The sequence below is a fragment of the Rhinoraja longicauda genome, chromosome 27 (genome assembly GCF_053455715.1).
Source record: "Rhinoraja longicauda isolate Sanriku21f chromosome 27, sRhiLon1.1, whole genome shotgun sequence".
Lineage (NCBI taxonomy): Eukaryota > Metazoa > Chordata > Chondrichthyes > Rajiformes > Arhynchobatidae > Rhinoraja > Rhinoraja longicauda.
The window spans coordinates 26,253,064-26,397,242 of record NC_135979.1 but is presented as its reverse complement, the minus strand read 5'-3'; the positions used below and the strand labels follow the sequence as shown (position 1 = coordinate 26,397,242).

Genomic DNA, 144,179 nt, shown 5'->3' with positions numbered 1-144,179 from the left:
ATCAAACTGAATGGCAGAGTGGGTTTAACAAGTGGAATGGTTAACTCCTATCATTGTAAGTCTGAATTTACACTGGATTCAAAGAACAAGTGCCTCACTGCTCAGTATGATTATCATTCAATTTGCCAAATAAAAATTGGCGGCAGTATGGCAAAATTATCGTGAACATCTTAACAGCATTGATAGATATTGGCAAATCGCTAATTTGAAGTGTGAAATGTAATTTGCAATTATCTTCCGTAAGCTATACCAACATCAACAGTACACAGAAGACCAAAACAGTAAGCATTTTTATCATTAAATGCAATAGATGAATTAAGTTGAATGATTTATTTTGCTGCAGCTCACACTGGGTGCGTGCCTAATTGCAGGCTGCCAGGTGCTTGGGTGATGGCAGCTTCAAGGTAATGAGCAATCAGTGGGAGACAGGGCGCAGATGACAGAATGCTGCACTGTGGGGAACAGGTACCGTAATGACCACAGGGAATGTGGCGGCACACAAGCAGGTTGTGGAGACAACAGAACCACAACAGTAGTGCAGAGAGTGAAGGCGGCAGATCTGTCATGTGCAGAGGGCTAAGCAATGTGGTACACATGAGCTGACATGAGCTACTCCATGTCGGGAGAAGATACAAAAGCTAGAAGGCACCGACCACCAGATTCGGCAGCTCCCTCGGATGATCTTTAATCTGACTTCACTGGACATTATCTTGCACTAAACATTATTCACGTCATTCCCTTTATCATGTATCTGTACAGTGTGATTGGCTCAGTCATGTATTGTCTTTCCGCTGAATGGTTAGCATGCAACAAAAGCTTTTCACTGTACATGTGACATTAAACTAAACTTAGCTGCTGAAGTGTCCTCTCATTAGCTAAGTGTGTAATCCTGATCCACCAACCAACCACATTGCAGCGCTTACACTTTTTATCACCTGCACTTTCCCTGTACAGTAAACCCTCGGCATAATGGATCACGGGGGAGGAGATGGTGTCCATTATTGTTGATTGTTCGCATATGTAGAGTGTTCCATATATAGAGATCTAACAATAACATTTAAGCTGAGCAAGAACTGCACTGATAGAGGTGCCTTTCTTCAGCTGAAACATTGAAGCACTGCCTTACCTGACCAAAGCTACAGTTCAATGGTTTCTATACAGAAATACAGCAATACTGGCGGTGTTGATGGTAGGCACGGCTGAGGAGGCGGCCGAGGGTGAAGTTTGGCAGGTACGTCCACTATCACCGAAAACCATATTAAATGAGCCTGTAAAAACAAGGGTTTATTGTAGTTTAGTTTTAGAGATACAGAGTGGAAACTGGCCCTTCAGACCCCCAAGTCCACGCCATTGATCAGTCGATCACACTGGTTCCATATTATCCCAGTTTCCCATCCATTCTCAACACATGAAGGACAATTTTACAGCGGCCAATTAAACCCACATGTCTTCTTGGGTTGTGGGAGGTAACCGGAGCACCTAGAGGAAATCCACATGGTCGCAGGGAGAACATGCAAACTCCAGCAGACAGCACCCAAAGTCAGTATCGAACCCGGGTCTCTGGCGCTGTGAGGCAGCAGCTCCACTCACAACATTAGATTCTGCATTCTGGTTATTTTTCTCTTTGCATTGCCTGTCGTGCATGGCTTGATTGTACTTGTGTATGGCTTGATTTCACCGGACAGCATGAGAACAAAGTTTTTCACGGTATCTCGGTCCACATGACATTAATAAACCAATACCAATACTGGAATCTGGAGCAGAAAACAAACTGCTGGAGGAACTCAGAAGGTCAAACAGCATCTCTGAAGGCAAAGGGATAGTCAACATTTCAGGCCGTGACCTTGCAGCAGGATAGAGTGTGAAGGGATGCTGGCCACGATAGAGAGAGGCGAGAGGGAGGGGTGAGAGGGCAGTTACAGTAGGTGAAAGGTGGAACCAGGTAAAGTGGGAGCTAGGTAGGAAGGGGGGAAAGAGGGGGAGGCTGGTAAATTATAGATGGAAACGTTTAAAAAAACCACAATGGGCAGACGGAGCCAGGTAGAGAGGGGAGGGGTACGGTAGAGACAGAAACTTGAAGGCTATGTAGAAGCAGATAAGGTCCAGCCTGGGTTGATGGGCAGAAGGAACCAGATAGGGGAAAGGTTGGGGAGGGTAGTCCAAGGGGATAGAAACTCCAGTGGATAGGTGCGAGGCAAGAAAGGTCAACTAGGGAAGAGAGGATTTGGGTGGACCGATGGGTTGGGAAAGGATCACAGGGAGAGTGGGTTACCACTGAATGGAAAATTCAATCTGCATACCATTAGGGTAAAGGCTATCTAAGTGGAATATGAGATGCTGACACAAGAGACCGCAGATGCTGGAAGGATCTCTGAGGAGCTGGAGGATGTCTCCACTAGTGGGAGAGTCTAGGTCATAGCCTCAGAATTAAAGGACGCTCTTTTAGGAAAGAGATGAGGAGAAATTAATTTAGCCAGAGGGAAGTGAATCTGTGGAATTCATTGCCACAGAAGGCTGTGGAGACCATCAGTGGATATTTTTAAGGCAGAGATAGATTCTTGATTAGTAGAGGGGTCAGAGGTTATGGGGAGAAGACAGGAGAATGGGGTGAGGAGGGATGGATCAGCCATGATTGAACGGTGGAGTAGACTTGATTGGCCGAATGGCCTAATTTCACTCCTATCACATGATTTATAACTTATAACTCAACGGGTCAGGCAGATCCATAGAGTGAATGGAGAGGGTAGGAATATCCTGAAATAAGGAATATTTCAGATCCAAAGGGACCCAGCCTGAAACATTGTCTATCCATCCCCTCCACAGATGCTGTTTGACCCACTGAATTCCTCCAGTACTTGAAGAATACTGGGAACATGAGGTGCTGTTCTCGAAGAAATAAGTTTGAAGGCCTGGTTTTTTGTTTTGGGAAGAGACCAGGAAGATTAGTCATAGACAACTCACTCTCCTTTCAGTCAGAAATTGTGTGTTGCACTCCAGAAAATTGACCACAAGATCATGATGTTAATTCAAAGCCATTCTGAAGATAAGCTGTACAGTCAGAGGTTCGGATGTTCGAACATACTAAACCAAAGTTCCATCTACCCTTTCAGGAACTGTATATAACACCACTGCACAAATCAAAGAGTTGCCTCACCAACACTTTTATTCTAACCAATATCTAAAGGACTTCTAAGGTAGACACAAAATGGTTGAGTAACTCAGTGGGTCAGGCAGCATCTCTGGAGAAAAAGAATGGGTGACATATCGGGTCGAGACCCTTCTTCAGACTGGGAGTCAGGGGAAAGGGAAACAGGAGCTATAAGGAGGTACGAAGAACAACAGGAATGAAAGGTATGAAAATAACAAATCAGGGTTCATTATTGGCTGTGGAAGAGGAGATAATGAAGGGTTACCAACAGTGGAACTAAGCAGGATGTCAGAGACACTACTGGGATGACTAGGGTGGGGAAGGGACGGACAGAGAAGGAATGCAAGAGTTATTTGAAGTTAGAGAAATCAATTATCATGCCGCTGGGTTGTAAGCTGCCCAAGCAAAATATTTGGTGCTGTTCCTCCAATTTGCATTTGGCCTCACTTTGACAGTGGAGGTCGCCCAGGACAGAAAGGTCAGTATGGGAATGAGAAGGGGAGTTAAAGTGTTTGGCAACCGGGAGATCGCTTAGGCCAAGGAGTACTGAGCGAAGGTGTTCAGCGAAATGATCGCCCAGTCTGCGCTTGGTCTCGCCGATATATAGTCCACACCTAGAATAACGGGTATGATAGAGGAGGTTGGAGGGGGTGCACCTCTGCCTCACCTGAATGGACCTGGATAGAGTCAAGGGAGGAGGTATAGGGACAGTTGTTGCATCTCCTGTGGATGCAAGAGAAACTACCTGGGGAGAAGGTAGATTGGGTGGAAAGGGATGAGTGAACCACGAAGTTGCGGAGCGAACGGTCTCTGCAGAAAGCGGAAAGGGGTAGAGATAGGAAGATGTGACTAGTGGTGGGATCCCGTTGGAGGTGACGAAAATGTTGGAGGTGACGAAAATGTTGGAGGATTTTGTGCTGTATGCGATGGCTGATGGGATGAAAGGTGACCTGCACATTTTGCCATCTCCAACGGGTAATCCTCCAACATTTTCACCACCTCCAACCAGTTAATCCTCCAACCATTTTGCGCCTTAATTAATGTGCCTGTAACGCTGCAGCAAGTAAGAATTTAATTTTTCCATTGCTGGTGCATATGACAATTAAATACTTAACTGTTGAGTTGAAGAAAACCCTGTAAATACTGTGTGGCAACGACACTGAGTTATGTCACTAACACTGCCTCATCTGTAAATATTTCACGGAGAAGATTTACGAGGATGTTGCCAGGACTCGGGGACCTGAGCTATATGGGGAGGTTAGGCTGGATAGGACTTTATTCCTTGGAGCGCAGGAGCCTGAGGGTTGCTCAGGTTTAAGGTGAGAGGGAAAAGATTCAGGCGGCAGAATGTCACAGCGGCAGAGTTGCTGCCTTACAGCACCACAGACCGGGTTCGATCCTGACCTGTGCTGACTGTACGGAGTTTGTACGTTCTTCCAGTGACCGCGTGGTTTTTCTCCAGGTGCTTCGGTTTCCTCCCACATTCCAAAGACGTGCACGTTTGTAGGTTAATTGGCTTATGTAAGTTGACCCGAGTGTGTAGGATAGAACAGGTGTACGGGCGATCGTTGGTTGGTGTGGACTTGGTGGGCTGAAGGGCCTGATTCCATGCTGTATCTCTAAACTAAACTAAACTAATTTAATAGGAACCTGAGGGGCAACCTTTTCACTCAGGGTGGTATGTATAAGAACGAGCTGCCACAGGAGGTAGTTGACGCAGGTATAATAACAACTTTTAAGACAGTTGGACTGGTACATGTATAGGAGAGGATTAGAGGGATATGGACCAAATGTGGGTAAATGAAACTAGATGGAGATCTTGGTCAGTATGAATGAGTTAGGCCAAAGGGTTCGTTTCCGTGCTGTATGACTCAATGACTATTATCAAGATTTTTCATATCCCCAGTAAAATTTTAACATCACTGCAGACTAACACTGCCGGATCTCCGACAACGATGAGAAGGCCTACCGGGAGGATGTGGCTGATTTGGCACTCTGGTGTCAGGACAACAGCCTCCTCTTGAATGTCACTAAAACTAAGGAGCTGATTGTGGACTTTAGAAGGGCTAAATATCCAGGGACGTACACGCCACTGGAGATAAATGGGTCTACTGTGGATAGGGTGAGCAGCTTTAAATACTTGGGAGTCCACATCACAGAGGATCTGACATGGGCAACGCACATTGCCGCACTGGTGGGTAAGGCAAAGCAGCGCCTTTACCACCTTAGACAGCTGAGGAAATTCAGAGTGTCTCTGAGGATCCTTCATTGCTTCTACTCTGGGGCTGTAGAGAGCATCCTGTCCGGCAACATTACAGTCTGGTTTGGGAACAGCTCTGCCCAGGACAGGATGGCCCTGCAGAGAGTAGTGTGTTCGGCAGAACGCACCATCGGAACTACACTCATCCCCCTGCAGGACCTATACATCAGGAGGTGCAGATCCAGAGCAAGCAAGATTATGAGGGACCCCTACCACCCCAGTAACGGACTGTTCCAGATGCTACAGTCAAGCAAACGCCTCCGCTGTCACGCTGTGAAAACGGAGAGGATGAGACGGAGTTTCTTCCCACAGGCCATCAGGACTGTCAACTTTTATAACTCCAGGGACTAAATTTTGTCTACACTATATTAACTTTATTAACTTTATTTATATGCTGTAACTGTAATTCTTTTTTGTGCACAATCCGCAGGCATTGCCACTTTCATTTCACTGCACATCGTGTATGTGTATGTGACAAATAAACTTGACTTGACTTGACTTAAATGCAGCCCTTCATTGACAAAAGTGCTCGGATCCTGAGAACAGCCCAGTCGTTGAAGTCTTTTAACATTTCCCCTCACATCAATCATGGACCATCACGTGCTAAGTCACAGGAAAAGCAGTGCTTTTGTGCTGCCAAACATACCATGGGTTATCTGTTCACAATATTATTTCACGGACAGGAACCCTGAAGGAAAACTGCCTCCTCTGAATCCCTTAAAGGGAATAGATGATCGATGGTTGCATTGTGCAGAACAAACCTGGAGTGAATTGAAAATGCAGACTGTTTTTTCAACGTGGTTCTATCTAAACATTGGCAGGCAACCAAGTATTTGAGATTTAACCTCGGATTGCTGGGCTGACCTTTAAACCCAAGCTGCTCTTGCAAGCGATTTTACCGAGAAACCTTTTAACGAGATAATGAAAAACAAATACACATTGAAAATTGGTTCTGCTCCATAAGCTTTACATAAATTAGCATGATATTTGCATACTACCCACACAAATAGAAACTGCCAGTTATCTCTGTTAATTTTACTGGAATATCTTCCATCGGCACACCATCGTGTTATGTTCTTGAGGTAGAGAGTCATCGGCCCTTGCAAATGCATGTTTCTATGTTGAATGTTCCATCTTTGTAAGGCTGGAGACTGCATCTCGATTTAACTTTATGGATAAATCAGGAAGCAGTCCTTTGGAACCTTTAGAACGGAGATGCGGCTGAATTTCTTTCGTCAGAGGGTGGTGAATTTATTGCCACAGACGGCTGTGGACGCCAAGACATTGGGTATTTTTAAGGCAGAGATTGGCAGATTCTTGATTAGTACGGGTGTCAAGGGTTAGGGGGAGAAGACAGCAGAATGGGGTTGAGAGGTAAAGATACATCAGCCATGATTCATGTAGGAAAATAACTGCAGATGCTGGTACAAATCGAAGGTATCACAAAATGCTGGAGTAACTCAGCAGGTCAGGCAGCATCTCTGGAGAGAAGGAATGGGTGACGTTTCGGGTCGAGACCCTTCTTCAGACTGATGTGAATTCTTCAGCCATGATTCAATAGCGAAGTAGATTTGATGGGCCGAATGGACTCATTCTGCCCCTATGACTTATGAACTTATGCTGGACGTTACCGTATTTTGAAGTTACATTGTCCACACATATAGATTGACTTGTTAATCATATATGTGATGATGATATGGGAGTAGATGTATTGATCCAGCACACAGGGATAAATAACTTCCCTGGTCTTCTTCAAGACAATGCAGGCAGACGTAGCCTCAGTTAACCTTAGATATCTCTGAGATATCTCGGAGGAGAGTGGATGAGGCCAAGACGGAAAAAGAACAAGAAAGATGTGAGGACGAAATAAAAGACAAGGGAGAGGGGAAAGGGGAAGGAAGACAATGAGAAAGAAAGGAAGGCAGGAAAGCCTTAGGGTGGTTATCTTGCAATAATTACAAATCACCGAGATGAATAATTATGGTGAGATGGGTTCACTGACACACACCAGAACCTTATAAGCCTAATTCTGCTCCTATGACTTATGATTATGATCAGGGGTGCAGTGCTGCCAGAGCTCACCAGGGCACCGCTCTGGCACCCCTGTAAAAAAAAAAAAAAAACAGCGGGGAATTTTAACTAGCAGGGAATTTAACAGTGGCCGCTCCGGCACCTAAACAATTAGCTCTGCAACACTGGTTATGATGATGATACTTTATTATCACTCGTACCTAGGTAGTGAAATTCTTTGTTTTAGCACAAAGGCACCGACAAATGTACAAAAAGTACTCATCCCTTCTTCTTATGAACTTCTTCTGAACTTATGAATTTACAAACAGGGTCTGATCCAATAAACATTCATTCAAATGATGGCTACATAGATGCCCCTCTCCGGTCACAAAAGAAGAGAAATAAAATTTGTCAGAGAAAATATTATCTGCACCTTCAAATGAAAACTAACAAGGGTGTATGGTATGATTTTACCAGATAGCGCGAAAACAAAGTTATTCACTGTATCTCGGTACACGTGACAATAATAAACCAGTACCAATACTGAAGAAGGGTCTCGACCCGAAACGTCACCCATTCCTTCTCTCCTGAGATGCTGCCTGACCTGCTGAGTTACTCCAGCATTTTGTGAAATAAATACCTTCGATTTGTACCAGCATCTGCAGTTATTTTCTTACAATACCAATACTGGAATCTGGAGCAGAAAATAAACTGCAGGAGGAACTCAGCAGGTCAAACAGCATCTCTGAAGGCAAAGGGACAAGCGGCAGTCCAGGCCGTGACGTTGCACTTGGATAGAGTGCGAGTGGGAAGTTGGCCAGGATAGAGAGGTGCGAGGGAGGAGTGAGAGTTCATTCAGAGTTCATTAACCACGTATTCGCCACTAAACGAGTTGTGTAGAATGACATGGAATATTCACCATGGAAACAAGCCACCCACCATAGAATTAGGTCATTTAGACCAATGTCTGAAGAAAGGTCTCGACCCGAAACGTCGCCCATTCCTTCTCTCCCGAGATGCTGCCTGACCTGCTGAGTTACTCCAGCATTTTGTGAATAAATACCTTCGATTTGTACCAGCATCTGCAGTTATTTTCTTATATTAGACCAATGTATTGGTATTTCTCACGAAACAATTCCCATTCTGTTCCTCTCACCTCATCTCAAGGTATCTTTTGTCTTAGCTTTCCCTCCAATTAACATCAATGTTATTATTCACAGCAGCTAAGATGCCACATCAAACTCTTTTTTTGAAATCTTACTTTCAACTCTTTTGAAAGTAAGATTCGCACTATAGGTATAAATACATATATTTATATCTGCCTTACATTTTAGCTCCTTGTTTTAAAGGACGGCCTAGTTTTGCAGCTGGTCGACTCGCTGCCTCACAGCACCAGAGACCCGAGTTCGATCCTGACCTCGGGTGCTGTTTGGGTGGAGTTTGCACGTTCACCTTGCGATCGTGTGGGTTTCCTCCAGGTGCTCCATTTTCCTCCCACATCCCCAAAACATGCAGGTTTATACGTTAATTGGCCTCTGTAAATTGCCTCCTAGTGTGTGGGGGGTGGATGAGAAAGTGAGATAGCTTAGAACTAGTGTGAATGGTTGATCGATGGTCAGTGTGGACTCAGTGGGCCGAAGGGCCTGTTTCCATGCTACATCTCTAAACTAAAGTGGCAATGTCCTTTCCGCAGCTATCCCATCCAACCCACTGATAATTAAAATCAAAATAAAGACACAAAGTGCTGGAGTAACTCAATGGGTCAGGCAGCATCCCTGGAGAACATGGATAGGCGATAGGTTGTGGTTGGGACACTTCTTCAGACCTGGTCCGAAGTACGTTTCTGACCTGAAACGTCACCGATCCATGTTGGCCAGGATGCTGCCTGGCTCACGGAGTTACTCTAGCACTTTGTGTCTTTATTTATAAACCAGCATCTGCAGTTCCTTGTTTCTACAATAAAATGAAAATATCTGGTTTTATTTGACTTCCTGGGTTCTGAATCCTACCTGCCTTGAAACCTCCAAAGAATTTGGGGCGGCACAGTGGTGCAATGGTAGAGTTGCTGTCTTACAGCACCAGAGACCTGGATTTGATCCAGACTACGGTTGCTGTCTTTACGGAGTTTGTACATTCTCCCTGTAACCGCGTAGGTTTTCTCCAGGTGCTCTGGAGACACTCCAAAGACGTACTGGTTTGTAGATTAATTGGCTTCTGTAAATTGTAAGTTGTCCCTTGTGTGTAGGATAGTGCTAGTGTACTGGGGTGTTTGTGGTTGGCGTGGACTCGGTGGGCCGAAGGGCCTGTTTCCCGCTATATCTCTAAAGCTAAAAGTCTAAAGTAAATTGTCACAATGGGAGCAAAGATGCTTTTCATAACTTTGGTATATAAAGGTGCAAGATAAATAATTTCACAAGTTCTAGGAGCAGAATAAGGCCATTTGGCCCATCAAGTCTACTCCGCCATTCAATCATGGCTGATCTATCTTTCCCTCTCAACCCCATTCTCCTGCTTTTGCCCCAAACCCCTGACACCCTTACTAATAAAGAATCTGTCAATCTCCACCTTAAAAATATCCATTGATTTGGCCTCCACAACAGTTTGTGGCAATGAATTCCACAGATTCACCACACTCTGACTAAAGAAATTCCTTCTCATCTCCTTTCAAAAAGTATGTCCTTTTATTCTGAGGCTATGGTCTCTAATCCTAGACTCTCCTACTAGTGGAAACATCCTCTCCACATCCACACTATTCAGGCCTTTCACTATTTGGTAAGTTTCAATGAGGTCCCCTCTCATCCTTCTAAACTCCAGCGAGTACAGGCCCAGTGCCGACAAACGCTCATCATATAAATGAAATGTGCTCCTTTCCAAATCATTTAAAGCAACATGATATGAGGAATTAAAGAGAGTAAGAGCTTTTGGACTCTTTGGCTCTGTGGGGTATCAATAGGATGCAACTAATGGCTGTCAGATGCATCCATTTCTCACCTTGATGCATGCCCCACTTGCCTCCATTGACCACTTGCAGCAAAAAGCAAGCTATTAAACATAAACACTTCTGGTGAGCTCAACTAAAATGCTGCAGGATTGTTATTAATAACTAATAACATATCAAAGCCAATATACCAAAGCTCGACACTTGATACAGCTGCCTAATAAAAAGTCGAACTCTTAATTTGGATTATCCCATCCGGAATAAAATACAGAACAACAAAAAGCAAAATATAAGTGCACTGTGAAGAGGACAGGCGATTTTGTTGGTTATTCAGGTGGAAATCAAAAGAATGGCCTAATCTTACATATATGCAATGGAAAATTGATTATTTCCCAAGTGAAATGAAACTACAACCAATTAATCCAGAATTAATCAAGCCTCTCAGGAAATTTGATTAAATGAGAATTACACGTGCCAATGACAGAATTTAAAGGCGGATTCTCATCGACTCATTCATTAATATATGTGGGGCTGGTAGAGCTGCTGCCTCACAGCGCTAGAGACGCAGATTTGATCCTGACCTCGGGTGCTGTCTGTTTGGAGTCTGGACATTTCCCTGTGACCGTGAAAAGAAGGAACTATAGTTTCCTCCCGGAAACGCTCAGGTTTGTAGGTTAATTGGCTTTGGTAAGTTGTTAAATCGTAAAGTTGTAAAATTGTCCCTCGTGCTTAGGATAGTCTAAGTGTACGGGGTGATGACTGGTTGGCACGGACTCGGTGGGCTGAAGGACCTGTTTCCGCCCTGCATCTCTAAGTCTAAAGGCACCTGATGCCTTGGTCATGGGGTAAGCACCGGCAACTTTGCCAAAGAATTTCCAGAACCAACAGTTCCTCCCCAGTATACACGATGGGCTTGCAAGAATTAATACCATTCAACTACACTTTGATATATTCCATCATGAGAAATACACATGGAAAATTTCAGAAATGAAACCTTAAATTTTTTATGGGAAGAGCTCAAAATTATCATACTAAAATCTTCTTTAAAAACCTTTGCATTCTGGTGACAGTAAAAACCCTCTTAAAATTTGTTTAATTAAAATCACAAGCTGCATTGAGCTACATTATTATCCAAACTGCGTTTTGGAACAATCAGGGAATCTCACTTGCGTCATTTAAAAGATTATACAATTACAATAAATGTTGCTGCTGAGGCCTCTTTGTAGAATACAACTGTGACAGGACTTAGGAGAGGGAAATGCAACTTGACTGAAGCACATGTTCCAAATGATCTCCACTTTGAGTGGATGGTGTCTCTTGGACACCAGCGTGGAAACAGGCCCTTTGGCCCAATTTACCCACACCGACCAACATGCCCCATCTACATTAGTCCCACCTGCCTGTGTTCGCCCATATCCCTCTACACCTATCCTACCCAAATACCTTGTTGAACATTACGATACTACCTACCACAAATACCTCCTCCAGCAGCTCGTTCCACAAAACCCACCACCATTTGTGTAAAGGTTACTCCTCAGCTTCCTATTAAATCTTTTCCCCCTCACCTTAGGTTTCTAAGTCTATGTTCTCTGGTTCTCAATTCCCCTACTCTGGGCAAAAGACTGTGTGTTTACCCGATCTATCACTCTCATGATTTTGTACACCTCTATAAGATCATCCTCCTGCATTCCTGGGAATAAAGTCCTAGCCTACTCAACTTCTCCCGATAGCTCAGGCCCTTGAGTCCAGGCAACGTCCTTGTATATCTCCTCTACATCTTTTCCAGCTTGTCAACATCTTTCCGATAACAAGGTGACCAAAACTGAACACAATATTCTCAATGTAGCCTCACCAATACCTTATATAACTACAGCATGACCTCCCAACTTCTACAATCAATACTCTGACTGATAACGGCCAAAGTGCCAAAAGCATTTTCGTCCACCTATCTGTGACACAACTTTCACTCTTGCAGAAACATATAAAACAAGGGATCACTATTTAAGTTACGGATCACCAGTTTGTCCAGAGATGAAGCAAATGTTTCTTTCTGTCAGAAGTTGTGATTCTTTGAAACCCTCTTTCTCAAAGGATGGTAGAAGCAAAGTGATTAAATATTTTTAAGACAGAGGCAGATAGGTACTCTAGTTTAGCTTAGTTTAGAGATACAGCATGGAAATCAAATGGAAACAGGCCCTTCGGCCCATTGAGTCCATGCCAAACATCAATATGTATAAGAAAATAACTGCAGATACTGGTACAAATCGATTTATTCACAAAATGCTGGAGTAACTCAGCAGGTCAGGCAGCATCTCGGGAGAGAAGGAATGGGTGACGTTTCGGGTCGAGAAGGGTCTGAAGAAGGGTCTCAGTCTGAAGAAGGGTCTCGACCCGAAACGTCACCCATTCCTTCTCTCCCGAGATGCTGCCTGACCTGCTGAGTTACTCCAGCATTTTGTGAATAAACCAAACATCAATATCCTGTTCACACTAGTTCTGTTTTTTTTCCAAAAATAAACTTTGTTCAGAATTAAAAATATGTACAAAACAAGAACTGTGCACATATTCTCAGCGTTTATACATTCTTTAGTATCATACTCAGTAGTGTTCGCACCTGCTTTAAGCAAAACACCCTCGCCATCCCCTGTTCCACGTTCTCACCCACACCCACACCCTACACACTCGGGGCAATTTGTGAGAGAGGGGGAGCGAAAGTGAGAGGGGGAGGGGAGGGAGGAAGGGGCAGATGGAGGGGGGAGATATAGGGAGAGATGTAGGGAGAGATGGGGGAGAGATGTAGGGAGAGATGTAGGGAGAGATGGGGGAGAGAGATGTGGGGAGAGAGAGGGAAGGAGATGCAGTGAGGGAGGTAGATGCAAGGATGGAAGGGAGAGATAGAGATGGGGAGGCAGTGGAGAGGGATGCAACGAATGGGGAGAGGGAGGGAGGAGGTAGAAATGCAGGGACGGCTGCAGGAAAGGAGGGAGAGGTGGAGGGGGAGAGCGAGATGCAAGGAGGAGGAGGAGGGGGCGGAGGAGATGCAAGGAGGAGGAGGTGCGGGAGGAGATGCAAGGAGGGAGAGATGGAGGAGGGAGGGGAGATGCAAGGAGGAGGGGGGAGGAGATGCAAGGAGGAGGAAGAGGGGGGGGAGGAGGAGGAGGGGGGGAGATGCAAGGAGGAGGAGGAGGAGGGGGGGGAGGAGATGCAAGGAGGAGGAGGAGGGGGGGGGGGGACATGCAAGGAGGAGTGGCTCCTTGTCCGGCTGGGTTGGGGCGCTGCTCGCTCGGGGTGGGCGTGACTGGCGGCGCCTCCGCAGCCTGGATGCGAGATGTTGAGCTGAGCTGAGCTGAGCTGTGGTGCGGTGGGTGGGTGGGTGGGTCGTCTGATGCCGCCGCCGGTGGGACAGTGGGGCGAGGGGACAACGAGCCGGTCACGGCCATGGGCAGGGGCAGGGTCCGCCGCAGGAGCTGCGTCGCCCTCTCGCTCTTCGCCCTCTTCATCCTGGGCACCCTGGTGGGTTTGAGGACGCTGAAGGGCAGCGAGGCGGACGGGGGGCCGGGGCCAGGGCTGGTGGTGGGGGACAGAGACAGGGACAGGGACCTGCGGGCGGTGCTGATGGAGCCGCCCGCCCTGAGCCGGGGCAGCAGCAGCAGCGCCAGCAACGCCGCCACCAACAGCGACCTGCACATCTTCTACTACTCCTGGTACGGCGACCCTCCCCACGACGGCAGCTTCCTGCACTGGGACCACCCGCTCGTCCCCCACTGGGACCCCAAGGTGGCCGCGGGATACCCGGGAGGCAGGCACAGCCCTCCCGGCGACATCGGCTCCAGCTTCTACCCGCAGCTCGGAGCCTACAGCTCCAGGGACCCGCAGCTCATCGAGGGGCACATGAAGCAACTCCGAGCCGCTGCCGTAGGTAAGGGGGGAGAGGGGGGGAGAGGGGGAGGGGGAGAGGGGGAGGGAGAGAGGGAGGGGGAGAGGGAGGGGGGGGGGGGGGGGAGAGGGGAGAAAGGGGGGGGGGGAGAGAGGGGGAGAGGGACTTCACTGTGAAGCCTCGTTAGACCATGTCTTTTTGTTACATAAAGGTGGGCAAGAAGTTTGAAAATGAAGCCTCATTAAATCATGACATTAAACAACAAAGGAGGCGAGAGGTTTTACTGTGAAGCCTTGTTGGACCATGGCTTATTGTTCAGTAAAGGAGAGCGAAAGACTTTCCAATGAAGCCTCATTAATATCATGACTTTCTATGAAATGAAGGAGAGCAAGAGGCTGTGCAATGAAGCCTCGTTGGACTAAACAAAGGTGGGCGAGAGGCTTCATAATTAAGCCTCTTTAAACCATGGCTTACTATTAAATAACAGAGAGTGAGAGGCTATACAATGAAGGAAGGAAGGAAAGATTTAATAGGAACCTGAGGGACAACTTTCGTCACACAACGGGTAAAGGTGGGTGGCACACTGGGGCAGCAATAGAGTTGCTGCCTTACAGCACCAGAGACACCGGTTCGATCCTGACCACAGAGTTTGTAAGTTCTCGATGTGGGTTTTCTCCAGGTGCTCTGGTTTCTTCCCACACTCCACAGATGTACAGGATTGTAGATTAAAGGTATCACAAAATGCTGGAGTAACTCAGCTGGTCAGGCAGCATCTCTGGAGAGAAGGAATGGGTGGTGTTTCGGGTCGAGACCCTTCTTCAGACTGATGTCAGGGGGGCGGGACAAAGAAAGGATGTAGTTGGAGACAGGAAGACAGTGGGAGAACTGGGAAGGGGAGGGGAAAGAGAGGGACAGAGGAGCTATCTAAAGTTAGAGAAGTCAACGTTCATACCGCTGGGCTGTAAGCTGCCCAAGCGAAATATGAGGTGCTGTTCCTCCAATTTGCAGTGGGCCTCACTCTGACAATGGAGGAGGCCCATGACAGAAATGTCAGACTGGGAGTGGGAGGGGGGAGGTAAAGGGAGGTTGAAGTGCTGAGCCACTGGGAGATCGGGTTGGTTAAGGCGGACTGAGCGAAGGTGTTGAGCGAAACGATCGCCGGGCCTGCGTTTGGTCATGCCGATGTAGAGAAGTTGCCATCTGGAACAGCAGGTACAATAGATGAGGTTGGAGGAGGTGCAGGTGAACCTCTGCCTCACCTGGAAAGACTGTTTGGGTCCTTGGATGGAGTCGAGGGGGGGGGGGGTAAAGGTACAGGTGTTGCATCTCCTGCAGTTGCAGGGGAAAGTGCCTGGGAAGGGGTGGTTTGGGTAGGAAGGGACAAGTGGACCAGGGAGTTATGAAGGGAACGGTCTCTGCGGAAAGCAGAAAGGGGAGGAGATGGGAAGATGTGGCCAGTAGTGGGATCCCGTTGGAGGTGACATCAAGGGTGTAGAGGGTTTTGAGACTGTGCAGAAGAGATTTTTACCAGAATGCTGCCTGGATTAGAGGGTATTAGCTATAAAGAGAGAATGGACAAGATTGGATTGTTTTCCCTGAAACTTTGATGGTGGGGGGGAGACCAAATAAAGCATATAAAATTATTGAAGGCATAGATGTCTCAGTGTCTTTATCCCAAGGTTGAAATGTCAAAGATTAGAAGGTATGGCTTTAAGGCAAGAGAGGCAAAGTTTAAAGGAAGATAGACACAAAAAGCTGGTGTAATTCAGCGGGACAGGCAGCATCTCTGGAGAGAAGGAATGGGTGACGTTTGGGGTCGAGACCCTTCTTCAGACCAGTTGCGATAGGAAGTATTGTTTACACAGAGGATGGTAGGTGCCTGGAACGTGCTGCCAGGAGTGATGTTGGAGGCAGTGGCGATGGTGGCATTTGAAGAAATTTTAATGAAATAAAACTATGTAAATTTCTGAGACGAAGGTGTAGAAAGTGTGGAAAATGAGCCATCTCTAATTACGCAAGTGGTTGTAGAGGTAACCCCTTTATCAACGTATTTTGTAATATTCACCTGTTGGACTTTAATTTTGTTGTAGACTTTAAGCAAAGATTTTAAACTGGAGATTAAGATCTCTCCAGAAACATCTCAGACCTTGATGAAAAATTCACCACTGATGCCGAGAAACAAAATGTGTAAATATTCCAATATTAATTTTGATACACTGATTCCAGTGGAATGCTTTAGATGTTGCTTTTGCAACAATAAAGGTTCCGGCTCTGAAAAAGGTTGGAGAAGCTGGTGCAGTTAGCAAGGTGGAAGCTGCAAGCCAAAGCAGAGATACTCAATGTAAAATTGCATTTCATCAATACCAATCTGCGCTTGCCATTTAATGCTGGGTTCCTGAAACCCGTATCAATGCTGCACGGAAAGCAATGAAGCAGAATGTAAGAGGAACTTTCAGGTAGGCAGTCGGATATGCAGGGATATGGATCACTTGTAGGGAGAGGAGATTATCTTATCTTGGCATAATGTTTGGCACGGACATTGTGGGCTGAAGGGCCTGTTGCTGTGCTGCACTGTTCTATGTTAAACTAGAATGAAAAATCACAGCAACTAAATAAAACAAGGGTGCCCGATGCAGGAGCGGGAAAGAACGACGTTGAAATGGATCAAGTGCAACATCCAACAGGTGTCTATCAAACCTGCAGAGCAAACTTCAAAATGCATCTCGCAAGCTGTTGTCTGATTAAAAGTGAAAGCATCCAGTTCACTGCCACCAGTAATCTAAATTTTAAGATGAGATACCATACAATATTGGCTGCAACAGTGGTGGTGATAGATTCCTGAGCACAATGAGAGGTGGGGGAGAGAGAGAGAACGACACCATCTTTTAATATGTGAAACAGTTAATGTGCCTGAGCTGCAGATTTGCAGGCAAACTTTGGAATTAACAGAATCACGATGTGTTCAGTTTAGTTTATTATTGTCACACATACCAAGGTACAGTGAAAAGTTTTTGTTGTTGTGTGCTATCCAGTCAACGAGAAGATTACAATCAAGTTGTCCACCTTGTAATAGATACAGGATAAAAGGTATATAATGGTGTGGAGTACCACAAAACCAGCTGAGGGTGAAATTGCCAAAGGAAGAAAGTTTGAGCTCAACAAATAAGCTAAGGAGTCATCATCTGAGAAAGAGAATGAATCCTTTTGCATTTCTCCTATTTCCTCATTACATGGAAGGAGGCCATTCAGCCCACTGAGTCAATGGCAGCTCACAGAGAATTCCCATGTCCCATTCCTTCAGTCAATCTCTCATAACCCCTCTCCTGCAGGTCCATCAACTCAACTCATCCTGTTTCTCCAGCTGCCAACCCACACCTGGGGAAATTTACAGCTGTAATTAATCTACCGACCAGTATGTACCCGAGGGGTGTGAGGGAATCAGTACAATCAGTGAGGGAATCAGTGAGGCGGGAAACCATATGGCCGCAGGGAGAAAGTACAAAGTTCACCAGGCAGCACCTCCGAGCCAGGATTGAACCCAGGTTGCTGGAGCTATGTTATGGCAATACTGACTAATATGGAAAGTGTCAAATATGGGCAAATTACAAAATCATAACAGCTTCTTAAAACCAAAAAAGGCGCGATAAGAGAAATTTGCATGGTTGATATGGATACAGTATAGGTCCAAAGGCAAAAAACAGACATCCTCAAGTACTAGAGCATGGTTATTGATTTGTTAGTTGAAAAAACAACAATATCTACAGTGTTCGATCAACTGGATTAATTTGATCGACATGATGGGCAGAATGATGCATCAACCGAGCTAGAGAGTTTGTCTGTTATGGAATCCATCTTTGACTCAAAGCTGCTTATCCATAATGCAAAAGGGGAATTGAACTATAGTGGAACTTCACCACCTTAAACAGTAAACACGCATTTTTACAGACCATAGAGGGAGGGTAGAGTGAGACCACCTTGGGATTTGTTGAGAACAAAGAGAATTTTTACAATCAAGGCAGCGGGAAATTTGTGTACATCACAGAATAGAAGACTGATTTAGAAAATGAGCAGTGTAGGCTAGATAAACAGGGAAAACAATGACTAACTAAAATAACTCCCCAAGCACAAATCTTTTCCAAAGTTCTGCCATCCTTAAAGCCAATAAGATTCCCAAATGATGCACCAGCAATAGAACCAATCATTGTAAAGAGATGATATATAATATGCCTTTACTCTGCTTTACTCTACCTTATATTTAAGGTTATCTAGGGATTCATAAGATGCCAAGCTAGTAAAAATTAATGTATTCTGTAATGAGTTCAGTGTTATGTATGAAATAGACCTTTGAAATATTATCTGGTTAAATAAGTATAAACTCATATGTGGTAGAAATTTAAGTACAGCACATATTCAGCACCAAAGGAGGCGGACTTGTTATGCAAAGAAAAGAAGGATGAAAGAGCATTTGGTATTGCCTTTACCTGGCATGTTTCTTAGCCGTTAGTTTAGTTTAGAGATACAGCATGGAAACAGGTTCTTCGGCTCATCGATTCCGTGCTTACCAGCGATCGATTCACTAGTTCTATCCTACTCAATAGAGACAATTTACAGAAGTCAATGATCCTACAAACTTGTACGTCTTTGGAATGTAGGAGGAAACCCACGCGGTCACAGGTAAATCATACAAACTCAGTACAGACAGCATCTGTAGTCAGGATTGAACCCAGGTCTCTGGTGGTGTAAAGTAGGAACTCTACCACTGCGCCATTGTGCCGCCTGATTGAAGTATAAATCTCAAGTGTAAATCTATTGTGCATAGTAAAAAGGAGGACAACCCAAAATACACAACTGAGCTGGCTGGCCACAAGCTAAGCATGACGACAATAACTAATAGGAATGCAAAGCCTAATCAACAATAGTAGATGGAACACTGACAAACGAGAGCGTGTTTGGAATGGCATGAAGAATAATGCAAAGAAATACTGTAAAGGATTCGTATTGCCCAGAAATGATAACATTGGATTTCAGAGGTCCTTTCTCCATGCAGAATCAGTCATTCTGCCGATCATTGCAGTAAAACGTAGTTGAATCTGTTAAGGCTCATCAGCTGAATGAATGTCCCAGCACCATTTTGTTTGCTTGGCAGGGAATGACAGTTCACTTGTGACTAATTATTATTCAATTTACCCAGTGGTGAGCCAACTGCATAATGCCACTCAGAGTCGTGATAAATTACATTAAACCAATTTCCTCCAGACACAAAATTCCTCATGGGCTACAGTTTGTAAAAGATTATCTCGGGCACCTTGCCAAAGAAGGGATTTCATTTTATACATCCTCAAGTCCAAATTCTCCACAGTCAAATGGTCTCCCGGAGAAGTCTGTGCAGCCAGTAATGAAAAGCTAATGGGACAGTGAGAGTGATGGGTATGGGACTGCTGCGGTTTAATGCAGTACTCGAGGACAGGGTGGATTACCATTAGTGGAAATATTCAGAGGAAGATTGATGGAGCAAATCAGAGAGAGAATTAGTGAAGGGTACTAACTCAATGGTGGCAAGGCACAGAAAAGAACAAGAATTTCAGTCAACAAAATCCCACAATCTACAAAATTAGTTGATGGCGTCACAAAAATAGATGGACATAAAAACATAGGGCGGCACGGTAGCTTTACAGCGAATGCAGCGCCGGAGACTCAGGTTCGATCCTGACTACGGGTGCTGTACTGTAAGGAGTTTGTACGTTCTCCCCGTGACCTGCGTGGGTTTTCTCTGAGATCTTCAGTTTCCTCCCACACTCCAAAGACGTACAGGTATGTAGGTTAATTGACTGGGTAAATGTAAAAATTGTCCCTAGTGTGTGTAGAATAGTGTTAGTGTGCGGGGATCACTGGGCGGTGCAGACTTGGTGGGCCGAAAAGGCCTGTTTCCGCGCTGTATCTGAAATATGAAAAAATAAAAAAAAATTAAAATACATTATTGAGTCATGCATCTTCAAGTTGAAATTTAATTTTATCATGGAGCTATACACTACAGAAGGTGGTATTCTCCTATAAACTAATGTTGACCAATTATTCCTGCAAGCCCTGGCTTTCTTTCCCTGATATACTTGCAATATCTTTCTTTTTGAAAGCTTCTGTGAAATCCGATTTCACCATTTTTCATGCAGTACCTTCTAGATCATCATAACTCACTGCATAACACAATTATTTATTTCTCCTTTTTTGGTAAGCATCAATTAAGTTTTCTCCAGAAAGTGTGTTCGTAATTTTAAACATACCTGTCAAATGTTCCCGTAAATCTCTCTGCTCAAGAGTGTTTGATTCTATTAAACCTGTGCAGGAATACTGTTTTATAGTGTCGTAGTGTCACTCTGAACAGAAGTAAGCCATTCGGCCCACCAAGAACATGCCGGCACACCTTTCCACACCAGACCTCCCAACATTTGATATTACAAATTCATAATTTTGATGTCCAAAATTCAGAATTTTATATCAAAATTCATAATATGGCGCGTAATGCAACTTTTCAGCAAAAAAATGTATGCACGCCAAATCCACATACGCGTTGCGCTACATTCATGTGTGAAAAACGACTATTATTTCCAACAGTCTGTGGTTCTTCGACTACATGTACAATGTCAGGCCTATCATGAATATATTCTGCTATTTATAGAAAGGTTATTGAACAGAGATACCTTTTGTAACACAAAGAAAAAATGTTTTGTTTTGTTTTTTCGATTTTGATTTTTCCTTACACATCCCAGTTCTATTGGTATTGAATAAAAGAACAATAGTCATGAAATGTATGACTAAGTTATGAAGAAAGAGTTGATATATGCGACTCGACTAAGCACACGGAAGGATTTCATAGCGCGAGTCTGTGACTGTGCTAACAAGGATCGTAATACAACTCATCGATATTGACCATCCGAAAACAGTCGGTAATTTTGATTACTCCTACACCATCTGGCACAGCGTTTCTCAACCTTTTCACTCTTGCGGAAGCCTTGAAATAATTCTCATGTCTCAGGGAACCCCTACATAAAAGTTTGTCACGTACAGCTCCTGTCCACTGACCACTACCAGGTTGAAGACTTTATTATAATACCCAAAAAATTTCCAAGAATATGCCGTACGTGTATAATAAAATTACAAATATGAAATTAAATACAAAAATGACTCAAAAATGCATTTACATATGATTAGCAAGGATGTGCATTCCTGCTCTCCCTTGGTTCATCCTGGGGAAAACAAACCCACATATGACCACTAATTGCAGTAATTTAGAGCATAATGTCATCTTGCTTATTGAAGTACATATTGAAGTACTTGTTGAAGTAAATTCGCACATTAATTGATAATCAGCCCAAAAAGGTGGTAATTGGCTTTTCTGCTGTGTTTTATATTTTAACCCCGCCGTAATTAATTAATATAGTTATATAATCTTGCACTTAAATTTAATATTTACTCATTACAGTTCCACCACTGATTTTCTGGCACTCTTGGTTCCAGAGCTTTGCTAGTTTATCCAGCCGGCCAAGGAAGTTGGCTATGGGGATAGATGTGCTGGCTCTAGCTGGGCTGGAGTTCCACAGCCCCTTCTGCAGGTTGCAAATTCAACTCACCGATCGGCCATGGAAGTCCCGATAAGGTCGAGATTGGATGCCTTGCTCTGCCTAGGTGCCACATTTTCGGGAAGACTTCCAGGGCGGGGGGGATTTCTCGCGGAACCCCTAGCGACCTCTAGCGGCCGATTTGACAAATTGCAATTACCTACTGTTTCGCGGAAAAATGTGAGGTGAAATCGGAATGGCGGAAATGAAATAAGATAACAGAAAATTTCTGCCAAATTCGGAAGGGTTGGGAGGGGTGCTGCATTGACCTCGGGCCCAAGGCGATAACTGTTTTTCTTTCCAGAGATGCGCCCTGACTTGCTGCTTTTTTTCCAACAGTTTCTGTTTTATTGCAGAATTCCAGCACATCCAGTTATATCTTTAATTGTCATTACCTATTTGTAGTGTCTAATCTTTCAGGTTTATTATTGTCACGTGTACTGAGGTACAGTGGAAAGCTTTGTTTTCTGTGCTATCCAAACAAATCAGATAATACTATATTTAAATACTTAAGCCAAACTAAAGTACAATGGGTAGAGCGAAGGGAAAGATGTAGAGTGCAGAAAGTAGTTCTCAGTATTGTGGTGCATCATTTACATAGACAAAGTCCAATGTCCATTCAGAAGCCTGATAAGTCAAGTCAAGTCAATTTTATTTGTATAGCACATTTAAAAACAACCCACGTTGACCAAAGTGCTGTACATCTGATTAGGTACTAATTTTTTTTTTAAAATGAAACACGCAAACAGTTCACAGCGCCTCCTCAATGAGCCTCAAACGCTAGGGAGTAGAAATAGGTTATGAGAGGATAAAGTTGTTTTCGAGTCTGGTGGTGTGTGCTTTCAAGCTTTTGTATCTTCTGCCTGACGAAAATGGGGTGAAGAAGGAATAACTGGGGTGGGAAAGGTCTTTGATTATGTTGGCTGCTTTCCTAAAGCAGCGTGGTGTAGATGGAGTCAATGGTGGGGGAGTCTGGTCTGTTTGATGGACTGGGCTACATCCACAACTCTGCAGAGCTGTTCTGAAACCAAGCTGTGAATTGGCCAACAGTATGCTTTCCATAATACATCAGCAGAAGTTTGCAAGAGTTATTGGATAAATGCCCCAGTCTCCTGGGGAAGTAGAGGCATTGGTTTGCCATCTTGGCTGTTGATTCATTGTAGATGGTCCACAACAGATTGTTGGTGATATTTACCAACAAGGTGCCAAGGAAGGTCAAGCTCTCAACCATTTCCACTTTGGCACCATTGATGCTGATTGGGGCATGTGGTTCACCACACTTCTTGATGTTGATAACTAGCTCCTTTGTCTGCTGACATTGAGGGAGAGGTTGGTGTCCTGACACCATATTACTAAGTTCTCTATCTCCTTGCTGTACTCCATCTCAAGATCCGGCCCACCACAGTGATGGCATCTACAAACGATGATGGAGTTAGAGCCAATTTGGCCACACATTCGTGAGTGTAGATCATAGAGCGTGTGGTAGGGACTGAGATTGCATCCTTGTGTGGCACAAGTGTTGAGAATTATTGTGGAAGGTGTGTTGTCATCTATCCTCATTGATTGCGGTCTACGGGTCAGAAGGTCGAGGATGCAGTGAATTAATGAATGAATGAATAAGTTTATTGGCCAAGTATGCATATACAAGGAATGTGCCTTGGTGCTCCGCTCACAAATGACAACACAAACATACAGTTAACAATTAATAAAGCATAACCACATCAAAACAATAAGGATACAACATTACGGTCTAAACATGTGGGTGAAAATAAACCAGAGCAAAAAAGAGACTACAGACTTTGGTTATTGAGTAGAACTATCACTCGTGGAAAAAAAGCTGTTTTTATGTCCGGCTGTGGCTGCTTTGACAGTCCGGAGTCGCCTTCCAGAGGGAAGTGCTTCGAAGAGTTTGCGGCCAGGGTGAGAGGGGTCAGAGATGATCTTGCCCGCTCGCTTCCTGGCCCTTGCAGTGTACAGTTCGTCAATGGGGGGAAGGTTGCAGCCAACAACCTTCTCAGCTGTGCGAACGATCCGTTGCAGCCTCCGGAAGTCGTGTTTGGTGGCTGATCCAAACCAGACCATGATGGAGAAGGTGAGGACGGACTCAATGATAGCAGTATAGAATTGGACCATCGTTGCCTGTGGCAGATTGTGTTTCTTCAGTTGCCCATAGGAAGTACATCCTCTGTTGGGCCTTTTTGACTGTGGAGTCGATGGTGGCCCCCCATTTAAGGTCCCTGGAGATGATGGTTCCAAGGAGCTTAAATGACTCCACAGACGTGACTATGGTGTTGTTGATGGTGAGTGGGGAAGGGGGATGCTGACTCCTAGGTCCAGGAGTTTGGAGATGTTTGGATAGGATTATGGTGTTGAAACCAGAGCTGTAGTCGATAAATAGGAGTCTGACACAGGTGTCCTTGTCATTCCAGAGATGAGTTTAGAGTCAGGGAGATGATATCAGCTGTGGACCTGTTGCGATGCTAAGCAAACTGCAGTGGATCAAGTCTGTCTGGAAAGCTGGAGTTAATGTGCACTATCATCTGTTTCTTGAAGCACTTCCCGATGGTCGATGTCACGGCCAATGGACGGAAGTCATTGCGGCCGGCTACCTTACCTTTCTTTGGGTCGGGGATGATAGTGGTCTCATTGAAGGAGCTGAGGATCTCAGAATGGAGTCCTGAGAGGTTAAAGATATCTGTGAACGCTTTTGCCAGCTGATCCACACAGGTCCTGAGAACATGGCCAGGGACTCCATGCAGGCCAGTTGCCAACTGCGGATTCTCTCTCAGGTGCAAACTTACAGGATCTCAATTCCCTCTGCATTTAATCTCCCAGGGACTTAGTTTATGCTGTGTTTACGTTTCTGGGGCATCGGTTCCCACGATGTTTAAACTGTCGGTTCCTGCCATGTGTAAATTCTTGGAGTGTCAGTTCTCACCGTGTTTAAACAACTCTCCAACTTTCTGTTTCCCACTCAAAAGAAGCCTGTCATTCAAGATCTCAAAGAAAAATCATTCTAGTTCCTTGCAGTTTAGTCCATTGAATTTATGAATGGTATAAAAATATAGGGCAGATATTCCAGCACTGAAGTCCCTGGAAATGTATTGATTTTATTGCTGGTTGATTTTCACCAGTCAGCCCACTTGCAAATTACGCAAGTGAATATATTAATGCTTCAAGCAAACTAATTAGGTCAAACACCTCGTTATCATTGTCAAGAGTCCCATGATTGTGTATCTAACAATTTGCAAAGTAAATTAATCATTCCTGACAAAGGGCAGTTTTTATGTATTCCATGTTGCGATATGTGGTAGATTTGTACATAAAGATTTACAGAACATCAACTTTACACTGAAGTAGGTCTTAGCAGGGCTTGCTGAGATCAGAAGGAGAACTAATTAGAGGTGGAGCCCATATTTTACATCAATGATTAACTTGGTTTGGCCCATAAACTGCAGTGAGGCTCCCAGCTGTATTAAGGAGCCTAATGTGTGAGTCGTGCTGACAATGTTAATGCAAGAGCTGAACGTTGCTATAACCACACATCAGCATTCACCTGCACTATCCTAAGACAGCACTGTGCAAATATATTGGACACACAAGGAAATGCAGATGCAGATTACAAAAAAAAAGATACAAAGTGCTGGGTGCATACCATTTTAACTCCACTTCCTATTCTCATACCAACCTTCCTGTTCTGAGCCTCCTCCATTAGCAGAGTGAGGCCACATGCAAACTGGTGGAACAGCACCTTATGTTCCACTTGGAAAGTTTACAACACAACAGCATGATCATCAAATTCTCAAATATTAGGTAACTTCTACTTACCCATGGGCTCATAGAGAGAATATGCAAACTACAAACAGACAGCACCCGAGGTCATGATCAAACTGGGTCTCTAGTGCTATGAAGTAACAATGAAGTTAATTAATGGATAGATGTTAAGACACTGGGAGTGCTGCCCTTCTCTTTGACAGTGCTATGGTTCTGGAAACTGAACTGTGCAGCATTGTTTTATTTTGCCCATGTTATCCAACAGTGACCGTTACCAGTGCATGCCCCAGACATGACCAGACACTTACTGTGTGAGTCAACCTTGTGTCTCTGAGGCAGTTTTTACATGGGGCGTGTGGAATTATGCCATTCCAAATGCAACATTTACAGTAGCAATGATGTGGAATTTGGAGGACATTGTGGAGACACAAGAAGTTGCAGATGCCGGTATCTTGAGCAAAAAAACAAAGTCCTGGAGGAACTCAACGGGTCAGACAGCAACTGTGGAATGATCAGTCTGAAGAAGGCTCCTGAGTCAAAGCGTTCCTTCCACAGATACTGCCTGGCCTGCAAAGCTCCACCAGCACTTTGTGTTTTTATTATATTGGCCTGGGACTCTGCCATCTTTGAACAATGTGATCAAGTAAGATAATCAACTAAATCTCCAAAGGTTACTGGGGATGTTACTTGTAACTGTGCCATCATGAAACATTTCTATTTATATGGTGAGTTTCAGAAATATTGGGATATCAAGAGAGAGTTTTATTGCCATATGGAACAATGAAATTCTTACTGGTAGAAGCAGCACAACCGATTTGTAAACACTGTACTCAGTGGATATTATGAAACAAATCATAGATAATGAATTAATTTAAGTATGATTATTATTGTACTCCAGAAAATAGGCAACAAAGCTTCACTTAAACATGCCCCACAAGGATGAGAGGAGATCTTATCGAAACGTATAAGATTATTAAGGGGTTGGACACGTTAGAGGCAGGAAACATGTTCCCAATGTTGGGGGAGTTCAGAACAAGGGGCCACAGTTTAAGAATAAGGGGTAGGCCATTTAGAACTGAGATGAGGAAAAACTTTTTCATTCAGAGAGTTGTGAATCTGTGGAATTCTCTGAATGCATTCAAGAGAGAGCTAGATAGAGCTCTTAAGGACAGCAGAGTCAGGGGGTATGGGGAGAAGGCAGGAATGGGGTACTGATTGAGAATGATCAGCCATAATCACATTGAATGGCGGTGCTGGCTCAAAGGGCCGAATGGCCTCCTCCTGCGTCTATTGTCTATATACAATGTGGAAAGGACCTCCAAATCTGATTTTTAGTGAAGCAATTCAAAGGATAGATTTTGGCCGGGTCACCAAATAAAGTTTCCTCTGTTCTTTATTTATTGCCAAGACATTGTATGTAACAATCTAAGAAGTTTAACCTCGTCCAAAAAAACAGCAATGCAACATTCTCTGAGTACCAGAAATGTTGGCTGAATTTTGTGGTAACTGTCTGTCGAGTGTGAATTGAAACAATAACGTCCTGATTCTGAAGCCAGAGAACTACCACAGACTCCAGGTTACTATTGACTGCTGTGGCTCAATGGGTCATCACTCTTGCCTCTGCAGGTTGTAGGTTCAAGTGCATCCTGGAGCCACGTTAGCCAACGGCACAGCTCACATCCTTCTCAACGTGTTTCTCGTCCAACCCAACCTCATGAACACCAAGAGTAGACCCCAATCACAACCAGATTTGGTGCCACCTTCACCTTCCCCCACCAGCACTATTTAAGCTGTTGATTCTCCCCATCCCTATCCCCACACGCTCATCATTCAGACTGCTGGGTCCCATCCCCACCACATCACCATTCAAACTGGCAGTCTGCAGTCTACTTCTATTAGATGAGTTGTGACCATTAGATCTGGATTTGTGTGGGACTTTAGCTGAGTGGGACTTGCCCTGTTTAGGAGCCCATACTTCACAATGTTCCAGCAAAAAGTCTACAATGGGTTGATTTGGTGTCTCTTGCATACAGTGAAATATTTCCACCCGGCTAAATCAAAGAAAAATGAGTCAAAACATGTGCTATCGTTGGCTTTTCTGCTCTAGTGACCCTGTTTGGCCACCTATCACTTGCCAGACTTTGTCCCAACCCCATCTCTCTTCCAGCTTTCTCCCCAACATTGCAATCAATCTGAAGAAAATATCACACAGAGATGTTGCCTAACCTGCAATTACTCCAGCACTTTGTGTCTTTTTTTGTAAACCAGCATCTGTAGTTCCTTGTGTCTATATGCTTGTTGGTTATTGTTTAATAAGGTATAACAATTTCTGTACCACCATCAGTGTGTTTACTCTCATCCACTTCTAGGGGTGTTAGTGTTGTCCTGGTACCCCTCTGGACTAGAAGATGACTACAGTGATCCAGTGGATGATCTAGTACCTGCCATTCTGGACGCAGCAGAAAGATACAGTTTAAAGGTAGTACTCTGGGTTCTAACTCTCCCTCTGTCTTTACTTCCTTCTATCTCTCGCTCTGTCAGAAGATTCCTATAATTTAATAGATGGAATGGGGAAACAAAGAGGGAAATTGAAAGGAGACACAAGGAACTGCAGATGCTGGAATCTTGAGTAAGTGCTGGAGGAATTCAGCGGATCAGACAGCATTTGTGGAAGAAATCTGTAGAAGGGTCCTGACATGAAACGTGGCCTGTCCATTCCATCCACAGATGCTGCTTGATCCGCTGAGATACTCCGGCACTTTTCTGTCAAGAGATTAAAGGAACTGCATAGGAATTCAAAACTAACCAGAAATAGGGACTGAGTGTGATTTTTTCGGTCCGCAAGACAACCTATGCAATGAACCAGCAACAGGCCCGATTCATGGATGATTTAAAAGACTGCACTGTTTAAAGTTGAGCTTCACTCTGACCAGAAGAGAAGTTGATAATTCTTCTGCACCTAATAGACAATAGGTGCAGGAGTAGGCCATTCGGCCCTTTGAGCCAGCACCACCATTCAATGAGATCATGGCTAATCATTCTCAATCAGTACCCCATTCCTGCCTTCCCCCCATACTCCCTGACTCCGCTATCCTTAAGAGCTCTATCTAGCTCTGTCATGAATGCATTCAGAGACTTGGCCTCCACTGCCTTCTGAGGCAGTGAATTCCACAGATTTACAACTCTCTGACTGAAAAAGTTTTTCCTCATCTCCGTTCTAAATGGCCTACCCCTTATTCTTAAACTGTGGCCCCTGGTTCTGGACTCCCCCAACATTGGGAACATGTTTCCTGCCTCTAACGTGTCCAACCCCTTAATAATCTTATATGTTTCGATAAGATCCCCTCTCATTCTTCTAAATTCCAGTGTATACAAGTAAATTCCAGTGTATACAATCTCACCTGTGACTGTGAGGGATAGCACAGTGTGACGGCAGGCAGCACAGAAACAGGCCCTTCAGCCCAAATCATCCATGCCAAGCAATTTGCCCAACCAAACTAGTGCCTGCGCCCATGCCGTACAACTCCAAACCTTTTAAATATTGTCATTGTAGCTGTTTCTACCTCTTCTTCCAAAGAGCCACCTTCCTCTGTGTGAAAAATATACCCTCCAAATCCCTTTTATATCTTTCCCTCCACCTCACCTTAAAATTTAGACTCCAATATCCTGGGGAAAAGACTCTTTTTACTCACTGTATCTACACCCCTCTTGATTTTATAAACCTCTACAAAGTCACCCCTCAGCCTCTTATGGTTCAAGATAAAAAAAGACTCCAGTCCATCCCCCCCTCTTGTTACAACTCAAACCATCCAGATCCAGCAACATCCTCCTAAATATTTTGCGCACTCTTTTCAATTTAATGGCATCCTTCCTATTACAGGGTGACTGGAAGTGTTCCAAATGTGGCCTGGCCAAAATCTTGTTGACCTGTAACATGACATCCCAAATCCTAACTCAATATCTTAGTGATGAAGGCAAGTATGCAAAATGCCCTCTTCATCATTCTATCTACCTCTGCCTTACTTTAACGGAACTATATACCTGCACTTCTAGGTCTCTCTGTTTTGCAAGACTCCACATCTCCCTAACACTTATGGTGCAAGTCCTGCCCTGGTTTGTCTTTCTAAAATTAATCACCCTGCATTTATCTGAATTAAACTCCATCTGCCATTCCTTGGCCCATTGATCAACATTGCATTGTAATCTTACAGAATCTTATTCGCAAACTACCATGCCGCCCCTTTCAAAAACATCATCCGCAAACTTACTCACCATTACCATATACATACTTATCCAAATCGTTAACGTAAATAATGGACAACATTGGACCCAGCACCGATCACTGCGCCACTTATTACAGACCCTCTGTCTGGAATAGAGTCCACTACCACCATTCTCTGTCTCCTACCTTCAAGCTAATTTTCTAACCGATTACATAGCTCACCCTGGATCCCATGTGATCTAACCTTCCGGACCAGCCTACCATGTGTAAACCTTGTCGAAGGCCTGGCTGAAATGTAGTTTATTTTCACATGTAATGAGGTGCAATGAAAAGATTTTTGTTGCGTTCTATTCAGTCAGCAGAAAAACTGTACATTATTACAATTGAGCCATTCACAGTGTACAGATAGAGGATAAAGGGAATAATGTCTAATGCAAGATAATGTTCAGCAAATTCTGACTACATATATTTTGAGGGTCTCCAATGAGGTAGATAATAACCTCACTCTAGTTGTAGATAGGATGGTTCAGTTGCCTGATGACAGCTGGGAAAAAACTGTTCCTAAATCTGGTTGTATGCGTTTTCACACTTCTATACCTCTTGCCTGATGGGAGAGGGGAGAAGAGAGGGTGACCGGGGTGAGACTTGTCTCTAATTATTCTAGTGGCCTTGCTGAGACAGTGCGAGGTGTAGATGGAGTTAACGGAAGGGAGGATGGTTTGTGTGATGGTCTGGGCTGCGTCCACAAAATCCATGTAGACAAGGTCTCCCATACTGACCTACCAATCTTCTTGGTGACCTCTTCAACAAACTCAATCAAATTTGTGATATATGCCCCTGGGGCAATGCCCTTGTAACCTGGTTGCTACCTTGGTGGCCAGGCTATCTGCAGTCTTGAAGTCACCTCAAAGACAATCTGCACAAAGTCAGCGGTCATCTACTGGACATGCTACTGCCACTGTGTAACACTGTGGTGGAGCACAAGGCCAGACAAAGGCACTTGGAAAGTTCTCACTAAGAGATTCAGAATGGTTATTGGTTCTTATTATTAGTTCTTATTAGTTTAGAGCTTGAAAAAGGGCCCTGACCTGAAATGTCACCCATCGTTTTTCTCCAGAGATGCTGCCTGGCCCGCTCAGTAACCCCAGCACTTTGTGTCTCTCTCTGGATTATTAGTTGACTTTGGTATGCAAAATGGTGTAATTTCATATATAATATGACTTGCAAAATGACGGGGGGGTTTTTGTGGTCAGATGAATGCCACAGAGCTTGTGGATGTTAAATTATGGTTTTGTTTAACATGATCACTCACTAGATGCAGTGATTTACCTACAAAAGGAGTGGCTACCTGCAAGTATGACATGAGCACCATTTTGCACTTCTGAAGGCTCTTCTAGTGCAAAAAAAGGTCTAATCTTCCAGCCTTCCCCAGATCCCTTACACCTATCTAGTAAGATAATTGCGGACAGATGGCTCAGGATAAAGAGGCAAATGAATTGTAGGACAGCTTTTCAAATGTTGATTGAGAATATAGGACAGCGGGTAGTGCGGCTGCTTCACGAATCCAGTGACCCCGGTCTGATGCTGACCTCGGGTGCTATCTGTGTGGAGTTTTCATGCCCTCCCTGTGACTGCGTGGGTTTCCTCTGTGGGACACGGTGGGCCGAATAGTCTGTTTCCATGCTGTACCCTCAAACAATCAATTACTTGGTGTAGGATGGGATGTGGTATGGGGAGCCACTTGTGGACAACCATCAAGTTCAGAGCTGTGTAGTAGAGTTTAAGATGGCCCAGTCACCAGGATTGATTCCCTGCATTCTAGGTTGGTGAAGGGAGATCATTGGAAAAAAATCAGAGACTCTCTCCATAATGTATTCCTAAAACATGCAAATTCTGTAGCTAATTAATTATCGGAGGCTCTAGCCATATATTTCTAAGATATGCAAATGATTTAGGTGGTTAATCTGACACCTCTAATCAAGAAGGGAGGAATAGATAAACGGGTAATTGCAAATTGTTAGTCTAATATTAGTGGGTGGGAAATTCTTGGAATTTGTCATTTGAAGTTATCGAGCATTCAAAATGAATGTTTTAATTAAAAACAGCTTGTGTTAAATTGTCTGAAGGTGAATTGATAAGGTGGTTGACAATTATAATCACTTTTTAAAGAAATTAACAATTTCTGAATTGCTTCAGATAGGGTCTACGCATTTTTCTAGAAGAAAAAAGATATGCATCAAAAAAGCAAAAAGCAAGCGGAAATAATTCAAAGTGACTAATAAGTTGGATAATGGGCGGGAAACTGTTTGTACCAGAGGGCAAGGTTGCGAGTGGTCTACTGATGCCTCAGTATTTGAATGGAGAGATGATCTGAGCAGATACAGAAAAATATAGCATAGATATAAAACTCACAGCAATTATAAAATGTAGTAGAATGAAGACACATAGGAAATGTGATTACAAAGGGGCATTATCTTTTAGTACCTTTTAGATTTTTGGATAGATCAGCCAAGGATTGATTGGCGGAGTAGACTTGATGGGTTGAATGGTCTAAATCTGCTGCATAATAACTTACGAACTTATGACCTTATGAACTACCAAAATAAAAAAAGGGTGGGAGGACAAAGGCCAGAGATAAAAAGATAGAAGATGTGAGACAAAAGGATTGAAGTTTTGTAAATTGTGAAGCTAGAGGAAGGAATGTAGGTGAAGGGGGAGGGGAGAAATGGGTGCAACTCCAGGTGGGGCATAGGAGAGGAGAGGTTATATGCAGGAAGAAGGGAGGGGGGGTTATGTAGTTACCTAAAATTGGAGAATTAAATGTTCATCATTGTAAGCTGGCGATGGATCAGGAAGATAGACACAAAATGCTGGAGTAACTCGGCGGGACCTGCAGCATCTCTGGAGAGAAGGAATGGGTGACGTTTTGGGTCGAGACCCTTCTTCATACCAGAAGAAGTCTGAAGAAGGGTCTCAACCCGAAATATCACCCATTCCTTCTCTCCAGAGATGCTGCCTGTCCCGCTGAGTTACTCTAGCTTTTTGTGTCTATCTTTGGTTTAAACCAGCATGTGCAGGTACTTCCAACACAATGGATCAGGAAGGCCCAGGACAGAAAAGTCAATATGGGAATGGGAAGAGGAGTTAAAATGGTTAGCAACCAGGAGATCCTGCAGGCTTTGGCCATCCAAGCGTAAGTGTTTGGTGAAACGGTCACAGAGTCTACGCTTGGTAATTAGATAAAGCTTTGAAAATGTAATTAGGAGTTGGTTTTCCAGCATCCGAATGGTACATTTAGACCTTTGCAACAACTGAAATTATACATCACATTTAACTAATAAAACGTTTGACGTTTCACTAGAGCATAATTGGACCAAGAAAATGAAACAAGGTTAAAGAAGACATTAGAATGGATGACTACGGACTATGTCAAAGAGGTAGTTTTCTTAAAGGGAAAGAGAAGTTTATTTTGTCATTAAAAGACGTAAACCAAATGATATGCTGATGCGAATTGAAATATACAAATAAATTCCAGTGCCTAATGGCTATTAAATATTATTAATTGCACAATATATTTTGGTATTTGCTTTTATTTTCTGAAGTTAATGCATGCTAACTGAAGCTCTGAAATGTTCTTTCCACTGTAGTAAGGTTAATGCACTGTGGCTGATTAAAACTTTTGATTAATTTTCTGGGCCGTCATTAGACGCAGAAGTCTATTGCTCCTTTTAGGACTATCCTGCATTGACGTTTATTATCCTGACATCCAGGGAATGAGTTGAGCAAAGATGCTTTCATTTTGGCTGATGGATTAGTGTTCTTATTTAATGAGCTGTGTTCTCTGCTCAACTAAGCCTGCAATGCATTTTGAATCTCCATTTTAATCAGCTAGCGCAGTGCAGTTGTTGGATGTGGAAAATGAGTACATACTTACAGGGCGCCAAAAAACCTTCTCATACTCACACAAATAATCAAGAATTCTTGTTTGGAACATGTTTAGTGGGAAATAGTTTATCTTTTTTAGCCTCTCCTCTCCCCCCAGTTTAACATGCATATCTGATTTATTAAATGTTGGCGATATTTATTATCCTGCTTAAGGTAGATAGAATTTGTGCAGCTTTTACACAATGAGAGTTTTAAGATGCAGCATGGAAACAGACCCTTTGGCCCGTTGAGTCCACGACGACCATTGATCATTCACGCAAGTACTACATTCCAGGGCTGTCTTAACGCATGGGCCTGATGGGCACTTGCCCGGGGCCCCACGAGCATAGGGGCCCCATTTTATCGACCATTTACATTTTTATTCCTGTGAGTAGTTGTCGTAGGGGCCCCAGTACACTGCTTTGCCCGGGGCCCATAATGCTGTAAAGACGGCCCTGCTACATTCTCTTGCTTCCTCATTCACTCCCAACACACTGGGTAGTGTAAGAAAATAACTGCAGATGCTGGTGCAAATCGAAGGTATTTATTCACAAAATGCTGGAGTAACTCAGCAGGTCAGGCAGCATCTCAGGAGAGAAGGAATGGGTGACGTTTCGGGTCGAGACCCTTGTAGAAGGGTCTCGACCTGAAACGTCACCCATTCCTTCTCTCCTGAGATGCTGCCTGACCTGCTGAGTTACCCCTACACACTGGGGCACATTTTACAGTAACCAATTAACCTACAAATCCGCGTCTTTGGGATGTGGGAGGATCCGGGGGAAACCCATGCAATCAAAGGGAGCACATGCAAACTCCACACAGATAGCACGTGAGGTCAAGATCGAACCCAGATCTCTGGTGCTGTGAGGCAGCAGCTCCACCAGCTGAGCTACTGTGCCCCCTCTGAGTTTGCTGTCATTTATCAATTCTTCAGAAAGACCTCATTGTGACCAAACTTGCGATGAGTTGAGACCATCTTCGTGGGGTGTTCTTACGCTGGATTGGCCTGTTGGTGAAACTATCATCTTTAAGGCAGCCAATATATCTGCATTTAAGTGGTGCCTTCACAACAGTCATCCAAAACACTTTACAGTCTATGGTGTAATGTGGGACACATAGTGTGACTAGTGTGCATGCATTGCAATCTAACAAGATAATCTCTTATTATTCGAACAGCACTGTTGACATAATAAAAAAGTGAGCAGCATAGCTAATAAAAATCTGCTTTAAAATCCTGTCATGGGTTTTTTTTTCATTCATCGGAAATAGTAGATAGGACCTTTTTTCAATATCTTAGCAAGGTCAGAACATAACCACTCCCTAGTACAATGCTGGCAAAACAGCCCAGAATATGTGCTCCCTCTTAAATAAAATTCACAAATAGCAAAATGAACCAAAGTAAAATACCCTTCTTCTCTATATGCAAATTTTGCTCTAATTTTTTGTGATATAAAACTGACACAAATTCACAGAAAATCATACCGTCACGCTCACCGTGAAAGTGGCCTAATTTCTGAAAGGAATAAGAAGATTGTTTTAATCAGAGAAACAAGGAACTGCAGATGCTGGTTTACAACAACAACAACAAAAATTGCCCAAATGCTGGAGTAATTCAGCAGGTCAGGCAGCATCTCTGGAAACATGGATAGGTAAAGTTTCGGGCCTAGACCCTTGTGAGTGTGAAGAAAGATCCCAACCTGAAACATCACCTATCCGTGTTGAACAGAGATGCTACCTGGCTGTTGAGTTATTCCAGTGCCTTGTGTATTCTTTCTTTGTTTCAATTGCCTTTTAACATGGAATTAATTAAATTGTAGAATGCAGTGAGATATAAATAAAAGTGCAGTTGGAGCCATGACAGGGTTTTACTTGCGACATAGTCAGCACTCCAGAGTGTAGAAATGATGCAATGTCATAGAATCTGCTGCGTACTGAAATAATTTGACATTGCAGAGTTCAAAAATAATGATTCATGAAAGAGAAGTGGAAAGAAAAATCTTTAGGCCATTTAACTCATGTCCACCAGGACTGGTAGGAGGACATTAGGAAAATCTTAATAGAATTACGAGTTGCCATGAATTTTTAAAATTGAAATAGCATTTAATGAGTTTTTAGTTTAGTTTAGCGATACAGCATGGAAACAAGTCCTGCTGCCCACCGAGTCCATGCCGACCATTGATCACCCATTCACACTAGTCCTGTTATCCCACTTTTTCATACGCTCCCTACACATTAGGGGCAATTTTACCGAGGCAAATTAACCTGCAAACTTTGAGGAGGGAAGATAAAGAGCGGACAAGAAGGTCTAGCGTATTTGGATTTTCAAAAGGCAGTTGATACTCTGTAAAAAGGTCACTACGCAAGATAAAAACTCATGTTATTGGGAAGGTATGTTAGCCAGGACAAAGACTTGGAGAAAGAGAGATGGTGTAAATGAGCATTTTCACATTGGCAGTCGGCATCTACTGGGGTGCCATGGGAATCAATGCTGGCCCACAACTATTTACAAACTACGTGAACCAGGCAAGTATACTGCAGCCAGATTTGCTATAAGTACAAAGATAGATGGTGAATCAAGCTGTGAGGAGCACACAAAGGGATTATAAAGGGAAATAAGTAGGTTAGGTGAGTGGGGGAAAATTCAACTGTAGGAACAGAAAGAAAATTGTTTACATAGTGAGTAGGCTGAAGTACAGAGGGACCTAATTGTCCTTTTTTTCCCTCAGATTATAATATTGGAGGCCATTCAGCCATCTATTCTATGCCAGCTCACACAGCAACCTATTAATCCCCCACCAATTTTCCCGTAACCTATTCTCTTTTTTTGATTTTTTTAACGTGGAATTAATAAAATTATAAAATGCAATGAGAAATTTAAAGTGCAATTGGTCGGCACGGTGGCATAGTGGTAGAGTTGCTGCCTTACTGCGCCACAGATGCAGGATCGATCCTGACTACGGGTGCTGTGTGTACAGAGTTTGTACTTCTCTCTGTGACCGCGTGGGTTTTCTTCGGGTGCTCTGGTTTTCTCCCACATTCCAAAGACGTGCAGGTTTGAAGGTTAATTGGCTTTGATAAGAATTGTAAATTGTCCTTAGTGTGTAGGATCGTGTTAGTGATCGTTGGATGGCATGGACTTGGTGGGCCGAAAGGCCTCTTTCCCAGCGGTGTCTCTAAACTAAACTAAACTAAATTGGGCCCATGACAAAGTGTCATTTATGACAAAATCAGCATTTCAGAGTGCAGAAGTAATGCAATGTTATAGAATCCGCTGCGTAACGAAATTGACATTGCGGACCAGAAATCATGTCAGAATTTTATGCCAGAACTCAAAACACTGGAGGAATTTGGCAGGTCAGTCAGCATCTGTGGAGGGAATGGACAGGCAACATTTCAAGTCAGGACTGTTCGAATCATAGAGCCAAACAGCATAGAAATAGATCCTTCGCTCTAACTGCCCTTACCGACCAAGATGCCCCATCTACACCAGTCCCACCTGCCCGCGTTTGGCCCATAATCCTCTCAACCTTCATATCCATATACCTGTCTAAATGTCTATTAAAGACTCTTCTTCAGACTGATTATAGGAATAGAAAGCTGGATAAGACAGATAGGGCTGGACAAAGCCTGGCAAATGATAGGTCCAGTTTTATCCTCCTTACTACAATCAGCCTGAAGGTTCCAATCTGAAACGTGGTCTGACCATTCCCTCCGCAGATGCTTTCTGACCCACTGACTTCCTCTGATACTTTGAGTCTTGCTTAAGACTCCAGCATCTGCAGTACATTATGGCCTCATAGTTTATGTTAGCTCGCAGAGCAATCCCATCAATTCCATTCTCCCACTTCCCTGCAATTTATTCTCTCTCATGGGCCTCCTTGGCTCTTCTGCCACCTACATACACTAGGGGCAATTTACAGTAATCATTTAAAGAAACATATGATGAAAGAATGGATCATTTGGGCTTACATTCACTGGAATTTAGAAGGATGAGAGGGGATCTTATAGAAACATATAAAATTCTTAGAGGATTGGATAGGCTAGATGCAGGAAAAATGTTCCCCATGTTGAGGGAGTCCAGAACCAGGGGTCACAGTTTAAGTATAAGGGGAAGGCCATTTAGGACTGAGATAGGAGAAACTTTTTCACCCAGAGACTTGTGAATCTGTGGAATTCTCTGCCACAGAAGGCAGTGGAGGCTATTTCACTGGATGTATTCAAGAGAGAATTAGATATAGCTCTTCGGGCTAACAGAATCAAGGGATATGGGGAAAAAGCAGGAACAGGGTACTGATTCTGAATGATCAGCCATGATCATATTGAATGGCGGTGCTGGCTCAAAGGGCCGAATGGCCTACTCCTGCACCTACTTTCTTTATGTTTCTCTTTGAAATACAGAAGGTTAGCATGCAGGTACAAGAAATAATTAGGAAGACAAATAAAACACTGTACTTCAAGGAAAATAGGCACAAATTGCTAGAGTAACTCAACAGGACAGGCAGTATCTCTGGATAGAAGGAATGGGTGACGTTTTGGGTCTCGACCCTTCTTCAGACTGAATATTGTTGAGGGAGGTCAAACGAAAGAAGGGTCTCGACCCAAAACGTCACCTATTCCTTCTCTGCAGAAATGCTGCCTGTCCTGCTGAGTTACTCCAGCATTTTGTGTCTACTGTGTAAACCAGCACCTGTAGTACTTTCCTACACTGTACTTCAAAGAATGGTGTGTAAAAATACAGAAAACTTCTACAACTCTATAATGCTTTGATGGGACTAGAATAAAATCAAGGGATTTGGGGAAAAAGCAGGAACAGGGTACTGATTCTGGATGATCAGCTATGATCATATTGAATGGTGGTGCTGGCTCAAAGGGCCGAATGGCCTACTCTTGCACCTACTTTCTTTCTATGTTTCTATATGAAATAAAGTCTCAAACGATACATTAGCACAGATAATTATTGTTTACATGTAAATTTTGAAAATGAAATGAGGCCATTTATTCCAGAATTTCAATAGAAGATTTAGAAGGAAGTTTTGATCTAAACAGGGACCTCTGTTAAAATCCTGCTCATGCTGTACAAATTGAATTAAAATGTTTCATCTGATCTAAGCAATATTCTAAGCAAATTTACGCCCACACCTCTCAACTCAAGAGCAGGGCTCTCTCTACCATGGTTTCCTCCTCCATCTCTCCTTGTGCAAAATCAAAAAGGGGAATAGATTGGGTGAAGGCACAGAATCTTTCAAACAGCGTAGGGGAATCAAGAACCAGAGGACGGGTTTAAAATCATGAGCAGAATTAGGCCATTTGGCCCATCAAATTTACTCCACCATTCAACCAATTCCGGCGCTATCATCACGGACCTCACCAATTCTGGCACTTTACCCTCTAATGCCTCCAACCTTATCGTTCCCCAGCCCCGCACGGCCCGATGTTACCTTCTACCTAAAATCCATAAACTGAACTGTCCCGGCAGACACATTGTTTCTGCCTGTTCATGTCCCACCGAACAATCCCTGTTCCAGACGTACATCGGCCCCATCCCCGAACTCTACCTCCGCTACATCGACGACTGCATTGGTGCTACCTCTTGTACCCATGCAGAACTCACTGACTTCATACACTTCACTTCCAATTTCCATCCTGCTCTTAAATATACTTGGACTATCTCTGACATCTCCCTCCCGTTTCTGGATCTCACCATCTCCATCTCAGGGGACAGACTAGTGACTGACATCTTCTACAAACCCACTGACTCCCACAGCTATCTGGACTACACTTCTTCCCACCCTGTCTCCTGCAAAAAGTCTATCCCCTACTCACAATTCCTCCGTCTACGTCGCATCTGCGCCCGGGATGAGGTGTTTCACACTAGGGCATCAGAGATGTCCTCGTTCTTCAGGAAACGGGGCTTCCCCTCTTCCATTATAGATGAGGCTCTCACTAGGGTCTCTTCTACATCCCGAAGCTCCGCTCTTGCTCCTCCCTCCCCCCACTTGCAACAAGGACAGAATCCCCCTCGTTCTCACCTTTCACCCCACCAGCCAGCGGATCCAACGAATCATTCACCAACATTTCCGTCACCTCCAACGGGACCCCACTACTGGCCACATCTTCCCATCCCCTCCCCTTTCTGCGTTCCGCAGAGACCGTTCCCTCCGTAACTCCCTGGTCCACTCGTCCCTTCCTACCCAAACCACCCCAACCCCGGGCACTTTCCCCTGCAACCGCACGAGATGCAACACCTGTCCCTTTACCTCCCCCCTCAACTCCATCCAAGGACCCAAATCGTCTTTCCAGGTGAGACAGAGGTTCACCTGCACCTTCTCCAACCTCATCTATTGTATCCGCTGCTCTAGATATCAACTTCTTTACATCGGCGAGACCAAACGCAGGCTCGACGATCGTTTCGTTCAACACCTTCGCTCAGTCCGCCTTAACCAACCTGATCTCCCGGTGGCTGAGCACTTCAACTCCCCCTCCCACTCCCAGTCTGACCTTTCTGTCATGGGCCTCCTCCAGTGTCATAGTGAGGCCCACCGGAAATTGGAGGAACAGCACCTCATATTTCGCTTGGGCAGCTTGCAGCCCAGCGGTAAGAACATTGACATCTCCAACTTTAGATAGTTCCTCTCTTCCCCTCCCCATTCCCAGTTCTCCCTCTATCTTCCTGTCTCCACCTCTATCCTTTCTTTGTCCCGCTCCCCTGACATCAGTCTGAAGAAGGATTTTGACCCGAAACGTCACCCATTCCTTCTCTCCTGAGATGCTGCCTGACCCGCTGAGTTACTCCAGCATTTTGTGATACCTTCGGTTTGTACCAGCATCTGCAGTTATTTTCAATCATGGCTGATCTATCTCCCCTCCTAACCCGATTCTCCTGCCTTCTTGGAAGTAAGAATAGAAAGGCAGATTATTATCTGAATGGTGTCAAGTTAGGAGGAGGGGGAGTTCAACGAGATCTGGGTGTCCTAGTGCATCAGTCAATGAAAGGAAGCATGTAGGTACAGCAGGCAGTGAAGAAAGCCAATGGAATGTTGGCCTTCGTAACAAGAGGAGTTGAGTATAGGAGCAAAGAGGTCCTTCTACAGTTGTACCGGGCCCTGGTGAGACCGCACCTGGAGTACTGTGTGCAGTTTTGGTCTCCAAATTTGAGGAAGGATATTCTTGCTATGGAGGGCGTGCAGCGTAGGTTCACTAGGTTAATTCCCGGAATGGCGGGACTGTCGTATGTTGAAAGGCTGGAGCGATTGGGCTTGTATACACTGGAATTTAGAAGGATGAGGGGGGATCTTATTGAAACATATAAGATAATTAGGGGATTGGACACATTAGAGGCAGATAACATGTTCCCAATGTTGGGGGAGTCCAGAACAAGGGGCCACAGTTTGAGAATAAGGGGTAGGCCATTTAGAACGGAGATGAGGAAGAACTTTTTCAGTCAGAGGGTGGTGAAGGTGTGGAATTCTCTGCCTCAGAAGGCAGTGGAGGCCAGTTCGTTGGATGCTTTCAAGAGAGAGCTGGATAGAGCTCTTAAGGATAGCGGAGTGAGGGGGTATGGGGAGAAGGCAGGAACGGGGTACTGATTGAGAGTGATCAGCCATGATCGCATTGAATGGCGATGCTGGCTCGAAGGGCTGAATGGCCTACTCCTGCACCTATTGTCTATTGTCTATTGTCTATTGTCTATTCTCCCCATAACCTCTGACATTTGTGAGAGGGAAAAAAATGTATAGGAACCTGAGGGACATTTTCACCCAGTGGGTGGTGGAAATATGAAATGAGCTGCCAGAGGAGGTAGTTGAGGCAGGTACTATAACATTTAAAAGACACTTGGAAGATACAAGGATAGGTTTGCAGATATATGGGCCAAATGCAGGCAAATGGGACTGGCTGAGATGGGGCATTTTAGTCAACAAAGTCGAGTTGAGCTCTTTCGGCACTGTATGACTCTATTGTTTGAAACTGATGGAAACTAATTTGATGTCAATCTATGGGGTGTAGATTTATTTAGTCCCCGTTGCTCACAGGAGCAGAGCTGATAGTCATCATCTCCCTTGATTCAGGCTACCCCTGAACCCTGGTCCTCAAAGCTAAAGCATGATGTTCCTGTTCTGCACAGCAGTGATTTGCCAATCTCTTTGAGGTTTCTAAATCTTGACTTCCCACACACTTAGAGGATGACAAGGGCAAAGCAATCAATACAGATAAACCAAAGTACTTAAATGCTGACATGTTCTCATTCTGATCGATAGCCTCTGGCAATGGTTGGGAAAACAAAATTAAACCCAAGCATGCCAAGGTCAGCAGGAGAGCAAGTAATTATGCATTTAAGTTCTTTAAGAGTTGTATCCATTTTTTAACAATACATTTTGATCATCAACATTGAGATACGAAATTAACAGGGCAATTCAAGGAGCAAAACAACACCTTGTTTGTTTGCGGGATGGAGATGGTACCATTTATTATCCATCCCGAAATCCTCTTCAACTGAGTTCAGGTCAATCACATTGGTGGGTTCTGAAGTCACAGACAAGCAAGACTGGGTAAATGTAACAGTTTCAATCCTTGAAGGACACTCATGAACCAGTTATGATTTTGGGACAATCCAGTAGTTTTGAGATTACCATTGATTTAAATGAAAAATGGAATAATCGGAGTGTGGCTTGCATTCCACTGTGGTGATAGAGTGGAGTCTTTTGTAACTGTGAGTACTCCAGATTATTTTTGCTCTTTAGCTGCCAAATCAGGATAATGGGCGGGAACCGCCCGAGTTACGGGAGTGGCGGCCAATGAGGGGGGGGTGGGTGTGAGAAGAGTTCTCCTGCTGCTGGCCGCCCGGGGCTGGGGTGAGTGGCTCCCTCTCCCCTGTACTCTCCCCGGCCCCCAGCCCCAGGGGAGACTCCCCCACCGACAACGGGTCCACGGGTCGTCAGTTGGGGGAGTGTTGCCGGACCCGCAGGAGAGGTTTGGACCCAACCGGGGTTGCCGGGCCCACAGGAGAGGTTTGCACCCAACGGGTCCACGCCCGGCTAGTAACCTATAATAACCAAGCTCAATATTGCAACAGATCATCAAGCTAAAAAGGTTGCAGTGATTCTACTAGGGTAGATGGGTCCAGAGAACCATAAATGTCCAAGCAGTTATATGAAGGGCACTAATTAGCTAAGAAAGGGTCTTTGAATATTCTTGAAGGAGGTTGAAGTCGCTCTACAACTCCAAATAGATCTGTTATCCATTCACATTAACTAAGAGAGAAACACATAGCTTAAGTCCTGCTGTTATATTTTTAGCCACGGAGACCAAATTTGTATGCAGTACTCCTTCTTAAGAGACTCATTTTAGCTCTCTGCTCTTTAAGGGAAACTTCTAGAGTGATGTCACATGGCAGTCGGCAATGTGCTGCTTTCTGTGGTTTTAGGAACTTGCGTTTAAGTGAGATCATTTCAAGAAAATTCTACTCCATGAGGAAGACACATTACAAAACATCCATCCCCAAATCACATTTGTACCAACAGAGCAAACACAACCCTTCGCCTTTCAACAAGGTTCTGGCTGATCCTGCGCTTTGTCAACTCTCTTCCCCAATCTCCATCCTCTGTACATGTTGCTGACCAAGAAACAACTACTTCATTATTGAATCGATCCAAGAGTTGCGCACCAGTTCTCTTCCAAAGGTGTCTCACCTTCACTTAAAGAAATGATTCCTCACTTCAAAGATAGACACAAAATTCTGGAGTAACTCAGAGAGACGGGCAGCATCTCTGGAGAAGTGGATAGGTGATGTTTCGGGTCAAGACACTTCTATTTTTGATAGAAACCAACATCTGCAGTTCATTTTTATTGCACCTCCTCATCTCAATGTTTTTTTTTAAATGACGAGCCTAGTTCTCCCCACTCTGCAGCTGGAGGATACCACTCGGCATCAACCCTGTCAATCCCTCTCTGAACTTTGTTTGCCTCAATGCAGTTATTTATCATTCTTTAAATTCCATGTTATCCCACTTTCCCGTCCACTCCCTACACACGAGCAGCAATTTGCAGAGGGCAATTAATCCACACATCTTTGGGATGTGGGAGGATACCTGAGCATGGGATTGAAGGCAACAGGGAGAATGTGCAAACTCCACACAGACAGCATGATCGAACCTGAGTCTCTGACATTGTGAGGCAATGGCTCTGTCAGCTCCACCACTGTGCTGCCATAGTATGAGCCTAGTGATTGCTGATACAGTTCAGCATTTTAAAATGCTGCACGGGGCGGCACGGTGGCGCAGCGGTAGAGTTGCTGCCTTACAGCGAATGCAGCGCCGGAGACTCGGGTTCGATCCTGACTACGGGCGCCGTCTGTACGGAGTTTGTACGTTCTCCCCGTGACCTGCGTGGGTTTTCTCCGAGATCTTCGGTTTCCTCCCACACTCCAAAGACGTACAGGTACGTAGGTTAATTGACTGGGTAAAATGTAAAAATTGTCCCTAGTGTGTGTAGGATAGTGTTAATGTGCGGGGATCGCTGGGCGGCGCGGACTCGGTGGGCCGAAGGGCCTGTTTCTGCGCTGTATCTCTAAAAAATCTAAGAAGATTATGACAGGGCTACACTGGCTCAGATTATACTTTATGCTGCAAGAGGAACATCTGCTACGTTCTGATACAGGGTTTTGACCCAAAACGTTGACCATTACTTTCCATCCACAGATGTTGCTCAACACGATGAGTTCCTCCAGCAGCTTCTTCAAATTATTCCTTGTGATCCATCTCAAAACACGATACTCAGTCTAAGCTCATGTTCAATATCTTCTTGACAAATGATAAAGTCAAAGCTAAATGAAAAATGCTAGGCCTATTTCCATCAGAGAACCAATGAGTTCAAGTTGATGAAGTTCAGCATTTTAAATCGATGACAGGAGAAGATTGCACTTGGGCTGGTAGATTGATTATGTGTTGGCTTTCAAAAAAACAAACTAAGGAGTATTGTTAGAATTGTATATCAAAATATTAGTTTAGATGCCAGAAAATATTCTCTTTCACTATGTCATCAGACTCTTGGATAGATATGTTACCAAAATGTGCAACTAATACCAACAGAATGAAGCTAGTTTTTCTGAGATATCAGAGCATCTCAAGAAAGTGAAAGATACCTCTACTGTTACCAACATTGTGTCTAATAACACCCTACCCAACCATTTATCATCACATTGTTGTGGTTATCTTTTAGACACATAACAGACCTTAGAACATAGAACAGCACAGCACAGAAACAGGCCCTTCAGCCCACAATGTCTGTGCCCAACACGATGCAAAGGCAAACTCTTATCTGCCTGCACATGATCCATGTCCCTCCATTCAGTGTGCCTCTCCAAAAGCTCCATAAACCCCATAACTCATATTGCACCAAAGAGAATAAACCACAGGGGGCGAGGTTTTTTAGTTTAGAGATACAGCGCGAAAACAGGCCTTTTCGGCCCACCGGGTCCGTGCCAACCATCGATTAACACTATCCTACACCCACTAGGGACAATTTTTACATTTACCAAGCCAATTAACCTACAAACCTGTACGTCTTTGGAGTGTGGGAAGAAACTGAAGATCTCGGAGAAAACCCACGCAGGTCACGGGGAGAACGTACAAACTCCGTACAGATAGCACCCGTAGTCGGGATTGAACCCGGGCCTATGGCGCTGCATGCGACGTAAGGCCGCAACTCTATCGCTGCCATCGTGGTGCCCTGGGGATTTATCCACCTTAAGGCTTTTCAAGACCCCCCAATACCTCCTCTTTCTTAATCACAAACTGCCCATGCATTTTAGTATTCTCCACACTTATTTCACTGTCCTCCACGCACATCCCCAGACCAAGCACAAATTCCTTCCTTTATCCTTGAGCGGTCCAACCGTCTCCCTGGTTACTCTCTAGTTTTTAATGTAGTTATTAATGTAATAGCCTTTTGTCTTTTAAAATTCTGTGCATTATTATTTTTCTTAGGTGGCATTTCATATCTTGCCATATACAGGACGTGATGAGCACTCGCTGTATGAGAACATCAAATACATCGTGGACAAGTAAGTGCTTGTATTGAACAAATCCTCATCCAAACTCCCATGACACATGCTAAGACAATTTTAAAAAAGGGCCCCAACTCGAAACATCACCCATCCTTTGTCCCCAGAGATGTTGCCTGCCCTGCTGAGTTACTCCAGAACATTGTGTCTATCTAAGTTTAGTTTAGTTTGGAGCGACAGCATGGAAACAGGCTCTTCAGCCTGCCTAGACCATGCCAACCATCTGCCACTCGTTCACACTAGTTTTTTTGTTATCCTGCTTTCTCATTCACTCCGTACATGCTAGGGGCAACTTTTTTATGAGGTCAATTGACCTACAGACCCACATGTCCTTGGGATGTGGGAGGAAAAAGGAGCATCCAGAGAATTCCCACGCGGTCACAGGGAGAACATGCAAACTCCACACAGACTGCAGCCGAGGTCAGGGTTGAACCTGGGTCTTCTGGCGCTGTGAGGTAGCGGCTCTACCAGCAGCACCACCATGCCCCCCAAAGTGATGAGATTGTGTGCTCTAAGGGGGATGGACACATCTCTCAAAACAGAATGGGAATAAAATCATATTAAACATTTGAGGCCATTTTCACGCCATCACACCTTATTTAGTATAATTGTGCCTATAAAGGGGCAATGCTGTTTAGTGGTGGGGAAGCTTTAACAACGTAAGGCATGTGACAATCCCATATGTGTGTGTAATCATCTCACACAAGATAGAATGGATCGATTACAGGGCAGAAGGCAAAACATTATTTCAACCAAGGTTTCAAAGGTTTTTTATTGTCACATGTACCAATTAAGGTCCAGTGATATGTGAATAGCCATACGAAATGTCGTGTAATATGGGAGTTGGCATTCTGGCTTGAATCTGACATTCCACTCATTAATCCTGACTAAAATTATTCTCCACCCCATGCTTCTTCCAAGATAAACAAGACAGTAGCTAACAAGAGAGTCCTCAAATACAAATTTCACTGTCAAAGATTTTGTTATCCAGATGGAATTTTATAATAGTGCATTTCAGTATTTTACTTGAATTTCACATTATACCTCTACTGTTTAAAAGATTCAAAACCAGTTCAGAAAAGTATAACCTTATTGTTTTGGTTTAGGTTTACCATTGTCACATCTGCCAAGGTACAGTGAAAACTTTTGTTTTAGATGCTATCTAAAGAGATCAGATATACCGTACATAAATGCAACCAAGTCAACTCGTACAAAAGATAGAGCAAAGGGAAAGATACAGAGTACAGAATATCATTCTCAGCATTGTTGCGCATCAGTTCCATAGACACAATGCCCACAGTAGGGTAGAGGTGAATCAGACTACCCTGATTTATGGAAATACAGTTCTGAAGCCTGATAACAGAAGAAAAGAAGCTGTTCCTTTGTCTGGTGATAATGTGCTTTCAAGCTTCGAAACCTTCTGACGAATGAGAGCCGGGACAAGGAATGACTGTCTGAGGCAGCATGAAGTGTAGATGGAGTCAATGGTGGGAAGTCTAGTCTGTGTGATGGACTGGGCTACATCTACAACTCTGCAATTTCTTGCGGTTTTGGGCAGCAAATCAAGCTGTGATGCAACCTGACAGAATGCCTTATCATATATCATATATATACAGCCGGAAACAGGCCTTTTCGGCCCACCAAGTCCGTGCCGCCCAGCGATCCCCGTACATTAACACTATCCTACACCCACTAGGGACAATTTTTACATTTACCCAGCCAATTAACCTGCATACCTGTACGTCTTTGGAGTGTGGGAGGAAACCGAAGATCTCGGAGAAAACCCACGCAGGTCACGGGGAGAACGTACACACTCCTTACAGTGCAGCACCCGTAGTCAGGATCGAACCTGAGTCTCCGGCGCTGCATTCGCTGTAAAGCAGCAACTCTACCGCTGCGCTACCGTGCCTTCTGTGGTGCATTTGTAGATGTTTGTAATAGACAATGGAAATTTCCTGTCTCCTCAGGAAGTAGAGGTGATTGTGTGTCTTCATGGTTGTCGCACCAATGTGGTTGGTCCACGACAGATCATTGGTAATATTAAGGGAGGTGAAGCTCTCAACCATTTCCACTCCTGCACCCTAGATGCTGATTGGGGCATGTACTCCACCACACTTACTGAAGCCAATAATTAGCTCTTTCATCTTGCTGACATTGAGGGAGCAGTTATTGTCCTGACACCGCATCACTAGGTTCTCTACCTCTTTCCTATACTCCATCTTTTCATGGTTCATGATTTGGCCCACCTTTCAGTGGTGTCATTGCAAACGTAGATGGAGTTGGAGCTAAATTTAGCTGTAGAGGTGTGAGTGTGTAGGGAGAACTATGGGGGACTAGGTAAGCAGCTTATCCTCCAGGTTTTTGTGTCTGCCTTCGATTTAAACCAGCATCTGCAATTCTTTCCTACACACGCAGCTTATCCCCACTGATTGTGGTCTGTGGGTCAGAAAGTCGAGGATCTAGGTCCAGGAGTTTGGATGGGATTATAGTTTTGAAGGCAAAGCTACTGTCAATAAATGGGAGACGTAAAATATGAGTTCTTGTAGTCTAGGTGTTCCAGAGATGAAGGCAACTCAAGTAGAATAGGTAGAGTGAAGGGGACGATACAGAGTGCAAAATATAGTTCCCATCGTTGTGGCGCACCAGTTTTACAAAGTCCAATGTCCTTAATGGAGTAGGGGTGAGTTGAATATTGCCCTAACTTATGGAAGGACCACACAGTGGCCTGATTACAGAGGGGAAGATGCTGTACCTGAATCGGGTGGTGCACTCTTTCAATCCTTCTGCCCGACAGAAGAAGGGAGAAGGAATGAACGGGGTGGGATAAGTCTTTGATTAGGTTGGCTGTTTCTCCGAGGCAGGGTTCACAAGGTTTTCTTTTGAGCAGTAATTTTAAAATCTGTTATAAGAAAATAACTGCAGATGCTGGTGCAAATCGAAGGTATTTATTCACAATATGCTGGAGTAACTCAGCAGGTCAGGCAGCATCTCAGGAGAGAAGGAATGGGCGACGTTTCGGGTCGAGACCCTTCTTCAGACTGATGTCAGGGGGGGGCGGGATAAAGGAAGGATATAGGTGGAGACAGGAAGACAGTGGGAAATCTGGGAAGGGGAGGGGAAGAGAGGGACAGAGGAACTATCTAAAGTTGGAGAAGTCAATGTTCATGCCGCTGGGCTGCAAGCTGCCCGGGCGAAATATGAGGTGCTGTTTCTCCAATTTCCGGTGGGACTCACTATGGCACTGGAGGAGGCCCATGACAGAAAGGTCAGACTGGGAATGGGAGGGGGAGTTGAAGTGCTCAGCCACCGGGAGATCAGATTGGTTAACGCGGACCGAGCGCAGGTGTTGAACGAAGCGATCGCCGAGCCTGCGTTTGGTTTCACCGATGTAAATAAGTTGACATCTGGAGCAGCGGATGCAATAGATGAGGTTAGAGGAGGTGCAGATAAACCTCTGTCTCACCTGGAAAGACTGTTTGGGTCCTCGGATGGAGTTGAGGGGGGAGGTAAAGGGACAGGTGTTGCATCTCGTGCGGTTGCAGGGGAAAGTGCCCGGGGATGGGGTGGTTTGGGTAGGAAGGGACGAGTGGACCAGGGAGTTACGGAGGGAATGGTCTCTGCGGAACGCAGAAAGGGGAGGGGATGGGGAGATATGGCCAGTGGTTTCTGTTATGGCTTGTTGGTTTCTGTTCTGTTATGGCTTGTTGGCTTAAGAATTCTTCTGTAACAAATTATTTTTGCAGATATGGGGGCCATTCAGCCTTTTACAATTACAGGACCAGCACTGGGAGATTACTACCCATGTTTTACATCTACGACTCCTATCTGACACTCCCAGCCGCCTGGGCCAATCTCCTCACCCCGTCTGGATCTTCCAGTATTCGCAATACGCAGTATGACGGCATCTTCATCGGGCTGTTGGTAGAGGAAAAGCACAAACAGGACATCCTGGAATCAGGATTCGATGGATTATACACTTACTTTGCGTCCAATGGCTTCTCATTTGGATCATCCCATCAAAACTGGAAGACTATCAAGACTTTCTGTGACAGCAACAACCTGATGTTCATTCCAAGTGTGGGGCCTGGGTACATAGACACCAGGATACGCCCATGGAATAATCACAACACAAGGAGTAGGGTCAGTGGGAAGTACTACGAAACGGCCCTTCATGCCGCCCTCACAGTGAGGCCAGAGATCATCTCCATCACGTCTTTCAATGAATGGCACGAGGGCACCCAGATAGAGAAGGCCGTGCCCAAGAAGATCGCACAGTACACCTACTTGGACTACCAGCCACATGAGCCAAATCTGTACTTGGAGTTAACCCAAAAATGGGCCAAACACTTTAGCAAAGAGAAAGAACAATGGCTGATGTAAAATATTTACAACTGAACTTTGGCTTTTGTTTTTCTTTAAATAAATTGACAAGTTTTTTCCAACTACTGGAGTTTACAGAATATGCCTTTAGCAGCCCCATGTTACCGAATGTCCATATGTTTGCCCATGTTACAAACACTGGAGCTGAATGGTTGTGTTGTCAAATCAATCAAGCACATTCCTTGAGATTGTTTGACTAACATACCTCTCATAAGATTCTGGATTGAGTTAAGTTATATCTGAGATAATCCCTCCCCAAGGAATGCTGCCCGACCCGCTGAGTGTTTGCACGGTTTGCTGCTTTAACGAGTCTGTTGGGCACATTGGGAACCCGCGATGATTATAAATCCTCACTGCCCCATCACCTCCACCCCCGCCGCTCGGCCCCGCGCGCTGGGGACGGGACCGGAGCGTGTTTAAGAAACAGACAGGAATGCGGAGGAGTCGCTGTGGTGGATGTTTAAGTTAAAATGTATTTTGTGTGTTCTGTTGCTTTTTATTGGTATGACTATGACAAATGAAATTCCTCGTATGTTGCAAAACATACTTGGCTAATAAAGTATGAGTATGGTACATGGATAGGACAGGTTTGGGGGGGATATGGACCAAACGCGGGCAGGTGGGATGAGTGTAGATGGGGCATGTTGGCCGGTGTGGGCAAGTTGGGCCGAAGGGCCTGTTTCCACTCTGTGACTCTGACCACGTGATGTCTCTCTAAGTGTAAAGCTCTGTGTCAATAGTTGTAGCTGTATCACTCTATGACTCTATGAATCTTAGACAGTGGAGGCCAATTCACTGGACATTTTCAAGAGAGAGTTGGATTGAGCTCTTAGGGCCAACAGAATCAAGGGATATGGGGAGAAAGCAGGAACGGGGAATTGATTCTGGATGATCAGCCATGATCATATTGAATGGCGGTGCTGGCTCGAAAAGCCGAATGGAACCACATCCGAATTTTTAGCTGTTGGTCAAGTTCTCTCTTCTGTCCCCATTCCATCTATCTCTTTTACAAAACAAAATACAATGTTCATTTCTCATGTCCACACAGTAAGAGAGTCTAGGACCAGAAGCCATAGCCTCAGAATAATAGGGCGTAACTTTAGAAAGATGAGGAATTACTTTAGTCAGAGGGTGATGAATCTGTGGAATTCATTGACACAGATGGCTGTGAAGGTCGTCAATGGATATTTTTAAGGCAGAGATTGACAAGTTCATGATTAATGCAGGTATCAGGGGTTATGGGAAGAAGGCAGGAAAATGGGGTTGACAGGGAAGGATAGATCAGCCATGATTAAATGGTGGAGTAGGCCTGATGAGCCAAATGGCCTAATTCTGCTCCTACAACTCATGAATAGCTGCTGCAAGTATTTTCTACAAGGAATGGACGCCAAAATGAATTCATTTTGTTTGGGGTTGTCAGATCAAGTAAAGGGCACTCTCCACATGTCTGGGTTGTAGAACACAAAGTCTTTGGGCCAGGTAGAGACTGAAGTGGTGCACGTCCTAACTGGCAACCTTGCATTCGTATTATCATTTCGAGGTAAGCAACTCAAGAGTTTTAATGTGTGTAAAAATCTGAGGTTTATTTGAAATTCCAGTCAAAGGAATATAGGAGCAGAATTAGGCCATTTAGCTCATCAGGTCTACTCCACCATTCAATCATGGCTGATCTATCATTCCCTGTCAACCCCATTTTCCTGCCTTCTTTCCATAACCCCTGATACCCATACCAATCAAGAATTTGTCAGAATGCCTTAAAAATATCCATTGACAACCTTCATAGCCATCTGTGGCAATGAATTCCAGATTCGTCACCCTCTGACTAAAGAAATTCCTCCTCATCTTTCTAAAGTTACACTATTATTCTGAGGCTATGGACGTGTGGACATGAGAAATGAACATTGCATTTTGTTTTGCAAAAGAGATAGATGGAATCGGGATAGAAGAGAGAACTTGACCAACAGCTAAAAATTCAGATAAGTGGTTCTAAGATATCTCAGATATAACTTAACTCAATCCAGAATCCTATGAGAAGTATGTTAGTTAAACAATCTCAAGGAATGTGCTTCATTGTCTTTGGCAACACAACCATTCAGCTCCAGTGTTACAACATGGGCAAACATATGGACACTCGGTAACATGGGGCTGCTAAAGGCATATTGTATAAACTCCAGTAGTTGGAAAGCATTCTCTACCCTGAAGTTAAATCACCTATATTGAAGGAGGAAGAATTAAAAAAAAGTTAGTGAATTTAGGGCTGTGAGGAACTGGCACAGAAAGGAGATGAGGCCTGGGCAAGTCATATGTAATCATATTGAATGGTGGGGAAGGCTTGAGGGAATGAATGGCCTCTTTGTGCAGCTATTTTCTCATGTAGACATGAATCACTTTTAGTTAACACGTAGAGCCCAGGGCATCGGTGGCAAGTGGTGTGTATTACGAAAATACAAACAACTTGAAGAAAACATGAGTAGTAACTGATAAGGAAATGGCTGCACTTACAGAGAAGAAAACTCACAATGGAAAGAAAGTATTTATTTGTCTGTAAATTACTTCCATCACTGTGAATTATAAATTAACCATACCTGTCTTTGGGAAGAATTCTATATATAGATCTCTTTTTTTCCTGCAACGTTGAATGATTGATTATTTAGCATTGCAAAATGATGGCTGTAGGTTTCTATAGTTTATAATGATTGGATTTTAGAATCATATATCTATATACTAAAACTCTTGTTTGTTTGTTCCTGAACTACAGCCAAAACGGAACATGATCGCACGACAATTTTAGGCCCACCTTACTCACCGTCGTCTCTTTGGTGCTAATGGAAGAGGTTTCATTGAAATTGGTGTTATATTTTTTAAGTTATTCACATTTTAAAGTTGAAATCTATCTCCTATGAGGGAGGGGGTGGGGGGGAGGGAGGGAGGGGGACGAGGGAGGATAAGGGGGGTTGAGAGGGATGGAGTGGGGAGGAGGAGAAGGAGGGAGGGGAGGGGGAGGGAGAGGGGAGGGGAGGGGGGTAAGGGAGGGGGGCGGTGGGGGGTAGAGGGGAAAGGGAGGGGGGGAGGAGGGGGTGCTGCACCAATGCAGGAGAGGTTCAGGCCCAACGGGTCCACTTAGCCTAGTATGCAATTAAAGATCAATATGAACTGCTGAAACCTGCCATATTTTTGTTATATGGGCCAATTGAGCTAGGTAATATGAACAAAATTAAGTGCCACTATTTCATATGGGTAAATATAAAAGCTGAAGCAATGTGTGGATGCTAATATTCAGAGAAACGGATAATAGGGAGATGAAATATGAGAGCAAAGCACGAGGAAAAATAATGAAAGAATGAAAAGGCATGAAAATGAAAGAGACAGAAGGGTGAGAGAAGGAGAAAAGCAAGATGCAGGGAACGGACAAAAGAAGTACAAGACCAGATTATTATCATATCATCATCATATCATATATATACAGCCGGAAACAGGCCCTTCGGCCCTCCAAGTCCGTGCCGCCCAGTGATCCCCGCACATTAACACTATCCTACACCCACTAGGGACAATTTTTACATTTACCCAGCCAATTAACCTACATACCTGTACGTCTTTGGAGTGTGGGAGGAAACCGAAGATCTCGGAGAAAACCCACGCAGGTCACGGGGAGAACGTACAAACTCCTTACAGTGCAGCACCCGTAGTCAGGATCGAACCTGAGTCTCCGGCGCTGCATTCGCTGTAAAGCAGCAACTCTACCGCTGCGCTACCGTGCCGCCATGCCACATATTGACCTCCTATCATGAATAAAGTACAAAATTGAAGAGCCATTACTTTCTTTCCTTCAAGATCTATCACAACCTGTAACACCAGCAAACAGAAAATGGGAGTACCCTGAATGTCCTCATTCCAAACTAGTTTCTTATCAACCTCCAATTCCACATTACTGCACAAGTTTAATTCATTTTCTTTGTCATGTGAAGTCAACTTTCACAGGGCTTCATGTTTTTAGATAATCCGTCATGGTCTAAACGTGCAGAACCTGGTAAAATATGAGGAAGAGAACCCTACAAATTAGTCTTGGTAACACATTGAGTTACCTTCCAAATCTCCCAATGTTGGAGAATCAATGACTCAAAATCCTTACCTATGTGTAGCAGTTATCTCCAACTATAAATCAGATGGATAAACATGAGATGCATTATGATCTCAAGGAGATTTATCATGGGCTGCTTGAGAAACTGGAGCAGTGAAAACTAAACCGGAGAGTATAGTGTCACATCTCTTGCAACTGCACTCCTGCATCTAATGTCTATTGTCTAACTCATGGAAACATAGAAGATAGGTGCAGGAGGCCATTCGGCCCTTCGAGCCAGCACCGCCATTCATTGTGATCATGGCTGATCATCCACAATCAGTAACCCATGCCTGTCTTCTCCCCATATCCCTTGATACCACTAGCCCCTAGAGCTCTATCTAACTCTCTTTTAAACGCATCCAGTGAATTGGCCTCCACTGCCTTCTGTGGCAGAGAATTTCACAAATTCACAACACTGGGTGGAAAAGTTTTTTTCTCATCTCAGTTTTAAATGGCTCCCCTTTATTCTCAGACTGTGGCCCCTGGCTCTGGACTCCCCTAACATTGGGAACATTTTTCCTGCATCCATCTTATCCAGTCCTTTTATAATTTTATATGTTTCTATAAGATCCCCTCTCATCCTTCTAAATTCCAGTGAATACAAGCCCAGTCTTTCTAATCTTTCCTCATATACAATACAATACAATACAATATATCTTTATTGTCATTGTACCCAGGGGTACAACGAGACTGGGAATGCGCCTCCCATACGATGCAATAATTTAAGTAATTAACAGCAACCCAACGAAACGAAACAATTGTAACAGTTTTTAGACAGGGTAAAGTGCAAGTTGATCTATGCGTTGTGGCCATCCGGCTCAGCAGGACCGGTTCATAGCAGCTATGGCCCTGGGGATGAAGCTGTTCCTGAGTCTGGAGGTGCGGGCGTAGAAGGCCTTGTATCGTCTGCCCGATGGAAGGAGTTCGAACAGGCTGTTGCAGGGGTGTGAAGAGTCTTTGTGGATGCTGGTGGCTTTTCTGAGGCATCGTGTGTTGTAGATGCCCTCCAAGTCTGGTAGCTGTGTTCCGATGGCCCTCTGAGCTCGATGGACTACCCGCTGTAGAGCTTTCCTTTCTGCCTCCGTGCAGCTGAGGTACCACACAGGGATGCCATGCGTTAGGATGCTCTCTATGGTGCAGCGGTAGAAGGTTGTCAGCAGCTGTTGGGGTAGACCAGACTTTTTCAGTGTTCTTAAGTAGAACAGTCTTTGTTGTGCCTTCTTGACCAGCGCAGCAGTGTTATTGGACCATGTTAGGTCCTCCGAAATGTGAGTGCCCAGAAACTTGAAGCTGGACACTCTCTCCACACTGTCCCCGTTGATAGAGATCGGGGCATATTCCCCGTTATGTGACCTACGGAAGTTGATGATCAGCTCCTTGGTCTTGGTGGTATTTAGGGACAGGTTGTTATCCGAGCACCAGTCCGCCAGGTTCTGCACCTCCGCTCTATAGTTTGTTTCATCCCCGTTGGTGATAAGCCCGATCACCATTGTGTCGTCTGCAAACTTGACAGTCCCGCCATCCCGGGGATTAACCTCGTGAACCTCCGCTGCATTGCCTCAAACCTACGCTGCACTGCCTCAAATTAGGAGACCAAAACTGCACACAATGCTCGAGATGTGATCTCACCAGGGCCCTGTACAACTGCAGAAGGACCTCTTTACTCCGATACTCAAATCCGCTTTCTTCACTGTCTGCTGTACCTGCAGGTTTACTTTCAGTGACTGGTGTACAAGGACACCCAGGTCTCGTTGCACTTCCCTTTTTCCTAATCTGACACCATTGAGATAATAATCTGCCTCCTTGTTCTTGCCACCAAAGTGGATAACCTTACATTTATCTACATTATACTGCATCTGCCATGCATCTGCCCACTCACTCAACCTGTCCAAGTCACCCTGCAACCTCCTAACATTCTCTTCACAGTTCAATCTGCCACCCAGCTTTATGTCATCTGCAAATTTGCTAGTGTTACTTTTAATCCCATCATCTAAATCATTTATATTGTAAATAGTTGCGGCCCCAGTACCAAGCCTTGCGGCACTCCACTCGCCACTGCCTGCCATTCTGACAGGGACCCATTTATTCCTACTCTTTGTTTCCTGTCTGCCAACCAGTTTCCTGTCTGCCATCCAATTCTCTATCCATGTGAATACCCTACCTCCAATACCATGTGCTCTAATTTTGCCCACTAATCTCCTTTGCGGACTTTCTGAAGCCTAGATACACTACATCCACTGGCTCTCCTTCATCCATTTTACCTGTCACATCCTCAACAAATTCCAGAAGATTAGTTAAGCAGGATTTCCCGTTCATAAATCCATGCTGACTTGGACCAATCCTTTTACTGCTATCCAAATGCACCGTTATTACTTCATTAATAATTGGCTCCAGCATCTTTCCCACCACCGATGTCAGGCTAACTGGTCCACAATTCCCCGTTTTTTCTCTCGCTCCTTTCTTGAAAAGTGGGATAACATTAGCTACCCTCCAATCCACAGGAACTGATCCTGAATCTATAGAACATTGGAAAATGATCACCAATGCGTCCACGATTTCTAGAGCCACCTCCTTGAGTATCCTGGTATGCAGACCATCAGGCCCTGGGGATTTATCAACCTTCAGTCCCATCAGTCGACCCAATACTATTTCTCACCTAATGCAAATTTCTTTCAGTTCTCTGTCTCCCTAGATCCTCTGGCCTCTAGCACATCTGGGAGATTGTTTGTGTCTTCCTTAGTGGAGACAGAACCAAAGTACCTTTTCAATTTTTCTGCCATTTCCTTGTTCCCCATAATAATTTTACCTGTTTCTGCCTTCAAGGGACCCACATCTGTCTTTACTAATCTTTTTCTCTTAACATACCTAAAGCTTTTACTATCCTTCTTTATATTCTTGGCCAGCTTACCCTCGTACTTCATCTTTTCACCCCGTAATGCCCGTTTTGTTACCTTCTGTTGTCCTTTGAATGTTTCACAATCCTTTGGTTTCCCGCTACTCTTTGCTGTTATACTCCTTTTCTTTTAGTTTTATTCCATCCCTAACTTCCCTTGTCAGCCACGGTTGCCTTACTCCCCTTAGAATCTTTCTTCCTCTTTGGAATGAAATGATCCTGCATCTTCTGGATTATGCCCAGAAATTCCTGCCTTTGCTGTTCTATCGTCATTCCTGCGAGGATCCTTTTCCAGTTGACCTTGGCCAGCTCCTCTCTCAAGCTTTCATGGTCCCCTTTGTTCAACTGCAACACTGACACTTCTGATGTAACCTTCTCCCTCTCAAATTGCAGATTAAAACTTATCATATTATGGTCACTACGTCCTAGCGGTTCCTTTACCTTGAGTTCCCTTATTAAATCTGCTTCATTAGGCAACATTAAATCCAGAATTGCCTTCTCTCTGGTAGGCTCCAGTACAAGTTGCTCTAAGAATCTATCTCGGAGGCACTCGACAAGCTCCCTTTCTTGGGGTCCAGTACCAACCTGATTTTCCCAGTTTACCTGTATATTGAAATCTCCCATAAGCAGGGAGCATTGCCTTTGTTACATTCCAATTTTAACTCCTGCTGCAACTTGCACCCTACATTTCAGGCTACTGTTTGGGGACCTGTAGATACAGTGCCCTCCATAATGTTTGGGACAAAGACCCATCATTTATTTATTCGCCTCTGTACTCCAGAATTTGAGATTTGTACTAGTGGTTAAAGTGCACATTATCAGATTTTAATAAAGGCCATTTTTATACATTTTGTTTTCACCGTGTAGAAATTACAGCTGTGTTTATATATAGTCCCCCATTTCAGGGCACCAAAATATTTGGGACACAACAATGTCATGTAAATGAAAGTAGTCATGTTTAGTATTTTGTTGCATATCCTTTGCATGCAATGACTGCTTGAAGTCTGCGATTCATGGACATCACCAGTTGCTGGGTGTCTTCTCTGGTGATGCTCTGCCAGGCATTGGTATTGCAGTATTGGTATTGATGGTATTGCAGCCATCTTTAGCTTATGCTTGTTTTGGGGTTTAGTCCCCTTCAGTTTTCTCTTCAGCATATAAAAGGCATGCTCAATTAGGTTCAGATCAGGTGATTGACTTGGCCACTCAAGAATTGAACATTTTTTAGCTTTGAAAAACTCCTTTGTTGCTTTAGCAGTATGTTTGGGATCATTGTCTTGCTGTAGAATGAACCACCGGCCAAAGAGCTCTGAGCATTTGTTTGACGTGAGCAGATAGGATGTGTCTATACACTTCAGAATTCATTATGCTACTACCATCAGCAGTTGTATCATCAATGAAGATAAGTGAGCCAGTACCTTCAGTAGCCATACATGCCCAAGCCATAACACCCCCGCCACCGTGTTTCACAGATGAGGTGGTATACTTTGAATCTTGGGCAGTTCCTTCTCTCCTCCATACTTTACTCTTGCCATCACTCTGATATAGTTAATCTTCGTCCCATCAAAACCCTTTTCCAGAACTGTGGTTGCTCTTTTAAGTACTTCTTGGCAAACTGTAACCTGGTCATCTTATTTCTGCGGCTAACCAGTGGTTTGCATCTTGCTGTGTAGCCTCTGTATATCTGTTCATTTAGTCTTCTGCGGACAGTGGTCATTGACAAATCCGCACCTGACTCCTGAAGAGTGTTTCTGATCTGTCGGGCAAGTGTTTTTGGATTTTTCTTTATTATAGAGGGAATTCTTCTGTCATCAGCTGTGGAGGCCTTCCTTGGCCTGCCAGTCCCTTTGCGATTAGTAAGCTCACCAGTGCTCTCTTTCTTCTTAATGATGTTCCAAACAGTTGATTTTGGTAAGCCTAAGGTTTGGCTGATGTCTCTAACAGTTTTATTCTTGTTTCTCAGTCTCATAATGGCTTCTTTGACTTTCATTGGCACAACTTTGGTCCTCATGTTGATAAACAGCAATAAAGGTTTCCAAAGGTGATGGAAAGACTGGAGGAAAGACTAGGTGCTGAGAGCTCTCTTATACCTGCATTAAGGAGGCATTTAAACACACCTGAGCAATTACAAACACCTGTGAAGCCATGTGTCCCAAACATTGTGGTGCCCTGAAATGGGGGGACTATGTATAAACACAGCTGTAATTTCTACATGGTGAAACCAAAATGTATAAAAATAGCCTTTAATAAAATCTGACAATGTGCACTTTAACCACGTGATTTTTTTCTATTACAAATCGGAAATTGTGGAGTGCAGAGGCAAATAAATAAATGATGGGTCTTTGTCTCAAACATATTGGAGGGCACTGTAACTCCAATTAGTGTCTTCTTACCATTACAATTCTTCGATTCTATCCACAGCGACTCTACATCATCAGTCCCTATGTCACCCCTCACAAGGGACTGAATTTCATCCCTCACCAAGAGCTACCCCACCACCTCTGCCCACCTGCCTGTCCTTTCTATAGGACGTATAACCCTGAATATTCAGTTCCCAGTCCCGATACTCCTGAAGCCATGTCTCTGTAATCCCCCACAATGTCATATCTACCAATCTCTAACTGAGCCTCAAGTTCATCCACTTTACTTCTTATACTTTGCATTCATACATAATACTTTTAATCCATTACTCACCTCTCCTTTCACATCGATTCCTATTTCACTTGGCCATACTCTCCTCATGATGGATTTCTCCTGATCATTTTTTTACTGCTGGGAGGGCATAGCAGTATTCTACATTGAACATGGAAATTCCATGTTCGAGAAATGTAAACCGGGAGAACAGTTTTGTGGGCCGAAAGGCCTCTTCCTGTGATGTACTTTCTTCTGATCCACCAATGAAAGCATTTGTCAGGCAACTGAAGTAGAAGTGAGTTATTTACCTGCACTGCCAGGTAAGAGAAGTGGTTTACCCTAGAGCGTACAGGTTAACTGACAAGTTTTAAGAGCTTGACCTTAGAGAAGAAACAACAGTAAATGATAGATCTACAACATCAGGAAGGCAATGACTAACGTGGCTGAATGTGCAAGTGTACATGAGGAAAGGCCTCAAAAGCAAGAAGCCACTGGAAATTTGGAGTACACAACACCGTGTTCCTTCTAAATTGGCAACGCTGGCTCAGATTATACTTTGTGCTGCAAAGGGAGCACATGCATAGTCCTAATGTAGAGTTTTGGCCCAAAAGGTCAACTATTACTTGCCATCCACAGATGCTGCCCAACCCAACGAGTATTTTCAGCGGACTTTTACAGCATATTTAAGATTGTCCTTTGTGATTCCACTCGAAAAGCAATACTCAAACTGAGCTCGTATTAAGGATTTTCTTGACAAATTATAAAATTTGAGACTTGAAATGGTACAGAGCGCAGACAAAACATCAGACAAGCAGTCATGTGCACAAACAGAAACAGCTTCACCTCATTGAAGGCAGATGTAGATCTCAGGAAGTGACAAAACAAAAGAGCACATTCTGTGACAGTGTTCCATTGTGATCAACTCCATTTGGCAAAAGACATCACACCAAGATTACTGAGCGAGTGACAACAGGCCTCTTAAACCTCTACTCTCACACCTGCATTATTCTTGGAATAAGCCTTCGTTCTTCAACCCGAGGCCTGGAAGACCAACAAGGGTAAGTGCTTAATGGGAAGTCATTTAGTAGACATAGTGGTGATTAGTGTGTTCACGCCATAGCCAAGGGAGGTACAATAGTTCACTTGCAATACAAACTTTGATCCAAGGACAAATAAAGACAAAAGGTTGAGCGTTTTATTTTGTACAGAGGGAAATAAACCATTTCTGATAGACTCTGTCACTTTTAGCATTACAAGGACAATCCATGCTTCTTCTGGAGGATGTCCACTGTGGCAGTAAATGCACTGTTCATGGAAGTAGAAGAGAAGAGAATCAATTAGATCAGTACACTCCCAAACAATGCTAGATTTTTACAAGCAACAACTTTCTATGATGCACCAGCCACAGAGAAAGATCAATAATAGGTAAAAGCAGCAAAGGGGAGATGAGAAAATAAAGAAAAGCACAACAACTTGGAGAAAGAGTAGAGGAGTTGAACCAATTGCAAAGGCGTTGAATCAATTGCACTTTCACACATTCAGCCGATGTTGCAATTGGATGTGCCCAATCCATCTGCAAATGTTTTCAGGACTGTCTAGACAGTCAGCACATGATTAGAATGATAGCTTACATTTTGCATTAAAGTCAGGAGTGGGATTTCAACTCATGACCTACTGAGTTAGGCAGGAACGGTAACAAACTGATCTGGGATTGTTTTAAATGCAATATTGCCCACAGGAAACAATAACCTCAATAACACTTTATAGTAAGAGCTTGGCCACCTGAGCAAAGGTCAAAACATGCTGGTGCTTGTACAATTCAGCAGCAAAGGGCTTTTGGATAGGTACACTGGCAGAGATTAGTTTAGCGACATCATGTTTGGCAATGAGATTGTGGGCTAAAGGGCCTGTTTTTCAGCTGTGCTGCTCCATGTACAAATGGCTGAAAATGTAGATTACCAACAATTAACAGACACAGATTGCAGCCAATTGGTTAGAAAAAAGATGAGGTTTATTTTACAAAAATGCACATCAAAGTACAATGATCTGGAAAATGTGGAGTGGAACCAAATGGATGGCTCTACCAAAGAGCTGTCGCAGGCACGTTGGAGGAAAGGGCCTCCTCCTGTTTTGTATAATTCATTCAATACATGAAATGGATACTCACCATCCAGGCCTGATGATACTGTATTTTCCTGGTGTGGCCAAGTTAACCACTGTTGATCCCAAGCGACATTCAGGGCTCATCATATCTCCAACAGGCCCACCATCGACAACAAGACCCAACGAAGGCCAAATATCCTTAAACTCCTACAGGCAATTGAGAGAAGTTATATTGGATCAGATTTAATTTTTTTTAAAGTTTCATCGAGATACAAGAGGGAGAGATAATTAATGAGAATTAATTGTACTGCTACATTGTCAGTTAGCCTCAGAAGCCTGCTTAAAATTTTTGACTAGTTTGACTGAATGATAACGTGGCAATTATTTAAAAACTGTGACCTGGTGACTATTCTGGATTAGAAAAGCCAACATAGTGGACTGCTAGATTGCTCTTGGGAGGGTAGAGCAATAGAAATGGGAGGCTTGGAGACAAAAGAAAATGCGCGTGTGGGAATCTTGAGCTAAACACAAAGTGCTGGAGAAACTCAGCAGGTCAGGCAGCATCTGTGGAGGAAATGGACAGACCATCTCCTCCACAATGCTGCATGCCCCACCGAGTCCTTCCTGCACTTTTTGTAATGCAAGGCCTACTCCACAGGAAACCACACTATATGCTAAATTCAGAAGGCCAGGTTCTTATCTAAATTGGTTAAGATGGTTCAATAACCAAGATGGATATTTATACCGATAAATCTCAAAGTTCTTATATCGTGAAGAAATTTTCTGGAAAGAATTAAGTAGTGGAAGATGCCAGGGTAGTCTAAAAGTACTAAAAACTTTAAATCACAGCAGAATACCAACAATACAGTTCTATAAAATAATTTTATTAGATTGGGGAAAATTGTTTCACAATTCCGCAATGGTTAGCTGTGCGCTAGGTGATAATGGGTTATACAGACAGTGAACAGTGGACCATTGTAGGCTCTACCTTTCCTTGATCATCGTCACATTTTTTTCATATCTTTCATTCATTTTTTCTGTATCTCTTAATATTACCATCGATATCTCTCGTTTCCCTTTCTCGACTCTCAGTCTGAAGAAGGATCTCGAACCAAAACGTCACCCATTCCTTTTCTCGAGAGATGCTGCCCAACCTGCTGAGTTACTCTAGCATTTTGTGTTTATCTTCGATGTAAACCAGCATCTGCAGTTCCTTCCTACGCAAAATCAAGGACCACTCGCACCCTGGTTATTCCTTATCCCGTCGGGCAGCGGGTACAAAAGCTTAAAACCACGTGCCATCAGGTTCAACAGCTTCTTCCTCTCTGCTATCAAATTCCTGAATTCCTGACCTCTCAAATCCTCCCCACCAGCAATCTACCTTGTTGCTGACTTTGCACTTTTTTTTAATCTGCACTTTCTCTGTATTCACCAGAGTATATTCTGCACTGTTTCATTTGTCTTTGCGCTGCCTGCTGTTCTCATCCATAGTTTATATTATGATTATGTTTGGATGTGTTTTTTTTATTAACCTGGGTGGCATGTATAACAAAGTTTTTCACAGTATCTCTGTACACGTGATAATAAATCAAAAAGGATCATCTTTTGAATCTATTGATTCAGGGACAGTTTCTTCCCAGCTGTTATCTGGCAACTGAACCATTCCATCACTAACTGGAGAGTGGTCTGAGCTACCATCTACCTCATTGAAGATCCTCAGATTATCAGTTTTTTTCCTGTATCTGCACACTGTGGGCAGCTTAATTATATTCATGTGTAATCTATCTGGTGACTGGATAGCACACAACAAAAAAAGAAGCTTTTCACTGTACCTCAGTACATGTGATAATAAACTAAATGTTGTGCAAGGTACAACTCCCATCATTGGAGTTTTTCCCCTTGTTTCCTGGTGACTTCAGCTTGGCACACACACAGTGGGCCAAAGGGCCTGTCCCTGTGCTATGCTCTAATCATTCTACATTTATTGCTGCTTTATGTTTGTAACAAACAAGCTCCCAGATGTTCTAGTGGCCAGAGATCCTAGGGTGACGGAGGAACTGAAGGAAATTCACATTAGGCAGGAAATGGTGTTGGGTAGACTGATGGGACTGGAGGCTGATAAATCCCTAGGGCCTGATGGTCTGCATCCCAGAGTACCTAAGGAGGTGGCGCTAGAAATCGTGGACACATTGGTGATCATTTTGCAATGTTCTATAGATTCAGGATCAGTGGGAATAGAAGATGATAATTATTTTAAGTTTATGTAATGACTGAACAATTAGATAAAGTATAGAATTAGAAAAATTAGAAAATTGGAAAAAGTATACTCAGGAGAGACGTTTACTTGTACTGAATGACACTCACCTCTGGGGTCAAAGTGCTGGTTCGGGAGCTGACATTAGCACTTGTCAATGCCAGAGGTTCACCACACAGTTGTGCCAGTTTCTGCACGAACGCATGCTCTGGAACCCGCACACCCACCAACTGAATGTAACATGGAAAAGTGACTGTAATTGCAACCAATTCAAATTAACAGGCTGCACCCATCCACCCATGTCCCTCTTCTGGTTTTACATTTCACTCCTCTCCTTATTTCAAATCACTTTACTCGAAGAAGGGTATCTACCCAAAACTTCACCTATCCATATCGTCCACAGATGCAGCCTGACCCGCTGAGTTATTCCAGCACTGTGTGTATTCCCTCAAAATGTCACCATCTGCAGTTCTTGGTGTCTCCCTTTTATCTCCTCTTCCTCTCTAGTCCGTCAGTTACGCCACCCATCTGCCATTTAAACCCCCCTCACCTGTATCCACCCATCACATGCCAGGCTTTATCCCACCCTGATCCTCTCTTTTCCAGCTTTCTCCCCTCTACTACAATCAGCTTGAAGAAAGGTCTAGACCCAAAACATTACACACCGATTCCCCCCACAGATGCTGCCAGACCCAGTGAGTTACGCGAGCATTTTGCATATACTCAGGATTCCAGCATTTTTAGTTCCTTGCCCATTCCAAATTAATAGGCCAGTTCGTTTAAGCTTCATAGTTCCATACTACTATAGAATAGAGCCATATGAGGAAGCAACAAAAAGCACAAATTCATTCTTACATCAGTGAAAGGATTTAAATCCTTGTTCAATTCATCAGACCGCTTAAAGACCAACGTTACAGGTCCTGGAAGGAGATCGCTTAATACCTGGTCAGGAACAGTGACCTTACAGTACCTATAGAAACCAAGGAAAGTGCTTAATTTACGAAATAGTACACTCAAATAATAGTGGATGATCAATCTATCAAGAACGATATATTGCATCTATTGGAAACAACTTTTTGAACAGGGAAAATAAAATCACAACCCACAAGTCAGCTTTTTACATTAAAGACTGCATCCACATCTTTGTCAGCTCTTCCAATTGGAATATACTAGGAAATATACAGATTGTATAGCAAAACACTTGGGAACAAAGAATTATGTTCCATGGGGCTTTGTTATACAATCTGTATATTCACTAGCATATTCCAGGAAGTATTTACTTCAGAAATGTTGCCCATTTTCTTTACTGTCCCGTTTACCAGTCTGTCTTCCTTGGTTATTAGAACTCCACACGATACTGAGCGTTAAACTTATTGTAATCCTGAAATACTCAACTTGTACATTTACAAAAGATTTGATCTGCATGAACCCAAGCTTCCTAAACTTGTCCTCAACAACCGAATGAATTTTAAAAAACAAGACGTTAATTATGCAGGTATTAAAGAGGATCTTGCTGTGGCACATACCCCAAAACAATGAAATATCAGACAGATTGTGGCTTGGTCTCTTCTGTACTTGCACTCACTTATAAATATCTTCAACATTTCCAACAGAAATAGCTAAAGGCTTGTCTGTATTCCGGCCTTTAATTTCGTAAATTCTTTGGATGGCTTCAGAATTCTGAGCCAGGCAGGCAATTCCATAAATGGTGTCTGTTGGAACAGCCACGACACGGCCACGCTGGAGAGCATTTACAGTTTCTCTTAGGACCTCATTCCAATCTGCGTACAGAGAATAAATGTGTGTTAGCAGTGAATTCATACAACACAGGAACGGCACAACACAGGAACGGCACAACACAGGAACGGCACAACACAGGACCAGGCCCTTTGGCCCACATGACTGTGCTGAACATGATTCCAAGATAATCTAATCTCCTTTGCCTGCACATGATCATATCCATGCACCTATCTAAAAGCCTCTTAAATACCCCTATTGTATCTGCGTCCACCACCACCACCACCCCAGTAGCGTGTTCCTACCACTCTCTGTGTAAAAAACTTTCCAGTATATTTTAGTTTTAGAGCAAGGGTTCCCAACCTGGGGTAAATTTCGCCGACCCAGGAGGTAAATTTGAACAAAATAATGTTAAAAACAGTATTTTAAAATTTCCCCTTTGTAAGTTGCTTTATTATGGTAGAAGTGTAAACTCAAACTACTGAACAAAACAGGGTGGGGGTAAATTTACTTTTGAAAAGTTGCCTGGGGTAAACGGGACGAAAAAGGTTGGGAACCCCTGTTTTAGAGATACAGCATGGGAACAGGCCCTTCAGCCCACCGTGTCCATGTTGACCAATGATCACCTGTACACTAGTACTATCCTACACACTAGGGACAATTTACAAAACCCAAATCACCTACCAACTTGCACGTCTTTGGAATGTGGGAGGAAACCAGAGCACCCGGAGAAAACCCAGGGTCACAGGAAGCACGTGCAAACTCCATAGACAGCACCTGCAGTCAGGATTGATCCAGAGTCTCTGGCGCTGTAGGCATCAACTACTGCTGTACCACTTTGCTGCCCTTAATTGCATATATCCTTTAAACTTTGTCCCTCTCAATTTAAAGCTATGCCCTCTAGTCTTTGACATTTCCACCCTGACTGTCTATCTTATCCATGTTTCTCATAATTTTATATACTTCTATCAGGGTTCCCCTCTACCTACGATGTTCCAGAAAAAAACAATCCAAATTGTCCAAATTCTGCCTGTACCTATACCCCTTAATCCCAGCAGTATTCTGGTAAACCTCCGTGTACTTCTTGCAATGGTGCAACCAGATCACCCGCAATACTTCAAATGCAGCCTAACCAAAGTCTTATAGAGCAGCGAAAATAGACACAAAATGCTGGAGACAAGCAGCATCTCTGGAGAGAAGGAATGGGTGACGTTTCGGTTCGAGACCCCTTCTTCAGCATCATGATTTCCTGACACATACTCAATGCCTCAACCAGTGAAGGCAAGGATACCATTTGCCTTCTTTACCAATCTACCTACTTCTGTTGACACTTTCAGGGAGCTATGGACTTGGATCCCAAGATCCCTCAAGTTTAACTTGAGCAAGCAAGTACTCAGATTAATACTGAAACCCTTTTCATTGAACAGTGACATTTGTGCTCCAAGGGTTCAGTTCTCGCAAATTGAACATCAAAACCATTTCTTGGTGTCTGTAGAACATTCAAATTATTTGTGCTCTAATATGAAGTAACCTGCCAACTCTTCTTGGTCTGAACAAAAAATGTCCCATGCCCAACAATATATGCTAACTCTTAAAAAATGCTTTGGTACGGCCCATCCAGCCGGTACATAGTCAGATATAAATCGATAATATACAGTGCCCTCCATAATGTTTGGGACAAAGACCCATCATATATTTATTTGCCTCTATACTCCACAATTTGAGATTTGTAATAGAAAAAAAATCACATGTGCACAATAATAAAGGCCTTTTTTATACATCTTGGTTTCACCATGCAGAAATTACAGCAGTGTTTATACATGGTTCCCCCATTTCAGGGCATCATAATGTTTGGGACACATGGCTTCACAGGTGTTTGCAATTGCTCAGGTGTGTTTAAATGCCTCCTTAATGCAGGTATATGAGAGCTCTCAGCACCTAGTCTTTCCTCCAGTCTTTCCATCACCTTTGGAAACTTTTATTGCTATTTATCAACATGAGGACCAAAGTTGTGCCAATGAAAGTCAAAGAAGCCATTATGAGACTAAGAAACAAGAATAATACTGTTAGAGACATCAGCCAAACATTAAGCTTACTAAAATCAACTTTTGGAGCATCATTAAGAAAGAGAGCACTGGTGAGCTTACTAATCGCAAAGGACTGGCAGGCCAAGGAAGACCTCCACAGCTGATGACAGGAATTCTCTCTATAATAAAGAAAAATCCCCAAACACCTGTCCGACAGATTAGAAACACTCTTCAGGAGTCAGGTGTGGATTTGTCAATGGCCACTGTCCGCTGAAGACTTCATGAACAGAAATACAGAGGCAACACTACAACATGCAAACCAGTGGTTAGCCGCAAAAATAGGATGGCCAGATTACAGTTTGCCAAGAAGTTCTTAAAAGAGCAACCACAGTTCTGGAAAAAGGTCTTGTGGATAGCTGAGACGAAGATTAACTTATATCAGAGTGATGGCAAGAGCAAAGTATGGAGGAGAGAAGGAACTGCCCAAGATCCAAAGCATACCACCTCATCTGTGAAACACCGTGGTGGGGGTGTTATGGCCTGGGCATGTATGGCTGCTGAAGATACTGGCTCACTTATCTTCATTGATGATACAACTGCTGATGGTCGTAGCATAATGAATTCTGAAGTGTACAGACGCATCGTATCTGCTCAAGTTCAAACAAATGCCTCAAAACTCATTGGCCGGCAGTTCATTCTTCAGCAAGACAATGATCCCAAACATACTGCTAAAGCAACAAAGGAGTTTTTCAAAGCTAAAAAATGGTCAATTCTTGAGTGGCCAAGTCAATCACCCGATCTGAACCTAATTGAGCATGCCTTTTATATGCTGAAGAGAAAACTGAAGGGGACAAACCCCAAATCAAGCATAAGCTAAAGGTGGCTGCAATACAGGCCTGGCAGAGCATCACCAGAGAAGACACCCAGCAACTGATGATGTCCATAAATCGCAGACTTCAAGCAGTCATTGCACGCAAAGGATATGCAACAAAATACTAAACATGACAATTTTCATTTACGTGACATTGCTGTGTCCCAAACATTATGGTGCCTTGAAATGGGAGGACTATGTATAAACACTGCTGTAATTTCTACATGGTGAAACCAAAATGTATAAAAATAACCCGTTATTAAAATCTGACAATGTGCACTTTTACCACGTGATTTTTTTCTATTGCAAATCTCAAATTGTGGAGAATGGAGGCAAATAAATAAATGATGGGTCTTTGTCCCAAACATTGTGGAGGGCACTGTATATAGTTTTACTATTAACCTACCATATGTAAAGAAATATATAAGCAGCATAGATTCATTAGCTTTCGTTTATGGATAAAACCAGATTGAAAAAGACTTTGCTAAACAAAATAGAGTTAAGGAAATGGAAAGTTATCTCATTGAGTCAAACAGGCTTCTAAAGAGGGCCAAGCAAATCTTTCTTCCACATGAAGAGTTTAAATGTCAATAAAGGACTCGGGATAAAGGATTGTTGTTTTTGGGGAATCTTTAGAATTCCTATCCCAAAAATGTGGTGGGTATATATCCAGATTTAGAGAGGAAGATGGAAACACAAGGAACTGCAGATGCCAGTTTACAAAAGAAAACAAAGTACTGGAGTAACTCAGCAGGTCAGGCAGCATCTGGAGGGCAGGGGTGGGTGACACTTTGGGATGGGACTGGAATAGGATGGAGAACGTTAAAAAAAGGTTTGGAAATGTGGGAAGATGGGATAGTGGGAGAAATGGGTGCAATCCAGGGTGGGGGAGCACAGGAAATAGAAGGGGCAGGGGAAGAGAGAGTGTTACCAAAAATTGACTCTCTGTGTAGGGCATCATCTCAAGGCAATGTGAAATGCTGACTAACCCGGCCTATGTCTTTTAAAGTCAGGTCTAGGGGACCTTAATTATTGGAGCCCAGGTTACCTGGCGTTACCTGTGTCTCCCTGCCCACCTGTGACCCAGGCCCAACTCCCCCAGTTGACAAGGACATGGCGGCCCGAGGTCTCAGCGTGGAGCGGGGTTCCCAGCGCGGTGAGGGGCGGCCGGAGGTCCCACTGTGGAGCGGGGGTTCCCAGCGCGGCGAGGGGCGGCCCGAGGTCTCATCGTGGAGCGGGGGTCCCAGCGCGGCGAGGGGCGGCCCGAGGTCTCATCGTGGAGCGGGGGTCCCAGCGCGGCGAGGGGCGGCCCGAGGTCTCATCGTGGAGCGGTGGTCCCAGCGCAGCGAGGGGCGGCCCGAGGTCCCAGCGTGGAGCGGGGCGGCCCGGGAGCCTCAGCGTGGAGCCGGGACGCCCCGACAACCCGATGCAGTAACCAGGAAGCCCGTCCCCGCTTACCTCCAACTCCAGGCCGCGGCCTGAGCCCGGGCCCGGGCCCGGCTCCCGCGGGCTGCCGCAGGAGGCGCAGCCGCCTGACGCCGCCGCCGCCATCGGTGGCCGCCTGGTCCCTCATGGCCGCCAGCAGCAACGGGCGGGCCCAGGTCAGCATGGAGGCCGCATCGCCATAGCAACCCGCGCCGGCGCGCTCGCCGCCTCCGTATACGCGGGGACGGCCAACGGCGCCAACCCTCGCGTTACGGACAGGTGACCAGATGTGTCTCTCTAGTACAATACAAAGGGGAAATACTCCACACAATATCGACTGTAATGAATTTCTCTCAATAGGTGGGCACAGGGATGGCAAGGTCTAATAACTGGTGTGAGCACTACTGGGTCTGATGATAAAATAAAAATAAAAATAAAAATGTCTCTCCACAGATGCTGGGTATTTCAGCTTTTTGTTTTAGTTCAAATTTCCAGCAATTGCAGTTATACATTTGCAAGCAGGACTTTTGTCCAGTATCTCACAATCCAGCACATTTTCCTCTCTTCGATTTGTCCTTTTGCATACCTTTCATTCATCTGTTCTTTGTACTTCTTTATGCCTCTAGTTTCTCTCTCCCCTGACTCTCTGTCTGAAGATGAGTCTTGACCCAAAACCAGAGATGCTGAGTTATTCCAGCATTTTGTGTCTTCAATGTAAACCAGCATCTGCCGTCCCTTCCTCCCTCCTCTGTTAGTTTAGAGATACAACTTGAAAACAGGCCCTTCAGCCCACCACATCCACACCGACCATCGATCACCCATTCACACTAGTTCAATGCTATCCCACTTTACATCTTCAAGAAAGGTGACCCAATCCCAAATATACAATCAAGTAGGTCTGGATAAGAGTCTTTTCAGTAATGTGGCCATTACAAAGTATGGAATAGTTGTTATTTATCTCCACCAATATTCTTTATCTAAATTGGGTCTATTTTATGTCAAACACAATGTGCTGAAGTAACTCAACGGGTCAGGCAGCATCTGTGGAGGACGGGGACAGATGACAATTTGGGGTCGGGACCCTCCAGCCTGATTGTAATAGGGGGAGAAAGCTAGAAAAGAGTTGGTGGTGGAACAAAGCCTGGCAAGGGATAGATGGATACAGGTGAGGGGGGTTTGATACTCTGGATCTATTTTAAGATGATCAGTTCAACATGCTTCTTTATTTTGATCTATTGTTTGTTAGTGGGAATGTTACCCTCAACAGCTCCATCCAAGAACGCAAGAAATTGCACTGAATTGTGGACGCAGCCCAGATCATCACACAAACCAACCTCTCTTCCATTGACTCAATTTATACCTCACGCTGCCTTGGCAAGGCCAGCAGCATAATCAAGGACAAGTCGCACCTCTTCTCCCCTCTCCCATTGGGCAAAATGTATAGAAGTGTGAAAACACACACCTCTAGATTTAGAGACAGTTTCTTCCCAACTGTTATCAGGCAATTGAACCATCCTACTGCAACCGGAGAGCAGTCCTGAACTATTATCTACCTCATCGAGGACCCTCGGACTATCTTTGATCAGACTTTACCGGCTTTACCTTACCTTGTACTAAACGTTTTTCCCTTATCATGTATCTGTAGACTGTGAATGGCTCAAATGTAATCATGTATTGTCTTTCCGCTGACAACCTCGGTACATGTGATAATAAACTAAACTAAACTAAACTCAACAACGGAAACACGTCCTGACTTGGAAATAGATCACCATTTCCTTCCTTCTCACCTGGTCAGGGATCTAGAAGGTCCCACCCAACAGCACTTTGGGAACATCTTCACCACAGGGTCTGCACTAGTTCATCAAATAGCTCCATACCACCTTTTAAGTAATGGGAATAAATGGTGGCTCTGCTAATAGAAACCCATCCATAAAAGAACACAAAAAAATCTTTATTTCATGTATTATCAGTGTCTGAGGCAGTTATAAAAAGAGACACAAAGTGCTGGAGTAACTCAGCGGGTCAGGCATTCATGGAGAACATGTTTAGGCGATGTTTAGAGTCAGGACCCTTCTTCAGACTCCAGATATGATTTGATGTTCTTCCAATTTCAAACAAATATGTTTGAGTGTTGTGCCAAAATTTTCTAGATATGAGCTTTGGCTTGTTTTATATCTATCTAACAAAACTTTTGTCTCTATGTAAGACATTGATCAGTATCATAAATAGGTAGATATTCTACAGAGTGGACAAGGATCTTTCTGACTTATTATGATGCAGGAGGAGGTGATTCTGCCCATCAACTCCGATGCTGGCTCTCTGAGGAGCAATCCCATCAGCATCGTTCTCCTCTCCTTATTTCCAGACAAAAGTCACTGAGAAAGGTGTGAAACTGAGATTTATTTCATCTGTTTAGGAACCATTTTACTATGCAGGAAACTGTTCAGATTGCTGGGCAAATACCTGGGATTAATTTATAACAAAAAGAGACAGAAAAAGTTGGAGTAACTCAGCGGTCAGACAGCATCTCCGGAGAAAAGGAATAGGTGACATTTCGGGTCAAGACCCTTCATCAGACCAGTGTCAGTAGATAACATGCAAAACAAATATTTCACTGTGGCTCTGTACACATGACACTAAAGAAACCAATGAACCATTACATAATGAAGGATTTGATGGGGTAAATGACAAAGAAATGTACCATAATTTTGAATACCTTAATCAGATCATCTATCTTCCAGCATCAGCTTTTTCTTCAAATAGAAGATAAAACATTTTTGTATTCAGGCAATTAGCTAGGTTACCCCCACCTCAAATCTCCAAATTGTTGATTGGAGAGTCAATGAGGGATGTGAACTGCAACTTCCCTCTAATTACATTTAATTAAGTCAAGTAATTAAAACCTAATGAACCTTCAATGGTTACAATATACCTGAATCTGGAACAGATTTATATCAAATGGAGAATATAGTGTTTTTTGGAGACATTATATACATGGAATGAATTGGAGAAAATAATATTATGCTGTAAATTTAGAATTTTAAAGGTCACCAACATTTGTACATAGGGTTTTCTTTATTTTCTATTGCTGAGAAGTTCAATTACAGTTGAAATAATCACCTCTTAAATTCCTCACTGAAAAACACAATAATTAATCATATATTGTGTGTATACTTTTATTTATTTTATTGAGAGGGGTTAAATTGTGGTGGTCAGTTTTTCCTTCTGTAGAAAGTGAATCAAAATTGACTGTTACTCCTGGTTCTAGACCGCAGCCCACCTGAGTTACACAGGTGAGCAAGACTTTAATCATGGGCTTATTAGTGCAGAGAGGAGTGGTTGATACAGGCTTTCTGCAGGTACTGTCTGTTTCAATCTCTTGTTCCACAATGCAAAATAGCTATTTGTTTTTACTGATTTGCACTTAAGATAATAGTTTGAAGGTTCCTTGAATTTCTAACATTCAGTTTTGTGAAATTACTTCACCTACAGAGATTTCTATAATGTATAAAATAGGTTTCCTGTATTCATTCTTGGAGAAATTTAGCTAAGAATAAGGAGACATTTTATTTTTCACCAGGTGAGTCTGCTTTGGTGAACTAATATATGCTTAGTATTTTGTGAAAGTAGGTTGTGACTGAGATAATTGGAAATATCTGGATTATTTGAATTAGTAGAACTTTTTATAAATATGTATTAGATAAGGGAAAAGTTTAAAATATAAATTTAATCTCAATACTGGCTTTTAATGAAGTAAAATTTAAGACAAAGACACTGAGCTATAAAGGACATTAACTAACTGGATAATTGCGAAACATAGGTCCGATTTTCAACTGAAAACCTTTTAAATCTGCTGAATCTTTCCATCCAAAGTTGATATGTAACTGTTTTTGTGGCAGTTACTATTTAGACAAGGTTAAGCAAATTGTAGTCTCATCTATATTACATTGAAGTTGTTGTAACCAGGTTGGTAGTCTGGTTGAATCCAAGGACAAAAAATTTGTTGAGAGACAAGGAATTGCAGATGCTGAAATCTTGAGTAAAAATCAAACTGGGTGGTGCAGAGGTAGAGTTGCTGCCTTGCAGCGCCAGAGACCCGGGTTTGATCCCAACTATGGGTGCTGTCTGTATGGGGTTTGTACATTCTCCATGTGACTGGGTTTTCTCCAAGATCTTAGGTTTCCACCCACGCTCCAAAGATTTACAGGTATGTAGGTTGATTGGCTTGGTGTATGTGTAAATTGTCCCTTTGTGTGTGGCATAGTCTTAATATGTGGTGATTGCTGGTCGGCGGGGAGTTGGTGGGCCAAAGGATCTGTTTCCGTGCTGTATCACTAAACTAAAACTGCTAGAAGAACTCAGTAAGTCGGGCAACATCTGTGGAGGGGTGATCACAGTTGCTGCCTTTGCCCGCTGAGTTCCTCCAGCAGTTCGGTTTTTGGTCAAAACATAGTTGGTGTTAAACATTTAAACTTGTTACTGTCCATGGCTCCCACCCTTGTGATTCCTAAAAGATAATCAATATTTGTACCTAATTTTTAAATTATAAATCTAAATTATAAATATAATTATAAATGAAAATTGACGTTGAAGAAACTGGTGAGGACCATAGAACGTAGAACATAGAACAGTACAGCACAGGAACAGGTTCTTCGGCTTGCAGTGTCCGTGCTGAGCACAATGCCAAGTTAAACTAATCTCCTCTGCCTGTGCATGATTCATTCCCTGCATATCCTTATGCCTATTCAAAAGTCTCTTAAACTTCACAACGGGAAGATTGCTGAAGGCTTCCTTTGTGTTGTTTGGTATGTTTATCAAGTCAATGGAGTAAACAGTTGGATCCTGTTGACCATATGTCGTTCTGAGTTGTGTGAATGAAACTGTATCTTTGGGTGAATGTCTCTTAGTCCAAGAGTGGCTGCTCTGGCTTTTCCCTACAGGTTTGTAGCTGCCTCAATGCATCAGTGGTACTTCAAGATTAATCTGCCTGCTTGGTGTCTCTCTTACAGTTGGAATATTCTATTGTACGTTAACAATGGCGGAAGAAATGGGGGACAGTCCATCTTGTTCTCTAACGCAGATTGCTCAAGTCGGCACTGAAATGAATCCTGACTCCATCCCACCACCAGCGATTGATGTTAATCAAGAGGTATGTGATGGAACTGTCAGATAATTCATTTACAAAGATCACCACCTTTTTGAAGTCTCAATGCAGGACTCTGGTTAGGCTGTATTTGGAGTATTGTGTGCAGTTCTGGTCGCCCCATTGCAGGAAGGATGCGGCGGCTTTGGAAAGGGTGCAGAGGAGGTTTACCAGAATGCTGCCTGGATTAGAGGGCTTCAGCTACAGGGAGAGAGGTTGGGTAGACTTGGTTTGTTTTCTCTGGAACGTTGAAGATTGAAGGGATCTTGATAGAAGTATATAAAATTGAGAAGTGCAGATAAGGGCTATACAGTAAGCACCTCTTTCCCAAGGTGGGAATGGCCAACACGAGAGGGCATCACTATAAGGTAAGAGAGATAAAGTTCAATGGAGATGTGCAGTGCAACTTTTGTTTTGTACAGAGAGTGGTTGGGCCCTGGAATGCATTGCCAGGAGTTGTGGTGGAGGCAGATATGATAGGCACATGGAAGTGCTGGGAATAGAGGGATATGGATCGTGAGCATTTGGATGAGAGCAGTTTAACTTAGCATCATGTTTTTGCACAAAAAGGCCCTTTTGCTATGCTGTACTGTTCTATGGTCCTGTTCAATGTTTATTCTATTTCTGGCTGTGGAGTCTATGTTTCTTCTACCTCCTGCTCGGTGTAGAACACAATAAATCTGGCAAAGAGAGAAAGGGAATGTGGGCACCTCTGTTGTTAATGACGCTCCCAAGGAAGTCCCAAGGAAGTGAGGGTTGGTAGGTAAATTATCCCTCATGTGGGTAAATGGTGGAATTCAGGGGAAGATGATGATAATGATGCCCTGGGATGGCAGGACTTTCATATGAAGAAAGACTGGATAGACTAGGCTTGTACTCGCTGGAATTTAGAAGACTGAGGGGGGATCTTATAGAAACATATAAAATTCTTAAGGGGTTGGAGAGGCTAGATGCGGGAAGATTGTTCCCGATGTTGGGGAAGTCCAGAATCAGGGGTCACAGCTTAAGGATAAGGGGGAAGTCTTTTAGGACCGAGATGAGAAAACATTTCTTCACACAGAGTGGCGAGTCTGTGGAATTCTCTGCCACAGAAGGTAGTTGAGGCCAGTTCATTGGCTATATTTAAGAGGGAGTTAGATGTGGCCCTTGTGGCTAAAGGGATCAGGGGGTATGGAGAAAAGGCAGGTACAGGTTACTGAGCTGGATGATCAGCCATGATCACATTGAATGGCGGTGCAGACTCGAAGGGCCGAATGGCCTACTCCTGCACCTATTTTCTATGTTTCTATAATGTGGGGAGATGAACATGGGTTAGGGCAGGATTAGTGTAAACAAGGATGGTTAACACAACTCTGTGGGCTGAAGGGCCTGTTCCTGGGCTCAATGGCTCTGACTCTTGCCAGTGACAGTCTGTTTGCTGTTTGCCGCAGGTTGAGTCCACTCTGCCCATGTTCCACCCACTGCTGGAATACATCGAGGCTCGCCAGCAGGTCTTGTTGTGCAACATCAGTTACTGCAACCGAATGCTGGAGCTTCTGGAGGAGAAACTCCCCAGTGTGAATGAGGTGAGTGACCAGTGACTGCTGCCCTGTCCCATTGCTGCTTGACTTGTTCCGCGTGTGACAGGGTTTAGGGCGCAAACCTGGTCTCCCCTTGCCACCGCCAGATGAAGGTGAAACTATTTGCATTCGCATAGCATCTATCACACCCTCAATGTTCCAAATTTGTGCAGTGCTTCACAGGTCACAACTTGGTGGAACTGCTGCCTCACGGTGCCGGAAACCTGAGTTTGACCCTGGCGTCGGGTGCTGTCTCTGGAGTTTGCACATTCTCCCTGTGATCACATTCATTTCCTCTGGCTGCTCCGGTTTTCTCCCATGTCCCAAAGCAGTTTGAGATGATTGACCTCTGTGGATTGCCCTTAATATGCAGGGAGTGAACATGAAAGTGGGATAACATAGCACCAGTTCGAACAGGTGATTGATGGTCCACGCAACTTGTCTTCCTCAGACAAGTGTCTGTACAAGGAAAGGTTTAGACTTCCTGCTGAAAGATTATGTAAACAAGCACAAATAGTTCATTTTTCTATGCAATATTTGCATTTTGAAGAAACTTTGCATTACAGAAAATAACCAATATAAAAGCAACTCTCAATAAGGAAGCGGGTTTAGGGATTAGAGTTTCTGCACGAAGTATTATCTCACAGATAATATTTCCTGCAGAATTTTAAACTACGTCTTTTTAATAGCTGTTTATTCTTGTTCCTGCATGTTAAAGTTACTAAAGGCTGTATGTTTCATTGTTTAATTGAGCATCATTGAACAAATATTAATATAAGTGATTGCTTATCAGTTTCAATGGCCATGTGCAGTGAATATTTCATACTCATTGGATGGGACTGAAAAGGTTGACTTTTTGTTGAATGAATGCACGTTTATCACTCTAATAGTTAAAAAGAAATGGTGCTGAAGTAACTCAGCGGGTCAGGCAGCGTCTCTGGAGAACATGGCAACGTTTCTGGTCAGGAATTTTCTTTAGACTGATTGTAATGGGGGGTGAGAAAGCTGGAAAAAGTCAGGTCAGACTATTCATTTTTTGTAAACTGGCATCTGCAGCTCCTTGTTTATTGTGCTCTCTAATCTGCATCTCGAGCCAATTACTTCCTCATCTTTTGTAAATGGTTTATGCGTTGTATGCTGAATGAGCCCAAATGCTTCACAAACAATGAAGCCTGATTGACCTCTGTGGATTGCCCTTAATATGCAGGGAGTGAACATGAAAGTGGGATAACATAGAACTAGTGCGAACAGGTGATTGATGGTCCATGCAACTTGTCTTCCTCAGACAAGTGTCAATTTGGAAGTTTTTCAAATGCTTCACAAACAACATTGCTTACCGTAAATGTTAAAGGCAGGAAAAGATGTTTATTGTTAGTTGCAGCTTTCTTTACAGGAATACTGAATCAACCTTTTTTTAAATTCCAACAGCCTTACTTAGATGAGTGTGAGGAACAACAAGACACTGATCAAGCTACCAACCAGGTGACTGAGGATCCTGGTGAAGTTTGCTGCACTGCCTCTGTTTCAACTCAACTTGCCTGTAATTTAAACTAGGAAAAAAAAATTGAGTAATTACTTTTAAACTTGGTCTATGAATCATTTATACATGGGAAATAATGAAATATTAAGCGTATTTATGAACGAATAAAGTTGTCTACATTTATAGCATGATTTTGATGTTTGATTTGTAAGACAATCTCTTTTACCCACAAACACTGCCCATCCATTTTACTGTAATACATTGCAATAATATAAATGGAGATCTACAATTCAACAGAATAACAACGACCACAAGCCGAATCTAATGAGTTGGTGGGCCGAAGGGCCTGTTTCCACGTGATCTTTAAACTAAACAACAAAGAAAATTACTGCCTTGACAATCTTGCCTTATGCTGCTAGGTCAAGTGAATTAATTATATTACCTCTAACCTAACTAATGATGTATTCAAGAGTGTGTTAGATATAGATCTTGGGGCTAACGGAATCGAGGGATATGGGGAGAAACCATGAATGGGGTACTGATTTTGGATGATCAGCCATGATCATATTGATTCTTGAAGGGCCAAATGGCCCACTTCTGCACCTATTTTCTATGTATGATTTATTTGTATCTTTCAACATCTGCAATAGAAGTTTGATTAACAAAACATTTAATCAATTTTAAACGCTAAGAACAATTTACCACAAACGTCTGAAGAAGGTTCCTGACCCAACATAAACAAAATTTCTTTTGACTAGGAATATTTTGGTGCTCTGGAAACATTGAATTCAACAATTCCCTTCTCAGTAACTTTGCAGTTTGTATCACAATTGGCAGTTTTGATTGAAAAAAAATCAGTTTGTCAACTCTCCATTGATGCTACCTGATCTGCTGAGTATTCCCAGAATTTTATTTTCCAATTTCCAGTAACTTTTGGTCCATATTTCAGTCCTGTGGTTATTCTCTCTCCTCTGTCCATATTCACACCTTTCCATTTACTTCTCTTCCAAACAGATAATCTGCAATTACCAAGCGCTCACTATCCTCTCAGCCAGCATCACAGTAATTTGTATCTCAGTCTCCATCCTATTTAAGATATTCCCTTTAATTTGCCCAAACCTCTCCCTTCTCTGTAACCTAAAACATGCTTCTTTTCTAAATTTCCCTTGTTTTGATGACAATTCTGTAACATTGACTACATTTTATTTCTCCACAAATCTTGCCTGATCTGCTGGATGTTTCTAGCCTATTTTACTTTAGATTTCCAGTATCTGCAGTTCTTTCCTCCCTGTTTTTTGACATCAACATTCTTGCTTCTCAGTAACTTGATGGCTTAGCAAGTTCCACAAATTATGGAAATAGGTTCTCTTGTCCCATTAACGATTTGTTTTATTAAACTATAAATGTTTTATTAATCTGCTTATAGACACAAAGCTGGAGTAACTCAGCGGGACGGGCAGCATCTCTGGAGAGAAGGAATGGGTGACGTTTCAGGTCGAGACCCTTTATCAGACTGGTTAGGAATAAAGGAAATAAGAGATATCACTGATGTGGAGAGATAAAAACAATGAATGATATGCAAAAAAGTAATGATGAAGGAAACATGCCATTGTTAGCTGTTTGTAGGGTGAAACTGAGAAGCTAGTGCAAGACCAAACGCAGACTGGGCGATCGTTTTGCGAAACACCTTCGCTCAGCCCTATCTGATCTCCCGGTTGCTGGACACTTTAATTCTCTTTCCCATTCCTACACAGATCTTTCTGTTCTAGGTCTCCCCCATTGTCAGTGAGGCTAAAGGCAAATTGGGGGAATGGCATCTCAAATTTCACATGGGCAGCTTACAGCCCAGTGGTATGAATATTGATTTCTCTCACTTCAGGTAGCCCTGGCATTCCCCCTCTCTCTATCCCTCCCCCACCCAAGTTGCACTAGCTTCTCATTTTCACCCTACAAACAGCTAACAATGGCCTGCTTCCTTTATTGTTACTTTTTTGCATATCTTTCATTCATTGTCCTTTATCTCTCCACATCACCGTCTATATCTCTCATTTCCCTTATCCCTAACCAGTCTGAAGATGGGTCTTGACCCAAAATGTCACCCATTCCTTCTCTCCAGAGATGCTACCTGTCCCACTGAGTTACTCCAACTTTTGCGTCTATCTTTAGTTTAAACCAGCATCTGTAGTTTCTTCTTACAAATTATTAATCTGCTTGTTAATTGCAGAATATCTGTTTGGAAGAGACGCGAAGGTATCAGAGTTGGAGCAATTAGAGCTGCTGCCTCATAGCGCCAGAGATCCAGATTTGATCCTGATCTCGGGTGCTCTCTGTGTGGAGTTTGCATGTTCTCCCTGTGACCTCATAAGTTTCTTCCAGGTGCTCCTGTTTTCTTCCACATCCCAAAGATGTGTGGGATTGTAGGTTAATTGCTCTGTGAAAAATTGGCTTTAATGTGTAGAGAAAGTACAATAACACAGAGCTAGTGTGAACGGGTGCTCAATTCTAGGTGTCAATTTGGTAGCCTCCATGACTCTATGCTGGAAATGTGAAACAATATGCATAGCAATAACAGTAAATGCTGGAAAAGTTCTGCAGGTCAGGCACTATCTGCCAAAAGACAAAGTCATCGTTTGGGTCTGTGACCCTTTGTCAGAACTAGAGTAGAGGGCATGCAATGTTGACTTCCTCTTTCTGCAGATGCTGGCTTGCCTGCTTAGTTTTTCCAGCATTTTTGTTGGAGGCTTAGGTAATCCTTATTCGCACAAATAATGTAATCTTGAAAGGTAAAGGGTGATTTTTAATGGTTTTTCTCCCCACTGAATATGTTCCAATGTTTGTTTACAATGCTTATGGTTTAAAACTATTTAGCCACACAACATCCCCATTTCCATGATTCTCTCACAATGAACTAAACACAGGTGACATATATTCAACTTGCTGTATTGAGCAGTCAACTGGTTTCAATATATCCGGCCAAAGTGGAGTAATAGTAGCCCATTTGCCAACTCGACTCCCTACTGTACCAGTGACTCTATGGCAAGCTAAATGTATGGACTGCTTCAACTGCTCTTTCCCATTAAACTAAGAGACACAAGGACTACAGATGATGGAATCTTGAGCAAAACACAAAATGGAGGAACTCAGCAGGTCAGGCTGCATCTGTGGAGGGAGTGACAGATTACGTATCAGGGTGGGACTCTTTTTCACACTGACAAACTCCTTCCTTCAAACAAAAAATACATTCAATTTGCTACAACCCTCCCTCCCTCTCTTGCCACCTTAAAGCAAGCTTTCAGTTTGTTGTCTTTTAAATTTAAATGTTACACTCTTTACAGAGGCTGTTCCAGTATCATTTGTAATTACTGAACATATAGACGTCTGCTTTTTGGATTACAAATGGATGGGGTGAGATTTATTTATAGATTGAGGGCATCTAAAGAGACAACTAGCTTTATTGAGGGCTATTGTTACCTGCATGATAACATTTCAAGATCCAGGTGGCCATGAAAATCATGTTTTGATTTTTTAACTGGTAATTTGATGATATTCAGCACTAACCTACCATCTCTCCTAACCCACATTAGAATATTCTATAGTGAGAATCAATTTTCACACAGGGGATGGTGGGTATATGGAACAAGTTGACGGGGTAGTTGACGCAGGTGCTATAACAATATTTAAAAGACATTTGGACAGGTACAAGGATAGGAAACTTTAGAGGGATACAAGCCAAATGCAGGAAGGGGGCTAATGTAAATGGGGCACCTTGGTTGGCGAGGGCAAGTTGGGCTGAAGGGCCTGTTTCCATGCTGTATGGCTCTAATGATGTTTTATTGATCCAAAAGATCCTGGTCAATTGTTGGTTCGAATAACCTTTCCAAAGTGTAACTATACACACAATACCAAGGGATGTTGAATCAAAACTGACATTTATTGTATAATTGTGAACTGAATGATCTAGGGGAAGGTAAGTATGCAGAATATAGTTCTCAGCATTATAACACACTGACTCTATAGACAAAGTCCAATGTCCGCAGTGGGGTAGAGAGAATTGCACAGTACCCTAGCTTATGGAAAAGACTGTTCAGAAGCCCGATAACAGAGAGGGAAAAGCTGTTCCTGGGTCTGGCTTTTTTTGTATGTTCTGCTTGCCAGGAGTGGGAAGGAGGATGACTGGGCAGGGACAATTCTTTGTTTATGTTGGCTGCTTTTCCAAGACAATGTGGTGTAGATGGAGTTAAATGTTGGGTGATGGACTGGGCTATGCCCACAACTCTCTGCAATTTTCTTGTGGGTGACATTTGTATAGCAGCACTACTGTGAGCAGGTTAATATAACTGGTCAGGTTGAATTTGGGCCTGAGGGAACATGGGATAAATTTAATTGACTGAGGAAAGGAAGAATGGACAAATGTAAGATGGATTACCTATTCAGAATGCCTGGGTGACAATTATCTCAAATGATTCAACTTTTTCTCCAAATGTACTCTCTGCCATCTACAATTTCCTTTACACAATACTTCTTGCCAATTTTACTTTAAATACTGAGGGAGATATAGATTGATTATCATAATTATTCATCTAACTTATAACCCATCCCACAGTTTACATTAGGTTCAGGTTAGGTAAAATAATGAATACAAATTTAGAAACTGAAGACATCTTCATTATTTTATAGGTTAAGAGAATTTTCAGATCTGGCAATAAAACACCTCCTGATCATAAGTCAGTATTTATTAATCAGGCTCTTATGCATCATATTGCTCAATTTCAAAAATGTTAATTTTCCACATAGCAGATATTCCAAACTGAAGTACAATATTAATTTAGTACAAAAACAAGCAATTCAGCAAACTTATTATTTACATTTACATTCTTCAAAAATACAAATCCATTGTTATTCTTCACTCTTTGGGTTTTTGAGACATTCTCTTCCTTTGGAAGCAACTGTAACATTTCGTTTCTCTCTTTTCACATCAGAATTCAGGAATGAAGACACTCCCGTCCACATATTTAAATAGACCCATTAATACAGTGGGTGCTGCATGACTTCATCTCCATTGATTTCTGCCCCAAACCCTTGGCTTCACCATGTAAGGCCTGTGGAATATTACAAAAAGTCAACAGTAGAGACCCTTTCTCTGTTCCCAATCTACATGCTACACCGGTGATGTGCTTAGCTATTGTAAGTTGCATGTACAGCCACGATGCAACAATCTACACATGAGCCAATTGTGCTGTATCAGCATGTGACTGGATAAATAAGTTACACCTATACTGTGTGCAGCATAAATATGGCAAGGTCTGTAGCAAAGGACTCACTTTATTATCACCATATTGGTCATTTATAACTTTGAAAATAAACAAGTTGCCAAAATAAATATACATCTGGATATTGGCATCATGTTTTTACCCATTTGTTACCCATGCCTGGTAAATACTTAGTATTTTGGAAGAAAATGTTTAAACCCATCAGGTAAACAGAACTGAAACGTCTCCTGGAGCAAAATGATAAGGCCATCAACTAAGGGCCTGCAAAGCAGTATGACGTTGTTGCTCCATTTTTCTCCCAAGAATTTTACAAATATAGACGTACAAAAAATATTCGAGGCAGGGATCAGGAAGGGGTGTCTTAAGCTGAGAGCTGGGGCATAAAAGGATTTCCAACAAAGGCAAAGGCAAAAATCACAAAGCAAAATAAAAAATATTTTCCTTCTTTGTAGGGAATTTTTTTAATAAATGGTTACTGGTGGTGATATTTGTTCTTTAAGAAGGCAAGTTATTCTTCATATTTAATATGCCATTAACCTAGCTTTCGAAGGCTCAGGTCCCTCTGCTGAGCATACAGAGCCATTTCAGTGCATACTGAGTACAGATATCAATAACTAATGGATGCAGAGCATTCCCAGAGTTTTATAAATAAAGAACCAAGTTGGCAAAAGAAACCTAAGGGCAGATTCACTTATGCATACACACACGCTCGTCACATAAAATTGTACCTGGGGCTCAGAAGAGTGGCTCTCCAAATTATAAAACTGTTCAGTAATAAAGCTCATCTGTCTCAGTCTACCTGAAGATCTTTATAATTGAAGTTTCATCTCATTTTACTGTGTTAGTTTACCGGTGTAGGCAAGAGAATCTTAATTGACTTAACCAGCTGTGTCAGTGTGTAATAAAATCAAAACAGATTTGAAACTAGGTCTTTCTGTGCAATAGAATACTAATATACTAATACATATTTACTAAATCAAAATTTGGAAAACAGTTTCTGGAACAGGTATCCAGTTAAATGATTATTCCATAAAACAAAGTGGTTCGACTCCCAGGTTTGTATGAAGCTTCCTAAAAAACAACAGTGCTTCGAACAAAGCAGACAGAACAGCTATAGTGAATGAGCAAGTACAAGAAGGTTCAGTACTTTGAGAATGTAATCATGTTACAGTGCATCCCAAGTACTTATTAAACCACTAATGCAAGCATTAATGGGTACTTGTTCAAAATATTAACTACCATATAAAATGACAATCTACTCTTCATACAATCTCAATATTTCAAAAAAACATGTACAAATCAAAGCAAAATATTTAAAGATTTTGCAAAAAAAGTCCTCAGCAAAGAGTGCAAAAGCACAACACAATTGCAAATTAATTAACTAAAGTGCTTCAACATAAAAGGAAATAAAATGATGCAAGGAATGCTAATCATTTTCCTAGTGTGTAAAGATTAAACTAATTAGTAGATGTAACTTTAATTCACTTGCTATCAGCAATTAAACAGTGCCACAGAATAATGTTTCACTGCAACTCAAAAAAGAGCCCTATTAATTATCAATACTATTTTAGATCTTTCAAATTAGAGCAAAAGATGCTCCAAGAGAGTAAAGGAAGGATGGGGTCGGGGTGAAGGAATAAAGAATGCTGTGACTGATGATCTGTAGAGATGCACGGAATGATTTTTTCAGCATCAACCTCATAATAAAGGTTGTGTGTACCTTGCTGTACACAGTCATTGTTTGAAACAGGATTTTGGCATAGGAAGTTGTTCAATTAATTTTCAACATTATTTTTTAACAGCCTCCCACAATTATTTTGTCTTATTTATCTCCATGATAAAGATTAACGCTGCAGTTTACAACTTGGACAAGAACGAACCAAACCCAATAACACTGTGACTGCACAAGACAGCCCATTTGGTGAATCAAGATGCATGAAAACGTGACTGAATTCATAACACAACAGCAAGTGAAATGTTAGCCACAACTGGAAATATTCGAACTCTCGGGTTTGAAAAGCAAAAGAATCAGTGCTGCATACCATAATGCTATATACAGTGTTTCTAACCACGTGATGGAGTAAGGAAAATCTCAACACATAGCAACAACTATGGACTCAACATTCATCACAATGTCAGTGCACATTACATCAAGAATGAGGTCTTCTTAAGGTGCATAAAGAATGCCAAGCCATAAATCAACAGATGTGGAAGAGGTGTACTAACACTAACAATCTCTGGGTGTGTCTGAAGTTGTCATTTTAAATTTGCAAAACATCACTTTTCCACTGGCACTTTAGTTTGGGGCGATTCATTACAGCAGTAGCATTCAAGAGAGAGCTAGATAGAGCTCTTAAGGATAGCGGAGTCAGGGGGTATGGGGAGAAGGCAGGAACGGGGTACTGATTGAGAATGATCAGCTATGATCACATTGAATGGTGGTGGTGGCTCGAAGGGCCGAATGGCCTACTCCTGCACCTTTTGTCTATTAAGTGGTTGCAGCCTCTCACTGAATATTACTGCAGCTTCTCACTGAATATTACTGTTTGGCAGTGAATTCTCTCTCTGAACGTTGAGTGCAATAATTCCTTCATGGCTGATTTTTTTTTTAAAGGCTATTTTGAGATGGTCATTGCTGAATTTTCTCAAAATATTCTGTTTGAACAGAGAATTTACAAAGCCACATTATTTCTAATGTATATGACCGCATGGCCTTTATAATGTGTTTCACTCTTCTCATGAACTCAATTGCCACTGCTTGTCAGCAAAACAGCAGGTTTCTCATTCATCTTTCTAAATGAAAATATTCTACCTGTGGGGTTAAAATACCCCCATCTCTAGTAAACTAAGATGCATCTGGAGATCCACAATTTGTTATGTTTAAGGTGTAAAGATTTTGTCAAGAACAGACTTGGTATAGATTGTGGACGGCTAATATCCTGTTTGAAATTGGACATTAACTTATGGTGGGCTGCTAACTTCCTTAATACATTAGAGAATTATCTTTCTTATCCAGCCAGAAAGACAGCACACATATCCATAGACAGGTGAGGGGATGGTGGTGGACAAGAGGGACCCAATCCACCCCCCTCCACCCATGCTCATTCCCCTTCCCTTTGATGAAAGACCACAGCACCCAAAAACTTAAATGCCCACAATTTGAAGTTGGGGGATACACAGGGAGATTGAATTTAAACAGCTTTGATTTATTTTTGAATGAATGAGAGATACAATTGGATACCACCTCTAAGGAAATCTTATGGTTGGCAATAAAATTTAATCAACAATAAGAAACCGATCACCCTCTTCCCCATTAGAATGAGATCCAGGCATGTACAGCACAAAAAAAAAAAAATTTGGTCCAATTACTTTGATGTTTTAAGCAGGAAAAATTACAACCACTTGATGCAAGGAACCATGTTAAACTCTGATGATGATGATGACCTTATTTATGGACTGAAAAATAATATATCTTAGTCACAAATAGATTTTTAATGTAAACAATTAAATTAATTGCTTTAACAACCCTTAAACATTATGCTTCGAAATGCTTACTGATATAAGTTATTGCATTAAACTATAACTGCATTTGATTCAAATGTGCTATAGTTTAACTATGTTCAGTATGAGTTTCTTTTGTACTCATTTTATATTAAGCTGATATTGAATAGTTCGATCAAGATGCATGCCTTAAATAAAATTATAACAGTATTCCTAATTAACAATTCTGATTTATTAGTGAAAGTGGTAAAATTGGAAAGGTTTAAAACTAAAATGTAAATGTTATATTAACCAATTTTACCTATTTTTATGTACAGAACTTAAAGTTTTACAACTTTTAAATGTTGTAACATATTCTGACAATCCACATTCAAAGCTCAATGTACTTTTATACAAGGACAAAATATTACGACTTCTGATTATTTAAATCTTCCATGTCCCAATTTTAAAAAAATACTTCCAATACTTTGGATTTTCCACATCTTCCAAGGTGTTTGATTCAAAAACAATGTCAACAATGGGCACTGTCCAAAACCATTTTGAAAGAGCTGTTATCAACAAATTGGTGACTTTATTCAAAAGATTCATTTGAATTCTGTCAATTGTACATTTCAGGATTTCTGATATATCCAGTCAAGACTTTTAATATCTTTTTCAAGTCACCAGAACTGCCTGCAAACTCTGATAGAAAGTCAGTTGATCAGAATTTTCAAAAGGGATGAGAACTTGAATGAAAATATTTGCAGAGCCTTATTAAAAGAGCAGGGGAACGTTGCTGAATGGAACCAACTACAAGGATTCAGTGGGCCAACATGCATCTTCTAAATTCAAAGAACTACAATCCAACCTTGGTTCACCAAATACCAAAGCATCTTTATAACATCAGTTTGTACTGCAAATTAAAAGTGTAGATCGTAACTAGACTGCTTTGTTAACATACTTCATGACAGTTGAGCATTTTGTACTGTAATGAAGCCCAAAGCTGGTATTAATTACGTTTGAGGAATACCCAGGTGCATCAGTAGCCATTGTTGAAAGAAATCTTACCATACAGACAAATAACAGCTCAGCCTTCATGCTAAACTTATATTAGCCACAAATTTTTCACTGGCTATACTTTATACATAATGGTAGAGGTAAAAAATAGTCTACCTGGGAGTTGCTGATCAGATAATAACAATGGAAGTTCAAGCTCAAATTCCAAAGTTTCCTTCTAATCAATAGCAGTGTCTCCAATGTGCTGGGGTTGAATCCAATAGAATGGGAAGGAAACCGCAGCACATCACCACCAACTGCAATCTTAATTATGCTAAAATTAGGTGGTTTTGGGGATGGGGTGGGGGCGGGGGAGCAGAGAAGGAAAACGAGCGAGAAAGGAGTAAAGATTGAAAGAGAAGCTAGCTATAGGCTTCAGAAGTTACCCCTTCGGTACTTTTAATCCTTTACCACTTGGAAAGACAAAGCCACCATCTCAGTTTCTCCCTTGTCTCCTGGCCTCCAATCATTTAGACAACGAATTAAAAACTCCTGAGGACCATTATTTCCTCATTGCAGCAGGTTCTACAATGAATAATGTTCAAATTAAATTGCAGTGGGTAAGGAATTCAAAGACATTTTATTCCAGTTGCCTAGACCAAATCTGAATTTTGATAAATTACAGCAAATGCACTGCAAATATTCTCTACAACTAGCTCAAATTAAAAAATCTATTAGTATGGCTTTACATTTCCCAATGCTAATTACACTAAATTAACACTCCATCAAAATATATTTTGATATTTGTATTTATAAATGACACCAGAATAAACTCTGAATACAAACAATCATTTAATTGCATTTTAATTGCACCGTCCACCTCAGTAACATCAAAAAGAAAATTGCTGCTATTGCACAAACTTACCAAGAAATAATTTTAGGCAATTGGTTTAAATCTCTTCTCCAAATTATATACTGAATTTCACTTAATTCTTCTTATTTTTTAATTTAACTTATTGGACAGGTCAATATTTGCAGAGTACAAATAAAAGTTGAAGCAAACCGTAATTTTTATGGAGCCACTGAAATGATTCAGAAGCTGCAGTAGTTGAGTGATACCACCTGCACCTTGAAACTAAATAAACAATAAAGCTGCTAGAAAATGCCTGATCCAATCAATAGAGCTGCACTAAAGCGATAAATTACAATACAGCCAACATTTGTCATGGAAGAGAAAGCATTGGTGCTGATACAAGAATGCCTCTAATGCCAATACTACTGTTACGGAACTGATCCTCTAATGTTTAAAATTTACCCCACAGCAGAATAGTTTGGAGCTGTAGGGTAATTGATTTGAACTTTTTGAACCTGCACCCATCCAACTTAAGTTCTCAACTTTCCCCAGTTGTTCTTTATTAATAGCCATTATAATATTTATTAGACTAAAGCCCATTGCTAGCTTTCAAACATGATGAAGGAATGAATTCAACGTATATGCTACGAGGAAGTCCTGAAGTGTACATTTATATTTTCTTTTAGAATCATTTTCAAAAAAGATATTAACTTATTTTGCAAATGATTTCTGGGACATTTGAAACACCAAACCTTTAAGACAGCATCCAAAATAAACAGATTTTAAATGTTATAAGTTACATTCTTATATTTTAGGTTATTAATGTTTTAAAAAATAATTGTGACATCTCTATTGTGACTGTTAGTCTGAATGTTAATGTTAATTTTGTGGGGGGGGGGAAGGTTTTGATCCCAAGGGCTCGTTTACTTTCAACGCTGAGCGATTCCACTCTAGTAATTTTTAACATTCATGGCTTCTTACCCTCCAATATGCTGCATTATAACAACATTTAGTTTTCCTTTCTTGGATCACAATGAACACATCAAAAACGTTTGCATCAAGTGTCAGAACCAAACATTCACAGGTGGCGTGTAGGACAGGCAGATTCATTTAAATCACCTTCTTGCCTACAGTTGTCAAGCAGTTATTGGAAAAGTACCCCAACTGCATGACAATCTTTGCATGTCCAACATCATATGTTAACTGCATTATTTGCATAACTGTAGGCAGTTTTCTGACTCACACGCTTAAAACTAGTTAATGTTGTCCAAGCATTAGCCAGGAGTTACAGGAGAGATATTTGGTCTAATTGACCTGGGCTTAAAGATCTCTGCCATCAGAGTTTTGAAAAATTAAAGTCTACTAACTTACTGGACCAGAGTTCAATTTACACTTTTTCTTTCAGTTTGAATACAAGATTTGAAAGAAAAACAAGTTGCTTTGTACAAATCTGCCATGGAGCAACTTCGCTAGCCAAATGCTTTAACTCACACAGATGAGACGACTCGATTTAAAATGTGTATTGATGGCGATATTTTGAGGTCATAGTAGCAGCAGAATTATTCATTTTATCTTTATCCTCTTCAGTTTTGTTTGTCCAGAAGTTTTGAATCTCAGAATGTAACGTGGCAAATGGAAAGAGAAGGAGGGGATCCTAAATTGATTGCAATGAGAATGTTCACAGTTGATAAGTAAATACATGTTTTAAAATGCTATTTATAGCACTGGTAAGTTTCTGCATCAAGTCAGAGCTCCTTCAAATAGTACAGAAATATTTCTTACATTCCTATGATTTCAGCTCCCACATTCCACTGGTAATGTTAAAGGGCTCTACTGTACATCTGCATGCCTGTACGAATGGAATCTGCATGGCTAGCAACTTCACACAGTTGACCAGCATTATTTGGAAACAGTTATTCAATATGCATGCATGCCCATTTACATTACATTTATGGGAGAAATGTGCAAACTATCAATCACCCAATTCGCAACTGATAAATGTTAGGAACACATTAAAATATATCTTGAAATGTATTTGGATATCTTGTTTGGTATAGTAACCTGCATGTGTTCCAAGTTTAGAAAGCAATGTGTTTCTGATATATCTCAGGGGTACAATTTTACTTGAACAAATCTTATTAAATTAAGCAAAGGTACAAGGGCATTGAGCGTGGAGAGCGAAAATCAAATATTTACTTCTCCGGAAATGTCACTGTGGGAAATAAAGCTTACAGCTATAGAAAGCGTAGCCAAACCCTACGGTGTGACATCAGCACAAACCAACTTCCTTATTGTAGAGTGTGACTTTGCAAATTCTTTATGGTAGAGTTTGCAGTGCTCAATTGTAACAAGTTTCATTTGATCATCTCGGTCCTTCAGAAGTTAGATGGGAACAATCTAAACACTTAGAAGCTTATTCAATGCTTTGGTTCAGATCCAGCTACTTAACATTGCAGCACAATACATTGAGATCTTACCAATTGTAATCAAGAAAACCATAACAAAAGCATTAACGCAAACTCCTTTTTTTGATTTTAGGGTAATTAAACTTCACAAGAGGACTGACAATTTGCTACAGGCTTACTATGATTAGATTAAAGAGGATGCAGATTCACTCGGTCCTTTCATGCTGCAGCTCTGCCTTTGGTCACCAGGGGGCTCCAAGTGAGCTGTGCAATGGCTATAAAAAGCCTTGTGACAGAAATCAAAAGCTCAAATCATATTTTTCTCATTATACTAGTTCACCACTTCCATCAGGATTTTCTCTTGGTGAAGAAATATTCGCTCACAGACATGAACCAGTGACCATAACTCACAGACCATAACTCCAACCGGTCTTAACCCTGTGGTCTGCCCATCTATATTGCAGCCAGTTCAGGTGAACACAAAAAAATTGCATACAAGTCAATGAACAAACACCAAGGGGCTTCCTTTGTATCAGCACACTTTTTCTTTGCCATTTATTTTCTGTGGATTTATTCCTAGCACATCTCTTCCTTTCTTCAAATGAGAGACTCCAGATGCAATCTGGAGTCCAGACAAACGTTCCAAGGCTGTTGAAAATATAAACTCTGAGAAGTTACTCTTTTCAACTTGCACAAAGCACTTTTGGAAGTATTTTCACACAAAAAAAATGCTCAGAGCAAGTGGCACTTCTGCATAAAAGGGTCCCACTTTTTTTGTCTTAAATTCTGCATAAATAAAAGCTGGGATTTCTTTTTGAAAAATAATTAGAAAATCAGCCTCTATTGAGCATAATTATTTGGAGAAATTGCTGCTCAAGTCTATTTCTTCTTCTACCTTCCTCAGCAGAGTCTGAATGTCACTTGCCTCAATACCAGACAAATCTGCGGATGTTGTCGGACTGTCGAGAGAAAGAAACGCAGTGAAATCCATATTGTTCAAACCCGGTATGAGTTCAGTCTGCAAGGGCGGCTGTGTTGCCTGACTGCTTCCCTTGGAGCTGGAAGGAAAAGTCTGAGACTGCGGCCGAACCTGCTCCTGATCGGCCTGGATCTGCGAAGAGTCTGCTTCCCGCGGTGGGTTTTCCTTGCTGCTGCCTTTTTTTTCTTTGCTCTGATCACGGCAGGCACAGTGGCACTGACACGACTCCTCTTGCTTGATGATTATGACAGGAACACTCAGCCCGATCTGTTGCACTGGGCTTCCTGTGATGAGAAGTGAAACAAGAGGCACATTTATATAAAAACCTGGCAGCTGCTGATATCACACAAGCTACCTTCTACATGGACCTTAGAGTTTTGAGTTTTGAATGATTTCAAAGTCATTGAAATCACTTTCATGAGTTTTGAAAACGGTAGTTTACCATTACCCATCTAGAGTCAGTTTTGCAGCAAGGAAACAGGTCCTTTGGCCCAACTTGCCCACATGCCCCATTTACACTAGTCCCACCAGACTGCATTTGGCCCATATCCCTCGAAACCTGCCCTATCCATGTACCTGTCTAAATGTTTCTTAAACATCTTTCTAGATAAGATTTACATCAGAATATAAAGATGTGTTGAGCTTGCAGTGAGACAAATAAATAAATCATTGAAACATGATGCTAATTGTTTACGCAACCCATAAACACAGTATGTGACCAATTGGCTCGGTTAGATGGAAATATGTCACATTGGTCAATGGTGAATTCACATACTTTACGTTTTTGCATGCATCCATAAGTAGGAAATATATATCAACCACAGGACGTAATCTATGGTTCCTTCACCAATTATTGTGTGGGCTAAGCAACCATAGGGCACAGGCCCCAGAACTGACTTACATAGACTAGCACAGCACAGGAACAGACCCTTTAGCCCACAGTATCTGTGCTCAGTAGGAAGCCAAGTTAAACTAATCTCCTTTGCCTGCATGTGGTCCGTATCCCTCCATTCGCTGCATATCCATGTACACCTAAAAGCCTGGCTGGTCCACCGTCAATAGCACCATGTTTCGAGCTCAGTAAAAAAAAAACTTGCCCCCAAAATTTCCTTTAAACTTTGCCCCTCTCTCATTAAAGCCATGCCCTCTAGTCTTTGACATTTCTTCCCTGGAAAAAAACTCTCATTGTCTATCCCATCCAGGTCTTTCATAATTTTATGTACTTTTGATAGAGGTTCTGATGGTTGCCTCTTAACCTCCAACGTTCCAGATAAAACAATCCAAGTTTGTTCAACTTCACCTTGCAGCTAATACCCCCTAATCTGTTCAGGGACTGTTTACTGTTGCTCTTTCTACAGATGCTGCCCAAATTGCTGAGTATTTCCAGCATTTTCTGTTTTTAGTACAATGGTCAGATTTCAACCCACAATGTATTCATGTAAGTGTAGGTGTCATTATCACTAGGCTGCTATACCATCATACAGCTGTTCCACACACGCCAGTCAATAAAATGTTTTGTGGCTGCACACCACATTGTCACCACATCACAAGAATAAACAAATAGCTATGAAATATAGACACAAAATGCTGGAATAACTCAGCAGGTCAGGCAGCTTCTCTGGAGAAAAGGAATAGGCGACGTCAATAGGATAGGAAAGCAATAGGATAGCCACGACACCTATTGATTTTCTCCAGAAATGCTGCCTGACCTGCTGAATTACTCCAGCATTTCGTGCCCATCTTAGGTGTAAACCAGCATTTGCAGTTCCTTCCGACACAAATAGTTATGAAAGTTTGGGAATAAATCTCTACCTCAAGGATAAATCCTACATAAGATCTTATAACTAATGTAGCATAACATTTACCCGGCTGGACAAACAGAAACTTAGATACCTTGATGTAATTCATATTCTCACAAATTCATCCATCTAAAAGTTTACCCAATGCTTGAAATTTATTGTAATATAGAAAAAATAATTAAAAGCTGTTACCCGTATTGTTGGTGACTGGTATTGCTGTGGTAAAAAACACCTTTTCTACTTTAGGACCCTGTGACTAAAGAAAGAAAATCTGTTATAAAAATGAACAGTTGAACATGGGCATTAATTACAAATAACATTCTGTTTTAATGAATAACTAGACGACCCGTCGGGTCCAAACCTCTCCTGCATTAGTCTTCTTCTTCTTGCGTTTGAGGCAGCAGAAGTTATGAAGCTGCTTCTGCTTCTGCTGTCTCTGTTTGTTGTCGTTCGCCTGACTGAGGTCAGTTGACAGGGCTCACCACGAGGAGGTTGACAACGTGAGCCCCTGCATTAGTCTAGCACCCTTCCCTCCCCCACTCCAAAAGCGCACAGCAAGATCCCAGGGTATATCCGAGGTTGTGGTGGCCGGTGAGTCCCCCCCGTGGCCGGGCAAGGGGGGAGAGGAAAGGGGAGAGGGAGCCACTTATCTAACAAGTTGTAAACAATGCAAACATTCACAGGGTCAGCATGACATTTATCCTTCACTCTGGCAGTGCAATAGGACTTCTCCATGGTAAAACCAGAGCTCCCACTTTTAACATTTATTTTCTGTTCAATGGAGAGTTTGGAAACACAGGTAAAATGAAAACATTTAGTGGATGAGAGTGTATGGATCAAATACAATCGTATATGGAAATAATAAATCGTCAATCTTGGCTTTACTTTTTATAGTAAATGGTAGAAGTGGGGCAGCACAGTGGCGCAGCGGTAGAGTTGCTGCCTTACAGCGCTGACAGCACCAGGGATCGGGTTCGATGCCGACTTCGGGTGCTGTCTGAACGGAGTTTGTACGTTTTCCCCGTGACCACGTGGGTTTCCTCCGAGATCTTCGGTTTCCTCCCACACTCCAAAGACGTACAGGTTTGTAGGTCAATTGGCTTGGTATAAATGTAAAATTGTCCCTCGTGTGTGCAGGACAGTGTAAGTGTGCAGGGATCGGTGGTCGGTGTAGACTTCAGTGGGTCGAGGGGCCTGTTTCCCCATTGTATCTCTAAACTAAAACTAAACTAAACATGATAGTGGAACCATGGAGATGAACAAAGAAAGGATAATTTAGCTTGCACCAATGTAGGACATACCAGAGTACTTCACAGTATCAGCCATGGCTGTATTGACAGCAAGCTTGCCTGTGAGTTACATGGATGCAAGTTAGTGTCCCCATCCAGAGGCCCAAGCACAAACTCAAGGTCGTGTTTCCAGAGCAGTATCAATAGATTTGCTCCTGGACTCCTAGAGATGTGAAAATGCCACACAGGCACAGGCGGTGTTAGGATAGAACCCAGTTCCTTGAAGTTGTGAGGCAGCAGCACTAACTGGAAATCGCTTATAACATTTTGGTTTTATAAAATAATTAAACATTTAGTAACTCAGGACAAAGACTCTGATAGATTACTTTGCACTCATCATCTTTGGCATCCGCTAGAAATTCAAGGTCATGCTTTCTGGATGATCGTGTATTCCTGAGGCTAATTAAATGGTTTTCACACACAGGGTCTGTAATTACTTACATTCCTCAAGAGGTCCCTCGTGAATATTAAAAAGCACATTGCAAATTCATAAACAGTATATCACTTACTTGAACACTTGTAATTCCATAGAGTCTTTCAGGCTTTTAATTCCTTTTAAAGGGTCATTGCTGCTATAGTTTTATAGATATACAGCATGGAAACAGGTCCTCACACCCATTGAGTCCACGCTCTCTGTCGATCACCCATCACTAGTTCTATATTATCCCACTTTCTCATCCACTCCAAATACATCAGGGGAATTTGCAGAGGGCAATACAGGTACTTCTCAGCTTCCGATGGGGTTCTGTTCCGAGAAACCCATGGGAAACCGAAAGGATTGTAAGTCGAAATGCATTGAAAACGCGTGTTCACGTGTCCGGAAGCGCGCGGCGGCTCACTACGGGTCGCTGCCGTTTGCACCATCGCAAAGTCGAACTATCGCAAGTCGAAACATCGTAAGCCGGGGAGCACCTGTACAAACCAGCACATCTTTAGGGTGTGAGAGGAAACTGGAACATGTGGAGGACACCCACACAGTGACCGGGCGAACACCAAGAAGAACACCAGGGACTATTCTCACTGAAATAATACGAGTTTTTGACATGCAGCTTGGAAAATAGAGTTTGTACAAAACAACAAGCAACACTGCAAACTGAGACTGGGAATTATCTGGGTAAAATCAATACCCAGAAATCCCTGCTGCTCTTCAAGTGGTTGCATTCTGAGCATAACGAGTCTAAAATCTTGGTCAGTTCCAGTATTTAAGGGGGCACTGCTGTAAATTATAGGTGAATGAAAAATTATTATGTAAATGTTGTGAACAAGGGGCCACTTCTGGACACTTCTATGACCCTATGAGATTGAGCAGAGATCTCCAAAAGTTCAAGGGAATGCATCAAAATGGAACATAGAACAGGAATGGACCTTTTGGTGCACAATGTTTGTGCCGAACATGATTGCTAGTTAAACTGATTGTACATGATCCATATCCCTCTATTCTCTGCACTTCCCTGTGCCTTTGTAAAAGCCTCTCAATGCCAGCACAGTGTCTGCCTCCACCACAACGCTGGCAATGCATTCCAGGCCTCCACCACTGTGAAAAAAAACTTGCCCCGCACATCTCCGTTAAACTTTGCCCCTCTCAATTTATAGCCATGCCTTTGAGCATTGGACATTTTCACCCTGGGAAAAAGGTTCTGACTGCCTACCCTATTGATGCCTCTCTTAATTTTATATAGTTGAACCTAGTCTTCGCTCAACCTCCGACTACAAATCCAAAGCAGCATTTTAGCAACATAAAAACCCTCTAATCCAATCAACATTTTGGTAAACCTACTTTGCACCCTCTCCAAAGCATTTGCATCTTTCCCATCATCGCTAGATCTGCAGTCAATACTCCAAATGCAGCCCAACCAAAGTCCAATGGAGTTGCATTCTTAATTTGGGGCTGTACCCCAACTAGCAAGCGAGTTAAACAGCCTCGGTCTGCTATTGCATTTTGAGATTGTATTTTTCTCCCCGATTAACTGGCATTCCACTCTTGCTTCTCCCCAGACTTATTGTAACATGGATTACGGGGCTATTCAAAACTCTGATCCCTAAAGCTTTAGCTAAAAAAAACCTCATGCCTGAAATGAGAATACATTTTTGTTTCCTCCTTGCCCTCACCATCAGCATCTATCAAGTTCCGTGAAAAGTAACTAACACATTATTATTTATGTCCTTCACAAAGTGAAGAAAAATTATAGGGAAGTAATTTAAGAGATTTATGGCATCTCCAATACTGATGCCATGAAATTGTGGGGCAATTTACTGCAGCCAATTAATCCATAATTGGAATGTGGGAGGAATCGGAGCACCCGGAGAAAACCTATCCGATCACAGGAGAACGTGCAAATCAATCTCCAACAATTTCACGGCATCAGTCTTGGGGGCGTCACAGAAATCCTTCCTCCGCATTGAAACTGGCAAGAGCTAAACAATATTGCATTACAACCAATATAATTTTACCGAGCTGCTTATAAGGGTTTGAATTTCTCAGGGTGAGGAATTTCCCCACAGTTCTTCACTCCATGCAGGAGATTAAATAACAAGCATTCACGAGTTTAATCCTGGAGGAAGGCTGGATGGACAATTAGACTTTCAGTTCTAAACTTAGTTATTATGAGTGCCAAGTGCACAACTTGTTTGAAACAATAAACCCTGTACCATGTCCACCTAATAACTGGAAACCACCTCAATTATGTTATCTCCCATACAATTCTCTACTAGCAAGCACACTACTTTAAAATCAGGATTTTTCTGAACAGAAACAGTGACCTGCCAAGTCTGCATGCACTTATCAGACAGATCCAACATGATCTTATGTGCCATCTTACTACCTGGAAATTATTTAGAAGCTTTTTCCTTTAAAAACTATGAATATATTTTGTCAGAGTTGAGCACTGGGGGATTGTGGAAAGGATAAACTTACACTGGGGGATTGTGGGAAGGATAAAGTTACAGGAAAAGTCTAGTATAGATGACAATAATAATTCTCAGGTTTAAAGATCTCAAATTAACAATGATATAGCATCCATGTCTGACTAGTAAAATATACCAGAAAATATATATTTGGTTCGTGATAGCTGTTGTTAAGTAACACTAATGGCCCTCTGCAATGTGCTGGACAGGAAATAATAAGTGATCCAGTTACCTGTGCTTCTTTAATAGTGATTGAGGGATGAAAGTAAGGATCGTCCTAGGCACCAGAACGATACTGAGCAGCTCATTAATTGGGCAAGGGAATAGCGGAGGAATGTATGCTGCCAAGTATGATGCAAGCCATTTTGGGTGTCGAGGACAAATGCCATGGATAATTCAACCTCAGAGTATCAAGGAACAATTGGGCCTTATTGTATGTCCAAAGATCCCTTAAGTGGCAGCAGCATAGGTAAATAGGATGGAGAAGGTGGTACGAAGGATGCTTGCTTTCATTAGCCAGAGGTCATGGTACAACCTCCTCTTCTCTCCATATCTGACACCCATATCTGACTCCTTTCCACCTCTTGCCTGTGTCAATTACTCCATCATCTCCCAATCAAGCTCCCCTACCCCCCACCCCCTCCCCTCACCTGCACCCACCTATCACCAGGCTTCGTCCCACCGCCACCTCTCTTTTCTAGCTTCCTCTCTCCACTAGTCAGGATAAAGAAGGGTCCTGATCCGCAAAGTCGCCTGTCCATTCCCTTCACAGGTGCTGCCTGATTCGCTGAGTTCCTCGAACACTTTGTGTTTTGCTCAAGATTCCACCATCTGCAGATTTTTGTGTCTCTGCTTCTGTTTTGACAACTATTTGCCAGGAAATGGGGGAAAATTCCGTGGTGAATTTTCAGTATAAGTATAAGAAATTTAAAATATACAAAGGTACCAGCTAAACCAATCAGGAGGATATTTGGTTCACTCAAGGCCATTTGGCTCAACTGCTTGTTGGTGCACAACCTCGAATTCCAACAAGCACAATGAACTAATCTTATCCAAAGGATAACGTACTTAACAGCCCATTTTTGGAGGGCCAGTCTAGATTGCAAGTCCACTAATGGAATTTAAATCTACTAACTTCTAAACCATCTTCCATTACAGATGTTTTACCAAGTCGACCAAACTGATAAAAGTAATTGCATCAATTCTTTGAGTGATTAATCCATCATATCAATATAGCTTTAAAAAAATGAAACCACATGCTCACCATTTTCTCGGAATTTTGATGAACAGTGTTGGTTCCTTTTATGATCCACTGCAAGTTCTGGTCTGCCATCACAATGCTAGGCTGAAGAATAGTGGTGCTCTGCGATGGATTAATTGTTATATTAGCACCATTGGTTGCTAAAGGCACAGTCTGTACCATAGCCGGCATTGATTCTGTGTTACAAGAGGATGGGAGTCCATTACTGGACATAGGTGGAAGCCCTTGCGTTGGCTGTAGTGGCGCTGGGGAAGGCTGGACAAACTCTTGCTGATGGGTTGAAAATTGCTTGACTGGTGGGACAGGCACTTGAGGTGTCTGCAAAATGCCAGTGGGATTCCTAAATGCCGTTTGGTTCGTACTGGTAGCCAACGTATCCAACGGTGTGGAGATGGGGTCTGCTGCTTGCTGGGAAAGTCTCTCAATAGTTGGCTGTGACAAGGTTGGAACATCACCTTTTAGTTTCCCTGTCAAGCCTAAACACAAAATACAAATAATTGTGAAATAACTTGTAGCATAGAAAATAATGTACCCTTTTTAATAAATTTAGCACCTAGAAGGGGGTATTGTTGTTCTTAAACCTCTTAAAGAAGCTGAACACTTCCTTTTGAGTTCATCACACACATTATCAATGATTAATTTACTCCATCACCACAGTAGAACTCTGATGCTCTATATAAACTGCCTAATTTTAACCACTATTTGATTCAAGACAAATGCAGCACATATCGGAACAAAGTTGCTTGGGGTCTGTAACTTGCTAACACTTTTCAGTCAATACTTTCACATTGTCACATATGCCAAGGTACAGTGAAAGCTTTTGTTGCGTACTAACCAAACAGCGGAAAGACAATACATGATTATAATTGAGCCATCCACATATGCTAAAGGGTGTAACGTTTAGTGCAAGATAAAGTCCAGTAAAGTCCAATGGAAGATAGTCCAAAGGTAAAATAAGAAATGCTGCTGTTGGAGTAGAGATTTAAGAGAGTGACGCGATTGTAGTGCGTGATTGCAGATCCACTTCTGTGACCAGCATACAAAGAGTCGCCTGGCTTGGGCATCATCTTGGATCTGCTACAATCAACCAGCTACAAAACAATTGTTTTTAAAAAGTAAATTATTAAACCCCAAAACTACTGGTGCTACTTGAAAAATTGGACTGGAATCAATCTGAAATGTAATTTATCATTGTTCCTACCAGGCTGTTGGGAACCATCGTGACTGGCACAGCTATCAGTATTGTGAAACATGGATTCAAAGAGACTTCCTGCTGAAATAGTGCTCAGGTCATGTCCTTGGACCTAACAGAAACAAAACCAGGAATTAATGTGGGTGAATATGAGTGAGGGGAGAAAGAAAAACGAAGGAGTTAAGAAAAAGAACTTCACACTTTTAAAAAGTACTCCAACAATTTATATTTAGACTGTACTCATAACATGACAACACTCTAAGCTGGTAGATCAACCTAAAATGTTGATTCTGTTTCCTCCTCTACGATACTGCCTGATCTGCTGAGTATTTCTATTTTATCTGTTTTTAACAGATTTACAAGCATTTTTAGCTTTTCAACTACCTGCTGTTGACTGATTGAATTGTATTGGTTGATAGATACAGCATGGATACAGGCTCTTCGTCCCACTGAGTCTATGCTGACCATCGATCACCCATTCACAATAGTTCTATGTTATCTCACTTTTGCATCCACTCCCTACATATTAGGGGCAATTTACCGAGGCCAATTAACTTACAAACCGATTAACCTACAAAGCATCCCTACACACCGGGGATGTGAAAGGAACCTGGAGCACCGGGAGGAAACCCACACAGTCACAGGGAGAATTTGCAAACTTCACGCAAACAGCACTTGTGGTTAAAATTGAACCTGGATATTTGATGTTGTGAGGCAGAGGCTGCCGCCACTAGGCTGCCCTGTAAAAAAAATCTGTAAAACAACAATGCCAACCACCATCTGCTTTTAAACTAATTCCCAGCTAACCTTTGGTTCCATGAACCTCAATATTGCTAAATGCCTTCTAAAAATAAATTGAGAAAACATGCACTGCATTTCCAATATCCCTATTTGTTATACTTCCCCTTTTCAAATTTGTTTCATAATTGTTTCACTAAGCCATGACTCTAATCGTCTTCAATGAAACCAATCTCAAAAGTATCAAACAAGATGGTGTCAGCGCCCCATCTCTTTCTTAACACAATGTTGAACCTCATTAATAACAAACCAACTGCAGTAGAGGAGTTAACGAACAGGAACTTATGGAGACAAGAGTATGCAGATGCTGGAATTCTGAGCAAAACACAAACAGCTGGAGGAACACAACAGGCATCTGATCAGTTTAAAGTGTCCCGAACCTAAAATGTCAACTGTCAGACTCCCTCCAGAGATGCTGCTCGGCCTACTGCGTTCCTTCAGGAGTTTGATTTTTGTTCAATGGAAAAATCCCTCACAGGGGCAGTATTTCAGAGGCAAGGTCATCCCAACCTCAATAGTGGATCTGCAGGAGGCCGACTATGCTTGAGTTTGGAGGTTGTGCTTAAGTTATTGATGACTTCTTCACTAAAGCGTATGAAAGGATGCACCCAACACAGTAGCACAGCGGTTGAGTTGCTGTCTTACTGCGCTTGCAGCGCCGGAGACCCGGGTTCGATCCTGATTACGGGTTCTGTCTATACAGAGCTTGTAACTTCGCCCCTTGACCGCGTGAGTTTTCTCCGAGATCTTCGGTTTCCTCCCACATTCCAAGATGTACAGGTTTGGAGGATAATTGGCTTGTGTTTGTATACTTGGTACAAGTGTAAATTGTCCCTGGTGTGTGTAGGCTTATGATAATGTGCGGGGATCGCTGGTCGGTGCGGACTCGGTGGGCCGAAGGGCCTGTTTCCACCCTCTATCTCCAAACTAAACTAAAAAACACTCTGAATCGGCAAGACAAAAATTCTCTCCCAACCTGTCCACACTATACAACGTAGAACACAAAATGCTAGAGTAACTCAGCGGGTCAGGCACCGAGATATGGAAGGATAGGCATTGTTTTAAATCAGGACTCTTCTTCAGATTAGAAGCACCCTGATGTTAGTCTGAAGGGTCCTTGTTCTGCAGAGATGCTGCCTGGCCCGCTGAGTTACTCCAGCATTTTGTGTTCTAAATAAGATTTCAGCATCTGCTGTTCCGTGTGTCCCCACTATAAAACACTGATCTCTGACATTCAAGGTTCATGGCAAAATCCTGAAAAACATTCACTGTTTCTTGCATCTTGAAAACCACCTCCCAGTGACAGAAGACATCAATGAAATTCGTTATAAATGAAAAAAAGTATTAAATCTGTCAATTTCCAGTACTCTGGCTCTTCCACCGTATTTTGCAAGGAGATTGAAAAAACAAAATAATATGAAGAAAATTGAAATAATTATACATGTAATATACGGTGAGAATCTATTCAAATTAATCAACCATCAAATACATAATTGAATGCCACACTACGATCTTCAAAAATGATTATTTCATAACCTTAGCACAGGAGACAGCGCCTTAAAAAAAACCCAGATACTACTGTTTCATCACCAACAGCTTGTAATAAATAGCTTACCAATTGTGAATTTTCTCGGAGTTCTGAATCCGTGGATATCAAGCTGAGATCACTTAAACAAAGTGAATGGTTTGTCTCCTGTAGACAGAGTTGACAATATTACCAACGTACAAATCTGCACAAATTATAAACCAAAGCAATTGTCGCAGAATGGAGAGAATCCAGCAATAAAAATAACTATTTTTATTGTAACAATCTGCAGACTTGGCGAAGGAACTGGAAATCTAAAAGAAAGCTAAACCATGAATCCTTTTACAACTTATTGGAAGCATGGTACTGCACTAATTCAAATGTTAAAATAGAAATGACATCTCTTCATTAAAATGGTAAAACATTTGATCTTTTTTGGTCCACATTGTGAATAAGTTGAAATTATTTTTTAAGCACCATGATTTAATTCAATGTTAAAATGACCTTTTATAAGTTTACAATGCTATTCTTGAGTAATGCCGCAGAACCAGGAACCCACCGGAGAGGGAAGCCCGCAAGCTGCAGCTCATTGCAACAGCAGGCCTGTCTACCTCCAACCAGAGAGGAGGATGGAGGGAGACTGGACAAAGGCCCATCCCAACTACAGCCCAAGCCCGCCGTGGAAATGTAAATCTGCCCGGAGAGGGAGGCCCAGTGAGTCGCAGCCCACCTCAACAATAAGCCTGGCTGCCCACTGCGGAATCGGGAACCCACCCGGAGAGGGGAGCCACAGACAGGAGGATGGAGGGAGACGAAGGCAGTCGTTGGACAAAGAAGAACCGGGGTGTCTTACCTTCTGCACCCTCACGGTTGGCTGCAGGAGACACCCCTCGGGGAACAAAGACTGAAGAGGGCCATGCAAGGAGAGGACAACAGTTCAAGGGACAACCAGAATGGAGGCGATCATTGCAACAGGCGTTTGTAGCCAGCTGCTACTGGGACTACAAAATGGCGCCACGCATAAAGACTCAGTGGGCTGTACATTCTGGTCTAATCAGGGGATTGTGCTCATGTATGGTGATAGTCTTTGCTGAGTTGTATGCAAAAAAAGTATTTCACTGTACCTGTGTATATGTGATAATAAAGAAACCATTGAATCATAATTTGCTATGAAAGATAGTTCTGTCAAATTTTTACAAGGTTAAATATTACTACTATTTTTTTAAATATACAACTCAGATGGCATCTCTTCATTCAAAACGTTAATCCTTTTCTTTTTCCTTATATACAAGTATTTTGTGTATTAAAATGTTCTCATTTTATTTCAAACGTTTTATGACCTCCCTGGCTCAAAATCTCTCTTAGCTTCCTCCTCTTCCCAAAAGTGAATCACTGTCGTGTTCTGTGCATGCAGAGTAAACAGTGGCCAGCAGCTAAAAGCATACCTTTCAGCAAAGGGTTCCAAGAGAACAATGTTTTGTAGCAACTAACCTCATTCACAGAATTCTGGCTCGACACATTAACTGGGTTCTCTTTATCGTGGGCCTTCATGTGGCTCTTGAGACTATATTGTGTGCTGAAAGTCTTTTCACAGCGATCACTAGGGCAAAAGAAGGGTCGCTCACCTATCAAAACACAATAGTATTCTTGTTTTAAGTTGTAGTCACACCTGCAAATTCACTCATATTCCATCAAAAGTGACAAAACAAAAATTTTCATATTGCAATAGCATTGTAGAGATGAATTAATTTTAATTAATGGTAGCTAACTCCGTACTACGCAATTAAATTAGGTCGCTCTGCAGCTCTGAATAATTCTCCCTTTCATGTTTCTGCATTTCTATTGGCTTCCCAGGAGAGATTACTCAAGTAGAAAACTGCAGGCAATATCCTGCTGGGGTCTGCTTGCATTCTGAGAGGCTTGTTGCTATAAATAACTTTGAGTTGTCAGAATAATTGGCAACAGCAATACAACAGAACAAAGCAGTGGAGTACTGGCAACTATACTCTGCAACAAAAAAAAAATCATGTGCACTTTTTTAGTTTAAAAGTTTGTGGGGCATTTGCCAAGACAATACTGCTTAAATACTTCAAATACAAATAAAAATACCGCAGCCTAAAAATTAATCTACTACTTCAGTGTTATATTTAAAGGACAGTGCACAGCACTGTTTAGGTTGTGAACTCACCAAAGTGAAAGTCAGTCACACCCGGGGCTCGACATCGCTGTCATGCCAGAGGGAACCCATGGTTAGGGCCTCTCCAAACAGGACCAGAATGGTGTGAGGTTTGAGTGAACGGTGGGAGAATGGAGTCCTTGAGAACAGCAATAAAAATACTGACCAAATCATACCAGCGTCCCAGGTGGTCCCAGGCTGGCCATTGCTCATGGACACGCTGTTTTAATAGCAAAATAAACATGGACAATAACAAGTGACTTTAAGCTGGAGTAACTCAGTGGGAAAAAGAAAGCTTCTGCCAGTGCTCTTTTCCAGCTTTCTTTCTCCCCCTCCCCCCCCCCCCCCACCCCCACCCCCACAAACAGTCTGAAGAAGGGCCCTGACCCGAAATGTCAAGTAGCCATGTTCTCCAGGGATGCTGTCTGACGCCGCTAACTTACTCCAGCACTGTCTTTTTTTGTCAACCAGCATCTGCAGTTCATTGTTTCTATAAATGACTTAAATCACCATGCATCTGATGCTGAAATTGTAGCACGTGAACAAGGAAGATTTGCAGTTACAAGCTCAGCGGCGTCATTTGAAAATGGATAGCTATATTTCATTCAGGTAATGAGTAAGGAGCACTGAAATAAACAGCATCGCGTGTCTTAATTTAGCACAAATAAAAAGTGTTACGCATCTTAATTTATAGTCTCGTGTCTCACCAACGTACTGGTGCTAAGAGAACAGCACACAGTTAAAGAAGCACACAGTTAAAGGTTCCTTATAATAACCACCCTTTTTTTTGACGAGATTTTGATCCAATATCACTAGTTATGCATCTATCCAAAAACAGAAATGGAGCAGTCACCTTCAGCAATTAATCAAGCAAAAACAGAATGAAGTGGCTGCAAATTTTACTAGCAGTCATTTTGTGCAGACTACTGTAAAGTAATCGTGCAGACACAAGGAACTGCTGAAATCTCCATGCGTATCCCTCTTGCTTCTTAAAGCCTTGGTAAGTATGCAACATAATTGAAAATTCAGCAAACATTTCCCAACTTTTAAAAATAAAGGCCTAGAGATTGAGTTGTGTTTTTTTTTCTTGATGCAAACTACAGTGGGCCAGGAGGGTGGAGGTGATGGCTAGAAGGTACTAAGATCTTGTGAAGTTGTTCTAGTGGGAAAAGGGAGACATCAACCTCTCCATGCTGTGATAGGGGCAGTTCAACAGGTCTGTACCGTGGTTATTTCTGGTGGAATCCAAGACTATTGGAGGCTTCGTACCTTAAAAATGGGGGTTGGGTAGTGGAAAGCATCACAGAACCAGGCGGAGGAACAGATAGGTGACGAGGTCCCAAGAGGTAGGGATAGAAATCCAGGCTATTGGTAAATTCCTTTTTCTATTCCTAGGCAAGTAAAGGATTTAATAGGAACTTGAGGGGTAACCTTTTCCACACAAAAGATGGCGGGTGAATGGAACGAGGTGCCGGGGGAAGGTAGATGAGGCAGATACTATCGCAGCGTTTACTGCATTTAGACAGGTACATGGATACAAAGGGTTTAGAGGGATATGGGCCAAATGCTGGCAGGTGGGGCTACAATAGATGGAACATGTTGGGCGGTGTGGGTAAGTTGGGCTGAAGGGCTTGTTTCCATGCTGCATGACTCCGTAACTCAATGAGTGCTCAATTGTGGCAACTCCAGAGTCATGTAATCCTGAGTTAGCTTGTTACGTGATGCCCAAAGAATGGCATTATCCTGTGCTCCCAGGATGAGGTAGAAATCACACCAGATGCACAAGCCATACATGCCTAGATTTTTGGAGTGATGCAGTTGGTGATAGTTGTTATTGCTTTGCATTACACAATGCAATTCAACAATAAAACGCTGCCAACATTTTCAGTAAATTAGATGTCAAAATTCACCTTATTTTCCTTCGCTATCTGAAATCTGCCTGTGAAATATTCGGAGAAACAAACAGCATCAAAATTAATCTTACAAGGAACGTTGCAGGAGGGAGTTCAATTACTTATTCGCCAAAATGTTTTGTGTAAATCAACCTGAAATTTGACTTTGTGTCAATGTAGTCCTTTCTGTTCATTCCCCAAACTTTAAACAAAAAGTACTGAACATATCAATGGACAGAAGATATTGAGTTGGTCTATCCATTGAGACGTTGTACTACATAAGAACAATTACATTATAAAATGACTCACTCCTTCAAAACTAAACTAAGCAGGAATATACACATTAATTTTGGATGGAGTTGGGGAAACAATTGTACATAAATAATGCAAATAAAAGTTAGTAACAGAAAATAGGCTGGACATAATTCATGCCATTTTATTGTGAAGGGTGCAAAAAATAGGGTTAAATGAAAAAGATTGATTACCTGTGTGTGTTCTAACGTGAGTTCTGAGATGGTGACTGACAGCAAAAGCCTTCCCACAGCCATCATGATCACACCTAAAAATGCAACACATTGAATGTCTGAACTCCCTGTCCATTTTGCATAACATGTGTAGTGATCTCATTAAAAATACACACAAGCGCAAGTATCAATGGTGCCTGCTGGACACAAAAGAACATCTCCAAAAGAACAAAGTGCTGGAGTAACTCAGTGGGTCAGGCAGCATTTCATAGACTTTTAGACTTCAGAGATACAGCGTGAAAACAGGCCCTTCGGCCCACTGAGACTGCGCTGACCAGTTATCACCCCGTACACGAGCACTAGTAGGGACTATTTACAAAAGCTAATTAACCTACAAACTTGTACAACTTTGGAGTGTGGGAGGAAACCAAAGCACATGGAGAAAACCCACGCGGTCAAGGGGAGAACGTACAAACTCTGTGTAGACAGTATCCATAGTCAGGATCGAGCGTGGGCCTCTGGTGCTGTAAGGCAGCAACTCTATCGCTGCGCCACTGTGCCCCCCAGGATGTAAACTACATTTCAGGTTGGCACACTTCTTCAATCGGGTCACGTCCTGAAATTTTGCCTATCAAGAGACGGTGCCTGACCTGCTAAGTTACTCCAGCTCTTTTTCTTTTTCTGTAAACCAGCTTCTGCGGTTCCTTGTATTTCCAAAGGAGACTTTTGTTTTGCTGGCACCCAGGGAACAGTAGTGGAAAAGAGGAACTTCACAGCATATATATCATTGGAAGAACAGGTCTTGCCTTTTCCAGAGATGGCATTCCAACATATGGTAAGATTTACTAATGGTGCAGCGTTATCATCTCTCTGACAGTGAAAATCCACATGGGCCCCAAGCTACACATTATTGGAACAAAGTGCTAGAGTAACTCACATGGTCAGGCAGCATCTCTGAAGAACATGAATAAGTGACGTTACGGGTCGGAATCCTTCTTCTAAAGGGTCACCCTTCTTCTAAAGGGTCACCCCAACCCCGGGCACTTTCCCCTGCAACCGCACGAGATGTAACACCTGTCCCTTTACCTCCCCCCTCAACTCCATCCAAGGACCCAAACAGTCTTTCCAGGTGAGACAAAGGTTCACCTTCACCTCCTCCAACCTCATCTATTGCATCCGCTGCTCTAGATGTCAACTTATTTACATCGGCGAAACCAAGCGCAGACTCGGCGATCGCTTCGCTCAACACCTGCACTGATCTCCCGGTGGCCGAGCACTTCAACTCCCCCTCCCATTCCCAGTCTGACCTTTCTGTCAGGGGCCTCCTCCAGTGCCATAGTGAGGCCCACCGGAAATTGGAGGAACAGCACCTCATATTTTGCCTGGGCAGTTTGCAGCCCAGTGGTATGAACATCGACTTCTCCAACTTTAGATAGTTCCTCTGTCCCTCCCGTCCCCTCCTCCTTCCCAGATCTCCCTCTATCTTCCTGCCTCCACCTATATCCTTCCTTTGTCCCGCCCCCCTGACATCAGTCTGAAGAAAGGTCTCGACCCGAAACGTCACCCATTCCTTCTCTCCCGAGATGCTGCCTGACCTGCTGAGTTACTCCAGCATTTTGTGAATAAATAGTCACCCATCATTGTTCTCCAGAGACACTGCCTGACCTGGAGAGTTACACCACCATCTGTCCTTTTTTGTAAACCTGCATCTGCAGTTACTTGTTTCTACACATTATTAGCTCCGTTTTGCAATTTATCCACTTGGAAGATCCATATTTTTAGATAAGATGGAAATAATTTATTTTGGTGATGTCGCCAGCTTTGTGAATATTAAAATATCCTTTGAAGTCACGCGGTTGGTAATTTTTGCTATCCTCTCGTGTTCTCAATAATCTTTTTGGAAAAGTTACAAAATCAAGCCCCAGTTTGATATCATAGTTAGTAAAGAGAGGGCCGGGTTTATTGAAATTTTTGTCAATGTTTTAAAACTTCTTTGCTAACTTACTTTACTTTTGTTTATAATGCAAGTTGAATAATTCAAAGTACAAATCGGGTGCCATATTTACCATATCTGAATAATGACTGGTTTCAAAATTCCTTATCTGGTTTAGGATGCTCCAAGGTTTGGGAAGCTACCACTTAAGTATGGGCCAAACACTGGCAGGTGGCACTAGGGTAGATGGGGCATCTTGATCGGCATGGGAAAGTTCGGCCGATGGGCCTGTTTCCATTCTGTATGATGCTATTTTCATTGATAATACGTTACATAGTTTAAAAACTATTAATTTTCTTCAAATAGCAATTTACATCTACCATTAAGGTCTTTGCAAGAAAACAATTTATATTTCTCACTTCCATAGACAAATAAAACTGCCATTAAACAAAACTAAACATCTTGAAATGGCAGATATGGGGTAGACTATTTCCTCTCGTGTTGAATTCCAAATGAAAACGATTACAAGCTAATTTTAGTTGTAAGATTCCTGGAGAACTGTACAAAAGATTCTTAGTACAGGAAAAGGATTAGTTTAATTTGGCACATAGATTAGTTTGACTTGGCATCATGTTCAGTATGGATATTGTGGGCCAAAAGACCTGTTCTTGCGCTGTACTGTTCTATGAATTGGGTTGATAGGTAAAAAATTATATTAAATATTACGGCTATTTGAGTCTTGAAACTCTGCAATGAAGTCTCACTGGTGTATCAAATGTCAAATTATGAATGGTGACAGATGATGATTTATGGTCTTCCTAGGATGTCACTTGCAATGTAACCAAGCTCCTGAATTTTATCTGATGAATGCGGCTTATTCGATCTTGCTATCGGGGAAAAAAGTGACTGAAATTGGCCTGGATTCTGCCTTTATCCCCACATTACAGACCCCTAGATATTTAAAAATTAATATGACATTCAGTACAATATCCCATCTGAAAAATAACGCTTTACTGCACTGTCAATTTAGATTTTGTGCTTAGGATTTTGCGATGGGACTTAAACCCAACTCCAGAGATAATGCTTGACCCATAACCATATGGGAAGCACGAGTGTTACCACTAATCCCTCAGATTAGAGAAGAATGTTATTGGTACAACTTGTGTTGCAATAGTCCCATAGCAAAGATCTCTTGAAAGTGAATTTGAATGTTTGGCCATCAAAGAAATAGATTCCTCTGTGTCACCAGTGGTATGGTTTGTGAAGGTCACAAGGAGAAATTTATGATTGCAAGTTTTATGCATGGTTTGCTGAATACAAATTAAAAGATTATGCAAGTGTAGAATCCTCATTGAAGGAGTGCAAGAAAGTCATGGAAAAGGCATGCAAAGCTACACTGACATTTTATATACATGTATTATTTATGAAAAATTAAACATAACAAGCTTTTTTGCTCCACTGAATAAGATTAAATAATTTAATATTTTTGTCAAATTTTTGAAACGGTTTCACTTGAGTTGGATGGAAGTACAGAGATCCGATTTAGAAGGAAACAAAACACTAACGATTAATTGTTAAGACATAAATTTATCAATGAGATTATTAAAGGCTATGGAGCCAAGACAACTGGATGGAGCTAGGATACAGTTCAGTGCACATCACACTGAATGGTGGACTTGACACAGAGGATGGAGTGGCACTACTTCAACTGTGAGATGACTACAGTCAAAATGCTTACACTAGCTATCTGATGGCAAACAAGGAACAAACTAGGCATGACTAGAAGAGATGGGACATTTAAAAGGGTTTCGATTATGTGAAGCATTTTTGAACATAGTTCTTGTTGCAGCGAAACAGAAGTTTAAACATTTTCAAACAAATCAGGTAATATAAATTAAAAGTGCAGGCACAAAGATTCCTTCTCTACCAAATCTTCAGCAGATCAGGCCTAATCTTTTAAAAATGACTCAAAAACAATTAACAAGGCATCCAATAGAGTAATTCCAGTAGGAAGTAACAGTTGACATTGTTGTTGGGAATTTTAAGAATTATAAAGAAGATGAGTAGGTTATAATTTGTTTAAACCTAGATCTTATACTGGGGAGCATGATGGGGAAAAATGGCCAAGAATGTAGTCAGAATAGCTAAAGCTGAAACATTCTGCTGAAAAGCAGGCTTTCTTATCTATTGGGGGAAGAATAGTCCTTCGCAGTTCTCTCTAGGTTCTCATCTGTTGCAATCTTGAGATTACAGCTGCTCTGTGTCACTGTGTTTAGTAGGCAAGTCCCCCAAAGGTTAACGAACGACCTCTTTGACGCGGGGACCCCATTTAGCGAGTAGAATCAATCCTTCCCACAGGGTCACTGACATTTGTGGTATCTATCTGAAAGATATGCTGTATGGTAGAGAGATTTTTAAAGCAACAAAAAACATAAGATTAAAGTTAACTCTGGGGAAAGACAAAGATGGAAGGTTACAGAGACATTGATTAATGATTTATTTCAACTCCACGTAACCACTGTGTCATAAATATCTTGCAGTTATTATGGCTTGTTGAAGCAGTTTGGGCTTGCTCACAGTGTTTCCCGATGTACGTCACGAAGGCCTTTTAATAAACCGACTTGTTCGATAGACTTAGCACTGATCTATGAGCTGCTTTATTTTGTGTCTGTGCCTATCTGAGTAAAGTCAGATATGGGGTACGGGTAAAGTACAAAATTCCCTCCCACAACACAATAAGAGGATTGCAGAAACAAAAAAATCTTCAGACCTAGGCAAATCAATAATTAACACGCTACAAAAAACTACAATTTTCAGAGTGAAAGGGTGGCAGCCATGAGAGGGTATGAATCACGCAGTTATTCAGTGAGTTGCAGTGAGGGCAAAAACTCAGGTAAAATAACATTATACAATTTTTAACCTGCTTAATTTCACATGAAGATTTTAAATTTGTTCTTGGATCTACAATAATTTATCCACCCAGTGGCACAGTGATGCAGCCCAGTAGAGCTGCAGCTTTATAACACCAGAGACCCAGGTTCAATCCTGACTTTGGGTGCTGTCAGTGTAGAGTTTGTACATTCTCAGTTTGACCACGTGGGTTTCCCCAAGTTTCCTCCTACATTCCAAAGTTGTGCCGGTATGTAGATTAATTGGTTTCTGTAAATTCCTTCCTAATGTGTAGGATAAGAAAGTGGACGGTGAGAAAGAGGGCAGCACGGTGGCGCAGCAGTATTGTTGCCTTACAGTGCCAGAGACCCGGGTTCGATCCTGACCTCAGGTGCTGTCTGTATGGAGTCTGTATGTTCTCACTGTGACCTGTATGGGTTGTCTCCAGGTGCTTTAGTTTTCTCCCAGGTTTGTGGGCTAATTAGCTTGGTATAATGTGTGTCAGATGGTGATAGTGTGTGGGAATCGCTGGTTGGCGCGGACTTGGTGGGCCGAAGGGCCTGTCTCCGTGCTGTATCTCACAACTGAACTTATCCTCTGCACAGGCATACCGTTATGACTGTATTTGACAACAGTTCAAATGCATTTCCAAGTCCATTAACTGCATTTAACAAAGCAGTGGTAAAAATGCACAGAAGTCATAATGTAGGACAGGCTTATTAGGAATCCAAATGAAGACTAACTCCCCTCAGCGTTTCTAAAGATTGAGATTGTCCAAATGTTAAAAAACTGAACAGAGTACTTAGCTTGAAGTTTACTTTTTTTTAAACATATTACTCCAACCATGCTTCCTTTTAGAACACCTTTTCTAATTTCAAAATGGATAAATCAAGTTGACAGTAATACAAAACTTCACATCTTCCATTTCTTACTGAATCTACGTACTAATAACAAGCTTTGCAAAACAGTGGAACCAAAGGAAACTTCTACCTAAATGGCTTCTCTCCTGTATGCGTTCGGACATGTTTCCTCAGGTCACTGAGTGTAGTAAAGTACTTAGTGCAGCCTTCTGAATCACAGTTAAATGTTTTCCCCGTGTGAAGCCTTTGATGGGCTTTCAGCCTGGAAATGAAAGAAAAGGCAGTTACTACCAGTGATTAGTTCAGAGTTGACAGCCCAATGAATGGTTTTATCAATTGTTGTATCACTGATCCAGCTCTGCATGGAAGGGTTGTCATAAAGAATCTCTCCAGAAGAACTCCCTTAAAACAACTTCTAAAAAGCAAATTATAAAAGTAAATGAACATAAACAGAAATAAGACGTGTGTAACCATCAGGCCTTATTAACACTCAAAAGCTGTTAATCAATTTTGTGAACCATTAAATCACGTCAGTTACATCCACAGGGAAGTAATTGGCCGGAGGAATTGAATACTTCCCTCTACATAATTGAAGCCTGATCTTCCAAGTGCTTTCCAGGACTTTCCAGGTGAGACAAAGGTTCACCTGCACCTCCTCCAATCTCATCTATTGCATCTGCTGCTCTAGATGTCAACTTATTTACATCGGTGAAACCAAGCGCAGGCTTGGTGATCGCTTTGCTCAACACCTGCGCTCGGTCCGCATTGACCAATCTGATCTCCCGGTGGCTGAGCACTTCAACTCCCCCTCCCACTCCCAGTCTGACCTTTCTGTCATGGGCCCCCTCCAGTGCCATAGTGAGGCCCACCGGAAATTGGAGGAACAGCACCTCATATTTCGCCTGGGCAGCTTGCAGCCCAGTGGTATGAACATCGACTTCTCCAACTTTAGATAGTTCCTCTGTCCCTCTCTTCCCCTCCCCCTTCCCAGTTCTCCCTCTATCTTCCTGTCTCCACCTATATCCTTCCTTTGTCCCGCCCCCCGACAGCAGTCTGAAGAAGGGTCTCGACCAGAAATGTTACCCATTCCTTCTCTCCTGAGATGCTGCCTGACCTGCTGAGTTACTCCAGCAGTTTGTGAATAAATACCTTCGATTTGTACCAGCATCTGCAGTTATTTTCCTATACTTCCAAGTGCTTCCAGTATTTTCTGTGTTTTGTATCAGACTTCCAGCAGCTGCAGGCTTTTTCATTATTGTTTTACAATCCCTAGCCAGTTCTGATGCAAGTTATCTTTTTCCCAAAGAATGCTAAGCTCTCCTAGCACTCTCCTTTATTCTGGATTTCCATCAACCACTATTGAGTCAAAAACTAGAGGGTTTTCGCTTTATGCTGAAAGGGGAAAAGTTTAAAGCAGATGTGAGGGGCAAGTTAAGTCTTTTAGATAGGCAGATACAGGGAATGGAGGAATATGGATCAAGTCCAGGCAGATTGAATTAGTTTAACCTGGTATTGTGTTTAGCTTGGACATTGTGGGCCAAAAGGCCTGATCGCGAGATATGCTGTTCTATGTTCAATGCTAACTCAGCATCAGCTCCAGGCTCCTGTGCAGACCAGCTGTGCAGGATAGTGGAGCAAGTCTTCAACCTGATCCTGAAACTGGGGAGAGTTCCACAGCTGTGGAAAACATCCTGCATGGTACCGGTGCCAAAGACGCCGCACCCGAAGGACCCCAACAGCTACAGGCCGGTGGCACTGACATCGCACCTGATGAAGACACTGGAGCGTCTGGTCCTCGTCCATCTCCGCCCCCTGGTGAAACCATCGATGGAACCACTGCACTTCGCCTACCAGTCTGGCATTGGGTGGATGGCGCCATCATCTACCTCCTACACAGAGCTCTCTCACACCTGGAGAAGCCTGGTCGCACTGTGAGAATCATGTTCTTTGATTTCTCTCGTGCGTTCAACACCATCCAGCCTGTGCTTCTGAGGGACAAGCTGGAGCACACAGGAGTGGATCACCACCTCACATCCTGGATTCTGGACTACCTCACCAACCGCCCACAGTATGTGAGGACAAGGAATTGTGTTTCTGACATGGTGGTCTGCAGCACAGGGGCTCCGCAGGGAACAGTTTTCGCTCCTTTCCTGTTCACCCTGTACAGTGTGGACTTCATGCATAGCTCAGCCAATTGCTATCTGCAAAAGTTCTTTGACGACTCTGCCATCGTCGGCCTCATCACAGATGACGATGACAGGGAGTACAGAGAATTGACCCAGGACTTTATGGACTGGTGCCAGCCGAACCACCTCCAGATCAACGCGGGGAAACCCAGGGAGATGGTGGTGGACTTCCGCAGGCACAGCCATGCCCCCTTGACACTGGTGAATATCCAGGGAATGGACATTATCATATCATATCATATATATACAGCCGGAAACAGGCCTTTTCGGCCCACCAAGTCCGTGCCGCCCAGCGATCCCCGTACATTAACACTATCCTACACCCACTAGGGACAATTTTTACATTTTACCCAGCCAATTAACCTACATACCTGTACGTCTTTGGAGTGTGGGAGGAAACCGAAGAGAGTGGACTCTTATAATTACCTGGGTGTTTACCTCAACAATAAACTGGACAGGACTGATAACATTAATGCACTGTATAAGAAAGGCCAGAGCTGTACCTGCTGAGGAGACTCGGGTCCTTTGGAGTGCAGGGGGCACTCCTGAGGACCACCTTCCACACTGTGGTGGCATCAGCCATTTTCTATGGAGTGGTCTGCTGGAGCAGCAGCATCTCAACTGCTGACAGGAAGAGACTTGATAAACTGATCAAGAAGGCCAGCTCTGTCCTGGGATGCCCCCTCGACTCAGTGCAGGCGGTGGGAGAGAGGAGGATGATGGCAAAACTATCATCACTGCTGGACAACGACTCCCACCCCATGCAGGACACTGTCACTGCACAGAGCAGCTCGTTCAGTGACAGACTTCTTCACCCCAAGTGTGTGGAGAGATATCGAAGGTCCTTCCCTCCTGCTGCTGTCAGACTGCACAACCAGCACTGCTCCCAGCAGACCAGTAAATAAAGATAATTATTTTTATTTTGTTTATGAATGCTTATCTATTTTTTGCTATCCACTTTGCTGCTGTAACCCTGCAAATATCCCCGTTGTGGGACGAATAAATTATTATTATTATTATGATAACTCTTTCTCTCCCCATCGGCGCTGACCAACCTGTTGAATATTGCCAGCATCTGTTTTTAAATTACAAATTTCTTGTATCTGCAGGTTCAAGAAATCCCAGAAGATAGTCCAATGATCTATATATCCAAAGCCTTCCCTCCTGCACGAGCTCCTTAGCCACTGCACCATCTTTATATTTCTTATCTCACTAGCAGATGGCACAGATAGTAATCCTGAGATCACAACCCTGGAGGTCTTGTTTTTAAAAAAAAAATCTATTATCCAACTCCTTAAATTCTCTTAGCAGGATCTCATCTTCCTTCCTTCCTTCCTTCCTTCCCATGTCAAATGGTGCCAATATGGACCACAATCTCTGGTTCCCTTCCCTCTCAGTATATCCCGTGCTGGCTCCGAGACATCTTTGATTCTGGAACCAGGAAGGCACCAAACCATCCCAAAGTCTCACCTGCAGCCACAGAAATGAATATTTTTACCCCTGACTTGTGACAAATCAAGGCCATAACTAGAACAGTGTGGGAATAAGAGTAGATGGATATGGGTATATGGATTGGAAAGGTTTACAGGGATGTGGGCCAAATGTAGGCAAACAGGACTTGCTTAGAAGGGGCATCATGGTCAGCATGGATGAGTTGGACCGAAGGGCCTGTTTCCATATTGCATTACTCTATAACTGAAAAGAAAAATGTTCCAGAGGCTAAAACAAAGAATAGATGAACAGAATAGACGACCAATAGATGACCAACGAGGCACAGTGGTAGAGTTGCTACTTTACAGCGCAAGAGATCCCGGTCGATCCTAAGTACAGGTGCTGTCGGTACAGAGTTTGTATATTATCCCTGTGACCACACGGGTTTTCTCCAAGTGCTCTGGGTTCCTCCCACATTCCAAAGATGTGCAGGTTTGTAGGTTAATTGGCTACTATAAATGGTCCCTAGAGAGTGGGTTAGAACTAATGTGCAAGTGATTGTGGTCGGTGTGGACAAGGTGGGCCAAAAGGCCAGCTTCCACGCTGTAGCTCTAAACTAAAAGATGACTGTTTGATTTTATTTAATGTATAAAACCTGCTAACAAAGAGACCGCTGTTCGAACAATTGAAATGTAACGCCAAATTAACAACTGGTTTTGGAATAAACATGTCAATGTTGGAATAGGAATTGTCAGATTAACAAGTATGTTTATGCTGTATTCGGATCTGTGACAGACAAATTAGAGTTGGACAGTGAATACTCTGGTATAACAAGTGTTGGGTTAATGAGAATTGACTGTATTGATTGCAAGACTGAGCAATTGCAAGTCTCCTATAATCTGGAATTTTGTTTTTTATTAAATTGATTAGGTGCCCCTTTTAAGATGCTCCTGAGTCTTCGGACCCAAAGATTCTCCCGTGTAAATGTTTGATAACCATGCATATATCTGTTTTGCCACATGATTTTTCATATGAAAATTTCTACTCCGATTCAAGGAGAGTTACTGACCACTGATGCAAAATATTACAATGAATTTACACTGCAAATTGCCCTCCAGCCATAGACTGTCTCCTTGTAAACATATTAACAACATACCGATTACACCACCTTAATACTGTCCTTAAAAGACACGATGAAATGCATTTTGTATAAGAAAATAACTGCAGATGCTGGTACAAATCGAAGGTATTTATTTCACAAAATGCTGGAGTAACTCAGCAGGTCAGGCAGCATCTCAGGAGAGAAGGAATGGGTGACTTTTCGGGTCGAGACCCTTCGTCAGTCTGAAGAAGGGTCTCGACCCGAAACGTCACCCATTCCTTCTCTCCTGAGATGCTGCCTGACCTGCTGAGTTACTCCAGCGTTTTGTGAAATAAATACAATGAAATGCATTTTTATCATTCCCTCCCTACTCTGCAACTTAGCATGCGAAAACAAGAAAATCGTGTATTACACAATCACTTGCAATAATTGGTATTGGTATATTATTTCATGTGTACCCAAAAACTCTGCTTTGCATGCTATTCAGACAACTCATACCATAAACGAGTTCAACCATACCTTTCACAAGTACATTAGAAGAAAACATAAACAAAGTGGAGAATATAGTGTCATAACCACAGAGAAAGCATAGTTTTAAAAAGTGCAAGAGCCACAATTAGGTAGATTGGAAGATTTGTTCAAGAGTCTGATAACAGAGGGGATAAAACTTTTGTATCATATGCCAAATAGGAGAGGAGAGATGAGAAAATGACAGGAGTGTGAATTGGTCCTTGATTATGTTGGCTGCTTTCCCGAGGCAGCTGGTATGTGCGATGGGGGGCTGGTTGTGATATGGACTGGGCTCCATTCACAACTTACACAATTTGCTCTAGTCTTCAGCACAGCAGCTGCCATACCAGACAGTGATACATCTGGATAGGTGTGCATCTATCGAAATTGCCAAAAGTCATGGAAATATGCAGAATTTTCCTAGCTTCCTGCAGAAGTTGACGCTGTTGGGTGCACTCTTGGCTGCAGGGTCAATTTTTATTGATATTTACACCAAGGAACGAACTCTCGACCATTTCCAATTCAGCACCACTTATGCAGACATTGGTGCAAATCAACGACCAGTTCCTTTGTTTTGCTGGAATTGAGGGAAAGATTGCTGTCTTGAAGCCATGCTACTAAACTCTCCATCATCTTTCCCCCTCCCACGCCGACCCATGCAGTGGTGTACTTGGATACTCTTCATATTTGGTCAATTCATACAAATAGTTTAATTTAATCAGTACTACAACTAATTTTCCATTCATTGCTGTCTTAAAACATATTTTTAAAAGTCGTTTCTAAGCAGGAAACCCCTTATTTCAGATTGGAACGTCTAACTGAGAGTTTAAACTTAAAGTTAGATTGGGCCTTTTTTTTAGATTTTAGAGATACAGCGCGGAAACAGGCCCTTCGGCCCACCGAGGCTGCGCCGCCCAGCGATCCCCGCACATTAACACTATCCTACACACACTAGGGACAATTTTTACATTTACCCAGTCAATTAACCTACATACCTGTACGTCTTTGGAGTGTGGGAGGAAACCGAAGATCTCGGAGAAAACCCACGCAGGTCACGGGGAGAACGTACAAACTCCGTAAAGACGGCGCCCGTAGTCAGGATCGAACCCGAGTCTCCGGCGCTGCATTCGCTGTAAGGCAGCAACTCTACCGCTGCGCCACCGTGCCACTTTGTAACTGGCTTCAACAAAGGAGACCTTGAATCATATGTTCCCTTGATTTCTTGGCTTTACAATGATTCCTCAGAAGTAAAATAAGTTGCGCAATCACATTATATCTATTTCACTGATAAAACCACAATGTCCATACTGAACGATACAGAATTGAGGCTAAGGTTAAACAAGCCACCAAGACTGAACATGTTGGAGATCACTGGTTCTGTGCATCACACCCAAAGTTATTTTCCAAATCAAATATTCTTAGTGTTAAAGGCTATGGCAAATATGAACAAATACAAATTAACAGATCAGACAAATAATCCATCACCTCCTGAAACATTCTTATTTAGAAGGGATAAAGGTGGCTGTAAAATAACATTTAAGGATTAGGCAGATAACAGGTCTGCCCTGGCAGACCCATTGTTTCTGCCTGCTCCTACCCCACAGAACTAATCTCCAAATACCTTAATTTCATCCTATTCTGCCCTTGTCGACTCCCATCTGACCTGCATCCAATACACCTTGCATGCCCAACCACTCTTCAATAACTTTCAACTTCTAGGCTCCTAGTACTTCATCTTTACCATGCAAGTCCACCCCCTTCACAGCTCCATCCCCACCAGGGAGGTCTCAAGGCCCTCCGGTTCTTCCTTGAAGAGAGACCCGATCAGTTTCCCCCTATGAACACTCTCCTCTACCTGGCAGAACATCCTCACCCTCAACAACTTCTCTTTTGAAAGTTAAAGGTGTAGCCAGGGGCACTCGCATTGGCCCCGACTATCCCTGCCTGTTGGTTACAATGAACAGTCCTTGTTTCAAACGTATACTGGCACTATCCCCCAATGTGCGGCATGGTGGCGCAGCGGTAGAGTTGCTGCCTTACAGCGAATGCAGCGCCGGAGACTCAGGTTCGATCCTGACTACGGGTGCTGTACTGTACGGAGTTTGTACTTTCTCCCCGTGACCTGGGTTTTCTCCGAGATCTTCGGTTTCCTCCCACACTCCAAAGACGTAGGTTAATTGGCTGGGCAAATGTAAAAATTGTCCCTAGTGGGTGTAGGATAGTGTTAATGTGCGGGGATCGCTGGGCGGCGCGGACCCAGTGGGCCGAAGGGCCTGTTTCTGCGCTGTGTCTCTAAAAAAAAACTCTTTCTTCACTGCATCAATGAATGGATTGGGGCTGGCCCCTGCACCCGTGCAGAACTCACTGATTTCATTAACTTTATCACCGTGTCCTCAAATTCATCTGGACTATCTCTGAAACCCATCTCCTTTTTTTCGATCTCCGTCTCCAGCACAGGGGACTGACTATCGACTGATGTCTACTGCAAACCCACCAACACCCAGTTATCTATACTCCTCCCACTCTGCCTGCAAAGACGTTATCCCCTGCTCTCAATTTTAGCAACTCCTTCACATAAGGTCATAAGTGATAGGAGCAGAATTAGGCCATTCAGTCCATCAAGTCTGCACCATTCAATCATGGCTGACCTATCACTCCCTCCTAACCCCATTCTACTGCCTTATCCCCATAACTCCTGACATCTGCTCCCAAGAGGAGGCTTTTTATTACAGGACATCCGAAATGCCCTTTAATTAGAAGAAATGCTTTCCCCGCTGCTGTCATAGATGACTCACTCACCCACATCTCCTCGATATCCTGTAGGTCTGCTCTCACTCACCAGCACCCCAGATGAAACACAAATTCCACCATTTCCGCGAACGTTATATTTCACCCTACCAGCCTTCGCAACCAACATTCCTGCCATCAACGTGATTCCACCACATATTCCCATCCCCACCCCTTTCCCGCCTTCTGCGGAGACCGCTCCATCCTCAACTACTTGGTCCACTCATCCCTTCCCTCCCAAACCATCCCCTCCCCAAATACTTACCCTTTCAACCTACCCCTATACCTCCTCCCTCACGACCATCCAGGACCCCAGCACGCCTTCCTGGCAAGGCAGTAGTGCATGTGCACTCCTCTAACCTCATCTATTGCATTCAGTGTTCCCAACATGGCCTCATTTACATCAGCAAGACCAAGTGTAGATCGTATGACCGTTTTACTAAACACTTAAGCTCGGAACGCCATTGCCTGTTGGATCTCCCGCTTGCTAACCATTTTTACTCCCCTTTCCACACTGTCCTGGGCTGCCTCCATTGCCAGAGTGAAGCCACACACAAACTGGAGGAACAGCACACATGGAGAATATGATTGAGTAGCTTTCAACCTAATGGTATGAACATTAAATTCTCCATTTTTAGAAAACTAACCAACAATCAATCTTCTTATCTCCTCTTCCATGTACCCCGTGCCCATTTCTCCCCTTCCACCTATATTTCTGCCTCTGGCTTCAGAATTGCACCTCTTCTATCCTTATCTCACACCTTTTGTCTTTTCATCTCCGGCCTTCAGCTGCCAATAACCCCTCACCAGTATCCACTAATTTTGGTTAGTCCTGGCCCTCTTCAGTCGGAAGAAGTGTCCTGATCCAAAACAATATTACCCACGCATATTCTCCAGAGATACGGCCTGACCTGCTCAGTTACTCCAGCAAGGTCTGACTTTTTTTGTATTAAAATGTTATAAGTAATTGAGGCAGGTAATTGAAATTCTAATCCTAATACATCTATGGTAAAATTCTTTGAAAATGATCTGCATATCTCAAATACTGATGAAACAAGGATCCAGCTTTAAGTGATCGGAGAATGCAGCTCAAAATAACTGAGAAGGTTGGAAACTTGATAAGCATACAAATAGGTGAAAGGGTCATCTAATTTAAAGCATCTTTTTTTCCCAGTTGGAATTCAATTTTAAATGGTAGGTAACTTTAACCTGCAGATTCTTTTACAGTATTAGACAATAGACAATTAGACAATAGTAAGCAACCATTTGCCCATGGCAGTTAGCAGTTAATTAAGTGCAAAGCTCTAACCATTTATTTGAATAGGATACATTTATTGTCAAGGAAACATGAACAAAGATATGGTTTAAATCGGTGCAGTCACTTACAGTGCCCTCCATAATGTTTGGGACAGACCCATCGTTTATTTATTTGCCTCTGTACTCCACAATTTGACATTTGAAATAGAAAAAATCACATGTGGTTACAGTACACATTGTCAGGTTTTATGAATGGGTATTTTTATACATTTTGGTTTCACCATGTAGAAATTACAGCTGTGTTTATACAAAGTCCCCCCATTTCAGGGCACCATAATGTTTGGGACACATGGTTTCCCAGGCGTTTGTAATTGCTCGAGTGTGTCTCCTTAATGCAGGAATAAGAGAGCTCTCAGTACCAAGTCTTTCCTCCAGTCTTTCCATCACCTTCGGAAACTTTTATTGCTGTTTATCAACAAGAGGACCAAAGTTGTGCCAATGAAAGTCAAAGAAGCCATTATGAGACTGAGAAACAAGAATAAAATTGTTATAGACATCAGCCAAACCTTAGGCTTACCGAAATCAACTCTTTGGGACATCATTAAGAAGAGAGCACTGCTGAGCTTACTAATCGAAAAGGGACTGGCAGGCCAAGGAAGACCTCCACAGCTGATGACAGAAGAATTCTCTCTATAATAAAGAAAAATCCCCAAACAGCTGTCCAACCGATCAGAAACACTCTTCAAGAGTAAGGTGTAGAGTAAGGTGTAGACCACTGTCCACAGAAGATTTCATGAACAGAAATGCAGAGGCTACACTGCAAGATGCAAACCACTGGTTAGCTGCAAAAATAGGATGGCCAGGTTACAGTTTGCCAAGAAGTACTTAAAAGAGCAACCACAGTTCTGGAAAAAAATCTTGTGGACAGATGGGACAAAGATTAACTTACATCAGAGTGATGGCAAGAGATAAGGATGGTGGAGAGAAGGAACTGCCCAAGATCTAAAGCATACCACCTGTGAAACACGATGGTGGGGGTGTTATGGCCTGGGCTTGTATGGCTGCTGAAGGTACTGGCTCACTTATCTTCATTGATGATACAACTGCTGATGGTCGAAGCATAATGAATTCTGAAGTGTATAGACACATTGTGGCGCAGCGATTAGACCCGAAATGAAGGCGAGGAGCAAAGTGATTCGGGAAGAATTTTATTTGCTGTCGTTCTCTTGTCCAGATGGGTCCGCAAGAGAACGATCATGCCTAAACCCCTGCCATTTATCCCTGTAGCTAGGGGCCGCCTCCAGAATAGTCCATCCCCCCCCCCCCCCAGAACAGGAGGCACGAAATGGACTGGCGGGCGCACAACCCGACCGGACCGCGTACGGAAGTCGGCCGACAGAAGGGCCGGCGGAGGCACAGGTGGAGGGAGCCGCGAAGGAGGGAGACCTCGCGGCAACCAGCACCGGCTGGTCAATGTCCAAATGTGCCGGCTTTAACTGGTCAATTGACACGGCCTCCGGCCGGCCCCCATGTCCAACACAAAGGTTGTCTGTCCGTGTTCCAGCACCCGGAACGGGGCCTCATACGGCCTCTGGAGTGGCGTCCGGTGGGCATCACGGTGCAGGAAAACATAGGGGCAGTCCCGGAGGGCCGATGGCACGTGCGGGCGAAATTTCCCATGGCAGGACTTCGGCACGGGCGTGAGTCTGCCAACTTGCTCGCGAAGGCGCTGTAGGGCGGATGAGGGCAATCCCTGCTGCTCCGGCGCCGACGGCACAAACTCCCTGGGCACCGTGAGCGGCGACCCGTAAACAAGATCCGCCGAAGATGAGGCCAAGTCCTCCTTAGGAGCCGTTCGGATGCCCAGTAAGACCCACGGTAGTGCATCCAGCCAGTCCGGGCCGGAGAGTCGCGCCTTCAGCGCTGCCTTGAGTTGCCGGTGGAACCTCTCCACCAGGCCATTTGCCTGCGGGTGATAGGCCGTGGTGTGGTGCAGCTGCACACCCAACAGGTGAGCCATGGCCGACAACAGCTCAAAGGTGAACTGTGGCCCTCGGTCCAAGGAGATGTCCGAGGAGTCAACGCATGAGCGCATGTAGCTGTCGAAGTATCGGCCAGCGGAATGGCCTCCGGCCACCGCATGAAGCGGTCCACTACCATGAGGAGGTGGGTGATGCCCTGGGACGGCGGGAGAGGCCCCACAATGTCCACGTGCAGGAACCGCCGGCGTGGTAGACCGAACTCCTGGAGGGGCGCCCTGCAGCACTGGTGATAATAGCACCAGTGCCTCCTGCCAGTGCTGCCTGGAGCCTGCTGGTGCGGGACTGCAGGTGCGGGACCTGCAACGGCCGCGGGGAACGATCGCACAAGCCTCCGGGGCGCTGCTGTCATTCCCTCCACAGCTCCCCCACCCAACCGGAGGAAATCGGGCGCTGCCGGAGTGACGGCCAGCACGCTGACGTCATCCTGGCACGCCATCCACAACGCGTCAGAGCGCCTGCCGAGCGCCCGGGTGTTGGTGAACGAGGCGTCGGTGAGCTGCAGGCTGATGTCGGCCGGCAGCAAATGCAGGCAAACGTACTCAAACATGAGGCACAGTGTGTGCCCATCCAGCAGCGCCACCATCTCATTGAGGAGGCTTGATGGTCGCCGGTCGCCTGGGCCCTCTATATGAAGGAGCCTGGCCGCCCGTTCCATCCGGCTGAGCCCGTAAATCTGGAGCAGAAGCTCCTTAAGGCCGAGGCATTTATCAACGGCCGGGGGGTCTTGGAGGAACTGGGTGACGTCTCCGTCCGTCTCCTGGTCGAGGGCCCCTACCAGGTAGAAGTAGCGGGTGTCGTCCACTGTAATGCCCCGCAGCTGAAATTGGGCCTCCGCCTGCTGAAACCAGACGCGAGGCCGGGCGGTCCAGAACGTCGGCAACTTAACGGAAACCGCGTCGAGAGACAGGGTCTAGTCAGCCTGTGAGGTGGACGGTCTGGGGTTCTGCCTTTTGGCTCCATCATGACACTAATGGAGCGTCAGGGTCACCAATGTGGTGCAGCGATTGGGCCCGAAATGAAGGCGAGGAGCCAGGTGTTTTGGAAGGAATTTTATTTGCTGTCGTTCTCTTGTCCAGATGGGTCTGCAAGAGAACGATCGCACCTAAACCCCTGCCATTTATCCCTGTAGCTAGGGGCCGCCCCCGGACTAGTCCATTCCCGTGCCGAGGGGTTCGATAATGGAATGGCCCGACCCTTGGGAGCCGCCACAACATCCTATCTGCTCAAGTTCAAACAAATGCCTCAAAACTCATTGGCCAGCAGTTCATTCTACAGCAAGACAATGATCCCAAACATACTGCTAAAGCAACAAAGAAGTTTTTCAAAGCTAAATAACGGTCAATTCTTGAGTGGCCAAGTCAATCACCCGATCTGAACCAAATTGAGCATGCTTTTTAAATGTTGAAGAGAAAACTGAAGGGGACCACCCTCCAAAACAAGCACAAGGTAAAGATGGCTGCAAAACAGGCCTGGCAAAGCATCACCAGCGAAGACACCCAGCAACTGGTGATGCCCATGAATCGCAGACTTCAAGCAGTCATTGCATGCAAAGGATATGCAACAAATACTAAACATGACTACTTTCATTTACATGACATTACTGTGTCCCAAACATTATGGTGCCCTGAAATGTGGGACACTATGTATAAACTCTGCTGTTGTTTCTACATGGTGAAACCAAAATGTATAAAAATGGCATTTATTAAAATCTGGCAATGCGCACTTTAACCACATGTGATTTTTTTTCTATTACAAATCTCAAATTGTGGAGTACAGAGGCAAATAAATAAATGATGGGTCTTGATGGAGGGCACTGTATTCCCTCAGGTTAATGGAAGTAACGCTCCTGTTGCACACATGCCTCAAACAACTCGGGTGTCTGCCTACATAATTTAAAGGCAACATGAGCACTCAATAATGCTCAACCTGCAGGATTAAAAAAAATAAAAACAAGAAATAAAGATATTGATAACTAAATTTAGCTCCCCTTGGATACCAGGAGCTAATTCAGAAGCTGTAAGCAGGTGCAGCATTGTATTTTGCACAAGCAAATTAAATTTAGCATTGCAAAACAGAAGTAGCAAAGCTGGATTCAATTTCTGGACTCTTATTACCAAATATCCTATTTGGAAGAAAGACAAATATATTGAAAGAAAAGGGGAGCTGAAATAAAAACAAAATCCTGCAACTTAACTGAAGACAAGAGTGCATTTGTATGAATCTAGAACAAAAGCAGTATGTTGAAAGGAGTCCAAAGGCAAAAAGTATAGGTTGACACTTTTGGTCGAGACACTGCATCAACACGAAAAGGAAAGATTGTCAGTTTGTAGCAGTGGGACGGAAGCTGGTGGGTAACTGCTGGAACCAGATGGGTGACAGTTGGAACCAGATGGGAAGAGAATGAGAGGCAGAAGGAACCAGGATGGATGAGGATGGAGTGATGAACAAAGGGCAAAAAGGAGCAGTTGTAGACCTGGTGCCTCAAAGCACCAAAGACCAGGGTTCAATCCCGACTTTGGGTACTGTCAGTGTGGAGTTCGTATGTTCTCCTTGTGACTGCATGGATTTTCTCTGGGTGCTCCAGTTTCCTCCCACATTCCAAAGACGTGCAGGTTTGTAAATTAATTGGCCTCTGTAAATTGACCCTAGTGTGTAGGATGCGAGAGTGGAAACATAGAACTACCGTACGAGTGATTCATTCACAAAATGCTGGAGTAACTCAGCAGGTCAGGCAGCATCTCGGGAGAGAAGGAATGGGTGACGTTTCGGGTCGAGACCCTTCTTCAGACTGATGTCGGGGGTGGGACAAAGGAAGGATATAGGTGGAGACAGGAAGATAGAGGGAGATCTGGGAAGGAGGAGGGGAAGGGAGGGACAGAGGAGCTATCTGAAGTTGGAGAAGTCGACGTTCATACCACCGGGCCGCAAACTGCCCAGGCGAAATATGAGGTGCTGCTCCTCCAATTTCCGGCGGGCCTCACTATGGCACTGGAGGAGGCCCATGACAGAGAGGTCAGACTGGGAATGGGAGGGGGAGTTGAAGTGCTGGGCCACCGGGAGATCAGTGGCGTTAATGCGGACCGAGCGCAGGTGTTCAGCGAAGCGATCGCCGAGCCTGCGCTTGGTTTCGCCGATATAGATGAGTTGACATCTAGAGCAGCGGATGCAATAGATGAGGTTGGAGGAGGTGCAGGTGAACCTCTGTCTCACCTGGAAAGAATGTTTGGGTCCTTTGATGGAGTTGAGGGGGGAGGTAAAGGGACAGGTGTTGCATCTCGTGCGGTTGCAAGGGAAAGTGCCCGGGGTTAGGGTGGTTTGGGTAGGAAGGGACGAGTGGACCAGGGAGTTGCGGAGGGAACGGTCTCTGCGGAATGCAGAGAGGGGAGGGGATGGGAAGATATGGCCAGTGGTGGGGTCCTGTTGTAGGTGACGGAAATGTTGGTGGATGATATGTTGGATCCGCTGGCTGGTGGGGTGGAAGGTGAGAACGAGGGGGATCCTGTCCTTGTTGCGAGGTGGGGGATGGGGAGCAAGAGCGGAGCTGCGGGATGTAGAAGAGACCCTAGTGAGAGCCTCATCTATAATGGAGGAGGGGAAGCCCCGTTTTCTGAAAAACGAGGACATCTCGGAAGCCCTAGTCTGAAACACCTCATCCCGGGCACAGATGCGGCGTAGACGGAGGAATTGGGAGTAGGGGATAGACTTTTTGCAGGGGACCGGGTGGGAAGAAGTGTAGTCCAGATAGCTGTGCGAGTCGGTGGGCTTGTAATAAATGTCCGTCACTAATTTTTCTCCTGTGATGGAGATGGTGAGGTCCAGAAACGGGAGGGAGATGTCAGAGATAGTCCAGGTATATTTAAGGGCAGGATGGAAATTGGAGGTGAAGTGTATAAAGTCAGTGAGTTCTGCATGGGTGCAAGAGGTAGCACCAATGCAGTCGTCGATGTAGCGGAGGTAGAGTTCGGGGATGGGGCCAGTGTACGTCTGGAACAGGGATTGTTCGACGTACCCGACAAAGAGGCAGGCGTAGCTAGGGCCCATGCGAGTGCCCATAGCTACGCCTCTGGTTTGGAGGAAGTGGGAGGAGTCAAAGGAGAATGAATACCGTACGAGTGATTGATGGTTGGAATGAAAGGCCTGTTTGGTGGTTGGTGGACAGAAAGGCCTGTTTCTATGCTGTATCACCAAAACTAAAACTGCATTCAGGAAGAGAGCAGTGGAGATGTGGTTAACCTGAAAGTAAGAAATACTAATGGGATGTAAGCTACCCAAGGGAAGTGAATTGTTGCTTTCCCAATTTTAATTTGGCCTCTCTGCAGCAATGAAGAAGGCCAAGAACTGACAGATAGGTATGTGATGTAGGAAATTCTGAAAATAAGGAAGATGAGTAGTCTGTAATATGTTTAACCTAAGAATTTACATACCGGAAAAACATGATGGGAAGAGGCCAACAGAGTTATGAGAGCTTAAGGATGTTAGGAGAGGCAATAAATAGACCTATCATAGTATTTAGATTCAACAGCATAGCGAGCCAAGTTAAAATAAACATTGAAGGTTGTAAACTAAGCTGAGGGCAATAAAACTGATCGGAAATTAGTGACTTTTACTGCACCCATTTGTTAGACAATGGGAGAGTGATTTTCTAAATAACAGGGAACATAAGGTTAAGGATAACTGTGGGTAAAGACAAACATGAATGGCTGCAGAGACATTGATCAATGATGAATTATTTCAAAAGTGTATTATCCACATGTAACCATGGTGTTGTGAGAATATAAAAATACTGTAGGTGCTGTGAATATTTGAAATACTGTGTTCACAGAGTGTTTCTCCAGTGCATACTGTTAAGGCCTCGATTAAACCGACATGTTTGAGAAACTCACCATTGTTCTATGGGAGGTATCTATTCACAAAATGCTGGAGTAACTCAGCAGGCCAGGCAGCATCGCAAGAGAGAAGGAATGGGTGACGTTTTGGGGTCGAGACCCTTCTTCAGACTGATTCACACTGTTCTATGGGATGTGTTTTGTATTCCTACGAGTCATAATTCAGAGGGAAACTGAGCCCGATATAAAAGCAGGACACGGGGTACACGTTAAACACAATATTCCCTCCAACAGTATGTAATTGGGAAGGGGAGTTAAAATGACATGCACAGGAAGCTTGAGATGGTTATTGCGGTCATTGTCTGGAAAACAGTCGCCTCATCTACTCTCGGTTTCACCAACGTAGAAGAGATCATCCTGCAAGCTCCGAATGTAGGATAGAAGAGGGAATTATGAATCGGTGGAAGGGTTGTTTATATCCCTGGAGGTGCCGAAGGAGGTTGCGACGGGACAGGTGTCCCACCTCCACTGGTTGCAGGAGAAAGCATCAGGGGGCAGGGAGGGCTGGATGGGGAGGAGCAGGCCAGGTAGTCCTGTAGAGTGCAATCCCTGCAGAAAGCTGAAAGACTAGGGGAATGGGTAAAAGAGAAGTTCGGCAGTGGGATTGGGTTGGAGTTGGTGATAATGGCGGAGTACGATGAGGTGAAAGGCAAGGTCGAGGGAATACTTATTGTTGAAACACAGAATTGCAGACGCTGCATTATATAAAAGGAGTTACTCAATGAGTCAGGCAGTATCTCTGGCGAATATGGATATGTACCTTCCAGGTCAGGACCCTTCAGATTCAAGGAGGATTCTGAAGAAGCGTCCCAACCCGAAACGTCATCTAGCCATGATCCTGAGATGCTGCATGACCTGCTGAGTTGCTCCAGCACTTTGTGTTCTGAACGCTTACTGATGTTCTGCCTTTGGAGAAGAGCAGGGCGCCGGTCAGTATGGACATGCGGGAAATGGAAGAGATACATCCGGAACGAGGATTTTTCATAAGCGCACATTTTAAAATTAGTTTATTAACTAGTAGGTCTGGAAAACTAACCTTGGGTCAAGACTAATCCTTCATTAAAAGACCAGGTATTATTAAATTATATTTTAAAGACTAAAATTGAAAATAATACAGAAATGGGTAAAATATACGACCTACATTCTTTTGTGGCAACTTTTCATTTTAAAAAGCATAAGACATAGGAGCAGAATTAGGCCATTCAGCCCATCGAGCCTACTCTGCCATTCAATTGAGGCCGATTTATTTTTCCCTCTCAAACTCATTTTCCTGCCTTCTCTACTTAACCTTTGACATCTTTACTGATCAAGAATCTATCAATCTCTGCTGTAAAAATACCCAATGACTTGGCCTATACAGCGGTTCCACAGATTCACCACTCTCTGGCAAACGAACCTCCTCTTCATCTCCAATCTGAAGGTACATCCTTTTATTCTGAGGCTGTGTCCTCTGGGTCTATACTCTCCCATTATTGGAAACATCCTTTTCACGTCCACTCTATCTAGGCCTTTCATTATCCGATATATTTCAATGAGATCCCCCCCTCTTTTTCAACTACAGTGCATACAGACCCAGAGCCTTCAAACGCTCTCATACGTCAACGCAATCGACCATGGGATCATTCTCATAAACCTCCTCTGGACCCTCTCCAAAGCCAGTACATTCTTCTTCAGTTATGGGGCCAACCGGCATTTAATAAATACACACCTGTCTTTTTCCACCAACCAAACTACAAACACATTATCAATTTATATAACAGAAAATCTTATTCTTAAGTACAAGTCATTGAAAATAATTTTAAAATCTGCAGATAACAGAAAATGTTAGAAACATTCAGCAGGTCAAGCATTTGTGGAAAAAGAAACTGGATTAATTTTACACACCCAAGTCGTGCTGTACAAAATACATGTACATTCAGGGATGTACTGAAAAATAATTTAACTTTAGAGCTTGAAGGTCTGAAGTGAAATCTAGACAAACCCAGAGAATTTAAGTGAGTGATTGCATTCTCCTGGTGAATCCACCCAAATAAAATTGCAGGTTAAATTTAATAAACAAAGAACAAAGCACAGGTTTTGGGAGGTCAACCTTTATGCTGATTTAATATTTTTTACATGATTAAATTCGCTCAAAACAGGTGAAATGTTATATTTCAAATTAACCAGCATCAGTTAGCCAGGGATAAAATCTAAAGTTACGTGAGAAAAACGCACTTCCTTTCATTAACTAAGACAATAAAGCATTTGTGGATTCTAGTCCAGATCATGAATGGATTGACAAAATTCATTCAAATAACAATCACTTACTCAGTGTAACACAGCAGTACACCATTAGAACTGCAGCGTTAATCAAATTCTGTTACTATCTGGATGTGACATTCAGACATGGATGAGAGCATACTCATAACTATCATCAACTTACCTATATAGTGTGTTAAATGCCTTTTCACAACCCTGTACGTCACATTCAAATGGCTTTTCCTTGGTATGGACTCTGACATGAATTCTGAGGCTGTAAGAGGTGAGAAAGGCCTTGCCACAGCCTTGCTGGTTGCAAACAAAAGTGTATTCACCCCTGTGAGTCTTCTGATGTGTCCGTAGATTCCCTGCTGTGCTATACGTACGTGGACAGCCTTCAAATGTGCACTGATAACGTTTGACCTATGTGCAGAAAAATGTTACAAACTTCAAATTACCCAATTTCCATATGGAATTTAAGCACATCACTTAATATTTTTTTAAGTTAAAATCAACCATACAACTATCAACCTTGAGGCGAAAGGCAACAAATTGAATCTTAAATATTAAATGTCTTGATCACATTCCACAAATGTTTGCAATTGGAAGAGGACAAAGGAAATGCAACCGTGTAGGTAGTCAGTCAATGCAAGCCACCTCCAAGATTCAACATTAAAGACATATTAACAGTTCCAATCACCATTCAATAGCAGAAATATTAAAACAATGGAAAATAACCTGAACTACCAAGGTAGTTCAATATGATTCTCCTAAACATAGCTGTCCCCATCGCACGCAAGGTGCGATACACTGGTCCTTCTTGCTCTTTCTGGTTAACCTATCCAAAACAAAACATTACAGCAGAAGGACTGCAGTACTTAAAGTGATGACTCAACACTATCGTCTGGTTTTGAATCGAGCACACATCCCGTGAATAAATAATAAAAAAATTAAAAAGTCAATCACAGCAGTAGAGAAATGAAACTGCTGCCTCAGCACATTTTCAAGAGAACAGCTTAAATACAAAGTATGTGGGTTGACATTTATGCACCTAAAACAATGGGGGTTTATCCTGATAACACTTAAAGATTCAAGAATCTCAGTTTACCTCTACCAACAAACATGTGCTGCTCCCACCAGTGAAAACATTTATTGATTACAAGGACTTTTAAAATGTTGTTCCCCTTAGTGATAAATTCATCAGCATAGACAATTCAGTGTTGCTGCCATAAGCCCACATTTGAGACGGTGTAATTCAGATTCTGATCATTGAATCCAGTTTATAATTATGCATTAAATTCAACATAATTCAAACATTCCTAAAACAAATAATTTCAGTTGCAACATTTCTACTTTTAATTTATATTCAAGAACAAAATCAAAAGTTGCATTTCAATGCATTTATGGAATTGTTGTATTAAGCGAGGCTACCTTCCAAATGAATGATTGAAGTGAGGATCAATTTGCTTGAATTGGCAAACACAAGAACATTCGAAGAACAGCAGTAAGTTCTCCTCATGTCCAAACTAATAAGCCTCCCACAGGAGATACCCTCAAACCCAGCAAACCAGTTACAGGGTTTGACGTGCATATATTAGCGGCAATCTCTGCAAACAGAATGGCCACCGATTTACATCACTACATGTGGAACTATTCTGCTCACATGGGAAGACCCTCAAAACATTTTCTTCAAAGATGGACACAAAAAGCTGAAGTAACTCAGCAGATCAGACAGCATCTCTGTAGAAAAGAAATGTTCCTTTTTATTTTTAATCCTTTTCTCCAGAGATGCTGTCTGACCCACTGAGTTACTCCAGCTTTTTGAGTCTATCTTTGGTTTAAACCAGCATCTGCAGTTCCTTCCAAACTATCTTTTTCTTCTATCTAATTCACCAGAAGACGAGCAAGTCCATCCCATAAGCCAGGAAGGCAACAAGATGCACGTCAGTTTGGCAAATGTGCACATTACAAAAGATTTTAGCATGGATTGTGTGAGAAACTTCCTTCCATAACCACCAGGAAGTTAAAGGGCTGCTGTGCAACATTCAGTGGTCTCGACATTGAGAGGGGATTGGCAATGCTTTCCCACAGTGAAAGAACACCAACTTCCAGCTGCCATAAAAGGGCAGGTCATTGCTGGTGAAGGGTTCCCCTTCTTCTCGATGGACAGCGACGTCTACAGGAGCAGGAGGCAGATTTATAGATTTTATAACTGTTAAATATCATGGTTGTTCTTTATTGCCCTTATTTTATTTTTAATAATCGACATGATTAAATTGAAATGGTGCTTTTTAAATGTTTGCGAATGTTTATTAATGTCTGAAACATTTAAGCTCTTTATTAGCCTGATTCAGTCAATTTCCAAAATATGGGTGACCAGAGCTTACATCGATACATAGACAATAGATGCAGGAGTAGGCCATTCGGCCCTTTGAGCCAGCACCGCCATTCAATGTGATAATGGCTGATCATCCACAATCGGTACCCCGTTCCTGCCTTCTCCCCATACCCCTTGATTCCGCTAGCCCTAACTATCTAACTCTCTTTTGAGCTTCTTGTGCCTCTGCTGCATGATGGTTTTGACAATTGGAAGGACTTTATCACAACGGGTATGTATCATAGACTACATTGGAACCGTCTTTGTTGGGAAAGTGAAGACAGCAGATTCATTTGAGCTATGTGCCTACCAGTAGGAGAGAACAAGCACGCGCAACTAACCATTCCCAGGAAATTCTGGGATAATGAAATATTCTAAGGATTAATCTCCACATTTCCATGAGGGTGTGTCAGAGTACAAACAAAGCATTTACTGTAGTGACTGGTTTAATTTGTCCTTTTGCCCTGGGTTTGGTGGGGTGATAAAACAGTATCAGGAATATAATTTAACCTTAATCTGGCAGAGATTGAATTTCAAGGATCTTCTGACAGATTGGCAATGTAATACAACAATTACTGCGCTGGAGTTTAGAAGGATGAAGGCATTTTCATCAAAACCTAGCAGATAATGGATGGCGTAGATAGAGTGGACGTGGAAAGGATGTTTCCAGTCACAGGAGAGTCTAGAACCAGAGGGCATAGCATCAGAATAAAAGGACGAACCTTTAGAATGGAGATGAAGAGGAATTTCTTTAGACAGAGGGTGGTAAGTCTGTGGAATTCATTGACACAGACAGCTGAGGAGGACAAGACGTTGGTTATTTTTAAAGTTGAGATTGAAATATTCAGGATTAGTGGCTAGGAAGTAGTCAAAGGTTACAGGGAGAAGGCAGAGGAATGGGATTGAGAAGGAAAAATAGATCAGCCATCATTGAATCGTGGAGTAGACTCGATGGGCCTAAGTTTTATGGAAGATTATCTGAGAAGCATCATGAAAGAAAGCTACCCCAGTAACAGCCAAGAACTTCCACAGTCAAATATGCAACAAAGCATTCACAAAATTCGAATGCATTTTAAATACTTGATCTTACCCAAAATAAATCAGTTTTAAACACAGAAAAGAATGAGGTACTCTTGCTGAGCCATTCATTAAAGCAGTTTTTTAAAAAACTTGTTTCTAGTAACCATTATTAATTTGAAAGTAAGCTTCAAGTGGCAATATTCCTTTTGAAACTTATGATCTGCTCTGAGCAGATACTAACATTATATTATGAAGACAGTATGCTGTACACGTTTTCATTTAAATAATTCTACTTTATTTCACTAATGCAACCTGTTTTTGACCGCTGTGCTTGTTTGGCGATCCAGTGTGAAGTTTTCATAAATATTGAATGGGCACGATTGCTAGCCGTTGGTTTCTTTGTCATCCTCAGAGATCACAATTCTCACCTACAGAAGCAGCCAAAACTTATCATTTAGTACAATATCAAATGGCAATCTGAATCACATGACTATGCTTCATGGCCACAACCAAAGAGATTTAAGCACAAAAAGCTATTCTGATACTTCAGTGCAAGGTGAGGGGAAATATGGCACCACTGGAGATGCTGTCTTGCAGATGAGATGCTAAGCAAAAGGACCTGTCTGTCCTTTCATCTGAGATAACAGATTCCAAGGCATTATCTTGGACAAGAGCAGGAAAGCCCTTCTCGGTTCCAATTATTACTCAAAATTCATTATTTTGTACTAAATCATGCGTTCTGGCTGCTTCTACAGGTGAGAATTTTGATCTGATGATGACAAAGAAACCAATGCCTAGCAATCATACCCATTCAATATTTATGAAAGCTTCACACTGGATTACTCAGTAAGCAGAGCATTTTGTAATTGAGATATGCTAAAGTAGGTTGCATTAGGGAAGTAAAGGAGAATTCATGTGAAGTAAAGAAAAAATAAAGGAAATGTTCATTAAAAGAGAAAAAATCTTCAGATGTCAAACATCTGAAATAAAGACACATAAAGTTGGAAATACTCAAAAGGTCAGGCAGCATCTGTGGAAAGAAACAGTGCTAAAGTTTCTCACTTCAGTAATTTCTAGTCAATACATGTCAGGTTAACTTGTGCAGAATTCTCCTTTTTGCTTTCTTTTATTAAATAGTGAAGTGATGCAATATGTCCATTTTCTAATCTAAAAGAATAGTCCTATCTCCCCCTCAGATAAAAACAGAGGATGACTTTAATTATTGCCCACATTGAAATTGATCAATCTTATATTCCAAAGATTAATTATAACATCGTAGACTTATAGTATCACTGAACATTTCAGATATTTTAAAGCTCTGCAATAGTAATCTTCTGATCTTGGAAACATACCACACTTAATAGACATTAGACAATAGGTGCAGGAGTAGGCCATTCAGCCCTTCGAGCCAGCACCGCCATTCAATGCGATCATGGCTGATCACTCACAATCAGTACCTCGTTCCTGCCTTCTCCCCATACCCCCTCACTCCGCTATCCTTAAGAGCTCTATCCAGCTCTCTCTTGAAAGCATCCAACGAACTGGCCTCCACTGCCTTCTGAGGCATAGAATTCTACACCTTCACCACTCTCTGACTGAAAAAGTTCTTCCTCATCTCTGTTCTAAATGGCCTACCCCTTATTCTTAAACTGTGGCCCCTTGTTCTGGACTCCCCCAACATTGGGAACATGTTTCCTGCCTCCAATGTGTCCAATCCCCTAATTATCTTATATGTTTCAATAAGATCCCCCCTCATCCTTCTAAATTCCAGTGTATACAAGCCTAATTGCTCCAGCCTTTCAACATATGACAGTCCCGCCATTCCGGGAATTAACCTAGTGAACCTACGCTGCATGCCCTCAATAGCAAGAATATCCTTCCTCAAATTTGGAGACCAAAACTGCACACAGTACTCCAGGTGCGGTCTCACCAGGGCCCGGTACAACTGTAGAAGGACCTCTTTGCTCCTATACTCAACTCCTCTTGTTATGAAGGCCAACATTCCATTGGCTTTCTTCACTGCCTACTGTACCTGCATGCTTCCTTTCAGTGACTGATGCACTAGGACACCCAGCTCTCGTTGAACATCCCCTCTTCCTAACTGGACACCATTCAGATAGTAGTCTGCCTTTCTATTCTTACTTCCAAAGTGAATAACCTCACACTTATCTACATTAAACTGCATCTGCCATGTATCCGCCCATTCACACAACCTGTCAAAGTCACCCTGCAGCCTTATTGCATCTTCCTCACAATTCACACTACCCCCCAGCTTAGTATCATCTGCAAATTTGCTAATGGTACTTTTAATCCCTTCATCTAAGTCATTAATGTATATCGTAAATAGCTGGGGTCCCAGCACCGAACCTTGCGGTACCCCACTGGTCACTGCTTGCCATTCCGAAAGGGACCCATTTATCCCCACTCTTTGCTTTCTGTCTGTCAACCAATTTTCTATCCATGTCAGTACCCTACCCCCAATACCATGTGCTCTAATTTTGCCCACTAATCGCCTATGTGGGACCTTGTCGAAGGCTGCATAAGTCCTAGCAATAAGTCCCATAATTTTCTTCACTACCAAATCTCTGTTTATATTAATCGCAGTTGATTGCATTTTCCCTAGCAATATTGTTTCATTAGGATGCAGAACTTGGTATTCTCTTGGGTGACCCTTCAGAATAACAGGATGAGAGGAGATTTTATCGAAACTTATAAGATTATTAAGGGGTTGGACACGTTAGAGGCAGGAAACATGTTCCCAATGTTGGGGGAGTCCAGAACAAGGGGCCACAGTTTAAGAATAAGGGGTAGGCCATTTTGAACTGAGATGAGGAAAAATGTTTTCAGTCAGAGAGTTGTGAATCTGTGCAATTCTCTGCCTCAGAAGGCAGTGGAGGCCAATTCTCTGAATGCATTCAAGAGAGAGCTGGATAGAGCTCTTAAGGATAGCAGAGTCAGGGGGTATGGGGAGAAGGCAGGAACGGGGTACTGATTAAGAATGATCAGCCATGATCACATTGAATGGTGGTGCTGGCTCGAAGGGCCGAATGGCCTCCACCTGCACCTATTGTCTATTGTCTAACAGGACAAACTCAAATCTTAATTCTGTTTCTCTATTTCTCTCTCTTCACATCTGCTGTCAGACCTGCTGAGTATTCCCAGCATTATTTAATTTCAGATTGCCAGGATCCGCAGTATTTTATTTTCACTTCCCTCTTCATCTTATACAAATGATAACGCAAAGTACTCAATGTCTGCCATTTCGTTATTTTATTTTTTTAAATGCCACCATCATGTTTTCAATGGGCCTACATTGCTATTGATCAAACATTTATTCCAAAAATTAATTATACCATCATAGTTATAGTATTTCAGAACAAGGCCATTTGGTGCATTGTCTTATTAATGTATACCAATTGTGATGCCCCACAGAAATTTATTTTAACATTGCATTTTTGCAGTTCTCATCAATTATTGATCAAATTTTATTGCTTATTCTATCACTCCTCCTCCCCACATGTGTTGGTATTGTTTTTTTCCATGCTTTTATGCAACTTAGTTATCATCGACTTCCTGAGTCATTCATAGGTTTTATTTTCTTTAAGCAGTACTCTTACAACTTAGAACATACAAACAAGTTTTGTATTACATTCAATAGACAATAGACAATAGGTGCAGGAGTAGGCCATTCGGCCCTTCGAGCCAGCCCCACCATTCAATGTGATCATGGCTGATCATTCTCAATCAGTACCTCGTTCCTGCCTTCTCTCCATACCCCCTGACTCCGCTATCCTTAAGAGCTCTAACTAGCTCTCTCTTGAAAGCATTCAGAGAATTGGCCTCCACTGCCTTCTGAGGCAGAGAATTCCACAGATTTACAACTCTCTGACTGAAAAAGTTCTTCCTCATCTCCGTTCTAAATGGCCTACCCCTTATTCTTAAACTGTGGACCCTGGTTCTGGACTCCCCCAACATTGGGAACATGTTTCCTGCCTCTAACGTGTCCAACCGCTTAATAATCTTATATGTTTCAATAAGAACCCCTCTCATCCTTCTAAATTCCAGTGTATACAAGCCTAGTCGCTCCAGTCGTTCAACATTTCATTTGTGTTCAGCACACTGCAGTTATCATCAGATCGGAAACAGATTTATGACTCCATTTACGGAGGACAGTTTGTCGCTTAATATATGAAGGTTAAACCTTCCCCAAATAACTGACTTTGTCCCTCATAAACACTAGTAGTCAGTCACCATCAAGTGGCCTTTTGATCTTGATTCTCAAATGGCTTTCAAGAAGAACCCGTGCAGGAGTTGGTTAACAAAGTTAGCTGGTGTTATTCACTGGCATGGACTGAGATTTGCGTTATATAAACAGAATGAAGAGAATGGGAGGCTGCGAATAGTGGGGTACTGCAGGAGATGGTTCGCGAGACCAATCTGTTCATAATCTATTTTTACACGTTAGTTGAGGGGAGTTTAGTTTAGAGATAGAGCATGGAAACAGATCCTTCAGCCCATTAAGTCTGGGTCGGCGCTGACTCAGTGAAGGGCTTGTTTGCACGTTGTATCTCTAAACTATCCCCTTTTAGCACAGAAGTGCCTTTATCCATAACAAAGACGGCCCTTCCTTTATTTATGACATTAAAGCCTTTAAGAACATCTTATTCTTTTTACTGGGATTATAATCCCAATTGTAGGGTCTAGTGTTGTCTATAATGGAATGATTTTTCTTTCCATCCCAGACCACACCCCAATTTTTTTTAAAAATCATTGCTAATTATCAAGGTGATTTATCTCAGCTGTTAGTAGAGCTAAAGCAGCTGGTCCATCAATGGATATTGTATCCACACTGGTTTCACAGGGGGTCAGAGGTCTAAAGAGAAGTAGTGCAAGATAAGAGTTTGGTACCACCACTGCAAAAGTAGTCACTCTTCCATTGCCTTAACACATTTTGCATATTAGCCTTTCTAAGCATATCCAAGCACTTGCAAAGAAAGGATGCAAATTAATTTGCAGTTCCAATATTAATGTACCGATAGCACTCTGAGCTTTAACATATGGAACAGTACAGCACAGCAAAAGGCCCTTGGGCCACGATATCAGTGCCGAACATGATGCCAAGATAAACTAATTTGCTTTATCTGCATAAGATCCATATCCCTTCATTTGTTGCATATTTAAGTTGCTGTCTAAAAACCTCTTGACACAATGAAAACTTTGAAAATACTGGCAGGTGCAAATGAATTAACTCTTAACAAATGTTTAATAGAACCACACTCTGTCCTTGTTTTTGAAACGCTTACCTCTCTAACCTTGGTCTCAGGACACTCCGATTGCAAGGTGAGTGTGGCTCCCTCAATATTCCTGGGCATTGGTGTGGATCCAGGATTGATGGTGAACTGAATCTGATCAGGAGAAATGGTGTGATGCACATAACCCTGTGCCATTCCATCAGGATCCGATATAAGGTAAAAGTTATCCTCGCTATTCTCTGATAAAAAAGTCACCAAGTTGTTATTGTTGCCTCCTTCTTCTTCATCCTCTTCCTCATCATCTAAGCCAATGGGGTCTTGTTCTATTAAGACAGTTGTCCGATCATAAACAATCCCAGAGGAAGAGGCCAGAAGTCCATTTTTTACAGAAAAGCCCATCTTTTCTTCCCTAGTCATCTCCTCTTCATCATCGTCTGTTTCATAGTATGCAACGTTGTTATTCTCAGACACAAGTTTGTCCTTTTCTGGGTCATTGTCACCCATGTTGTATTCTCGATTATGCCAGGATGATGGAATTTTCTGAATGGTCATGAAACAGAGAGAGCTATTAATAATAGTTTACTTCAAGTGTAGTAAATATATTTACATAGCATATTTCACAACTTTAAGATGTCCAATAATATTTTATATTAAATGCACTGCCATTGGGTAGAAAATATATTTAATTTGTCCTGCTTGATTTGGGAAGTTAATAGTAATGTAAGATCATTTCAAACAATGTAGTCCAGAATAATGCACACCAGCATCATTTTGCATTATTTCCTCATTCCCAGTCCAAGAACAAAATGCTTTACTTTTCTGCAACAATCATTAAACACTGTTTGGCCAATAATCTATCAATTACACCCAAGCTGGTGGAATTTTACACACATTTGATCAGTTATTTACAAAGCATCAAATGCACCCACTTGCCACAGAACAAGTTTTGAGCCAAGCTGAATATTTTAGACAGAATTATTAGCACTTAAATACACTCTATAGACCCTGCTTGGTGTGATCAAACTCAGTTTATAAATAGATTTTTTTTAATTGTCAAAGGAAATGCAAACATTTAAAAATATATATTACTAGAATGTCTGTAGATTAGTCCATAACATAAAAGAGAGCCAAATGAAAATTCTGACAATTAAAGTTGAAGTTTAAAGTAAATTAACAAGTGGTGTTAGTCTGCTTTATGTAGATACAAGGGTTTCAGATTATTTTTTCATTACTCATTCTCAGGATAGAGGTTAGCACTGGCAAAACTAGTATTGAATGCATATTCCCAGATGCCCCAGCAGCTATAATGGGCCACTTGAACAGCTGTAGTCACTACTTCGTTGTAAAAGTTTGATATATCTAGACAGAGCTTCCAGGACAACTATGGGAGGCAGCTAACCATTGTAATTCCAATCTCTCAGAAAGGTAGTCATAGTCCAGACAGAAAGGGCATCATTCCAAAGGGGATTAATTCATGGAGTTTAAGATTCTGTAGGAAAATAACTGCAGATGCTGGTACAAATCGAAGGTATCACAAAATGCTGGAGTAACTCAGCAGGTCAGGCAGCATCTCCGGAGAGAAGGAATGGGTGACGTTTCGGGTCGAGACCCTTCTTCAGACAATAAGAATCTGTTATCCTTATTGCTACATATACTGATTTCAACAATATTACCAATTAAAAAACAACAATTTTTTAACTAATTCCCTGATCTACTAGACCGGTAATATGTTAATCCAAGTTGAACCAGTGGATGAAATGTGTGGTTCAACTGCAAGTCTTTGTATACTTGGTATAAGAGCAAAGCAGTCAGTGGCTTGGACGAAAAAAATAAATCTAGGCCAGATCTCTGCAACTTTTTATCTCCCTATAAACCTAGCTCCCTTCCTTCAACTCTGATGCATTTCTCAATTGCTTCAGACAACAACTGAAAATTCTGTCTCGAACCATTCAGATTCCATAATCATCAATTCCCTTCCTAAATCTCTCCATTTCTCAAAGTTCTCCCAAAAAACTTTTTTGCCCAAAGTCACCCATGATATCATTTTGCTAAATATTCAAGATCAAAGATAACCATGCAAAATGCAAGTAGGAGATGGTGTGCAAGGAGGCATTTTGCGAGTCAGAGCCTGGTGTAGATCACTAATCGTGGCAGTCACCAAACCAAATATCAAACGAACCACCAGGAGATGAGTCCCTTCGCCATAGCTCAGAAATTCAAGTTTAAGCTTATATTCTCTCCCCAGTCTCTCTAGTTTAAATTCCCGACTCAGTTGCTCTGGCATGAAATCCATACCAATCCATAGGATGGATTCAGGGATAAAGTTGAGGCTCATTGCAGTGACTGGGAGGGGAGCAGTTGGAAGTTGGAGCAGGTTGGTAGGGGTATACTGAGAGTAAAGGAGAACAGGACTCAGTCAATTCAGTGTTCGTTAGAGAGGGAGAGTAGGAATAGGAGCAACTCGGCCGGGAGCGGTGTCACTGCCTCACAGTGCCAGCGACCCAGGTTCAATCCTGACCTCGGGTGCTGGCTGTGTGGAGTTTGCACGCACGTCCCCCCCCACCTCCCCCTGTAACCGTGTGGGTTTCCTCCGCTGTCCTGCGGTTTGCTCCACATCCCAAAGATGTGCCTCTGCAAATTGGCCTTAGTGTGTAATAATATATTCCTTTATTCGTCCCACACCGGGGAAATTTACAAATGTAGTGAATGGGTGAGAAGCTGGACATAACGTGGAACTAGTGTGAACGGGAAGTCGGCGCGGGTTCGATGGACCGAAGGGCCTGTTTCTATGCTGTATCTCTAACTGCACTCCCCTTGACTCGGCCGGAGAGGAGTGAAGCCGGGACGGGCTGCTACCCGGGCGGCAGTGGGCGCAGTGACAGCCCGGGTCCGGCGCGACCCCTCCGCCATCCGCCCGAGGCCGCTGACCTGTCACGGGAGACGGACCTCGCTTCCTGCCAGGCCGCATGATTAAACCCAAGGAGCCCGTCTCTCGGGTCTGTTGACCGAGCCGTCCCTTCCCTTCCCCAGCTGGGCTTTACCTGCGCTGTCAACTTGACCCGGAGCCGCCGCCGCCGCCATGGTCCGCCAGCCCCGCGGCATGCTGGGTGCACCAGCCCGCCACACCCCCCCACAACCCCAATCCGCAAAAAACTTACAACATTATTATTTTTTTGCCCCCTTTCAACCAATCGTTCTTTTCTGCAGTGAGAACGTTGCCAGGCGCACAATCTGCGGTTTTGAAGGTGGGGATCGTAAAATGGTTTCACCCGGTTGCCTAGCAACGGCCGCCCGCGGGCTGAAGCCGGCGTCTTCTGCTGGCCCGTGTCACGTGCAGGGGGGGACAGACAGAGAGAGATGCGCGAGGCGGCTCCACGCTGAGGGTGGAGCTTTCCAGAACAGTCGCCATCCTTCTCCTCCTCAGCGGCAACCGGACCGAGGGGACGGGTTACATTGAACAAGCGCCACCTACTCGCCAGATGGAGCGACACCCCGCCCCTCCCGACCCACAGTGGCGACCGGGGAGGGAGGGGGGGGTGAAGGTAGGGTCGTCTCAGGCTGTCAGGCCAGCGCTAAACTAAACTGATCGTCCGCTACTACCAAAGTCCCGAGCCAGAAATGAACAGAATTTAATTCTATTATGCCTCGAGAAAACAATCTAATTTTGTCCACAAGG

At 42.9% G+C, this 144,179-nt stretch overlaps 4 protein-coding genes across 6 annotated transcripts; 2 read left to right on the top strand and 2 right to left on the bottom strand.

Moving 5' to 3' along the window:
* The first annotated feature begins 13,743 nt into the window (after nucleotides 1–13,743).
* Nucleotides 13,744–51,425, top strand: LOC144606634 (glycoprotein endo-alpha-1,2-mannosidase-like protein). The gene is made up of 4 exons (XM_078422908.1): nucleotides 13,744–14,275; nucleotides 27,990–28,099; nucleotides 45,748–45,824; nucleotides 49,568–51,425. Exons 1-4 carry the CDS (start codon nucleotides 13,795–13,797, stop codon nucleotides 50,202–50,204), a joined length of 1,305 nt encoding a protein of 434 aa, XP_078279034.1. The 5' UTR covers nucleotides 13,744–13,794; the 3' UTR covers nucleotides 50,205–51,425.
* Nucleotides 51,426–61,024: 9,599 nt separating this feature from the next.
* On the bottom strand, nucleotides 61,025–70,557 carry yrdc (yrdC N(6)-threonylcarbamoyltransferase domain containing). The gene is made up of 6 exons (XM_078422973.1): nucleotides 70,302–70,557; nucleotides 65,794–65,989; nucleotides 65,064–65,178; nucleotides 64,319–64,438; nucleotides 62,019–62,161; nucleotides 61,025–61,156 (listed from the first exon to the last, which is right to left on the bottom strand). The coding sequence occupies exons 1-6, from the start codon at nucleotides 70,450–70,452 to the stop codon at nucleotides 61,102–61,104; spliced, it is 780 nt and encodes a 259-aa protein (XP_078279099.1). The 5' UTR covers nucleotides 70,453–70,557; the 3' UTR covers nucleotides 61,025–61,101.
* A 3,893-nt stretch (nucleotides 70,558–74,450) lies between these two features.
* On the top strand, nucleotides 74,451–78,593 carry LOC144606672 (uncharacterized). The gene is made up of 4 exons (XM_078422974.1): nucleotides 74,451–74,475; nucleotides 75,278–75,417; nucleotides 76,842–76,976; nucleotides 78,399–78,593. The coding sequence occupies exons 2-4, from the start codon at nucleotides 75,304–75,306 to the stop codon at nucleotides 78,522–78,524; spliced, it is 375 nt and encodes a 124-aa protein (XP_078279100.1). The 5' UTR covers nucleotides 74,451–74,475; nucleotides 75,278–75,303; the 3' UTR covers nucleotides 78,525–78,593.
* Nucleotides 78,594–83,194: 4,601 nt separating this feature from the next.
* mtf1 (metal-regulatory transcription factor 1) lies at nucleotides 83,195–143,605 on the bottom strand. Of its 3 annotated transcripts, none has more exons than XM_078422912.1 (11): nucleotides 143,545–143,605; nucleotides 140,555–141,043; nucleotides 132,039–132,277; nucleotides 113,546–113,677; nucleotides 107,755–107,828; nucleotides 104,693–104,826; nucleotides 103,292–103,369; nucleotides 100,888–100,990; nucleotides 99,690–100,162; nucleotides 94,425–94,488; nucleotides 83,195–92,717 (listed from the first exon to the last, which is right to left on the bottom strand). In XM_078422912.1, exons 2-11 carry the CDS (start codon nucleotides 141,005–141,007, stop codon nucleotides 92,308–92,310), a joined length of 2,160 nt encoding a protein of 719 aa, XP_078279038.1. In that variant the 5' UTR covers nucleotides 141,008–141,043; nucleotides 143,545–143,605; the 3' UTR covers nucleotides 83,195–92,307. The 3 variants fall into 3 exon arrangements, with proteins under 3 accessions (XP_078279038.1, XP_078279041.1, XP_078279037.1); XM_078422915.1 differs by having other exon boundaries at nucleotides 94,425–94,482; XM_078422911.1 differs by lacking the exon at nucleotides 143,545–143,605 and having other exon boundaries at nucleotides 140,555–141,055.
* Between the last annotated feature and the right edge of the window lie 574 nt (nucleotides 143,606–144,179).

Coding starts and splice junctions, on each gene's coding strand:
- LOC144606672 (XM_078422974.1), top strand. CDS start 75,304: ATGGCGGAAGAAATGGGGGACAGTCCATCTTGTTCTCTAACGCAGATT. Junction 75,418..76,841: donor CGATTGATGTTAATCAAGAG/GTATGTGATGGA, acceptor TGTTTGCCGCAG/GTTGAGTCCACTCTGCCCAT. Junction 76,977..78,398: donor AACTCCCCAGTGTGAATGAG/GTGAGTGACCAG, acceptor AAATTCCAACAG/CCTTACTTAGATGAGTGTGA.
- LOC144606634 (XM_078422908.1), top strand. CDS start 13,795: ATGGGCAGGGGCAGGGTCCGCCGCAGGAGCTGCGTCGCCCTCTCGCTC. Junction 28,100..45,747: donor CAGAAAGATACAGTTTAAAG/GTAGTACTCTGG, acceptor TATTTTTCTTAG/GTGGCATTTCATATCTTGCC. Junction 45,825..49,567: donor ATCAAATACATCGTGGACAA/GTAAGTGCTTGT, acceptor TTATTTTTGCAG/ATATGGGGGCCATTCAGCCT.
- mtf1 (XM_078422911.1), bottom strand. CDS start 141,055: ATGACCATTCAGAAAATTCCATCATCCTGGCATAATCGAGAATACAAC. Junction 104,827..107,754: donor TCACGTTAGAACACACACAG/GTAATCAATCTT, acceptor GTGTTTTGATAG/GTGAGCGACCCTTCTTTTGC. Junction 92,718..94,424: donor ACCAGTCACCAACAATACGG/GTAACAGCTTTT, acceptor TTCTCATCACAG/GAAGCCCAGTGCAACAGATC.
- yrdc (XM_078422973.1), bottom strand. CDS start 70,452: ATGCTGACCTGGGCCCGCCCGTTGCTGCTGGCGGCCATGAGGGACCAG. Junction 65,990..70,301: donor GCCGCGGCCTGGAGTTGGAG/GTAAGCGGGGAC, acceptor CTCTGTACGCAG/ATTGGAATGAGGTCCTAAGA. Junction 65,179..65,793: donor AATGTTGAAGATATTTATAA/GTGAGTGCAAGT, acceptor TGGTTTCTATAG/GTACTGTAAGGTCACTGTTC.